The following is a 141,026-nucleotide window of genomic DNA, read 5'->3' as shown; positions in this document are numbered from 1 at the left end:
GACGGACAGGAATTAGAAAGAAAGTGAGACTTCCAGCTGCTTCCGTTCACTGCTGGCACGTATAACACAGCCCCTGTTGCTGCCAGGTATTTGTCTTGATTTTCTCCTGCTCTGGCAAGAAATATTTACCCAAACATCTAACCTGGAGATTTTGCTATCACTGCTTTCTACTTGGTGGACTACAGTGTTGCGCATCGATGCCTAAGTTCATTGTACACCATTTCATCTTTCTGGGGAACCTTTCATCTGCCTTGCATTTGCTGTCTTTGTTTAATGTTGTTTCACATATTTCTTAGCTTTGGACAGCATAATGACCAGAACTATCCTGAACTACTGGCCCTTGAATGTCCTCCAGCTTTTTGACAGAAAACAGAGCGGAGCCAGATCAGTTTCTCAGCTTCGATCAGAGACAGATGCTGTTCATGACTCGCACGCTACCTGCAGGAAGTAGGACATGAACGGCTCATCTTTGTCCTCCTCGTTATAGAGAAGTCCTCCGACCACAAAGATCTGGTTCTGCTTCGTCACCAGGCTGGAGTGGTTCTTGGGAATCTCTGTGGATTCGGACACCACAAAACACTCATTCCCCACGGGGTCATAGGCCACAGTCCCTGTGTTGTTGATCATTAGTAGGAGGTCCAGCTCAAACATCCCAAAGCGAGGGTTGTTGTTCAGTATTCCTGGCAGGTATCCCTCCTCATCCTCCTCACCCTCGCTCTCCTCTCCTCCCTTCGCCCCATCGCCGCTAATCCTCTTCGGCTTGGGGAGACGGCCTTGATGAGCATCTGTGACGAGGTCCAGCTGCTTCTTGATCTCTTGGTTGGATCGAATGTACTGATGATGCTCAACTTTTTCTCTGAAGTAATCCATGGGGATGAGCCTGAATCGGACACAGTGCAGCAGCTCCGGGAGCTCCTTCAGCCGCGTCGTCTCATCGTGTCTGACCCAGTCCATCAGGGATTCAAAAACCTGCTCTTCCCGCTCAACGTTCAGGGCGTCTGAAGAGAGGACGATGGCTAACTCACTGGGGCTGAGCTGTAAGAAGTCCTGGTCCCTCACAACCACTTGGTAGCGTTCACAGATGAACTCTCTCGCACCGAGAGCGAGCCTCGGACAATCCAGAAGGAGCCCCAGTTTCAAGATGGCAAGGCAGTTTCCCAGCACCATCTTCTCCTGAAGGAAGGACAAGCACACAGAGAAGATGGAGGGGATCTGGTACATGTTAGCGACCATGAAGATGTCCTGGACATTCTGCTCGGTCAGATTAATGTCGGACGTGTATATGTAGCGCAGGATCATCTCCATAATGCTGGGGTCCACGTCTTTAAGGACTATCTCCCGCTTCTTACTCTCCTCCAGTTCAGACAGGAACATGGCCTTGAAGAAGGGGCTGCTGGCAGCCAAGACCAGGCGGTGGCAGGGGAACTCCCTGTCCTGGACTTTCAGGACGCAGTCCACAAACTTGTCGTTCTCCAGCAGATCACACAGTCCATCCTGGAGCAGGCTCTGTTGGTACATCCGAGGCTGCTGCGCCGGGTCTATCGTCAAAGCCGCCATTTTGTCGGTGGGGTTTTGGTGGGCTCCCTTCCTGCCACGAGAAAAGCGGGTCTATCGGTGCTCACTGGCCTGCTCAGATTGCTACGAATGGCCTCAAAGGGTCGGTGGGCCGGCGGCTGCAGCTGTCTGTGACTGTCACTGAGCGTGGATGTTGATAGTATTTATAGACGGGATCCCCATAAAGACAGGGCTCTACTGCTGCAGCACACAGGGAGCAGCTGAATGCCGGCAGTGGTTAAATCCAGCAAACAACTCATCAGACACCTGCTCTTGATATTGTTACACACCTTCCTATTTTTAGCGTATCATGCTGTGGGCATTGTGTAGCAGGGGTAATATAGGACTGGAGTCACCATGTGAAGTCAAAAGGACTTCCTGATGAACAGCTTTTTCACATAATTAATGTTCTCCAACAGCAAAAGTAAATATTAGAAAACAACCAAAATCAACACTTGTTTATTCAGACTGTTCTCCAAGTTACAAGCAAATGAATATGCTATGAATATGTATTTACATGTGTTGATTTAAGTATCCTTTCAAGAAAAAAACAAAACAATAGAATACATATAGAATAGGTAAAGGGGTTATTTTGTTTTGACATTTAAACATTTAAAAACAAAAAAAGAAAGAATAAAGGCTATAAACAAAAAAGATTAAAAGCTATAAGATTGATATCCTCTAATGAAACACAAGCTTTAGGAAAAGGTTTCCTTTTTTCTTGGATACCAGCAGTCAGTCGCAACCAGAGTTTTCAGATTTCACATCCGATGAATGGGAAAACATCTCATTTATCTGGTATATAACCATCATTTATAACTGGAATATGCAGTGTGCTCTAATATCGGTCATTTGCTCGTTTCTGGTTGGAGACTTTCAGTCACATAAAAGTGACACATTGCAAGTGATGTGCAACACTGACATCTAGTGGTTAGAAATGATACACCGATGAATGTCACGTAAAAGAAAGACAGTCTTTCTTTTAGCCATGTGTTTTAGGAAATAAATTACAACTTTTTAGCGAGGCAGCAGGAAAATAGGACATTTTGTTTTTAAACACATCAAACAGCTGTAATATTAATGTTTATCATTAGGGTAAAGTTTCATAGTTTACCTGTTTCTCTTATCAAATCCTGTTTGTATATATATGGGAGTCAATTGTAAAAACATCTCTATTTTCTAATAAAAGTGTGCATTAAAAACGTCTTAATCCAGAATAATTTTCCTCAATAGATGTTTATTACCTGGAAGCTCTGATTTATCAATATGAAATAAAACCTGATTAATATGGATTCAGTTTGACATATTTTATGGACACACATTTTTTGGATCTATATTTAAATGTCTTTTTGTTTATTTAATTATTCCATGTAGTATGACTACATGGACTTAAAGAAAGAAAAACTGGCATTTTTGGGGCTTGTGCAAATCCCTTAGCCCCAGAATGCTCCCCGGGCACCACAGAGTGGTAACCCACTGCTCTCTAAGTTTTTGGCAAACTCAAAACATGCCTTCTCATTTTCAGCACAAGTTAATTGCTTTTTTCTGGCCATTCTTCCATAGCGCCCAGCTCTATGTAGTGTACGGCTTATTGTGGTCCTATGGACAGACCCTCTGGTCTCTGCTGCATAGCTCTGCAGCTCCTTCAGGGTTACCTTTGGTCCCTCTGCTGCCTGTCTGGTTAATGCTCTCCTCTCCTGGCAGGTCTGTTGTGGTACCAGGTGCGTTTCATCTGAACATAATGGATGTGATGGAGCTCTGGGGGGAACTTCAAAAGAAATAGATATTTTCATAACCACACCCTGACTTGTACTTCTCAACAATGTTGTCCCTGACCTCATTTCAATCACTATTGGACTTTTAAAGGGAATCAGTGGCACCAGAACTTTTTAGGGGCTGATACATATGCTCATGCCAATTTTCCATTTGTTGAAATAGTCTAAGCTGGTGAGGTGAAATGAGAAAAACAAGAAATATCTATCTATCTATCTATCTATCTATCTATCTATCTATCTATCTATCTATCTATCTATCTATCTATCTATATATATATATATATATATATATATATATATATATATATATATATATATATATATATATATATATCGTGATGATCTAAAACATAAGTCAAAACATAACATAAGACAAAAATATTTCAGCTATAGGTTGGAATGTAACAAAATGGGTTAAAAGCCAACGGGTTTGAATACTTTTTCAATGCAGCTTGTGTAAATAAAAGAGAATACGCCACTGGATCGCGTTTTAAAACTTTGAATGTCTAATATTTTAACCCAAAAAGAAAATCACTTTTTGTGGTGAATGGAAAGTCTCTGAAGCAGCTTATTTTTTCAACACAGCAGTACGTGAAGATTATTTTTTACAAATGATAAGAAACTCACCTCCTGACGGGATGAAACACATGTTTATTTCTAGACAAACATTTAAACAAACAGTCTTTTGCATGAAAACACCTGAATGACAAAACACATTAAAATCTCTATAAAGTTCTCCTCAGGCCTTCCGCACCAAAGACATGCTGCACATTTTGTAGAAAGGCACTAAGAGACTGAAACAAATTCTCTGTTTGGCCGGTTGTGAGGGCCTGAAGTGTGAAAGATGGGTGGAGGAAAAATAAACTGATATCTATCAGCAATTTCCTGTTGAATTGGAACAAGTCGATCACCTTCTGAACACGGATCAGCGACTTATAGTTACATTCAGCATCCTAAGACTTCATAGCTACTATTGAAAACAAAAGACTGTCCTCTACTGTAACTTGTACTTCCACTACAAGGCAGAGTAGCAAAGATACATTACAATCATTTGAAAGCTTCGTGGAAAATCTCCACAGCACCCTTTTTGTTTGTTTACGTTGTCGCAAGCTTCTTTCAAGTTTTATTCCCTTAAGTGTGATTGAGAGTTGTGATAATAGTTTCTGAAGCATCTGATGGGGAAGAAATATGCCATCTGAATAAAATGCACTATACTGCAGGTGATAAAAACCCAAGAAGGTTCAAATCTAAGAATAATGAAAAGTTAGAGTCCAAACAGAGGGAAGTAGCTGCTCTTTCAAAAATAACGAACATTGATTCTCCCGGTGTAATTGTTTCATTTTGAAGGATTGTAATATGCAGAACAAACATTTGTTCAGATAAAATACAAATACAAAATATGCAATTCTTGGGTTTGGGCCAAAGTATGTGGCTATTATCTACTGGAAGTGCACTTGAGGATACTTTATGTTCAAAATACTGGCTCACTTCTGACATGCAAAAGCTCCGCCTTTTGAACAATAAAGATGCCGACTGGCTGTCCCAGTCTGGTTCTGTTACAGTTGGCGAGGCCAACGATGAAACCACCCAGGGGCCTGCCTTTAACGTCAGAAAATATCCTGGTTTTAGGTTAGATTATTCAGCTTTCTCTTTGCCACCATCCACTGGCTTGACTGGGTCCGGATCCTCCAGCAGGGCCTGCTGTCGCTCCCTTTCCTTCACCAGCTGCACACCACAGTAGGTCACAAGCAGCACAGACAGGGTGGACAGAGGAAAACCTGAACAATGGGAATGGAAAAAGATAGCGGGGTTTAAAAGTGTGGTGTTAGAATAATGTTGCTCTTTTTTTCTGTGGTTCTCATTGACAAACATTGTATTTTGGCTGACAGTAAACCACAAGGTGACTGGAAAAGCTACTGCACCCTTATCCCTGTGGCACTTATTGGCACTCATGGCAAAATGAGTGCCAACCTTTTTTAGCAAAATGGCTAAAAAAGGTTTTACAAAAAAAATCCCAACCATTAAAGGGGCCTAGTCATGTACTACGATTATATTTTTTTTTTATAAATCTATATATTCATCTTCAAATAAAACAACATATACTAGGTGTATGTCCTGTTAGTATTGACTTAGTTCTTTTGAGCTTAAAAAGAACTCGGCACCAGGTGCGATCAGCAGACAGAAACCTTGTAATCCCATCTGCCGGCCGGCAAAAGCACTAAACTATCAGAAAACAAGATGGTGACAATTGACTCATCCACTGTAGGAGCCAGCAGACCGTCCTGAAGGGCCTCGAAATAAAGTGACAGCTCAGCGTGGTTGAAGGCCAATTCCTTCTACAGGCTTAGGGTTACTAAACCTCTTTCCTTTCACACCTCCACTAGGCGTTGTTGACTCGCTCGGCTCCATTGCTTCTCCTTGTTTACTCATCGTGTGCATGATCAATATTCATGTAGTCTTGTTTTGGTAAGTATACACAAAAGCATTTCATTTACTAATAAATAGAACATAAACAAACACAAACACAAAAATAGAATATAATATGGCAACAGGGCATGATAATGTCATCAGAAAACCTTTGTATGCAATCAGAGTGAGCTACTGGCGTAGAAATTCATAGGCCAATTTAAAGCTCACTATATTGTAAGTTTTAGATGCATCTCTGCTCAAACACAACTGAAACAAATGAATGGCTCATTGCCAGCCCTATGCAGAACCCCATGACATGATGAAGAGGTATTTCAGTCATTTGCTTTAGGAGCAGGGATGCAATTAAAAGATGCAGAACCATGGCCCTCCTGGACAGGGCTTCTAGACCCCTATTTTTGAAGCTATCCATATGCCATGTGGTTGTTGGGAGGCATACCAGGAAAAAGCATCTTCTGTCCAACCATCACGAGCGTAAATGTGTAGAGTTCGTTAAACACTTTTCACCCTGGAATCTTTTGATTTTGCTAGATTAAACTTAGACTGAGCTTCTCTGCAACCTTCACTCCATGTGGCTTTGGTGTAAAATTAAGATGAACATGTGCAAAGCACTTCATGCCCACTGTTAAATATAGAAGAGGATATGTGATTCATTTCTCCTTCGAAAGTCCAGGGAACTTTGTTAGAGTGCATGAGGACATGCACTCTAGGACAATTAAAAAAAGTGGTATACTCTGTCTGCAAAATGACTTGTAGTTGGGTGGCTCTTTCATCTGGACAATGATCAGAAATATATAAGCAAACAAGCACACAAAGTGGCAAACTACACCAAAAACAACCCTCTTCCATGACATCTTACCCCCAAACCTAAATACTATAGGAAACCTATAGGATGAGCTGAAGAGATTAGAGCCTAAGAGAAGACCAAGGACTCCAGAGGATCTTGAGAGATTGTGCTAGGAGGAATGGTCAAGAGACTCCCTCTCTGTATGCTTCAGTCTTGTGGAACGTCACAGTAGAAGAAGAAAAGGGATTGTACAAAATATCTACATCAGAGGTGTGGATATTGTTTGCACACATGATCTCATGTGGGTAGTGCTGTTGCCATGCAGCAAGAAGGTTCTGGGTTCGAGTCCTCCCTTTGCCCTGGATCTTTCTGCATGGAGTTCGCATGTTCTCCCTGTGCATGCATGGGTTCTCTCCGGGTTCTCCGGCTTCCTCTCACAGTCCAAAAACATGACTGTTATTTTAATTGGCCTCTCTAAATTCTCCTTAGGTGTGTCTCTGTGTTGTCCTGCAATAGACTGGTGACCTGTCCACGGTGTACCCCACCTCTCACCCATTAACAGCTGGAGATAGGCACCAGCACCCCTCATGACCCCAATAGGGAGAACATTTATGATTTCATGTGAATATATACCATGGGCATTTTCTCCACTGAAATTAAAAGTTGTATTTTTCTGTTTTTTTTTTTTATATTCGACATCGTCTACACTTTGAGGATCCCCTGAATCCGGTCATCATGTCCTCCATAGCGTAGGCAGAGGACATGATGGAAGTTGAGTGGCAGAAGTCAAGGTCGTTGAAAAAGCTTGCAAAAAGTGTTAGAGACGGCTGATCTTTAAAAGGGGGTCCAGATGGTGTGCCAACATTCTGGGCAAAAAAATCAAAGTTGTTCCCAATGTGGATTGGACTTTGCCAGGGCTGACCATTGTCTCCGATCCTAAATGTGGACCTAATGACCAAGGTTCTGAATGTGTAGTTGTGGAAACAAAAGTGAATGATTTGGGAACCTCTGGCTTGGTTTTGGTGGATGATATGGTTCTGTTCCTCAAGCCAGGACCTTCAGTCGGCACTGTCGAAGTGCCTACTGTTTGCAGCCGAGCCTGAAGTCGTCTTGATGAGTCAGCTCTTCTGTATCTGTGGTCATGGTTCTTAAATGGAAATAGTGGATTGCTCCCTCCAGGTCAGGGATCAGCGTTTGTCACAGGCAGAGGGGTTTAAGTATCTTAGGGTCACTTGCTGGCAAGTGATGTCAGGATGAAGCTTTCTCCGCGGTGATGCAGAAGGTGCTCTGGTCCGTTTGTGTTTCACTAAGTGCTGAGTCAAAAAGCAAAGCACTCAGTGTACCAATGAAACCCTCACCTGCAGTCAGTAGATGTAGATTATGACCAATAGGCAGATAGCCTGGATAGAGGTGGCTTTAAAGCGTTTCCTATGCAAGGTGGCAGGGCTCAGCCTTAGAGACAGAGTGATGAGCTTGCAGTAGAGCTGCTACCCTAGGTGACATCTTGTCAGAATGTCTTGCCTTCTAATACTTTCGGGGCATCTCCTGCAAAGAGGAGACTCTGGGGTAGACCCAGAAGACAAGTAATGCACTTACCTTATTGCATGGGAATGCTAAAGGGTTCCCTTCTGCACAAACAGTATTTGGTATTTCCCTCCTGGACCGATTACCTCACAGATAAGTATGGATGTATGGATTTTTTCCCCCTTAAATTGTCTCATGTGACAATTCTAGCTGTTTTTTTAAAGACCTTTACCTTGGGGTCCATTAGCTGTTGAGGGTGCAGTGTGTGATCCTGCGCTCATTTTGACTTACCTTTGAAAATAATCCTTCTGCCCACCAATTTCGCAAACTCCAAGCTGTTCAGGGAGAGAACATTGTAGAGCACAATTGCCCAGAAGTTGGCAGCATTGAAAACCCCCCTGATCCTGCGAGACATGGCTTCACCCATAGCTTCCTGCACACCATAAACATACAAAAGTACACTCGTAAATTCTTCAAATCTCAATCAGACTTTCTTAAAGAGTTGTTGCAGTTCAGCATCTATCAAAAGTCATCATTATATTAATGTGCAAACTCAAAGGAGAGTATTTTAAACACATCAAAGTATAACAATAGGTTATTTTTTTATTATTTCTCACCTCCATGATAGAAAATGGTGGAAATGAGAAGAACTTTGCCACCCACAGCTCAAAGTTCAGGCCAAAGCAGTTGAAAAATGACCAGATATAAACCAGTTCACATGGGCCCAGCCACAAGGTGGTGATAGCAAAAGTACAGACTGTTGCAAGAAGTTCTTTGAAGATCTTGTCATGGTTCTCGCCAATATAGTCATAGACGTACCTGCAAAATTTCAACTCAGAGTTTGTGTCGCCTTCAATCATATTGTCTTACCAGCGTCAGGTGTCTGGAATTTCAATCCAATAACTCACTTGCATAACCAGTCGTTGATGCCTCTGTCAAAGTGCCTGCAAAAGAAAAAGAAAACAAACAGAAAAAATGGTTTGTGCAACAACTGAATGGTCACCTGATTTCAAATTTAGCAGAAATGAACTACACAGGGATCTGAGTGACACGTACGTCTCAGCAAAGACGTAGAGCATGGTGATACACTTGGGAGGCTGAGGCGGGTCCAGGTGGTCCAGTGTAGCCACGGTGTTGATAACACCAAACATGACAGCCGCCTTTAACCAGTCATACACCAGGTTGGAATAGGCCAGTCCCGCTGCAATGAAAGCAGTTTAGACCATCTGTCAACATTTTACTTTTATCCTTTGCAGTTTTTAGGTGTTCAACTTGACTTTTACCAAGATACCTAGAGTGTGCTGCAAAAGTTTTCACATGCCTTGTACCACATTACAACTAGTGTTGCGCCGATACAGATACCAGTATAGGACTGGGCTCCGATCCAGCACTAAAATGGTGGTATCTGCATCGGCGAGTACCAACAAATAGGGCACTGATACCATTTTGATGTTTGTATGTCACTTGAACGCAGCCTTCTCTCTCCCGACTAGTATTATACATGTTATATAAGTTCATGGAAGTTGCACTATTTTGGCATTTGAGAGCCAAAGGTTTATTCAACTATTGTCACCCATTCCAGGTAGGCAATAAAAAGTTCTACTACCCTAAGTAGTATGCAGTTCTTCATATATACACACACACACACATCAGTTTCAAACAGATGGTATCGGTATTGGCCGATACTGCACAGCCAGGTATCGGGTATCGGTATCGGGGCCAAAAAATGGCATCGGCGCAACACTAATTACAACCTCAAACTTCAACGTGTTTTATGTGTCACGGTAACACAAAGTAGTGGAAAACAGTTAAGTAGAGGGAAAATAGATGTGGTTTTCAATTTTTATTTTTTACAAAACAACACTTTAAAATGCAGGTATTTGTATTAAGCTCCCTTCACTCATATACCCTTAAATGAAACCCAGTGAAACTAACTGGATTCAGGAGTAACCTAATCAGGAAATAGGATGTGGTTGTGTATAATTTAATCTCAGTACAAATCCAGATGTTCTGTGAGGATCTCAGATGTTTCTTAGAGACCGCCATTGAACAACCAGCTCCATGTGGAGCAAGGAACAGAGCAGACAGGTCAGGGAGAAAGTTGGGGGGAGAAGTTTAAAGCAAGGTTGGGTTATAAAAACAATAGCTGCATCTTTAGACATCTTACAAAGCAATAATAAATCCATTATTTGAAAAGGGGGAAAGTGTGGCACAACAGCAAACATACTTAGACATGTCCGTCCACCTAAAATAACAGACTGGGCAGAGTGTTAACCAAAGAAACAGCTAAGAGGCCCGTGAGAGCCATATGAGTGAGATTAGCAAATTAATAAATGTGGCACAGGTGAAAGTGCACCATTGGGATTTGGGTGGTGGGTATGTAGATATGGAAGTGTGATCTGATCAGTCTGCGTCTCAGTTAGTGCTTTGTTATCATAAACTGTTGGACTATCACGCATTGAACTAATAGTATCTTAGTGTTTAGCTCGTGGTGCCTCTTGATTCCATCACTTTTACTGCAACAAGGCCAATGGTGGTGGCAGCATTATGCTCTGCGGGATGTGTTTCTTCACCAAGGTCAGGGAAGCCGGTAAATGTTACAGGGATGGTGGTTGAAGCTAAAGGGAGGGCTATCCTGGAGGAAAACCTGCTGTAAGCTGTAAGGGAGGGCAACCATGGAAGGTGGTTCACCTTCAAGTAGGTACACAAGCTTAAATATGAAGTTTAGATCTAGCATAGTGATGTGCAAGAATGGCAAAGCCTCCAACCTAAACCCAATGCAGATTATTTAGCAAGACTTCTAAATGAATCAGTCTGACTGAGCTTGAGAAACTTTGGAAAGACCCCAAAAGACAAACACCTGTTATTGCAGAGAAAAGTGGTCATACAAAGTATTGACTCAGTATAGAATACCAATGCGCACTGCACTTTACAAATGTTATAAAATACTTTGTTTCTCATTCCCTGTCACACTTTTTAGTTACGTTGTGTTGGTCCGTCACATTACTCACCCAGACACCAGTCAGACAGCTTGTTGACCAGCTTCATGTCGCTGGGTATAGTCAAGATGTACAGGTAATGGAAGAAGACGTCCACCACCAGAATGATTCCCAGGTGTAACAAGGCCTTGGTAGTGATGTTCCACATCTCCCTCTCCTTACGGGTTAGCTGCATGTTGTTAGCCTGCGCAGAAAAATTTATTAGCAATGCAAACAAATAGATAATACCGGGTATGTCAGAATAAAATGAATAACTGATCATTTAGATGAGTTTTTAAAGGTGACAACTAGTTAGATTATATAGGTATTACCTTTAAAGATCCTAATAGGTAAATCATTCAGGACACAGATACACACCTGGCGCGTGCATCTGTGAACTCACCTGGGCATGAAAACGGTCGAAAGTCATAATAGGTCCGAAGAAGAAGAACGGGAGGTAGAAGTTGTATTTCAGGAGGTCAGAGAAGGTGTAGCTGCCCTCTTTCCTGTCACAGTTCTCCAAGGCAAAGCTCATGCAGCGCATGATGCTGAAGCCACAGCCTCCGTAGAACAGGATGTCTTGCAGGTCAAACGAACCAGTCACCAAGGCCTCCTACAGGGGGAGTCGGCCGTTTGTGAGTCTCACGCACAAAAACGTGGTATTCATGCAGCAATGTCCATTTGGGTGCAGAGATGTTAGCGTTATGTCTCTCATTTTATTTGTATTTGGTGAACGCGTTGATATAACGGGTTTTTGTTCTTTACAGGAGCTGTGAATCGCCACATATTTCCTCATGCATTTGCATTTAAGGTGCCAGACTTTCCTGCATTTTTCTTGAATGATCTCGAGTGATATTTCTTTAAAAATTGGCACCTTTTTATTTTTTTTTGTTTTTACTCACCTTCAGACCTTCAAAGACCCTGACCTACTACTGTTGAAGACCAATCAAAGGTTTACTAGAAAGCCCGGCTCCTTGGAAGCAAAGTATGTAGAAAATAGGAGGTTGAGAAGTCTTCCCCAGTATGTAGGTATGTAAAGTAAATGTTAGGTTTGGCAATATGTAAACAAAAGTTATATTGATCTTTCATCTACAAAACTAACACAGCCAATCATCTGTGTTTGCAAAGCCAAGGAGGAAACCACCCACTCACCTGCCAGGAGTTATACGGCTCCAGCTTGATGGAGGCCAGCGTGCTCAGGCCTGCAGCAAAGCACAGCCACTTCTTCTTGACCAGGGCGACGCTGTACAGTATGATGCAGTGGGACACAACCAGAGCCATGAAAGTCCAGCCCATGGTGACCAGGACCGCCAGGCTTCCGTACACGGCGAAGATAAAGGACCTGTGCTGTAGGGGGAAAAAAAGAGGCCAGCATCAGCAGGCTGTTTAGTCTCAAAGCAATTTATCTTCCCTCCTAATGAAATGCCACACTACAAACAGCAACGTTAATGCAGCAACACAGTTTTATGGAAATATGGAACAATACAATTATGATAGGTAAGGAAAAGAAAATCTACGGTCCTACAAGCAATTAAAAAAGGACATGACAAGGGTTATACCATTCACAAGTTTATTCAAATTACCTTACATACATCCATACCAATCTTCAGAGTAAGCATGTAACAACACAAAATCTATCTTTAAAACATGATCATTTATTTTAAATAAAAATAAAAAAATGGTAAAACCAGGCGAACAAACGTATCAGAGTGCAAAGTGCAAATCACTCTCATGCATCACCACAAAATATCAGAGCTTAGGTTACAACTACAGTACATTTCAGAAGTATGCATACCTCTTGAACTTTTTTCACATTTTGTCACATTTAAAATATTGGGACTCAGACCTACCCTTCCTGAAGAAAACCATCCCCATAGTATAATGCTGCCACCACCATGTTTTCACTGTGTATGTTCATATAGTTTTGCTAGTATGCAATGAAGCACAACGTTGGTCACATCTGAGCAGAGGGCCTTCTTCCACATGTTGTGGCTGTATCCCCTTCTTAAGGTTTTCTTTCAACAATTGCTTTCTTCTTGCTAATTTTACAGCATGGGCAAATTTGTGGACAATGACTTTTTAACACCGTCCACCTTAGCTGCGGATCTCTGCAGGTCCTCATGTCCTCCTGGTGGCCCGTTTGATTAATGGTCTGCTCACCATGTTTTAGATTGAGTTGCACCTTTCTCTTTCCATATTCAGATGATGTATTGAAGAGTTCTGTGAGATGTTCAAACTTTGATATAGTGTTTTATAACATAACATAACCCTGATTTAAATTTCGCCACGTTGTCTGCTGTGCTCCTTGGTCATGTTTGTTCACTAATGTTCTCTAACAAACACCCGAGGCCTTCACAAAACAGCCGGACGTAAACTGAGATTGCACAACGTCTGAAGACAACTGGTTGTGATGGACTTCATTTGGAAGTATCGGAGAATAGGGGGCTGAACACAGATCCTGAATTATGCTCTATTTTACAACAATAAATGAAACCCTTCTGAAATATACTGCGGCTGCAATATTATGTGTAAAGGTTATGTTACTAGTACTTTTGCAAGGTGCTGTGTATATTATTAGCAACCCACATCTTTGTTCGCTATAAAACTAGTTGTTTTTTTACTTACTGAATTTAATACATTATTTGACCCAAGGTCTATTAATCACATTACGTTATTGTAATTTTGTATGTGCAGTAACACTGCATACCCAAGGAAATCTGATAGATGGCCTTGACTGCTTTCATTCACAACAACAGTACATCTTTTGGTGCATACAGATCTCATGCGATATATATACTAGAATATCTCAAAATAATTGAATTTTGCATAAAAGTGCAATAATTCTTGCCAGTCAATTCAGAAAGGGAAACAGTTATTTTATAGAGATTTATCACAGATATGTTGAAATATTTCAAGCTTCTATTGCTTGTATTTTTTGATGATTACAACTTACAGGTAAAGAAAACAAAAAATTCAGTGTCACAGAAAATCAGAATATCACATTATATCACAAATATCAGGCTTTTGAAACGTATCTCCATTTCTACTTGGTTGGGCCTCCTGTTGCATGAATTCGTGCATCAATGTGCCGTGGCATAGAGGAGAGAAGCCTGTGGCCATGTGTAGATGTAATGGAAGCCATGATTGCTCTGACAGCTGCCTTCAGGTCATCTGCCTTGTTGGGTCTAGTGTCTCTCATCTTCCTTTTGCCAAAAGCCCATATATTTTCTTTGGGGTTCAGGTCAGGGGAGTCTGCTGGCCAATCAAGAACAGGAACTCCATGGTCATTGAAGCAGCTTTTGGTACCTTTGGCAGTGTGGGCAGGTGCCAAGTCCTGCTGGTGAATAAAATCAGCACCTCTATACAGCTTGTCTGCAGAGAGAAGGATGAAGTACTCTAGAATGTCCTGCTAGATGGCTGCATTGACAATGGACTTCAGAAAACCCAGTGGACCAGAACCAGCAGATGACATGGCACCCAAAACCATCACTGACTGTGGAAACTTCACTCTGGACTTTAAGCAACATGGATTCTGTGCCTCTCCACACTCTCTCAGGGACTCTGGGATCATTGAGCAACAGTCCAGTTCCTTCTTTACTTAGCCCAGGTATGATGCTTTTAATGTCTCTGGTTCAGGAGTGGCTTAACTCGAGGAATGCGACATTTGTAGCCCATGTCCAGTATTTATCTTCATGCACCGACTCCAGCCTTAGTCCACTCCTTGTGAAGTGGTTATCCCTGTTGCTGGTGGACCTTTTCCTAATACACTTCTTCCTTCCACTCAATTTTCTGTTAATATGCTTGATTACAGCACTCTGTGAACAACCAGCTTCTTCAACAATGACCTTTTTGTGGCTTACCCTCCTTGTGAAGGGTGTCAGTGACTGTCTTCTGGACATCTGTCCACTCATCCGTCTTCTTCATGATTGTGTCGCCTACTGACTAAGAATGAGAGGCCATTTAAAGACTCAGGAAACCTTTCCAGGTGTTTTGAGTCAATTAGCTGATTAGGGTGTGACACCATGGGGTTCAAATAATGGACTTTTCACAGTATTGTAATTTTCTGATAGACTGAATTTTGGGTTTTCATTATTTGTAAGGCATGAGCATCAAAACTACATGAAACAATTGCTTGGAATGTATCACTCTACAGTACGTTTGATGATTCTATAAAATATATGAGTTTCACTTTCTGAGACCACTGGCAAAAAAAATTAAAAATACCGCATTTTACACCATATTCAAGTTTTTGAGATGTACTAGTACATTCTACAGACTACATACAAACAAAACAAACAAACAAAAAGGACATGCTAACAAACTAATATGCCATCTCTAAGACATTCACTGCATTTCCTCTGCTCTGTAACAAACTCCCACACACCTTTGGAGCTAGCAGGGTAAATATCTTGGCAAAGATCACATGACCGGTGAGAGCAAAAAGGATATGATTGCGGAATGTAGAGAACCACATCACCCACTCGAAGTCCGCGACATCCTGTAGCGGAGAAAGATGCGTAAGCAGCTGTTGATAACTCCCACTCATATCTGTGCTTGCTGTATAAGGATCAGGTATGGAGAACTCACCATTTTCCTGCCAAAGTAATGCCATCCTGGTCTCACACTTTCTTTAAAGGCCTTTCTGTTTACGTTATCTGAGTAAAGGACAGACAACAGCATAAACACCAGTTTGGAATTGGACCCAATGTATGCAATTTGTACTTCCTTTGTTTAGACCGCGTTGAATACTTTCACAGGTCCTGCGTACTAAAAAATAATCCTGTAGGTAGTCAGATATTTGAAAGCTTTGGTCTGAATATTGGATTAGCTGCAGTGTGAATTTAGTATGCGAGAACCCGTTTGGTCCATTAGGTGATATCGAACATTACATAACCCACTCGGTGCTGAGCTTTCTATTTTTGAGGCAGAAATCTATAATCGTGCAGTAATCTTGTTGGAGCAGATTAGTGTTCTATGACGCCGGAAAAGAATCAGCAACATGCATGTGAATAGATAGAAATAAAAAAAAAAAACACAGCACTTGCAACATTTAAAATCAGAAAATTAACTGGGAGGAAGCTGAGCTGTTCAGTGCAGAGCAGCATATGATGGGCATGAGCTCCCACAGCTTTGCCTGATTACCCTAATGGCTGTGAAAAAGAACATAACGATGTGAGGGCAGGTCAGGGAAAGCCTCTTACTTCTGGGAGCAGAGCCAGATTTCTATTACCAGTATGCAGTGATATCGTAGCATGCAAACATGGACTTGGACAGGCAGCAAACCGGGGAAGACAAAAGCAGGGGGACATGACTGACAGCAGGACGGTGCCTGGGCTGATCCGACAGCACAGACTGCGACAGACAGTACCAGCCACCAGATTACACGCCGTTCTTTCAGACCCATATGCAATAGGGGGTTTCTTCAAGCATGAAGGAGCCTGAACGTTGGTAAATTTAACATAATGTGACAAAATAAATATGTTAGGTCTAAGTGTAAATTTTTGCCAACCAGGAAAGCTGTTTTAAAAAAAGATGACCCTCTTTAAATTGTTATTAGATTAATAAGAGCATGCAGCAGATCCTCTGAGAGAAACGATGCGTTTTTAATCAGCTGAATACACTTTGGTCTACTTTTGGATTCAATTAGGAAAGATAAGGGACAAAGGCCCCAGTTTTTGAAACACTTCTGATTAAAAAAAGAATCTCTCTTTTCTAGATCTTTTAGTAGGATTGATTGGAACTACGTCTCTTTACCAAATAAGTAGCTTGTTGTGCCACCTTCTTGAAAAGTGCCTACAAGAATATACAGAGCCTAGCAAAGGTGTTCACGCCTATTGAACTGTTCTACATTTTGTCACGCTCCAAGAATAAACTTTAATGTTTTTGTAATGAATTTCTTGGGATAAAGGAACAAAAGGTAGTACGTAACTGTGACGTGGAAAGACACTGACAGATGGTTTAAAACACTTTTCATGATCTGAAATGTGTGGCATACGTCTGCATTCAGCCGTCCTTTGCTGTGATACCCCTAAGTAAAATCCATAGCAACCAATTACCGTAAACGTTGCCCGATTAGTAAACAATTCGTACGTGTGCCAGGGTTAGGGAGTAATATCTCGAGCTTTGGACATCTCTTGAACCCCTGTTGGAGTATGGCACAGCCACAATGAAACAAACGCACTGCAGGAACAAGCAGAGGAATAATCAAAGAGGCAGCCCAGAAGCTCATGCATGGTGGAGCTGCAGAGAATCACAGCTCAGGTGGCAGAATCTGTTGACAGGACAGCTGTCCATAAATATGACCTTCATGAAAAAATGGCAAGAAGAAAACCATTGTGGAAACAAAGTCATGAGAAGGTCTGTTTGAGTTTGCAAACTTGTGGAAGAAGGTCAGATCTTACCGAAGTGAAATTCTGTGGCTATGAAACATGGCGGCGGCTGCATCATGCTGTGGGGATGCTTTGCTCTTATGGGGAAATAGATGGAGCTAAACGGAGCCATGCTGTAGAATGCATAAGACTTGAGGATGTAGACAAGGTCGCTCTCCTTCGACATGCAGGTCTATAGTGAAACAATGTGGATCAAAGCATATCTGTGCGATGTCCTAGTCAAAGTCCAGACCCGAATCAAGTTCAGAATCTTGTCAACCTATCAAATAAAAAAATCCTATCACATGCACTATAAAGTTTGTTGTTGTAACGTGACAAAACCTTGAACAGTTCGTTTTGTGTGCATAGGTACACCACATCTTTGTGACTTGGTGGCTTTAAAACGCAACCTCTTTCATGAAGCCATCAGGCCTGTGTTTTCCTGCTGGAGGGGTTGCGCACTCACCACTTGAGGCTTCAAATATCCAACTGCCGGCCCATATAAGTGCCCCTGCGAGTACAGCGGAGTAGAGATAAAGCTCATATCTGGGGAGAGCAGCCTTGATCCCCATGGCGAATCTGTGCACTGGAAGCCTAAAAGGGTTGAGAAGCAGTTACGACCCACAATTTAGATCCGAGTAATGGCAAAAGTCGTTTAACAAACAGACTGGTTCAAATTGGGAAGAACCGAACCACACCAAGGATTTCTCAGGAAAGAAAGTTTCTAGGGATTTCCTGAATTAATGCTTTTGGAGGATTGGCTCGACTGATTATCAGTGAGACAGATGTTAAATTAATCATTAAAAATCATGCAATCTGAATTCATGATGTATCAGGCAAATAAGCCCTGTAGGAATAAAATCGTATTTTTTTTAACGAAGTGCCACTTTACCAATCAGCCTTTACGGTCGAGAACCCATATAGACTTAAATGGGACTGCAGAGCTCCGGCTCCTTGGAATCAGCACCGTCAGCTGCGCAACCCTACCTCTCCTTCCTATTTTAGCTCTTGCAGTTGGTCTGCTGTGCAGCGGGGCAGCTGCACTGCTATGTGATCTGAGCCGCGCCGGGGACTTACTTCACCGAATAATTAGCTCTGACTGGAATAACCAAGAATGGTGCATCGGGACTTAGAAAACCGAGGGCAGCTAGTTTCCAGCGCAGGATAGCGCACTTGCGCCAGTCGGAGCGCGTCTTTTCCTTCTTGAGCGTGCGTCAAGTTCACGAGGCGCGCTCCAAAAGGAGTTGGGCTAAAAACTCCGACGAGCTGGTGCCAACATGTAACCATGGCGCTGCGGGACCCCAGCAAAGGGTTCCGCATACAAATGAAGTTTTTTTTTTTCTGTTTCACTGCGCAACTAATAAAGAAGAAGCATGCGTTTACTGGCTGGGACTATTTGGAATCAACGCCCCATCCCTTGTAAAAGCAACTAAACAACAACAATAAATCTTACTGTTACTAACCTTTTATCCGCTTTGCACAATCAGTGTTGCTTCAGGACTCGCCAATAAAAAGAAAAAAGGAAGAAGTGAAACGAATGGCGGCCACTGCAGGTTCACTATTTCATCCGTCCCTGAGCGGGCTTGGCGCTCCCAGCGATCACCAGCCAGGGCCAGTCAAGATGTTGCAGGCTCAACCAAAGGAGGAGGAGGAGGAGGAGGAGGGGTAGGAGGATATATTTATGCTTCACTACAGCACTGCAGTGAGGGGTGGTCCACGACGAGCCCATCAGCACTACAGAGCAAAACACTCTGAGCCTGAGCTTGGGAGAAATGAGCGGGATAAAATGCATCAATAAGAACTGATAGCGGATGAAAACGCGATGGATTAGGTTAGATTGGACATTTGAGCGACACCAAGAAAACAAATCCATGAAACGCATCTTTTGCGGAACATATCTGATCTTATTTGTTTCATACGACTCTTTCAGCCGCATTATTGTTCCCAGTATTGTTCCCAGTTTGGTCATTTATGCATTAAGGCTTGTGACTCACAGGATATTTACATTTCTAAATGCAATACTGGATTTGGAAGAGGCGTTAGATTAACGTTTTCTTCTGTCTTTGTTATGCTTAAATGATTCAGATCATCAAAAAAAATTACAAGAATCATCTTGGACCATATTTAACATAGGAAAAATGAATTATTCATTTAATGAGGAGAAAATAAATATATGAAAGAGAAATAACACTCATTATTTTACCTTGAAAGCTGAGTTAAATTTCTCAATTGAAAAACCAGGCTTGATTACTGCCTGACCAGTAGAATAAAGAAAGCACTTAAACAGTGTAAAAGATCTCAAAAGCAAGTGATCATACCCTGATCTAAAGAAACACAAGAACAGATGAGAAACAAAGTTAGTCTGGAAAGATTTAAAAACCTACGTCTAAAGGTTTAGGGCTTCATCAAACCATAATCATGGCCATGCTTCACAACTAAAGACAACAATGATCAGTAGCGAAACATCTTGATGACACTCAACTCAAAAGTGGATGCTTCTGGAAGGTGTGTGTCCTGTTACAGCTGGAGTAAAACTAAAACCGCATATCAGAAAGAAAAATGTATGCCTATACAAGCAAACATGGTGGTGGTAGGTTGATCTGGGGCTATTTTGTTGCTTCGAGATCTGAATGAGTTCAGATCCCGTGACTGATGGAAATATGAATTCTGCTCTCCATCAAAAAGAAAAAAAAACCCTGCAGGAGAACATCCAGCCATCAGTTTGTTCAAGTACCTTAGATTATGCAGTGTGATAATGATCTAAGGCAACTAGTCCACCTCTGAATGGATAAAATGAATTAGGTTTTGAAGTGGCCTAGTTGAAGTTGACTTAAAATCAATCACGATTCTGTGGCTTGACTTTAAAAGTGTTAAAAAAAACTTCAATGTAGCTCAATTAATACAGTTCAGCAAATAAGAAAGAGCCAGACGTCCCAGTGTGATGCAACAAATGTATAATCAGTTATCACAAATGTTTGCTGATGGTTGTTTCTGTCAAAGATGGGGGGAGGTGGTGGTGGTGGTGGTGGTGGTGGGGGGGGGGACTTTCTGATCTATAGGGCCAGATGAGTTTAGACAGCTTTTCTCTTTAATACACAAAACCATCATTTGAAATGTTTTTAGTTTGGGATTTGGGTTATTTGATGGATGTGATAGATAAAAACATTAAAGTCGAGTGCACTGTAAGTGAAAGAAGAGAGATAATGCATAGGTTTCAAAAACAATTTCACGGATAAGAATTTGATCAGTGTGACATTGATTTCTGTCCTGCTCCTCTGAGTGAATACTTCACTGCAATGATTGTTCCAAGCTTTTAGGATATGTCTATGTTTTTCCCTTCATTATGCTAAGAAAAATAGTTCCAGCTCAGCCAGATTGAGCATCTGTAAATCTTTTTTTTTTTTTTTCCCCAGTGTCCTGTCTAGCAATATGGCAATAGGAATTGATGTCTCAATGCCAGATAGAGCTCGACAGATTTTGCTTTTACAAGTGGAGCGAACAGCTTTCACCATAGTGCTCCACTTGATTTATGCTTGTAAATAGCTTTATTATGATTCCTGCAAGGAGAATTTCAAATTATATGGACATGACAATGGGAGAGTAAAGGAAGAACAAAAAGTGAAAGAGAAAGAAAAGAAAAAAAAGAGTAGAGGTGAAAGAAAGAGGAGATAAAAGGGAGAGAATGATAAAACCTTCTTTGTCTGCTCCATCACCTGGAAAGAGACACAAAAAGAACAGCACAACCAACAGACATAAAGCAACAGATACAATCGAATAACACCTAGATGCCATTGCTAAATCATATATATTATTATGTAAGCTGACATGTGTAATGTGATACTTGAAAAAAGAAAGTGAGAGAACATAAATAAATAAATTAATTATAAGATTACTGTATATAAGTGAACACTTAATACCTGGGACCCAGCACCTGTGGGAGATGTGAGAGTACACTAGTTTAGGTGAAAATTATCCAGAAATAGCTTGATAGTGATTGTGGAGAACCGAAGACCCACCTTCCCCGAGCACAGAGGCAGGCGTCAGGGGACCCGTAACCCCGGACTCCCAAAGGGGTCCCTAAAGCAGGTGTAAATCTGACATTTTGATTACCAAAGATTCTCTGTCAGTTTGGATCTAAACTTTAACTAGTCTGTTCCAAAACACGAAAATGCTTTGATCCAAACTGGATTATTGGCTGAAGGTGAAGCTAAACCTCAGTCTCAAGTCTTCTGAAGTCTATAACAGTTTTCTTCTGTAATTAACTTGTGTTTAGCTCCACCCACCTTCCCATCAGTTCTTATCAGCTTCTTCGTCTCTTCTGATTTTTTTTAAATAAAAATATAATAATAATAATAATAATAATAATAATAATAATAATAATAATAATAATAATAATAATAATAATAATAATAATAATAATAATAATAATAATAATAGTAATTCCATGAATATCCTGCAATGGGGAAATTCTGGTGTGACATCGGCAAACACACACAATTATTAGTGATTCAGAAAAGAAAAAAGAATATAAGAAAAGTAAACTGTCTAATCTAAGTAGTAGTTAGCTCTAAAGAAAAAGAAGAGTGGAATACAAGGATAATATCAGACTAAATATTGTCCACAGGAAAAACAAAGTTATTTGATAGTGGAAAAAAACAACTCCAGCCTATTCACCTAACACACAATAAGAAATACTTCCGTACGTACAATTCTGCAATGTACCAAGCTTATACAAAGTTTATTATGTATCATAGTCCAGCAGCACCCCAGCTAAGCCGTTAATTGTTACAGTGTAAACAATTAACGGCTGAGTTAGAGCCAGTGGAACAATCTGCATGATTGTAGACGACTATCTTACATAGTCTGACTGCAGCCGGGAGGAAGGATCGATGGAGGCGCTCCTTGGAGCATCTGGGATGCAGCAGTCTGTCACTAAAGGAGCTCTCCAGCTCTGCAACATCTCCATGGAGTGGGAGACACTGTCCATCACTGATGGGATTCTCCTTACAGTCCCTTTGTCTCCCACCACCTGCACTGGGTCCAGAGGGCATCCCAGGACAGAGCTGCCCCTCCTAATGAGTTTATCCAGCTGTTTCCTCCCAGCTGTTGATAAGCTGCTTCTCCAACAATCCACACCATAGAAGATGGCTGATGCCACCACTGAGTTAAAGAAGCGTCCCTGCACTCCAAAAGACCTCAGCCTCCTCAGCAGGTAGTCTGCTCTGACTCTTCCTGTAAAGAGCATCAGTGTTGTGAGTCCAGTCCAGTTTATGGTTCAGGTGAACTCCTGGGTACCACTATCTCCACATCAGTTCCCTGGATGTTCACCTGTGTCAGTGAGGTGGGTCTGTGAATGTTCACCACCAGCTCCTTAGTTTTCCTGCATCTAACCTGAGATGGTTCTGCTGGCACCAGTCTACAAAGCTCAGGATCCCTGTCTGTACTCTGGCTCATCCTCATTTGTGATGAGACCGACTACGGCAGAGTCATCTCTACAGGTGGCAGCCTGGTGAGTTGATGGAGAAGTCTGCAGTGTAGAAGGAGAACAAAAACTGTGCCAGCAAAGTTCCCTGTGGCGCTGCCGTGAAAAAAAGCATCCCCACAGAATGATTCTACCATCAATATTTAGTCTTCTGTAATCATCCAAAAAGTTTGCATTTGATCTCATCTGACCAAATCACGTTCTTCCACAAGATTGCTGTGTCCATTTCATGGCTTGTGGCAAACTGCAGAAGTCTTATGGCTTTTCTTTCTTTCAAAGAATCTCTTCCTTGAAGGTGTCTAAAGTGCACAGCTACTTTACCACCTGAGCTGTGAATCTCTGCAGCTCTTCCAGTGTTATACGGCGTCTTGGCCCAATTGCTTCTCTAACTAATGATCTTCTTCTTCACCCTGTTTGTGGAGGCGGACAGCCAGGTCTTGGTAGGCCTGCAGCTGGGGTTTACTCTTGAGTTCTAGGTGATGGATTGATTAGTGTTTTGTTAAAGGCTTTCCACAGTGGCGGCGCTGGACCAAATTTAATAGGGGGGGACAGTGTTTTTCATGGGGTCACAGAACAAAATAATGAAACAAAAAAACAAAAAGAACAGGGCAATATTTCATCATTCAATATTTTTAACAGAGTCACTTGTGGCTCTGGAACTGCAGGTTGACCCCTGATGTAACTGGGATCCTGTCTCAATTTGGCTGGAGCCCAACATGAAACATCCTCATTTTAGGATCATTAATGAAGGTGCATAGTGCAAGTTAGGTAAATATTATTTATTTTCTTTCCCATACATTTCCGTACAATTGCAGAACATGTAATATTAGTTATCGTCTATTTACTGCTGTTGCCTCTATAGGCTGGATATTCAGTTCATGAGTGGCCGATTCTGGCCGGATACGCTGGATGTGAAGCGCTGCTTGCTCTCGTTCGCCCGGCTACGTTGTTGAGTCTCTGTTGTAATCGATGCTTTCTTACATCAGAAGACATTACGCCTCTTAAACAAAAGACCCCTGCAGTCGCATATGCTTTTCCTCTTCTCACATGCACAACACTGGTGTTGTTTCAACTTGCTGCCAGAGGGGGCAGACGTCTGCAAAAATCCTGGAACTTGCACTATGCTCCTTTAAAGTAAAAATGTAAAGGTGTAAAATAAAATTGGTCCAATCACAGTTACTTTGCCAGTGTGTATCATCGTTAGTAATGTATTTAATATTATGTCTTTAGTACAGGGGCCAGGACCAGTTCTATGGGGACGCTGTTGGCCACTGTTTACAACCGCCCCAAGCTTTATTGTTATACACCATTTTAAACCCTATTCCTGTGAATTGATGTATTCCTTGTAATATTACATCATAGAAGTGGAGTCTTTTTTACTAAGTTGGTGACCTCTGGGCGTTTGTTTAAATATAACTTTATGGGTATTAGAAGGAAGACAGCTGAATAGAAATGCACACCACATGTTGAAGTGTGTGGTTTTTGCGTAAACGTAACGTGGGGAAAAAAAATCAAAAGGAGTCCTGCTGCAACACCATGGAAGTGTTTTAAGAGCCTACAAAAACAATCGTGCGCACAAAGCATCCTAAACGCATTTCCACGATTTAACCTCTAGATGGCGCCCAGACTCTTCAGAAATCCTCAAACCCTGATGAAACGCGCACCAAAGGTTAAACATAACTAAAATAGATGCTCATTGTTTGTGAGGACGTAGATTATGAACTGTAGCCGAATATATATATACATATAAAAAAATGTGTCTATATCCCCCCCCCCCCTTTTTGTTTTTAATGTTAAATAAAAGTATAATATATTTAAGGGGTAATAAGAATTTCATAATTTGTTACGTTTGGTGGTACAGGAGGGGGGAGCAGCGTCCGGCCAGCTGCACGGATTGAGCAACGGAGAGCGGCGAGTTTGAGCCGCCTGCCTGTCTGTCTGCCTGCCTGCTGGAGAGAATCCATCACAGAGAGCAGCCGCCCCCTCCCACTCCGAACGCCCCCGCTTCAGATGGAACTCAAAATACACAGCGCCTCCATGTTGCACAGGGAATGTCGGGCCACCAGATGTGAAACGTCGCTTTGAAAAAAAAAGGAAAAAAAAAGGAAAAAAAAAAAAGCGCATGCCTCTTTAGACGCCGCGCAACCTGTGAGTAATTAATGCTCGTTTTCGGACGGCGGCAGCGATTCCTGCGAACGGGCTTCCGAGTGTTTTGGGCGCTGTTCCGGACGCGGCCTCGCATTGGACACTCGAAGCTAACAGGCTAACCCGGGCTGCTCTCCGACTTTACTTTACTTTGCAGTTTAAGGTCGGTTTTTATTTTTAATTTATTTTTTTTATCATTATTTTTTTTTTTTTTTTTGGACAGAAGCACCGCCGGAGCTGCTCATAACCCTTCGCTCGAAAGGCTACATATTTTTCCTCCCCCTGCCCCGGGAAGCCGTAGATGCCACCCTCCAGTCAGCACGGCGCTAGCTGGCTGGCTCCCTCCGCTGCCACAACGCTTCGCCCCAGACGCTCCCCCGGCGCCCACTGCTAGCTTAGCGCGGCTAGCCAGCGGAGCGAGCGCGTTATCGCCAATAACATTGTCGCACAGCGAAGCAGGAACAAACGCCCGTCTCAATGGACCACATGTCCATAATAACCCAAGTGTCCAACCCGAAGGAGGAGGAGATCATATCTTTTAACCAAGAAAAAGGTAAGCAGAACTCAACTAATGGCTGCAGCAGCAGCAGCGCTAGGTGGTTACTACTTTTTTTTATCGCTGCTTGTGGAGTCGCCGTGCTCCTGACAGTCCCGTGAAAACAGCGGCGCAGGAATTATTCTGTGTGCAACAAGTTCATTCGCTCCCCTCGGTGGAGGTTAGCAAACTAACTTTTAGCGCTTCTTTTAAAATGTGGGTAATAAATGCGCTCTGAGCGGCTTGTTCTGCTTTAAAAGTTGGCCAAAGCGCGGATAGCGGTCCGCGTCAGAGAGCGCAGGGGGGGGGGGGCAACCTGCGGCTTGTCCAATGTGTCCGACAAGCATCAGACTTCAAACTGGACCGGTTTCTCTGGCAGATGATGATGTGCCATGGGATTGACGGGATATTGGAAGGAGCAGTGGCTATAGGGGACTATTATGGTCCCCCGTCCGGAGGAGGAGGAGCAGCGGGGGGTTTTGTTTTTAGAATGGCACCAGTGAAGTCAGAGATGCGCTTATCAGTCAGCGAGAGGCCGGGATTGGTCAATATCCACCTTTAAGCTTCTCCCATCTGTGATCTGCACGTCTCATATGGACCATTCCGAGTTGTTGTTGTTGTTTTTATTGCCTTATCCATGAAGTGGGTCAAAAGTGAAAACTCACGGCTGCTTCCTGTTTAGATGCACATCACACCTACAGCGTATCTTCTGTGACACCTTTGTGATCGTTTTTTGAATTTTTCTTTTTTTAAAGAGAGACTAAATGTAAGATCTGTGCTTGAAGGGGATAGGTACGTTTATTTTCTGGTTAAATTAAAAGCAGCGTCTAGAGAAGAAGAAGCTGCAGGACGTTTTTAACCTCAGGGGAAAAATAGGAGTCAGCCAGGCTAAACTGTCTTATCTGATCACAGCGAACATCACAATGAGTGAGAAAACATGTGGACGCGCCGTGATGATGGCAACGAAGGAGTGGAGAATATGATTATAATCCGTTTAGTGATTGCAATGTTCAGCGACGATGTCAGTGGGGTCATGTTTTCTTAATGTTTTACCGACATCAGAGTCTTCATGTTAGGGGAAAACATTGAGTAGTAGTGTAACGCCTTTCAGCCGCTTGACGTTCAGGAATAAAAATAAATTTAAAAAAATGATCTGAATTCTAGATGAAGCATCGGGATTGCTGTCCTGAAATGGGAGCGTAATCATTTCGTCTAACGACACCATCCCTGTGGTTCGGCTTTCGTAGACGCTTTTCCTTCACCACTGAACACTTTCTTGTTTTTAAATGTGTTTTGCAGGATAGCTTAAAAATCCAAGCACCTATTATAGACATGCATTAAATGTGAATGCTGGAAAATGATTGGTCTACAAAAAACTGACGGGAAAAAAAACTATCATTTGAGTCTGGAGAAGTATAGAAATCTAAGGGCCTTAAAGTCAAATATCGCATTTTTACCCCATAAGGCACAGCTCTAATTATATCCTGACATGCAAACTCTCCACGTTTGCACTCACCATACTTTGCATATTCCTGCAGTCGCCGTCTAAACGGTGAAACAGTTTGGTCACCAGTAGTTTTGGTGTAGCCGTCCCAGCATCCAGGGAAGTGGACGGACTGTAGGAAGACCCGCGCTGATGCTTCGCGCTTCGACCCGGGGCGTCAGCCACGTCTGTGAGGTGCGGGGGTCCGGGGCTCGTCCTGCCGCGTTCCTTCTCAGATCATCGGTAACGTGAGGAGAGGTGAACAGGCTCCTTATATGATATAATTTAATATACATTAAAATATTTAGATTTTTTTGTTTGTTTTCTCCTAAAGTTGCTAAGAAATCCAATAAACAACTTGATAAAAGTTTTGTTTCCTGTCGATTTGAAGTAATTTCCCCTTCTGACTATTAAAGCAAGAAATTAAAAAAAAGATCTGTAGAAAGATGTTCTTTTACAAATTTGCACCATCACAAAACCAGATTATTTTTTGTCGTTTTCTAAACGTGCAGTGGAACAAGTTGGGACTTCCTAAAGGTCAGTAAACTTAGTTTCTGGCCAAGTGGAAGGCAGCAGTCGTTTAAAACGTGTCTTTATTAGCCATTGTTTGCTTTTAAAGCTGATGGATTCTGGTTTCATTACCGGTAATTTGATTTAATTAGAGTTGCATTATAGTGCTGCTCATTTAGTCTCTTTGCCATTTCTTTCCTCCTTAGTTGCGGTGGTTCATTCATACCCGACCGCGGCTCAAAGGGACCAAGTGATGCAGGAGCCGCTGCAGACAGAACACACTGACCGATGGTTTGAATCCACAGTGGAGCGTTTTAATGCTGTTTGAAAATGGCACCTGGGAGTCTGTGGAGCTGGACAACGTAAAGCAGTTTCCAAACTCCTATATCTCTTGTGGCAACGAGTCGCCCAGTCTTCTTTCCAGAGATAATCTGCTAATATGGATCTGGATGGCTTTTGTTTCTCATGGTTGCTCTTGATGTTCTTAAAAAAACAAACAAAAAAACCCACAGAGTTTGGGTTCAAAGGACTCTAGTGATCTTGATTTTTGACATTTGTATAGACCTAAAAAAGATTTAAATTTTTTTTACTTTATGTCATAATTGTCTTCTGACACACTTGGACCAGCACCATATGCAGGGATATAAATATATATACTGTGTCTCACAAAATCAGCCAATGAGCTGACGGTTGGGCATTTATCGTGTTGTTCATGGTTATCATACAAAATGTGTCACTACGAGGCGTATTTAGTTTTGTCATGACAATAAATTCCACCCAAAAGTTTTTTTTTTAAGTCCCCCAAAACTGGAGGTATTGTCTAAATATCCGTTACTATTTCCTTCACTCTTGGTCCAATGAGAATAAATTAGAAAGTGTGATTAAATGCAGTTGCTGTTAGTGGTTAAAATCGCCCGGCTGTAACTGGTGTCTTGAAGAAGCCCGCCGTTAAAAATGGGCACGTTTCAGGGTTTGTAAGCAGTAACTGTGAACTCCAAACTTGTTGTTGTGGCGTTTACTGAAGCCTGACGGCTCTGCGTAGGCAGCGGATGAACGATCTTCTGCAGACTCATGGTTACGCTGGGATCCAGTCTTCCTGTGGGATTCTCAGGCGGCCGTGGATGAATGAATGCTATAGTGGTGAGTCACTGGAAGGTGACAGCTGCCTCGCCTCGCCGACCCAGTTTTACTCTCCGCATCAGGGTTAAGACAAAGTCCAGCTGGACAAATATGAACCTTGCCGCTGCTGACGGGGTTATTTTCGTCTAAAGGCTCAGTATGGTCAGTTTATCTACTCTGCTTTACTCTGGGCCTGAGTGGAGACACGTCTTTTTGCAGCAACTCTGATTATTTTCAGTCTAACTAAAGTCCCTCACACCGGTCGATTAGACTGTGATCACAGTCAGTCTACAGTTTCCTAAAAAGCAGTCTGGGTCTGTTTGGTTCGGCCGGACAGCGTCTGGTCGGGCCTGCGGACGGTGTCAGGCGGTCCGCTCTGTCCCGCTCAAGGGTCATTGGTTCCCTCCTAGTTGTTTGGAAATGAACCCAAACGGCCGATGAGGTTTTCATCAGGCGTCCTTGTTGGCTCCCACCTCTCCAAGAATTTATTTATTTTTCCAACAAGGTCAATCTGATGTCTTTCTGCTACAGGTGCGGCATCTACTACCAATAATGGTGTCACGTGAGTTCTGTTCATAAAAATCTGAACTGAACCTTTAACTGAGGGGAGGGAGGTGTGTCCTGGGTTCCTCTGTGACCTCCTGGACGGTTCCTCCATGCTCTCCTGGAGGAATGTGGGCAGGCTGTTCCCTCCCCGGCAACGTTCCCCTCTAGAGCTGCACGATAGTAGAACATTTTGGGATGGCCATAATAGGGGTTTTAAATTTTATCACGACATGTTGCGGTGCTATTGTGATGAAGATAAAATGCTATTGCCAGCTTCCTGTAGTCTTTTTAGGTAACTTTGTGGCTGTGACTTATAGCCCCATAAATACAAATACCGTTCTTACAAAAAAAAAAAAAACACACATTTAATAATGTAACTTATATTAAAACAAATTTGCTTCCTCAGGACACAAGTCACACAAAGAAATGTGATTTATTTATTTTTTTAATCACTAAACTGCACACAGTAACGACATTTAATTATAAATGTGAATTTATTGATGCCCTAAAGCAGGCATGTCCAGAGTGCGGCCCGGGGGTCATTTGTGGCCCCTGTACTGATTCTGGGTGGCCCCCCCAGCACAGGTGGCTGATGCAGATAGAAGATTTAAATTTTTAATTAGTGCAAAATGATTACAGAAAAGTTAAAATCCTACAATTGAAAATGTTAAGTACAACACAAAGTATTCATCTTTTAATAAACATACTTTTGACATTCTCTCTAATTTCAAAGTAACATCTATCCTTTGGTGCATTAAAATTTGCTTTGAATTAAATTATTAAAACTGGCTAACTGTTTTCAAAGAACAACCGACCCAAATTCTGTTCTTGTATTGCTTGGCCAAAAAGAGTAAAGTTTATTATTGTTAAAGGGTCTAAATAAATTATTTAAAATGATTTGCAAACTAAAACACCATCTTTTAATACAACAAATGAGCAAAACCCTTTTTAAAATTTTGGATGTACAATGATTTACACGTTCATTTCCTACAGAAAATCTGACAATTTTTTTACATGATCATATTTTGTAGAGCAGGCAAAAAAATTTACACATTTTTTGGTTTATGTTAAATTTTTGGCCCTCGAGTTCCTTTGACTTGATAATTTTGGCCCATGTACCGAAAAGTTTGGGCACCCCTGCCCTAAAGAAACCAACAGCAGAGAAAAAAGCTAAAATAACAATCTTGACAATTCTTGCAGTTTTTGGGGTTTTCAGGCTTAACTTATAGGGATTTATCATTAGGATAAACCCAAATTATCACGATGAGATACGATAAAGGCCGAGCCCTACAGGCCTTAATATCGGCAGAAATTGGAATGGAATTGTGATATTTGGTTATTATCTGTTTCATCTTTCTCATCTGTGACATTTAGCATTTTGGGGAGGGTCTTCCGTGGGCCGGTGGGACATGTGCTGCCAGGAGACTCTGTCCACCTGCCGTAACATTACATCAGCCTGGAAGACACAAGGCCGTAGTGTTCACATTTATCAGCCAGCAACCACTGCACTCCAAACCGAGCTTTCTGATCGAATGTTGCACACGCCGGTATGGACATTATGTTACATTACATTATATACTGTGCAGGCCTACTGTTCCGTCTTTCCTTGGCGGGTTATAGCTGCAGCTGTGGCTCCCTGGAGTCTCAGTGCCTTAGAAATGGGGCGCGTGCTTTAGATGGGGGTGGGGGGGTGGGATTGGGTTGGAACACGATGCTTTTTGAGATCTTTTAGTCCATTTCGTGCCGTCGGAGAGGTTCTGCCTAAAATATTTATAGATTTTACAGGTCGGGCAGGAAATCACGGCTGGTGAAAGTGAGGCCAGCTTGACGACAAAATGTGATTCGGCCCCAGTTGATCCATGGTTTAACAAAGGGGGGGTGATTACTTTTTTCACAAAAGGGCCGTCTGGATAGCCTCCCTTCGCTCCTTTTTATAACTAAAGTCATTATTTGAAAACTGCTTTTTGGTCTGATGATAGGAAAAGTTGTTTGACCTGAAGTAGGAGGGGGGAGAAAAAAAAAAGGAACATCAGCGCTTTAGCCACTGATAAGATGGCCTGAATGCGCAGCGTGTTCTTACTCGAAAGGCTGTAATTAACGTTACCCGAAGCCCCAGGAAATGGCAGACCAGAGAAGTTTAGAAAGTGTTGCAAGTCACTCTGACACGCTGTTGTGCTCTGCAGTGTTTTATTCACTGAACGCTGCAGGGGAAAATGCCCTCAAGCTGCTTTTAAGGACCGCTCATGCTGCTTCTATGGATCTAAAATAGTGTAAAAAAAGAAAAATCATTCTGTTTTGATGCCTCAACCCGTTGTGTGCAAGCCCCCTGCCCCCCTCCCCTCACTTTTTTTTTTTTAGACTGTGTTTCCTATTTTATGTGTTTAAGGTCAGGAGTCCAAAGTGTCACGATATTAAGATGCCGACAGACTTGACGTAAAGATTTTTGCTCGGCGCTGGCCTTCAGCTGCATTCTGCTGGGGTTAATGGCTGCAGAGGAATGCAGCCATGTATAGGCTCTGTGGGGTCTGAGCCTCCCTCCTCCTCCTCCTCCTCCTCCTCCTCCTCCTCCCTTCCTCCCTAATGCATGCTCAGGCTGCTTCAGTCACTCACCTGCCAGCGCCAACGGGAGGGAAACTCGAGCGAGTTTTAAAAACGCAGGTTCTCGGCCAATCGGGCGATAGACGGCGCTTCGCAGAAGAAAAGATTGTGCAGCTTCTAAGTCGTCACTATTAATAAAGGCCCGGGGGTCTGATTTTAGGCCCCGCTTCGTAGTCCAGGAATGAGAGGCGATTAGCAATTGGAGTCGAGCACGCTCTGAACTGTCACAGCGTTTGAGTGATGAGGTCATCCAGCCAGCAAAGTTATTTTCTGATCACTGCTTCGTCCAGGGGTGGTCTCCGAGACCGAGCCGGGCGCGCTGTAGTCTCCCTATTGTGTTCAGAGTGCCTCAGGCCCATTCGGTCCCCTTAAAATGACTACGATCTGCAGCTTTCACACTACTAATTCTATCAAAGTATATTCCTTGACATGAATTTGTTAAATGTAAACACCTTTTGGTAGAGACACCCCAACAAGGGGGTCAGTTTTCTCCTGGCCGGCTCTGGTTTGTGGTCCGCTGGTCATAATGCTGAGAAAAGGGCTGGGCGATATCGATTAAAAAATAAATCTCCGATTTTATCATACCAAATCCGATTAATCAGATTTTTTTTCCTCCATTTTGTTTCATAAAAAGAAATTAAAGAAATTATTTTAAAACCTTGCTTTTTATGTCAAGCATTTCGTCAGGGTGTTGACCTGAATTCAAAGTGCAACTAAAAACAAGCTGTGAAACATGCTTGTAAAACAAGATGGCAGCCGTGCCATTATAAACAATGAAAATATAACAAAACATTTGCTGCTAGCGGTATTACACATTGAGCTAAGAACAGGCTTCACTGCACCTGTGAACTTCAAACTAAATTAAAAAAAAAAGTAAATAAGTAAATGAAGGACCTCGTATTATGGTAAAATAAAGTTTCTACTTAACAATATTTTGACAATACATTTGCCTAAACATATATTCAGCATCACATGCCGTTCTCTTCATGGAAACCCAATGAGTGTATTGGCAAAATAAAATCCAGATTTTCCAAAAATGATATCTTAAAGAATTGTAAATTCGAATTAATCGATTAAATCGATTTATCGCCCAGCCCTACCTGCGAAATGAGATTTTTCTTTTCGTTTTGTTTGGTAAATGAATCAAAATGAAGAAGCCTGGTCTATACGTGCGTGGACAGCTAACAGCGGAGTTGAATAAAAACCTGGTAAAGGTTAGGAACCCGCTGCTACCTCCACCACGGCACGCGCAGCACGTCGCACCTTGTTTCTGTGTCGAGTGCTTCGAACTGCAAATCGCCATCGGCTGAGAAAACTCCCTGATTTGGCGCCGCTCTAGTTTCCTGCCCCCCCGGCTTGCCGCTTCTCTCTGACAGGCCTCGTGGGTCAGGATGTCTAGATGTTCACCCCGCTGTCCTTTTATCTGCTCCTGTTCTCTCTGCCAGCGTCCCAGTCGACCAGCAGCCTGAAGAAGCAGAGGAGTCGAGGCATCTTCAGCACATTCTTCTGCTGCTTTCGCAACTACAACGCGGAGCCGCCGGCCTGCAACAGCGGCTCCCCGCCTCCGCCTGTCGAGGAGAACGGATCGCCTCCCAAGGTAGGAGCAGCCCGTGCTGACGGTCCCGCGTCGGACCTCCCGATTCTCACTGCGGAGGTTTACCTCGTCTTTTTGTCAGTAGCCTCTGTGTTGGTGTTTTTGATTCAGTGGCCCTTTTTTTTTCTCTGTCGTGTTTTTACGTGAGTTCTTCCAAGCCTTACCCTGGTCTTTGTTTGTGTGTCTTTTTTTTTTTCTTGTGTTGTAGTGTGACCAGGTCGAGGTCATCCCTGTCCCTAGTGTATGTATCGCACGAATCTTTTTCCCTTGCATGCAGGCCGGGTGGGTCGGTGCCTCCTCTCTGTGTGGCCTCTTCACGGAGCTCTGACTGCTTTTACTGCACTTCATCTTCAGCTGATCGCAGCACAGGATGTGTGTGTGTGTGTGTGTGTGTGTGTGTGTGTGTGTGTGTGTGTGTGTGTGTGTGCACCTATTATACTAAATGGCGAGCACTTGCAAAAATGTTCATGTCCCTTTAAATCTTTCCAACATGTCGTGTTACTACCGCAGACCTCAGTGCATGTCTCTGGGATTTAAGGCGCTTGGCCAACACAAAGTGCAAAATTGTGAAGTGGAAGGAAAGATTACAAACAGTTATCAAATTCTCTGTTCAATCTGTCATTTTAAATGTGAATAAAGGCTAAAGCACAGCCGCCAACTGGCTAGGAGGTGGCTTTACTTTTACTTCACAATTACGCACTACTTTGTGTAGACCTGTCTCATAAAATCCCAGCAGAATACATTAAGTTTTGTGTTAAATATGAAAAATGAGAGGGGGTATGAATACTTTTGCGAGGCACTGGGCGTGCATGAATGACACTCTTTGGCTCATATGCTCTCCGCTAGGTCCCACTGAGTTATTTAAGCATAAAACTGTTTCAGCGACTTGCTCCATGTGGTAAAATCCTTTGTGCTACTAATAATAGATTAGGTTAAAAATCGACTCTAACACTGCATTTACGAGCTTGTGATCCCACTTAAGGTCAAACTAACCAATCCCCTTAGTCGAAGCTGTGCTTAGCTGTGATCTGCTTACCTGTGACCAGCTAAGTCTGATTACTCGTCAGTGAGGGAGTGGCTCAGCGGCTCTCATCCGCCGCTGAGGTTCAGCTGCTCAGACATCTCTCTCTCTGTCCAAAGAGTCAGACTGGCCTTTCCGATCTGAGCGATCTGGCCTGCCTTAAGTGTTGCTAATGATTTGCAGAGTGGGAGACGTTTTTTTTTTTTTTTTTTCTGCTGCTCGAGTTGAAGCTCGGCCAACACTAGTAGATGCGACGCAACACCTACCTCGTATGTGGCTGCCGGCTCTGGCGCTCCTCCAACGCTTCGCCTAGCCTTTACCAGTCCATCAAAAGAGACGCGCTAGGTTGGATGTGGGGATGGATGCAGCCGGCGACTGGCTCGTCCAGAGGAATCACGCCGTTGCTGATGTTGTGAAGCAGAGATGGGGTACGGATGGGCTGCTTCCAGAGTCTGATGCTGTGGTAGCCTTCACTGCGTCACGGTGTTGGAAAATATCGTAAAGGCTTGTGACCTGATTAAACGGCCACCTGCAGTTTCAGTTCAGTCAGACTGAGTCTGGACGAGCAACTCTCCCCTTATAGTCTCCACAACCCAGCAGTCTGCGTTTGTCATGACCAGATATATCTCCACACCTTTTGAATTTCTTTCCTGTAAACAAGGAAAGTGTTTCCTATTGCTTAAAGGCCTTTTAATTAGTTCCTCCCCAGCCTGTGATGATGCAGAACTCCTCTGTGCTGTCTGTCTTTTTAGGGATGCAGATCACCTCTTTAGCTCATGATTAAAAAAAAAAATCCTTTTTGTCTCAACACTGCCGAACATGTAGTCGTTTCTCCAGTTAATCCCAAAACGATTCCTTTAAACCTGCTCCTGTCATATGTGGGTTTAAAGTCACTTTTTAATGTGACGAAATCATTTCTTCTGACTGGAGGTGACATGGAGGCTTTGGAGGGGCTCAGCCAGAGCTGCGACCCGAAGCTGGTGGAGAATCAGCAGATCAGGGCGACGGCGATGATCACCAGGGATAAATCATCAAAACAATGGTGGAAACCTGCTGAAAGTCTTACCATAGGAAGGCCAAGACTGATTATTTTCAGCATCCAGGTTCTAATCAAATAACAAATGTCTTTTTTTCTCCTGAAATTAACACTCATTATACTTTGTTTGACTTTCTTGTGAAAGGTGCCTTTCACATTTCTCGTCAGAAATTAACTTCGTGCTAGGATAACTCTAACTTTGGTTTTAACCGTACTGTATATGTTTTCTAACCTGTATACAGTCCACACACTCTCCACCTGCAGAAGGGGAACCCACTGGGTTTCACATCATCTTCACCTCTTTAGGTGAATGGTAAAAAGTGCGTGGTGATAGACCTAAACAAAACGCATTTAAAAAGCGTCTCCGTTCTCTCGTCTCGGCTCGATCTGTAGCGAGTTTGATGTGAAGTAGTTGGCTCTGTAGAACCCCGTGGAACTGTAATTATGCCTTACGTCTAATTAGATGTAATTGGCCTTAACTGGGCATTTAACTTTCAATTCTTTAATTAATAAAACGCCTCTGAACGAAGCTGATAGTCTGCCCTGCAGTCGTGCCTTGATTTGCGTCTCTTCATATACGTCGGCTAGGCTGGAGTGTTTGGGTGCAGCAGGAAATTGTCCACTAATGAGGGATTCAGGTGATTTTTTTATTTTTATTTTTTTTTCAAAGCTTTGACCCAGTTTTATGCATGATTCTGGACTTTCCTCGTCGCCTGTGAAACGCTGCCTTTCTAACGCCACGACGTCTGAGAGCTTTCCTGCACGGCGCTGGTACTAAGGCCAAGTTGCTCTCGTTTCTCTGACATCACTCTGCCTCCTCTTCCTCTCCGCAGCCGCCAGCTAAATACCTCCTACCAGAGCTGAAAATATCCGACGATGGTAAAAAGTGCGTGGTGATAGACCTGGACGAAACGCTCGTGCACAGCTCGTTTAAGGTAAGGGGAGACCGAACGTGAGGCGGACCGGGGTCGCTCGGTGAATCCATGTCTTTCCCTTTTCTTTTCATGGTAGTCGTGAGTAATTTCCTGTGTCCCATCTATCAAAGCTCTGGCAGAAATGTGCTGAATGCTAAAGCTGGTTGGTTATAGACATGCAAAGAGGGAGAGGCAGACAATATCACACCACTAGCTTTGGGTTTATTCCAGTTGTAGGAGCCGTCTGTCAGTATTTCAGCTCTCTGTCCAGTTAGTCGTTAAATAAACTCCTCGTTGTCTGGCGCTCAACGGCCACACAGGTTAACGAGAGAAAAATATCTCATCAACCCAAAAGCATCACCAGGACTTTGTGAAATTGGACCCTCTGCTGTTCAGTTTAGGTACTATTGTGACTGACTGATACTCATCCGTTGTGTTGTTTGTGTCTGCAGCCCATCAGTAACGCAGATTTCATTGTGCCGGTGGAGATCGATGGTACCGTTCATCAGGTATTGTACATGACCAGAAAAAACCCAAGCAATTTGTTTTGTGTGACGTAGACCAGTGATTTTTCTTAGAGGAGCGCTGTTCCCTTTTGCTTCCTGGACAGACCGACTGGTATCCAGTTCAAGTAATCCAGGATAGGCTGTGTGTATCCTGGTTGGCCTATTCGTGATTACTTGCACTGGGTGTCAGCCAATGGGCGAAGAGCGAGGGACGCCGACGTGGGTGAAGAGGTTCTGCTCACCTAAGACTGTCGCTGAACTGAGCGTCACGGCGTTGGTTTCTAACGGGCCGGTCTGTTTGTGACGCAGGTGTACGTGCTGAAAAGGCCCCACGTGGACGAGTTCCTCCAGAAGATGGGAGAGTTGTTCGAATGCGTGCTCTTCACAGCCAGTCTAGCTAAGGTGCAGAAAGACGGACTCACTCTTTCTGTTCTGATGCGCCCCGTTTACTAACCAATGTCTTCTTCTTTAAAAAAAAAAATCATCCTGTTTTAAGTCTTCTGATGTTTGATTTTGTTGTCATTTTTTTTACGTATCTTTTCCAATAATAAATCGGTAAGTTTTAACAAGAGACCAATAATCAGCTAACGTGCCTTTTTATTTATATCTACATGCTAGCAAAAGGCTAATCCCAGTGCTTTTTGTGACCTAGAGTAGTGTTTGCTGACATCTTCCTTGCTTAATAAATACTAATCAATATTTTTCCCTTTGGAAAAATAGGAATGCATTTAGTTTTTGCAAGTTCTGCTTAAAACTGTGGCTTGAAAACGAGTCACTGTGCTCTACCTGAAAAGCATAAACGTTTCTGTGTATTGGTGTTTGCGGTTCTGAACTTTTCTAACAGTGTCTGCGTGTGTGTTGGGGCAGTACGCCGACCCGGTGGCAGACCTGCTGGACCAGTGGGGTGTTTTTCGAGCTCGGCTCTTCAGAGAATCCTGCGTGTTTCACAGAGGGAACTACGTCAAAGACCTCAGCCGACTGGGGCGAGAGCTCAACAACGTTATCATTGTCGACAATTCGCCCGCCTCTTATATTTTCCATCCAGAAAACGCTGTAAGTCTTTTGCTTTTTCCTACAATTTATAGCTCTTTGCTGGTAGGAGAGCATTCATCTGAGAAGTAGCCAAAATGATCCACAGCTCAGGGGAGACAGCATGTTTGTGTTAGAATGGTCTAGTCAAAGTCCAGACCTAAATCCAGCTCTTATTTTGTGGCACCGATGCTTTCCATCAACCCAGACTAAGCTCTAGTTGTTTTGCAATGAAGACTAAACAACTTTGGTTCTCTACTTGTGAAACATACCCCTAACTTTTGGCAAACCTATCAGATTTCTATTGGTAAAAACATTTTAAGTGAATCATAGTTTGCACTACTTTGTGTTGGTTTATCACATATAATCCAAATGCTGACTGTCCACCTCGCTCCCTCAGGTCCCAGTTCAATCCTGGTTCGACGACATGAATGATACAGAACTCCTGGACCTGCTGCCTTTTTTCGAGCGCCTCAGCAAAGAAGACGAGGTTTACGGAGTGCTGCAGAACCTCCGAAGCAGGTAGCAGGACACGCCGCAGCCCCGCCTGTGCTCTCCAGCCTCCTCCGCTTCGATCTCTGTCCCTTTCTGCAGCCCGGCGTCTCCAGCCTCCGGACGACGCCTCCAGGGGGGGGAAAGCCTCACTGTGGAAACTTCCATGTAACCGTGTCTCTCTCTGCTCTCTCCTCCTGGCCGACCGGCTGCCTTCTGAGTGCCATCAGAAAAACAGAAACCTTTATTATCCCAGGACCACTGTGTCTCACAGAAACCACACCAGAAAGTGTACAGAGCGTCCTTTTTTAGTTAATAGTATCGGGGACAAAATACTAAGAGGAATGAACTCTGGTTTTTATTTTCAAAAATCAGCTAACTTTTACTATTCAGTAAAGTGCTCATTTTTTTTTTTAAGCAAAAAGAATTTCCATCTGAGACTCTTTTTGTGGTGCCGCAGAAAAGCCTGGAAACTATTTTGTCCTCATATTGTTGCTATGCAGGCAGTTTCTGGTAGTAGAAAGGACTGTGACTCTTTTCTTACTGAATGAAGTGCCTTGTGTGAATGTCGTTTATATGGGGAGCTGTTTTCTACATGGCATATTTCCAGAGTACTTTGGGTTTTTTTTCACAGAATATGCTTTAAAATGGACACAAGAGTATATCTGAAGTTTTACTTTACTTCTTTCTTTTCTGATCACCAGCCGCTGGGTATTTGTCTCGTAGTACTTTCTTATTTTTTATTTTTTTTTGTTTTCCTGTATGCTTGTGCCATTATATAGGTGTGACTTTGTTTCTTTCAGCTTTCATTATTTGTAGAGCTAGTTATTTTGTTTTAGGCAAACGAGCGCGCTTGCAACTGTGAATATCAAGTCCCCCGCCTGCAAGCTTTTTACTTTCATTTTGTCTTTTGATCATTTGATCTGAAAGCTCAGATAAAACTTGTGCCATTCTTTCACAATTTTTTTCCCATATTGCATTCTATTATTTGCCAAACGAGGAATTATTTTTTCAACAGGCTTCATATCTTTTCCAGAATTTGAGTTTGTTAAACCATTATTAAGCATAGCATTATAGTTTTCTTCTTTCGTGTTGAGATGATGTTTTCTGTCATGTGAATCAGACGGCGAGCCTCTTCATGAGTGCTTTGTTTTTGAAAGGGTCTGGGGCTGTCGCAGCAAAATGGTCCAGTGCCACGTTTGCGTGTGTGTTTTTTTTTTTTTCTTTCTATTCTCCCGACTCGAGAATCTTGAGGAGGAGTTTGGTGTGGACGCTTGTCAAAAATCACACCTTCGTTCTGATTTCCGTGCGGTCATGGCCTGGCCTTATCCAGCCCTGGTGTAAAACCAGTGAAGACCATATTTTGATGTTTATCTTCCCAGACCTTTTCCTTTTAAAAAAAAAAAAAAACCCTGAAAAAACAAAAACAAAACTCTTCACCTCAGTGCCTATGTTTGAGAGGAGCCCAGCAAAACCGAATGCTGCAACATTAGCTACCATGGCAATAACCTTTTTTTTTCTTTCTCATTTTCCCCTTCCTGTTTTTATTTTCTATTTCAAGTTTTTAATTTTATCTTTTTGTTTCAAAGAGCACTTGACAAATCTAGGCAGTGTAGGTTTCAACGGCGACTCTTGATTCCTGTTTTTCAGATTTGAAGAAAGACATCCTCTTTTTTAAAAAAAAAAAAAACTAAAATCATCCGACGAAAAGTGCTGGGACGGCTTGAATGTTGCGCGGTCGGGTCCAGTGAACAGGTCAACTCCGTCGCCCGTGTTTACAAGCAGTCGCAGAGGTAGACCGTGAAAAAGGATGCCTTCGCAGCCCGCAGTGGGCCCCTCAGCCCCGGCCCGTCTAGAAGCGAGGACGCGTCTCTGAATGAAACACTACGAGGACGCTGAAACGGACAGGGGACCGTGAAGAACCTAAGCTCTGGCGTCGATGCCTTACTGCCTGTGGAGACACAAAAGCAATTCTTCCCCCTTCGATCCGATGTTACATTGACGAGGTGGCTGTTTCCGTCTGCGGTGTTTTTATTTTGGAGTTTGGGAATGGCTGATCACGCGGTTCCGCTGAGTGGACATTACATGTCCCAACAAACTGGGCTCCGTTGCTTGGTTTGACACGGGTCGTGGTGTTTTAGGTGGAGGCTACACTACTTCGTAAGTTCCTTTTTTTTTTTTTTTTTTTTTTTTTTTCTGTTTTTATTTGAAAGGTCGCTGCTCCTTCAGGAAAATGGAAAACCTGATCTGTCTGTGTTTCGCGTTTGTGTTGGTAGTGAGTGTTCAGGTCGTGATGGTTTCAGTGCAATGCTTTTTTTATATATATATGTATATGAAGCATTGCTTCTACTCCACCTCTCACTGATTTTTATCAGAAGATGTTTCATTGTAATATTTTTCTACCTGCATCTCGTCAGTATTTGGTATAAAAAAAATTAGCATGTAACCCATCTTTGTTTTAGTTATTTGTTCTTTTTTTTTTTCTCTCTTTCAGATCTGTTATGTCCCTTTGTTTTGCCTTTTGGTAAGAGCTCTCTGTCAGGTCTCCATTCCCGTATCAGGGGACGACTTTGTGTCAGTTTGTTTCCTTACAGTTTCTTTTCCACCATGTATCATTTCACTTATAAACACATTGATCAGTTTGTATTAACACCAAAGTTCGAAAACACTTGAGTTTAAGTCACAGTGGGTTTTTGGATCAGGTTCTTCACTTTTTTTTTTTTTTTTTTTTTCCCTTTAAACAAAACCAACACGCTGGTTTTTCTTGACCGACTTTTGGCAGTGTTTGTCATTCTGAGCATCTTTATTTTTCCTTAATAAAGGCTTCATTGAAACTATTAATTTGTTTTAATTTTTTCCCCCACTAACATCAACTGAGTTACCTTTTCAGAGTCCTGTCTTTGCAATTTTCCCAAACCTAACTGTGAGATTGAACAAATTGTACTATCAAAGATAAGTAGAGTAAATATATATATAAAAAAATTCAAATCATTTTATTCATTATAAGAAAAAAAAACTTCCAAACGAACCTGGTCCCCTTTGAAAATGTAATTGGCCCATAAACCACCATTAGCAGCAACGAGCGGCCGCCAATAGGGGGCGCTAGGGCACAGTCCCCATCAAAATTGCAGGACAATTTTAATAGAATTTGACTTTATTTTTAGCGTTCTCATTTTGGGTTTACTTTTTTATGCAAGTCAGACTAAAATTAGGATCTTTGGCTTCTGTCTGATTTCATGCTGGCCACTAACCGGATAGATTCTCCTCATTGTTAATCAGCGCTTTTTATGTCATTCTGCATCCAATCTGATTATTTCATTATAACTGTGTTTAAATCCCAATGCGTGGCAGCGGTGCACAGGCGTGAATGTCAGACAACAACACAGAATGGTGGCAGCAAAACAAAATGTGGTCATTTCAAAATAACTTCACGAGGCTTTTGCTAGAGGGGGAAAAAAAGAAGATAAAAGAATTTAGACTGGACCGGTCAGACATAAAAATCCAGCAGCAGGCAACTGACCGTCGTTGGATTTATTTATAATTATATTGTTGTGTAGTAATCACAGGAAGATGGTTTTATAGGATTAAAAAGGCAGGAAAAAGGAAAGATTTGAGCGTAGCGGACCTGATTATAACTGTACTTCAGTATCCTTTTTTAAAATACAAAAGTATAATACAGGGAGGTTTGACCACTGGGGGAGGATGAAACAATAGAACTTATAATGGTATGTCTGAAATAAGCATGAAGGATTTAGGCTAAAATTTGAAAAGATTAAATAAAGGTTTAACATAACAGGCATATTGTAATTTAACTTATTGAGCAAACACAGAAATTAATCTAAAAAGGTTTAATCGAATTACAGCTTTCTAGTATTTGTATATACATATTTATTGAGGGAAATATTGTTTTAATTTTCTATATTTATTTTAAACAAATATTTTTTTGTTTGGAGCACGCATTTTGATTGAAATTACTCTTTGTTTGATTGAATAATAAAATAACAAATTTCCCTCCATGGCACAAAACAATCAAGAACCGCAGACCAGCCAGATGGTGGCAGTAATGCACACCTCCATTTTTCTTCTTTTTTTTGCCACCCTCTAAGAACTAGGGGATGAGGAAGAGAAGCCTGCAAGAATGGGATATTCGGAACAGAGGTAAAAAGGGAATAAATCAGGATTTTAAATAAAGCATTGTTCTGATTTTTACAAAGTACAAAACTAATCCATAGAATATAGTAGGTGAAGGCTATGGTTAAACATTCATGTACAGCAGGTGGCTTTATGCACCATTAATGTTCTTTGCATTAATGAATAAGAAGAACGATCACGCTGTGTTTCTAGAATTGAAAATGTCAAAGATATGGACACATAGCTGCCACCTGAAATGCCACCAGATGTAGCCCAAAATGTGAAGCTGTTCATAAATTTGAAGAATGTGAAGATGATACAGAGGAAAAGTGCTGTAACTGTGGTGGTAAGCACAGAGTGAAGTCAGGAAAAGTCCGGTAGAAATTCAATAAATTAAAACAATAAGATAAGCTATCCAGAGGCAGTGAAGAGGGTTGTTGACTGTGTACAGGAAGTAATTGTTATAAATGTGATGGGGTCCAATCTGATAGCTTTCCCCTTCACACATAATTATTGAGACTCCCATGGACTACACCCCCACTGCCCAGTAGACAACACACCCAGGAGCGATGATGTGAGGCAGAGCGCGATCATTTCTGCTCAAAGTTGAGATAAAGTGGCTCTTTTAGCACCTAATCTGCACCGCAACAGCAAATGCTTTGCTACCACGTGGCAGCGGCTTTAGGGACACGTCATGAAATGGGCAGTACCGCCCATTTCATGACGTGGAAGAACCCGGGGAGAACAATGTCACACTGAAGGCAAGCGTCTTCCTTCCTTCCAGAAAACCACTATTTCACAACAAATTAATACTCTATAGTGCCAAAAGCAATATTTCACTATATATCTGCCTATAGTTGACTTTGAAAGGCTAAAAAAAGTAGTGTGATATAGAACCTTTAAGAGTTCTTCATTGTTTAGGTCTGGTAGTGTAATATTAGGTCTGGGTGTGGCTATGAAACTGAAGCTAAATATTATGGTGGTTAATAGAAGTTAATTCATGATTTCCCAAAGGGCCTGACTGCTTTTTCATATTTGAGCCTGGGGGGTTAGGAAACTTTTTTTCATTATAACTTTGCTTTTAGACACTGCCCACTTAACCTGACTCCGGCCAGATGGATGTAGTGGAACAATATCCATCTGGCCCAAGTCAGGTTACTGCCCATAGGGGTGAGCCTGTATCATATCCTTTTATTGTTATTAGGGGAAAAAAAAAAATCTTATAACAATTTGGGTTATCTCGAAAACAATGAATTAAAATTAGTGGTGTCTTAAAACTAGTGTTGCGCCGATGCCATTTTTTGGCCCCGATACCGATACCCGATACCTGGCTGTGCAGTATTGGCCGATACCGATACCATCTGTTTGAAATTGATGTGTGTATATATGAAGAACTGCATACTACTTAGGGTAGTAGAGCTTTTTATTGCCTACCTGGAATGGGTGACAGTAGTTGAATAAACTTTTGGCTCTCAAAGGCCAAAATAGTGCAACTTCCATGAACTTATATAACATGTATAATACTAGTCGGGAGAGAGAAGGCTGCGTTCAAGTGGCATACAAACATCAAAATGGTATCGGTGCCCTATTTGTTGGTACTCGCCGATACCGATACCACCATTTTGGTGCTGGATCGGGGCCCCGTCTGATACTGGTATCGGTATCGGTGCATCACAACTTAAAACCCCCAAACTACCATTAATGTCTAGCTATTTTCTCTACTTTTGGTTTCTTAAGAGCATCAATAAATGTCAATAAATTCAAAAATATAATTAAATACAGTTACTGTGTGTAGTTTAGTGATAATGAAAATAAAATCACACTTCTAATCTCACAACAAAACACATTTTGAATTTTTGTTTAATATGTTATATGTTACATTATTAAATGGGTTTTTTAAGGACGGTATTTGTGTTTTTTGGGCTATAATTGACATGCAGCCACAGCCACACAGTTACTTATAAAAGACTGCGTCAAACTGCATCAAAGAGGAGCATCTTGGTTTCAGCAAGTATCCAGAACAACCAATATCACACCATCCACATGCCAACCCAATACCTTCAACAGCCTTTTCTGTCCTATGATCACAAACGTAAACATGAGGGGTTTTCTCATCCTTACAGAGACTGGGATCCAGATTTTCCATCTATGTTGACAAGCCCCATCTCTATGTGAAAAACAACCTAATTTTTGCTGTTACCTGTTGTGCGGGATGTGTGGTGCTTAGGACCTGTTTGTTTTCCAAAAGCCTGCTGAACCCTGTGCCTGCACATATTAAATAAAAATCTGGGTTCTTCATCAACTAAACTGTATATAGGTTGTCATAGTTTTTTTTTTTTTAAACCAGGATAATCCTCCAACAACACACAGCCAAATTTAATCATAAATCGTTCAGCAGACAAAACAACCTTGTTTATGGCCATCGTTGCCCTCAGACCAAATTCCTGTTGAAATCCTGTGGCGAGAGGCTAAGACCCAGCACTCTGGACAGTCTGAATGACACAGGAGCGTACATAGTGATATGCTACCGCTAAGAGGGTGTTGAGTATGACAGCAGGCGTAGAAATAATTGTGCTACTGAATAAATTAACTTCAATTAATGCTGACTTTATTTGCTGCTGTGAATAACTGACCTAAGGTTAAAAGGGTGATGGCTCTCTGCAGGAAGATCTGGTTACATAACCTCATGATTCATTAAACAAGGTGTTGCAGTATTAAAGCTCGGCCTTGCTCTTTCTTTAAACTGACGCAGGAAAAATTTTCCCTTCTTAATAAATGCCTTGTTGAGATAGATTTATCTTAAAGAAAATTCACGTAGGGTGCTTTTGAGTTCTCCATACTACTGTAGCACTTCCTCGACTGAGTGTGTACCAAAGGTGTGTCGAGCCAAAGTTCACTTGGCAGTGGGCCTATTCCGTGGAAAGACATAAGGAACCTCTCGTCTTGTGTGGCTTTCCTGAAGCTCGTCAGTGCTGAGCTGCTGGATTCGCCCCTTTCACACAGCTGGACAGTCCAGTACGACACAATAACAACACACAGCGTTTCACACTTTAAAAGTGTTTACTGTTAGAAAAAGCAAGTCAGATCATGTTACATGAAAACTAAATCATTATTAGGGGCTAAACTAATTGGTGAAAACGTAGCATATAGTTATTGTTATAGAGGCTTGTTTCTTTTAATTGACTAAAAAATAATCCTTTGATAAAAAGTCTAAAATATTCCAACCAGAATTTGAGATTATTATTGTTTCTGCAATGTGATTGATAGTGAATCTGTGATCATATTACTTATGCAATTTGGTTTTTAAACTACTGGAATAAAATGTATAAGTTAATTGTCCCCTGGAAGGAAAACAAACAATAAAAACAATAAAAACGTGTGAACGAGGTCCAGGTTTGCAGACGGGGGGGAGACAGTCTGGTCTTTCACTCGGCATCCAGGATCATGACGTGTATAAAGAGTCCAGCTGAGGGGAGGAGGTCTCCATTCTTGTTGAGCAGAGGCACATGTCTGTATCCTGTGTGGGTGGGGTCATGAAGCAGATATGGTCAGAGATCATAAAGCCAGCAATGAGAAGAGCTGTTTGTGTAGCGTCTGAAATAAGATCTGTGTTCCTTCCCTCATTAAGGGGAACAGTTCCTTTTTCTGTTCCCTCACCAACAGAGAAGAAGTGTCTCCAGCTTTGTCGCATTACAACCCCAAACTCTGGTGTATTTTGTCAGGATCTTGTGTGATGGACCAACTCAAAGTAGTGCACGATTTGAACAGAAAATGTACCTCGTTGTCAATTTTTGTTTTCAAATCAAAATCGTGAAAATTTTTTGAGAAAAGCGTATTTCTTCCCATTTTCCTTCCTCACAATCATGCACTACTTTGTGTGCTCCGTCACGCTGGAATACAGAGTTTGTGTCTGTGACGTGACAAAGATGTCTTCACTACATCGGAGCGGCTCTAAGGGGCGCCGGCCCCTCGTGAGGAGTCAGAAACGGACCCAAACGTACCCATTTTTAAGCTGTTGAACGGAAGCGTGAACTGTCCGACGAACTCGTCGTCGGACGTCGAGTCGTGGTCCATTATGAGAAAGCGAACCAGCGCCAGATCTGGCACGTACACGTCGAACTGGAAGTTCTCATTCCAAGATGGGTTAAAACCTTAAAAACAAGAGCAGAAGTGTGCCGTGAGCAGCGCTACGCCTCACTGACATCGGGCATCGTTTCTGGTGTGGAGCTCATCAGGGGGAGGCGTTTGATGATCATGAGTCGTGACAACGGCTGTGAGTTTTCCGCCTTAAAGTCACTGCCTGTTGTCGCTAGGGTTATTATAAATATTTAAAACAGTTTATACGAGGCTGAAATAAATCCAGAAGATCGGTTTGGTAAACGCCTGCTCCCCGTAAGCTGTCTGGATAGGACAGCGTAAAAAAAAAAAGTAGACACGTACCATTGTTCCCAATGTGATTGGTCTCTTTCTCTGCGACATCAGCCGACACGCCATAGATCTGCACTTTAACAAACGGGTCCACGACGGAGGACTTCTTCTTGTTGACTTTGGGGAGCTGCTGGGCCGATATGATCTGGTGACGGGCGCAAACAGCTTAAGGCTGAACTGGTTCTCTCGCAAACACGACGTTTGTTTCCTGCTGCTCTTGAACTCACCATGATATGAAGGGTCTTGTGCTGCAGCCATTCTCCTCGGGTCAGGGTGACCGGGTCAAACTCGGTGGCGCCGTCCCTCATGTAGGCGGGTTTGAGAATGTAGCCGCTCTTGCCGTTGACCAGGAATCTACCCTGGTTTATGTCCATCTCTGTGCAGTGTGTCTGGAAGTTTAAGGCGACTGAAACAGACGTGAAAGGCGGAGGATGTAAGAAATGTGAACAGTGTAAAAGACGGGCCCGTCTTCCCTCCGTGTTTCCTAACGGTGTCTGCAGAAACTGCTTTTGTACCAATTTGGCAGCCTGCGTTCCACAGTGGCACTGGGTTGTAGTTTGAAGAGTCGGTCCTTGAGCCTGCAGGATAAATGCGGCTCAGTTTCTCCACGTTATGGCGGATGTAGGCGTTTGCTGCAGGCAAGAAAAAAGAAAAAATATTGGGTCCAATGAGTCATTTACAGTTTCCCTAACCCCTTGCACCCTTTTGCAGTTTCTAAAAGGTTTTCATCCAGGAATGTCCTGAATTTAACTCTATTGGACCTTCCCATCAAGTTTGACCAAAATCCCCATTTCTGCTAAAAGAAAAAGAACAATGCCCACAGCGTGATGCAGTCACCGCCCTATTTTCACTGTTTAAATGCTTGGTTGAGGATGGGGTGCAGGGCTAGCTTGCAGTTTGTGTGTCTAACAAGACAAAATGTGAAAAAAGTTTAAAGGGGGCATGAATAGCTCTGTATGGGACACTAAGCACAATAAAAAAGTCAAATGCTCAACACAGTGTCTTTACCTGACTCCTCTGCCAGATTCATGGCTTTTCCCTCTTTGAACGACGACATCTCGTAAAAGCCCAGATTTTTCCTAGCATCTTCGAAGCCATGGAAGTGGACGCTCTTACAGTAGATCACCATGTCGGACAGCTCCTTGGCTAGCTTCAGCTTTTTCTTTACCAACAAAGTTAAAGAATTAAACATCTGCCAAAAGGCTGGTTTTCGAGCGTACCACCGACGTAACCCCCACCTTGCTCTTCTTCTCCTCTTGTTCCTCCTCAGCCTCATCCCCTGACTCTTCTTCTTCAGTCACGTCAGTGTTCTCAGCCTCTGCGTCAGCGTCAGCGAAGCTGGCCTCCAGCTTGTTTAACCTCTTTCCCTTAATCAGGAACTTCCCTTTCAGCTCCTGAAGAAGAGCACGAGCGCCCACACGCACGTGATTACAACACTGTGCAACTCAAACGTTCTCCCATCACAGCTTTAAGCCTAAAGAAGCTGAGCTGGTACCAACCTCAGGCGATGGGAAGTTTGTGGGCATGCCCTCGCCCAGGGGAGTGGTGACGAGTGCGCTCCCCAGGATGGAGCTCATGTGCTTGGCCATGACAGACTGCTGCTCCACGCTGCAGTGGTTCTCCAAGGAGAGAATTACTGGGTAATCAGATGTCTTGGGGGAGAACCAAAAAAGAAAAAAAAAGTGTTACAGGTAGCAGGTTGAGGGTATAAGAGATGCTACGTAGGATTACAGCCAAACACACCTTGAAGGCATACTCCTTGATGGCTTTGATCACGTCTTTGAAGAGGATCTTTGAGGTCAGGGTGTAGCCATGGTAGATCACTGGCTCGTTGTCTGATCCATCCCAGCAGTCCAGCTCCACACAGCGGCAGCCCTTCTGCAGAGCTCTGGGGGAGATAACAGCCATCTTTAGAAACCCGATACAGTACCTGGCATGTATTCCTACCCTTGGAACCTTTCCACAGTGTGTCACATTGAAACCATAGACTTCATTTATCTGCTTTAACGAGAGAAGAGTCTATAAAAGGTCCACAGTAGCAAGAGTGGCAAGAAGAAAGTCATAAGTCCTGTTTGCAGCTTGCCACAAGCTGTGAAGGGGGAAGATGTGAAGGTGCCCCGGTCACATGATGGGTAAAGTGAACTTTCTGGTGTGAAATGATACATGTGGCAGAAAACTAAAGGCCCTTTTAGATCAAGGTCCTGCAATAAACATGCAGCCACATACCCGCTGCATCACAGATGACTTCTTCCCTTGATATCATATTAAGCCGGGCGTACACTGTACGAGTTTTTCAGTCGTGGTACTTATATACATCTCAAACTGTGCGACGGAACCGCGGGGTTTAAAAAGTTCACCGCTCACGATCTGTGCAGCGCGACGCTCGGACGCGACCGGACTGCTCACACTGTACGTCGTGTCCCCTCTGGGACCGCTCGCTGTGGTGGCAGAGGCAGGCGAGCGACGGTAGGTGACAGGGACCCAGAGCAGGGGTTCGAGCCCAGCTCTGGCGAGGCCCGCAGGAGGCACCGGGCGTCGGGGGAACGGAGGGGAGAGAGGAGGGACGAGACGCACCGGCGGTCGCCCGCCCCCCCCCCCCCCCCGCGAGCGGAGGAGTGCCGAAAACAGGCGGCGGACCGCGGAGGAGTGCCGAAACAGGCGGCCAGCGCGTTGCGCGGACCGGACGGCTCGCCCTCCCCAACACCGGCCGGAGGTTGCTTCAGGGATGCCCGCTTCCCTCCCTCCGCTGGCGGGGACGGAGAGGAGGGGAGGGCGCCCCCTCGTAGCTCTGCTTGAACAGCAGGATGCGCTCACAAAAACCTCACGACAGCCGACTGAATTTCAAACATGTTTGATTTTCACGATCGTCCGATTCCTGATCGGGAGGTAGTCGTGAGAAGCCAGTCCCACCTCCTCCCCCCCTCTACGACCAAGCTGAAATTCGGCTCGCACGACTGAAGAATCGGCCCGAAAAGGGGGAAAACTCGTACAGTGTACGCCCGGCTTTACGGCCCAAGAGAGATTTCAGATCATGTAGCAGGGATTGGAATCAAAGGGGCGGGGCTTACAATGTGCAGCCTTTACCTGCGCTGGGACGGGAATGGGGGGTGGGGGGTGGGAGCATCAGCTGTGTGTCACATCCTTATCCATATACTGTCCGAAAGGATTATACGTGCTTTAGAGAAAAGCAAAGTCAGTGGCCACCATCCTAAGCATTTTATCTTCTTCATATTTCTCAGATCGAGTAGACAGTGGAGGCTCACGTGATGTCACCACTCCGCGTTCACCTGCAGACAACCAAGCTGCTGTCTTTGCTTTTGGTCCACATTTGTTACGCAATCCCATATCAACTCTCATAGCGATTAGTTTTTCTCTCCTGAGGATTTCTCTCTCTCTCTCAGGGGAGTGATATTTATGGGTCAATTTCAACTCCCCATTCTGCGCCGGGATGTTTTGGTTATTTGTGAAGGGGTTCAACACTGCACCTCACCCTGATTGCATAAGTTCCAGTTGAAGTTCTCTGCATAATCTGCGCTAGATTTCTTTTTACCAAGAAGAATGGGAAAAGCATTGGTCTATAATTGTGCAAAGCCGGTAAAGACTGCAAAACACTTGCAGCTATGATTACTACAAAAAGGGGCTCTTCAGATTATTGATTCAACAGGGCTGAAAACCAGTGATTTTTATTTTTAGAAATTGGCCCGAGGTCCATAAAACCTTGGTCTATAAAAGATTTCCTTCTTCTTTGGATTTTGTTTTAAACTTTTCAGGATTTTCTGCAAAAACCTACTTCAAGCATTCCCCTCCTATCGTCCCTCCCTCCTCCCACGAGCACATAGAGATAAATAGGTGCAAAAGCTGGATAAACATCTGCGGACGGCACCGATTTTAATCAGAAGCATTCAGCACACTGTAGACTGAGGCCTGAGTTTGGTACCTGATGTAGGCCTCTGTGCTGCTGGGCCCTTTGAGCTGATCCTCCATGAGGTAGGTGTTGTGCGAGGAGGAGATGAAGTAGTGGTTGAGGGGTTGCTGCATGTCCTGGTACACCTCTGTGTGATCCGGATTGGCAACCGAGGCCTCTGGATTGTGGAGGTACATGAGGAAGCCATCTTTGGACAACAGGTGTTTCGCCTTGGCTAAACGGGAACAATAGCAACCATAAATGTATTTATGATATCATAAATACATAGATAAAATAAACTATATGACCCAAGCAACCAAACACAGCTCCAACTGTCCCACGTGGATCTGTGATTTAACTAGGGCTGGACGATATGGAAAAAAAAAAAGCATATTGATCGATAATTATCAACAAATTCAAAACATATATTTTAAGTGCAGCCCTGGCCATTTTATGCTGTTGCTTAGCCAAAATTACAAGTATTTAAAAAATGAAAAAGTTTGCATGCTCTTTGAATTCTTTCAAGAGGCAGAGCTTGGGGGGTGGGGTGTTCCTGGGTCTGTGTTTGTGATTGGTTGGGAGGATGTAGTGATGTAATATTAACCTACATGATAGGCTAGAATGCAAAAGAAAGGAAAACTTATTCTATTGAATTTTTTATTCACCCTTTTGTTCTATCATCGATATACGTCTATTAAATCGATATATATTGTAATTTAATTATTGTCCAGCCCTAGATTTAACCATACCATTCTGTCTAATTTTCCAAACTAGAACTTGGGAATTTCATTTTCCAAGTAAAAATGGAGGGCAAAATAAATCCTTTAACCCAACATGCAGGATCCATATACAAGAGCATTTTCCTCCCTCCTCCATCTAAACCTGTCTTTAGAGTGAACAAACTAAAGGTTTCTCATTATGGAGGTACTGTACTTGGAAACCTTGGGATTTACTGGGATCATATTTGGTTAGAAAGAGTTGCCAGAGTTTCACAGTTTTATGGTACTGACCATGTTCATCTGGCTCGTACTTCTCAATGATCCTCTTGGCATCCGCTAGGGTTGCTTTCTCTGTCTGCTCCTTCATCAGGAAGTCCACCAGGTTCTTGGTGCTCATGAAGCCCGTGGTCGTGGCATACTCCCCGTAGATGACGTCGATCTCCTCCCGGTGGGTCAACAGATCGTAAAAATGTGTAATCTCCGATCCGGCGAGGTATCCAGTATTTGACTTGTCACATTTCTGTCATTGTTGGAATACAACGTGCAGGTCAGACCAGAACATAACTCCTGAATTATAAAAAATTACACGGTACCCCAAAGTTTAATTTGAAGTGTTCTTCCTTTGCAAGCTGCATTGTACAAAAACCTTTGCCAAGGAAATTGAAGCTTTAGTGATTCTTTTACATCGACTTGTTCCACTGAAAGAACCCAGGAATATTTAAAGTTTTGTCACTTCAATGAATGGTGAATTTTTTCACAGCTACAAAATGCTTAGCAACATCTTGCTGGGAAAAGATGTTGGTCGGTAAATTCCACCAACATTTTAGTCATACTGTTTTCAAGTGTAAATGAGCTATGCGAAAGATGCTTGTGCGGCCCCTTTCCCCTTTACGAGTCTGGCCTCTGGACTAGCTGCTGGGAAAAATGTTTGATAACCACAACATGCATTATCTGTTTCTTCCATAAGGAGCAGGAAGACCTTTTTATCTGACCACAAACTCCATTTGCAGTTGGTGATGATCCCTCCCCCACAACTTCCTTAAGGCATGTTGTTTTCAAACCCTTCTATAATTTTTTTTCTGCCACACACAGAGTGCCTTGCGAAAGCATTCAAAACATTTGACCTTTTCCACATTTTGTCACATTACAACCACAAACCCCACAGTGTTTTATTGGGATTTTCTATCATAGACCAAGACAGGGTAGTGCATAATTGGGAAGTGGATGAACGTGTGACAAGGTTGTGAGCTTTTATATTCAGCCATTTTACTATGATATCCCTACATAAAATCCAGAGTAAACCTACCAAAACATGCCACTTAAATTAACAGTGAAGCAGTAACAAGGCCCGTGGTAACTCTGGGGGAGCTGCAGGGTTCCACAGCTCAGGTGGGTCCTGCACCAAACCTGACATTTTATGGAGGAGCTGCAGGAAGAAAGCCTTTTATCCACGACAGTAAGCAATGGAAAAAGAAAGTGTTCTGGTTGGATGAGACAAAGTCTAAACCTTCTGACCTACATGCAAAATGTTTCCAGTGGAGATGAATAAAAATGCATTCCCCACATTTCAGACCTTTGTTCTAACTAAACCGTGGGTCGTCTTCCTTCCACTTCACCCAGATTTGCTACTTTGTGTTGGTCTATTACATAAAATCCAAAATAAACACATTAAAAGTCAAACGTACGAAAAAAAAAACCCAATGTGTTAGAAATACACTTCCTCTTACCATCTTCCATTCTCAGAGTTAGCCTTTCATGCAGTCTGATGACATCAACTGTTTTACTTTTCATGTTAAGTTTTGTTTTTTGTTGCCGAAATGCATTCTGCAAAAAGAAGTAATTTAAATAAACTAATGTAGCACTTTGCTCTGGCCACTCAAAGCCCGATCATACTGGAGCCATATAGATTCGCATGTGCTCACAAATGCACACTATAACGCACCAATACGTAGATCAGCACACAACCTGGAGTTAAGTGCTTTGTACGCGGCGCATCTTCACATGGCCAAGGAAGGACACGGAATCGAACCCACAACTTTCTAAATGCAAAAATCTCTCCTTAATGCAGCGTCTATCAACTGAGGGCATCTGTATGACCGTGTTGTCCTGCGCTACCTGGTGTTATGGTGGCCATGTACGTTTGTGGTTTTTTATGTTCTGCTGAGCAGGATCGTGCTGAAAAACAGCATTAGTCCTGACTCAGGCCCAGTTATTTTAATCTTTTCTTTTAATCTGCTCTCCTAAAAAAAAATTAATGAATGAGTATTAAGGTTTAAATCACATATATACATCCCAGCAAGCATCAAGAGGCCTCTTCACCTTGAAGAGCATCTCTGCGTAGTCATCATCCAACTCGACGTTGATCAGCCGCAGGAAGCTCTGCAGCTCTGACTGAGTCAGTTTGTTGTCTTTGTTCTTGTCTGCTTTTCTCAGGCAGCTGAAGATCCAGCTGGGAAGTTTGCATGTAAGGAGAATAAACAGAGCGTTTGCAGCCATTGTCTCACTGGTTTGCCCTTATCACAAGGCCTTGATTTACAGGCTGCAGAGGACGGGACGTGGACAAATGGCCCAATAAAGTGCAGATATCTGTTTGAGGAAGTTTTATTCTGGATAGGAGCTCATGTGTTTGTGGAAGGATACTGTTCGGTCTTCTGCTGATGGCTGAGGTTGTTCAGGTTGGAGATGAGTTTTTCCAGGCTCCTCACCCATCGCCCGGCCTCCTCCTCCGAGCTAGCCATGAGGTCCAGGTTCTTGCGGCGACCCTTAAACAGGATGGTGAAGCAGCGACCCTCAACATGCTCTTCTGTGTTCTTCTTCAAGCCCTCGGACTGGCGGCCGAGTCGAACCGCAGAGATGCTGTCGACTGGAACTAAAGGCAGTAGAAAGAGGCCAGATATTTAATCATTTATCAGTTTACATAATCAATAGTTTAAGTCCTGCAAACAACCATACAGGGAACGGAGACCGGGAACGGTAGCAACAGAGGAAAGCTACAACATGTTGCTTTTCTCCAATCAGAAACAAGCTAGAGTGATGACACCCATACTGCACATGCTCAGTTGCATGCACAGCCCCTTTGCAGAAAAAAAGCAAGCAGATTCAATAGCTCTTCCAGGATTTATTGGTGGATGGGGGGGGGGGGGGGGGGGGGGGGGGTTAATGGTATGAAAGTATTTTTTTTTGCTTGAGCTTTGTTATAGTGTTGTCACTGTTTTCCTATTTAACTCAAACCTATTTGGTTTAAACAAGTGATACGTTTTCGTTTAGCTAACATAGCTAGAATGTATTAAGATCACCTAGTTTAGCAAGTACACGAGGTTGTATCATGCCTGATAGGACTGAATATAAAACAGACCACATAATAATTATTTTTAACATCTTTGCATTAGTTTTTACTTGAATATAATACAGTTCATCAGGTTAGAGAAGGGACAGGTGGTTTATCTGTGTGTGCGTGCGTACGTGCAACCCTGTCTATGGCTGAGGAGGATACAGTGAACGGTCTAATTATATAAAAACAAATATAATAATAACAATAATAGTAATAATAATAATAATAAAAATAATAATACCAAATGCATGTACCAACAGTTGACAACATAAAAGTTAAATGGCTCACAAGTTGGTCCATTCCCACTGACACTAAAAGCCTGCTGTACTCTCAATTTGAAACATCGACATGTCCACATAAGGCCCACTCTTCTAGGCAAATATATAATTGTCATCACAGTTGATAAATAACACTGCAATGTTATTACAAAATATTAAAAAAAATCATACAATATATGATAATTATTAATAGTGAATTTGACTGTATGTGTAACATGTTGCAACAATCCCCAAACAATGTCGCAACTGTCCCCGGGCCCAGTTGCGACATCTGATTCTGTGCACTCAGATGCAAATTGTGAAAAATATGCTTTTTTATTAAGCTTTAAATGGTTTTGGCTATTAACGGACAAACTTACTTTTATTGTTTGAAGAAAATTGTTTGGTTTGATTAATCCAAACCATCTCGGAGCAATGGAGTCAAATGCAAAAAGTGTTGCAGCTGTCCGTCTCCCTCTTTCCCATCTTAATGTCGTCCAGCATTGATGAGCAGCTTGCTGCTACTAGCGGTCGCACAATTGTTTTCTGCAACCTAGTCGTCAAGGAGACACCAGTAATGATGTCACCCAGCTACACTTATCAGCCTGTGACCGCATGAACACTTTATGGATGCCATTAAAGTAGAAATATAACAGGGACTATTTTAGCTCCCCCTCCACCCCCACCCACACCGCCCTACTACAGCCATCTCTTCAAACACAACCACTGAACCGATATCATGAACAACCCAATCGTTAGTGATAATACCAAGTTAGCAAACATTAGTTTTACAACTTTGTGATCAGTTGTCCGCTCGTCTAAATGACAGCCTGAACCAAAACGTTATCAGTTATGGTTCTGGGCGCGTCAGCGTTTGAAAATGTCAATCTGTTTGATAATGCTAAGTAGTGAATAATCAAAAGTAAGGTAAGAGTGTGAATCTTGGTGAGACGTGCGCTTCCATGAGGTCTGCTGCTCAGACACCCAGGCGACACGTGACCGCGACGGGACTCACAGGTCTGGCTGGACTTGAAGGTTTTCTTGGATTCCCGCCACATGGTCTTACAGTCATCCTGGAGTTTTAGGAAACGGGTCTTCTTCCAGGATGGGGACAGGACCTTGAGGAGGTCTCCACCTTGCAAGAGGAACTGGAGGTCCGGATCACCCTCCATACCTAAGGATAAAAAAAATATATATGCCTATAAATATTTGGAAACAATGAGGGAATGTGAGTGGCTGAAAACTAGGCATGGACTGGTTACTAGGATCAAGGTATATACTAAGGTTTTACAACTTATGGATTCAAAAATACAAACATTTGCTCTAATATAATTCCAAAAAAAAAAAAAAACAGACTTAATGTTGAAGATAACTGTAATTGCAAATAATCAATATATGATAGCATTTTAGCAGCAGTGGGAATCATTTTTGCTTTTCTATTTGACATATTTTAGATTAGTCCTGTGTCCGATAACCTGGGATCACTTTTTATTGCCTTTACGCTAACACCATAAACCCATAGCATTTTTTTACTCAGGGTTTACCCTTCTGTGAGAACCTGATATGAGCCAGGCTGTGCCTCTTATACAGAAGACATGAGCAGCACTTTTCAGGAGGGAATCCCAGTTTGAACCAAACGCAGTCAGCCCATCTCTGCCACCCACCCCCTACCCCACCTTCCTGCAGTCGTCTCAAAGTCAGAAAACTATTTCAGAAACTGGAAGGACGCTCAGAACAACCAGACGGGATTGAAGCCGCTGCTGAAGAGTCGAGATCCTATACATTAACCATGGCCTTACAACGGGACACCAAAGCGTGCCATCCTTGGATAACTCCTGCGCTCATCCCCTGCCACAACGCTTAGCTCATCTGGTCGCGGTGCAACATACCTAGGAGTTTTGCATTGGTCTGTATCGCCTTCTGGCTGGAAGCATGCTGGAGTAACTCCTCAGATTTGCTAAGTTTCGGCTGCCTCCGCACGCATGACATGTTGCTCCGGGTTGCTGAGCTGAGAGGCGTCGGGAATGTGTTGTCAAGACGCAGCGAGAGAGACAGAGCCCAGTGTGTGCGTGCGTGTGCGTAATGGGCGTGTACCAACTAACCACAGAGTGAGCTTCAGCTTTCTCAGGACTTCCCTAGTAGACAGTCAGCTGACAGCATGGATGACCTACTTAAACCCGCTAAACGCACCGCGAACTACAAGTTAGAGTTTTTTTTTTATTTTTGTTTTGTTTTTTGTCCTTTAATTCTCCAGAAATTAAATTAATAGGGAAAAATAAGCAGGGTGGCACATATGATTACAGTATCTTTAGAAAACAACCGTTGGTGACATGTTACAAATTAGCCAGGGTGCAGTTGAGAGAAAAAGACTTTAATATTTAGCTTTACTTTACTTGTTAATAATTAAGCGTCCCTTTGCTGCAATTAGCACGGGCTAGACACAAACGATCGCACATGCAAGCCGTTACAACAACTGGAAAGGATACAACTAGATATTAGCAAATTATATATCACTTAAAATCTGATTTTTTTTTCTAAGATTAGAAGAATATTTGGAGGTTAATATTTGGTATGTCTAAAATATCTTAGAAAAGTAATATCCTACCTGTGGTAAACACAGGTTAAATGTCAGTGATCAAAAATCTAGATTAAAATGACGTCACAGCCAAGTCGAGTTTTAAACTGCGAAACTGGGAGATGTCCTATTTGTTCTGGTTCTGCTTTTTGCTGATAATCTATTTCTTCCCGTTTAAACAATTCAAACACAAAATGGAGATATTCAGATACGTAGCTACGCCACTATGCCAGTAGCGTTTATTTGAGATATACCAACCATCAATATTATATTGCAAATAAAAAGGAATGGCAAAAAATGAAAGTCCCTGAATCAAACGCTATGGAGTCCTCATAGCGCCATCTATTGGAACGCAGGGGAGCGACATCATGTGGTCTGCATGCTTTAGGACAGCCCAAGGGCGGTTCAAAGCCCCAGCCGCCAGGTAACTATTATAAAATGACGAACATATGGCAGAGGGAGAAGTTGGGTGTTACGACACCCTCATGACTAACTTTTACGCATGTGAGCAGGAAAAAGAAACTTTGTGCAGAAAAGCATGGTCTTCTGGTCAATTTCCAGTTCGTTGGCGCCATCTCGTGGTTCCATTGTGGTACTTTGCGTGCTCTGGTTTAACAATGCCATTATAGTTTTACTCGTTGTTTTAAGATTACAAATACGCAAAGAAATATGCACGGAGGGGTTTTTGTTTATCGCTTTATCGACCGCGGATCACTTGTCTAACCAGAGGACAAAGCGCTGTTTTGGTTTGGCAACACCCGTGTTTGTGTAGGTAACAAGGTGCGCATGAAGGGGCCACACCTTTAGGCTGAAACTGATCTTGAAATGTACCGTGGTTGCCGCAAAGGTAGGCTACACAATGTTTAGAGTAAGCAGCCAAACATATTCACGGTTTGTGCAGAAACAGTAAGGCTTTAATTTAAATGCACACTGCGTCTATTATTATCAGGTTAATAATCCCCGCTGCAGAGTTATGGAAGCCGTCGAGGCTACACCCAAGAGATGCAAGCCTCAACCAACAAAACCTACAACTAGCAAAACTGATAAAAATAAAAACAACCGAATATAGGATTCTTACCTGTTGGTTTCCTCTCGATCCCGTTCGTTTCCATCCCTGCTTTTGTTTTTCTTCTCATTGGTGTTTTTTTTTTTCAGCAGTATTTTTTTCCTTATTCTCTTCACCGTTTCATGAGTAGAATATAGTTTTTTTTGTGTGTGTGTGTGTGCTCCGTGGATAGAAAGAGGCAAATCTCTGCAAATCGGGAGGAGCTCGTCCAAAAGCGCTGCCGCTCAAGTGGCTTGATGGGATGCAATCTGAACACGGGGCACTGCTCCGGGCTTTCAACACCGGTTTGACAAGCCTGTCATTCAAGTTGGCTGCTGATGTCACAACAGGACTGGGAACACCTCACGCTGGCCTGTGCCATCATGCAATGACTAGGTTAAAATGACCTTGTTGCAAAGCATTATGTTTCAGTTTTTGTTTGCCCCGTCCTTCTTTGTGAGCCTGCTTAGAAAGAAAAGCCATTTTCTTTTCATAATCTCTTTTATGTGAACAAAACAACCTGAGATGGTCTCCAGAGGCCACTTTACAAAAAAAGAAAAGAAAAAAGAAAAGAATGAATAGCGGGGAGAGAACCACCCATAACCTTGAAGATACAGTGAAAACGAATATCCCGAGCCCTGAAAGTAGGGATGGTGTATTTGACATGAACACCTGCCCCACCTTTGGACAGAAAGTAAACATGACCAGAGAGGCTGAATGGCGGAGTTACTATAGTTATTATAGTTCTAAGTAGAATTGGCTAACGGCCAGCCCGCAGAGTTGAAAGTGTGTTTTTGGGGATGTGTGTGATATTGAATGGGACAGATCAAGTCTCTACTTCCTATTTTGCCAGAAGCTATGCCTTGGCAGGATAATAGTAGAGCAATCAGCGGTGTGCAGAGGCTCCTGTGGCTCTCAGCACTTCCCTTTCAGGCCTGGCTTACCCTCGGCGCACCGTCAGCACCACCATGAGTGAGCTTTAATGCAGCATCGGGGGGAGAGCTTCCGGACAGTACTCAACAAGCACCCACTCCCCCCCACAAAAAAAAAAAAAAAAAAAAAGTTTAGGACACATGCATGAATGCTAAATGCAGAATTTGTCTCTTATTAGATATGGGCCAGTTACCAGAACAAATGGGAACAGAGATTTTAACACAAATTTAAATAGAATGCCAGAAGAAGTGCCAGAGTGACCCGTTGCTGCTCTCTGCCGGTCAGCGGGCCGAGAGTAGGATAATATGTTTTTCTGTGATTAACTGGTGGTGCCATCCTTTTCAGCAACAACTGCCACCATGTATTCTCCATTACTGTCTTTTTTGGTCCACTCTGGTTTTGAGTGGACCAGGCAGTGGGATTTCAAGCTGTCTGTCCCAAGGATCCTTGGGATGGGCCTCTGGGACGTCAATAGCAGCGTTGATAAGGGTGTAAATGCCTGAAATTAGCCGCTTCTGCTCAGGATCGAGAACCAATAACAAATCCATTAGGGTTTCCGGAGGTCGACTAGGGAGTTTGGGGTTTTGATTCTGAACAAAAAATCAAATATTTGGGATTTAAGTCAATGATTTTTTTTTTTTTTTTTAGATCTCAGAAAAGAACAAAAATGTCCCACAGTTGCAAAAGTCCTTCAATTTAGTTATCCCTTTGTCAAACCAAGTCTAAAAGGTGAAATTGTGAACGGGTAACTTCTCATCAGAGCAGACAAAAGTAACATGTGGGGTACCCCAAGGTTCAGTCCTGGGACTGTAACGCTCTGGACGGGCGGACCCAGAAGACAACACGACAGGTCAGTGGCGTTGGAATCAGATTTATTACTTCGTGCAGGAAAAACGGCTCAGGGGTGGTAGCAGGCAGCGTCTAGCTGGAAGCTCCTTACAGAATCCGAGTGGGGAGGGAAGAGTTGACTGAGCCGAGAGGGGAGGATCAGAGCAGACTGACGCCGCACAGGTCTTGCAGAATCCAAATCCAAGAAACGGTCCGAAGGTTAGAATCCAGTGGGCAGTCCAGTAGGGCAATCCAAGATCAGAGTCCAGTCCGGGTCTGGTAACAGGCAGAGCTCAGAGGTTAGGGGATTGATCAGGCTCGGTACTCACAGGCGGATAAAAGTTCTGGTACACAGGAGTCAGTCCGAAGGTGGGGAGAAGGTAAATCTGGAGACAGGTCGGGTCTTCAGAGGTTCAGGTGGAGGCAGGACGGGGTCAGGCAGGCTCATGAAACAGGAAACAGAAAAAGGTCATACACAGGCAGGTTAGTCAGAAAATGCTGGAATGCTCTCACCACTATGGCTCAAGATATTCTGGCACTGGCTCTGGGTCTCAGGGCTGCTTAAGTAGAGGCAGAAACAGGAGGGGCAGCTGAGAAGATTAGCAGGAACAGGTGTGTCAATTAACTGGTCCTCAGGAGTGGTATCATTACAGGGACCCCTTCTATTCAATATCTATATGCTCCCACTTGCTGAGGCTATAACAAGAAACAAGATTAGTTACCATAACTACACAGCTCAACATTATGGTTTCACCAGGTGACTCTCAACCCATCCATGCACTGAACAGATGCTTAAAACAAATCAATGCTTGGATGTGCCAAAACATACTCCAGCTGAAAAGAAACAAAACTAAAGTTAGTATCTTTGGACCCAAAGAGGAACAAACTACAGTCAGCACGCAGCTTCAATTGTTACAACTGCAAACTAGTGATCGGGCCCAAAATCTGGGTCTAGTGATGGACTCAGACCGGAGCCTTCAAGGACACATAAAGACAAGGTCAGCCTTCTATCACCTGAAGAACATTTCCAGGATTTCCAGGATTGTTGATGTCCCAACAAGATCAAGAGAAACTCATCCATGCATTTATCTTTAGTCACATTGATTGCTGCAATGGTGTCTTCACAGGTCTGGCCAAAAAATCAATCAGACAACTGCAGCTGATCCAGAATGCTGCAGCTCACATTGTCACTAAAACCAGGAAGACAGAGCACATTACACCCGGTCCTGAACTGGCTCCCTGTAGTTCAGAGAATAGACCTTAAAATACTTGTTAGTTTATAAATCACTGAACAGCTTAACATCAAAATACTTTAAAGTCCTGTTGTTGCTATATCAGCCCTTAAGACCACTCAGGTCTTCTGGTTCTGGTCTACTCTGCATACCCAGAACCAGAACCAAACACGGAGAAGCAGCATTTAGGTCCTACGCTCCACAAATCTGGAACACATTTCCAGAAAACTGCGGTTCAGCCAAAACAGAGTTCCTTTGAATCAAGACTAAAAATCCACCTGTTTAGAGTTGCTTTCGACCCATAATAACAGGAACATTGACCAACATGCTTCGTGCGTATTGCTGTTTGCACTTGATACAATTTAATGTTTGTTACTTGTCTCACAACCGGTGACCGTTTCGATGTGTTTATGATTTTTTTTTTCACGTTTTCATAATATAAACCACTTTGAGCTGCCTTGCTGCTGAAATGTGCCTTACAAATAAACTTGACTTGACTTGAAATTGGTGCAAGAAGGCAGAAACAGTCCATTGGTAACAATAGGGCAGAGGTCTGAGGCCCTGTGACGGGCCAGGCCTAACTTGAATGCAGATTTTAACAGAGTTAGTGACCACTGGCTCTGAGGTGAAGCTGGAGGAAACCAAGGAATGAAGGGAGTTTAGAGGATGAAAACTCTATGTCAACCCAAAGCAGGATGCTCTTCATCTGCTGTGTTGTTAATCATGTACAGAAGTTTATGAACATTTCAGTAATGACATACAAAATTGGGCAATACTAAGCCTCCACAAACTTTAGGGAGCTGTAACCCTGATTTTCTGATGTACGTTTTTTTATCGCCCCAGAGGAAGGGACCTATTAATGAAGCAATCAAAAAAAAAAGTTAAATAATGATGGCAAATGTGAAAAAAAGATATAGAAACATGGGTGAAACAACCATTTAAACTAAACTAACGTGACATACTAGAGATAGTGGGAGCCCAGACCATGTGGTAAAGTCTAGTTTCAGAATCATCCTTAGTTGACAGGTGTACACAGGAATTTGAGGAATCTGACTTTGCAATGCTCACAATGTGCTTACCTATACAATACTTTATACCTCTCCAAAAAAAGGGGAACATTTTTGGAGAAAGACAATTCATACGATCTGTAATATATCACTCTCAAGCTGGAGAGAAATCAAGGCCCGCGACAAGGTGGGAAGTAGAAGGCCCTCAGCAAAGGATTCCTTACACAGTCCTCAACAGTGAACCCATCGGGGACTGGAGTTTTACCATTTTAAAGTGACATAATGCCTCCTGTACTTCCTTGACGGAGATTGGACTCCCCAGCTCCCGACACAAATCCACATTTATTTTAGGAAAAACTTCGCTACAGGTCATCTCCATCTGAAGGACCTTGTGAAGAGTAGAGGTTAGAGGAGTAAGAACTAAATGTCTCGTAAGTATCAGCAGGATCTGTGGTGAAACACACGTGCTGCGCATTTGATCTTAAGGATCAACCAGCATAGTGTGGCTGCACACGCCTGATGTGATAATAACAACCTTCCTGCTTCATCCCCAGTCTCAAAGGAATGCTGTTTAGCAATGAGTAGCTGCTTCTGAGTTTTACTGATCAGTAAATCAAATTCAGACTGCAGCAGAAGGTGTTCTTTATGAAGAGCTTGGTTAGGGGCTAAAGCATGTAAATTGTGAATTTTAACTATTTCCTTGTGAGTCACTATGACTCCACCCTTTCTGGCCTCCTTGGTGTTGAGACATACCGTATAATTTGCCCACCCATAAACGTCTTGAAGGTTTCCCACAGAGTGCGTCTAGAGACCTCTGGAGAATCACTTGTTGTATCGAAGAACAAGGAGATCTGCGAATGTAGGAATTCTCCAAAGGAAGCTGTGGGATAACAAGGCTATGATACTCCAATGAGTAGACATCTGATATAAAAAAAAAGTCAATCTGACCATATAGATGATGAATATGTGAAAAAAATAAATACGCTTTGTCTGAATTGGATTTTGCTTTCCATGTGTCAATTAAACAGATCTTATATGTTATAAGAATTTATAAGTGAGCTTCCTGTATAGCTGCTTTTCAAGAGTCATCATCTTGCTCCATTTAATGGGATGCTTGGCGTCCTTCAGATTCCAGAAGATAAAGCAAAAATTCCTACCCTGAGTCGTCATATAATAAAGACATTATGTGGAATAACTGTACCAGGCCTGACGTGACTTTTGGGCCAAAGAAATAGGGGAGAAAACAAGACAAAAACACATACCAAGAGCAACAAATATGAGAAGGAAGAGAAAAGAGGGGGGGGGGGGGGGTGGACATCAAAGCATCCCTGCACATCCCTCCCACTCTCCCATATCTTGTACAAACCAAACACTTTCATATCGTCAATCCCAACAGGATAAGACCTTCTGCTTCCATAACACTCTCTTGTTTAAGAGCTCATCGAGGTCGACTGTATATAAAACTTACCCCACATCTTGAAAAGCAACATATAACAGAAACACACAATTAGTTTTTGCATTTGACTAAGGTAGACAGGCCATTAATAAGTTTGCCTTAATATTTACATCAAATAAAGACACCAACCCTCTTAATAAGCCCTATTGATGGACAGAGGATGGTATATATATATATATATACATATATATATATATATATATATATATATATATACATAAATACAAACCTCAAAAAGTAGTGAGGTTTGAATATTATTAAATAAAGTCCCTAATAAAGCAATACCGGATATAAGATAGATATGAGTGGATCATAAGCACATTTAGGTGGCCTCACTGAAACTACCTACAATGAAAAATATCATGCTATTTAACGCCTTCCTTTCCATATTTAAATCATTCAGTTGCGGTCTACATAAAGTGGAACTGCATTGCTTTGTCTGAATTCCTTGTTATTGTTGCTCCACAATCCCCTTTTTTGCCCCTGTTCTGAGACTCGTCTGAGAGCAACTCGTTTTGGTGCTGTCCCTTTAAGTGCAAAGGAGGCATTTCACACTCCACCACCCTCTAGGTCACAGAGCTTTTCACTCCACCCTGTTCTGCCATTTTTGTAGTATGCTGGGGGACGGTATAATAAATTGTGTGGGTTAAAACACCCAACAGCCAAACATTTTCACTTATCCACTTGGAGCTTCCTTATCCTTGAGTTTGGACTGCAGAATAATGGTGAAAGCTTTGCAACAAATACTGTGACGCAATTGTTCAAAAACCATAATAGAGCCATACAAATATGACCCAAACAGAAATATAAAGATACTACAGAGCACACGGAGACACTACAATAAAACTGTCTGCCCTCCTACAGATGCCAAGTACACAACTAAATATATTTAATGACTTACAAAAGGAGATTTATCATATGTCCCCTTAAACAAGTTTACCATCCTAATCAGAACAGAAAAAACACATATGATCCTGTGCCGGAACCATGCGTGGTACCCACAGAGGACAATGGGAAGTAAACAAATGTCTCCACTGCGACAAAGCAAAATACAACAAGTCTATGCACATTGCTCCTGGAGAGTGAAAGTAAATAGTGCATGCGCTTCCTCATTTCCCTGGTTACCATAATGTTTGTTGAAAGTGTCCACAAAACAGTGAAATTACAGCACAGCCTACTACGGCACGATCAGGCGACCTCATCTGAACAGGCAGGGAAGAAAGACCCCAGGTGTTGGTGGCAGCAGGAGAAATTATTCTGTGCCTTACTCTTTATCCATCACTCGCTTGTTGTAAAATGTGTGTTCATCCTCCAGGGTCTCAAAAGTGGACGTTTCATCCCTACATGAAGCCTGAGCTGGAAAGGGAAGCCTGAACTTCACCCCTTCTTGAGGGCTTGGTTTTGTTAAAGGCAGCCTATTTCCTTGCAGTGCTGGTACTGATGTCTGGACAGACTTACAGCCTTGTTATTCGACACTTAAGCTTAAGTTGTCTGGCCCAATGGAACACCTTACACCTCTCCTGGAAACAAGAAAAGCATATCACAAAAGACCTGGGTCTATCTCTCATTCCATGTTTAGGGGCTAAGGAGCAATGCGCTCTCTCAAGCTCTGTGGGTTTGGAGAGGACATCGGGCCGAGGTTTTCCATCAGCAGGTCAGATATGAACTTGGTTGGGTCCCGTCCGCTTTCACTGCACTCAGGTCTCAGGAATGTTAATTATCCAGAGGCTGACTCTGTGGGACTTGTTTTCCAGGTCGTCAAAGTGGTCTTGAAGAGACTTGTTCTGGGCTTGCAGCATCTTCCGTGCTTGTTACGCATTCAGAGTTAGCCCTGGCTAGGGACTCTGCAGCAACAAGGTGGGCATAAAAGTGATTCACCATCTCGCGAATGGCATCCATTGAGATCTGTAATGGCTTGATGGACTGCTTGATTAGAGCAGATAAGTCCTTTAGAAGTGATGCTCATTGCTTTTCCAGTTCAGAGACAAGTTGGCCCATTGATAAAATGTCTGGTGAATCTTTGACCAGACGAGGTGGTTTGTTAGCTCCCGAGTTCACGGCGGCCATTTGAGCAAGTTTCCTAGCTACAGTAGCCGCCACACCATGGGTAACTGGGCAGGTTGGTGTGTTACGCTGGGCTCACACTGAACCCAAATCATTAAGAATCAATATGTACTCTCACATCACCCACTTGTGGTTGTAGGTCCAGTTACTAAGGCCATCCGCAAGAAGGAAGTTTGACCGGACGGCGCAGTGGCCCCCCGGTTCTAGTTTCTGAATTTTAAGAGCCAAACACAAAAAAATGGGCACTTGACAGGACAAAGTTTCAGTGAATTTCACAATAAAATCACGCCACCAGCTTACGCTAACTTGACTTGTGTAAACAAAACAACGCCACAGAAACAGAACAAAACAGAGGGGCTTTTGCTGGAACCAAATCCACAGTTGTTTCTTAATCATTTATGAGGGATAGCAATAGAAAGGACCTTCTGTTCTCAATTCACAACCAAGTTTACAGGGCTATATTAACAATTCAACTGGGAGACCTCTTCCAAATGGCTGTCTCCTACACCATCACCAATAGAAGTCTCCCATAAGTAGTTGGTTTTTTTTTTGGCACAAATTTCAGACCAGCAGTTTTGTTCTTTTTGGTTAGTATAGATTTTGGTTTTAGAACCATTCTTGTCTTAATGTTGAATCACGAACATTGAACTGAGGCAGGTGTGACCTCCAGGGCTTTAAATGATGTCCTGGGCTCTTATCTGACCTTCTAGATGAGTCGTTGATACACTCTAGGAATAGCTTTTCTAGAAAGTCACACCTGAGTAGGCTAACATGGGGCCAGATCGGTTTGGATGGGTTCTTTTTTTCCTGAAAAATGAAATCATCATTTGAAAACAGCACATTGTGTTTATTCTGGTTATCACTGTCTGATGTTAAAGTTGGTTTGGTGTATCTGACACGTTAACATTTTATGTGACAAAAAAGAGCACGACATAAAAATAGATGAATATGTGAGGGTGGAACAGTTTTTTCATAGTTCTGTACATGTTTATTTTGTGTTAATAGCATGAAACTGAGGTTATTCTGCTTAAGGCAATCATATTAATAGAATCTCATCCCGACCAATGCCTAGCTTCTGTTTATAAATACTGCTAAGATTAGGGCGTTTTTTTGACATGTACAACAAAGTTTATTAAATAGGCTACTGGTAGCAGTAAGTGAACTTAATGACATAATACATTCAGATATTTAATAACCCAAGAAGACAACTATGGAAATACATAACGGTGTTTGAGTTGAAGCCAACAATAAGGGAACTGCAACTTAAACTTCAGCTAAAGGAGGCTGGAAAAGAGGTGTATGAGCCTGTACTTGTGAAACAAGCAAGAACAGGCCTAGCTGTTTCCTCACATACCACTAATTCCATCCATAGCTGTGCTTCATTTTCCCACATCTCAGGCTGTTGTTTTACGCTACTGTATAATCATGAATATGTTCAAAAATCAAAGAATAATTTTTCAGTTCTCCCCTCTACGTCTCCCCTGTCTAGGTTAGCTTTGATTATTCACACTAAAGTGCTTTTAGCCTTTGGGAGAGAGGACTCAGAATCTGCCAGTATTAAAATCTTGCTAGTACTGCATTCGTTTAGTAACTGGACTTGGTGATGTGGTTCAAGAATCAGTGTTTTTACTTTCAATTGGGAGAATGAAATAACATAATGATATAAAATAAGAGCTGCCTTATTTTGGGGTTCCATTGGGGGACTGGTGCAGATACCACAGTTGTTGGACATGCAAACTTTCTTGCAGCAATGACATTTTTCTTTCAGGCCTCACAGAGTCGCTTTAAATTTCTTAACCACCCCATTCTGTAAAATCAGCCGAATAAACTTTAGAATAAGACTGTTCTTATAGAACAGCATGTAGTGGTGAGCCAATGTTTCTTTGGCTGTTTTAGTGTAAAACATTATCTGATAAAGATAAAAATCCACCCTCTCAGAACCAGGTTTTCCAGCACATCACAAAACAGTAAGCTTGGTATCAATATTTTTGGGTATCCTTCGTTTTTTTTTTTTATTCATATGTTTTTTTATGGGATGTAGTGGCCTAGTGGTTGTGGCAGAGCCCTTGCATTCATGCACCCCCAGACTGCCACTATGAGGGCACTATTGCTCCCCGGGCACTGTAAGCTGCCCACTGCTCCCTAAGGGATAGGATAAATGCAGAAAACAATTTTCAATGGAATTTACAATTCCAACAACAAATAAAGATCTCTTCTTTTTCTTAATCAAAACCCTCCATCAAAGTTGTTTGCATGCATTCTATTTAGATGCATTATTTTCTATTCTTCATTGAATTAAAAAATTAATGTGAAATTCTTCAGTACATCAATACTTTTACCATACTATTACCCAGCTGTTTTTTGTCACTTTGTTGACAATTTGTTATTGAAAAAAATTATACGATTGTATAGTATCTTCAATTATTAAACAGTATATTCTTAATATGAAGAACATTAACTTCTCTTACATTTGCAAAATACTTTTGGACTTCTAAAACAGTGGTTCCCAGGACTCCGGAGGGGAACCTAATTGTGGTCTTGGATTAATAAATGTTGGCTCTTGAGATCCTATTTGGAAATCCAAAATAAATAATGGAAAGGCAGATTTGTGTTGTTACTGTTAAATAGCTAAAACAAATAAAGGATTGTACTGGACATAAAAATATATGGGCCTTTGATGCTGTTTGTGTGGTTATTATACCCATTGATTTATGAATTATGCTTACATAAAATAAACAATAGTTGGGGTAACAAGTCCCTTACACTGGCATGTTACAGGTTAGAAGCACAAAAAGTACAGCATAATAGGGTATTTTCAATATTAACATTAAAATAAAACAGATAGTTTGATTTTACATTTCAATCACTCACAAAAAAAAAAAAAACATGAAACCTGGTTTTCTTTTAACAAGTCAAACAAACTCAAAAAAATCTTTCTAACCATAACCATACTCTGATTTGCAATACTTAAATTAAAAACTGCTAAAATGGATGTTGATGATACCATCTTGTATACCACCAATCTAGAATGCAACTTGAAATATGGGTTTCAATTACTGGACTTCATAGAATTTTTTTTTAAAAAGCGCAATAAATAAAAAAGCTAGTAATTTTACTGCCATAGGTAAACACGGTAGCTGACAGTGGACTGATGGATTTCAAGGGAAATTTAGAAGTACCTGTGTTACATTTCAGTCGTGGTCCTCTTCTGTATTTTCGTTTAGCAAAATTCTCCTGAAATACTGGTTTAAATGTTTTGCTGTAGCCCTACAGATTTAGGTAATAACATTGGCATGAAAAATGGAAGCGTACTTACTCAAAAGAACTCTGGTCAGTTGGCTTGTGATTTATGTGGTGATGTTACCAGAGGCATGTGCTTTATCAGGAGGGCAGATTTGATCTTTATTTTTCTTTTTTTACAACTAAAATAGCAAAATGATAAGAAAATATGTGGTCTGTTGTTGTTCTACTGGTAAAATAAAAACTAACTGAAGTGAGTTTGCTTGAATTTGTGTGTGTGTTTGTGTGTTGTGACTGAAAAACAGAAGTGAAAGTTTCTTTAGTGCCTTTTTAGAGGGCACAAAGAAATTACATTTTTTTGTTTAAAAATACCAAAACTCGTCTATTATTATAGGTTTCACTTTTCACTCTTGTGGTAGGCATCAGTCTTAGAATTTTGATATTATTTCTGGAAATATTCTGTGCCTTTCAGACGTAAATGAACTGAAAGGGACACAGACGTGTTCGGGACATTAACGCCACCTGCTGGTCACACTTTACTGCGGCGGAGGAAAACAAGGGGCGTCCCCGACATTACACTCCAGCTACATGCTTGGTAAGAGAACTGATTTCCTTGCCGTGGTTAAACCATATTCAGTTTGTACATATTGTTAAAAGTTTTTTTTTTTTTTTTGCCCGTTCAGTTTGACTCATGTTCCACTGGAAAGGGCGCCATCTTGGTTCCTCCTCCTGCGTAAGTGCGTGTCACGCTGCGTCAGCCGCGCGTGAAGTTGTGTTGACAGGGGCGGCAGCCAGGAGTTGTCAAAGGAACAGCAGCAGCAGCAGCAGCAGCCAGCTCCCACGAAGCCGAATGGACTAGAGTCACAAGCTGTCATTTCACACCGCGTCTGTGTTACCGCTTCCAAGCGCCTTTTCGCTCCTGTGAGGAAACAAACATGGCAGACGAACAGTCCACCCAGTCCTGGTCCATCAACAGGGATGACTACGAACTCAATGAGGTGATAGGTGAGTAGCTTAGCCTGCTAATGTTAGCCTCGCAGCCTGCCCTGCCTTCACTGCAGCGCTGGCTGACAACTGCTGCTAGCCTCGCCAGCTGCTAGCGGTACGAGCCCGCTGCCGCCAGAAGTCAGGTCCCGACCCGTAGCCCTGCGAGCAGGCCGGTGGTTTCCCTCCGCCGAGGCTGCTAGCTCTCCTTAGCTGGGGAGCGAAAAAGGAGGCTGTCTCCCGACTGAGCTACACGGAGCTAGATGGCTAGCTAGTAACATTTAGCCGGCGAGTGTGAGACAAGGTGGGACTAGTGGTAGTAGTGGCGCTGTGTGAAGCTTGTGTGATCCGACCTGCAGTGCCGGTTCTGCTCCCTTGTTCTGCCCTGTTTTGGGCAGTCGTGTTCTGAGTGATGCCGGTTCTCCTCACCGCTGATGTGGATCTCCACAGGCAGCGGAGCCACCGCAGTCGTCCAGGCAGCATTCTGCAAGCCAAGAAACGAGAAGGTGGCCATCAAGCGCATCAACCTGGAGAAGTGTCAAACTAGCATGGACGAGCTCCTGGTAAGGCACCTTTGCTCTGATGCTCTGTAGCCTGAGGTGTAATGATATAGGTGTTACTGAATTATACAGCAAGTTATGATTCTTTTTTAAAATCTGGAATTTACATTAAACTGGCATATGCTACTAAATATGTCACGTAGTATGTACACTTTTCTATTATTATTTTTTTTAAATTCTACAGGTTTTACACTAAATCTTTAAAGTCTTTCAAAAGTCCTGAAAAGTCTATGAATGTTAACTTAATGAAACTTGTTGAAAGCCTGCGGCATGTAAGTGCCTCTGGTATAACAGCACAGCTACTCTGCTTTATTGTTGTGAATCTTTCAATCTGCCAGGAAACACGCCCCGTTCAGCAGCTGTTCAAGCAATGCTAACAGTGCTAATCGTTAATATAAGACCCTAAGAAGGATTTTGTGTTGTGAACTCCATGACAGTGTTTTTGTTTTCAAGTAATACTACAACCCTGTTTTTTTTAGCGATTGCTCTCTCACACAGTGGCCTGTCATCCCCCCGCTTGTGTAAACAGTGACTAGTTATAGCAGTAATACTAGAGAGAAAAAAGGATTTTGCTTTTCTCTTCAGTATTCTAAGAGAAGATCAGAATCAGGTAAATAAAAACAGTATTGAGGGTCAGAGCTTTACCAAAAGCAAGAGATTATAAATGGCCTATAAAAAGCCATTTGTTCATTTGTGAACACAAAAGGCTGACACATTTATGGCCTGCAGTAAATGACTGAACCGAATGACCCAACGATTACTTTTTGTGTTCAGCTGTGAAATAATCACTGTGGGTGGAATGTCAGCGTTGGTCTAATCCTGTGAAAAAAGCTCCTCAAAGGTTCTAAATCACAACTATTGCAACACTCTGAACAGCGATTATGTATTTCTTTTTGCTTTTATTAAAAGTAATACTACAGTTGGAGATCCTAAATAAGCCAATATGTGTTTTTTGATGATAGTAAAATATACAGATTTAATTTTCCGTAGAAATGTACTCGACGTTTGTTCTCTTTGAACCGTTGTCTTCTCATCCTACGTTGTTTGTCAGACCGTGTGCATCATCATCATCATCATCATCATCATCATCATCATCATCATCAGTTAATACTGCTGTCTGGGGCTCCAGCCTACCTAACTAGCTGTGATAACTTTCCACAGTCCTCAATAAACATCACAGTGTATTCTAGATTTAAAAAAAAAAATCCTGTCTTGTGACTCTGCGAGGATCCAAGCAAACTTAGTCACTTTTTTCTTGTCTGGACCTGAATTACAGACGGTGCACAATAGTTGGGTGACTTGGCTGTTTTAACTGGGAGATTAAGCTCTTGTAGACAGACTCTGACTGACCTTTTCCATACATGTTCTTGTTTCTGTTCGTGCAGAAAGAGATTCAGGCGATGAGCCAGTGCCACCATCGAAACATTGTGTCTTATTATACCTCCTTTGTGGTGAAAGATGAACTGTGGCTGGTGATGAAGCTGCTCAGTGGCGGTAAGTGCCGTCATACTTCCAATTTAACTTTGTATGTTTTGTCTAGTAAGGTTGTTTTTTTTTTACCCCCGCAACTAAACTAAAGCTTGATGAAAGTATTAATTATTCCAAAGAAAGTGGTTTAAACCTAGTCCTATACTGTGCAGCGTTCTTATCCTTTGAACTCTTTCATGTTTGTCAGGATACAACCAGAAACTAATGTGTTTGAAGCCTAGGCCTCATTTTTTGATAATGTCCTGATGTCTGCACCGTTCCTCTTGAGCGTCTCGGCCTCTAAGGAGGTACATCTAGTGTGGGCATCAGGGGAAGCTGAAGTCCAGCTAGCCAAATAAGTGCTAGATATGCAGAGCATGAAGGCTTGACCCTCAAAATCTTAATATCCTACCAAATAATGTGTTCAGGCAGCCCTTTGTGCTGGGCTGTTTCACACATTCTGATATTGTGATGGGTATTATGATTCGATATGTTGCGAAGCTCGACACAAACCTTTAAAATGTGGCATTGATTTTTATTCAGTGCCGTTTTTACTCTTAATATTTCTTAGTATAATCCAGTGGTACCGATTGCATAGTGGAGGCTCTTGGATTGTATATTGGGTATAATCTGACTTCACTATAAATGCAGCTGTTCTTTGAATTTTTTTTTTTTTTTTAAGATAACAGGAGTGAACAAAGATCCAAACAAGCTTTGTCGCTCCTGAACAGAACATAAGACGTTATTTTGGTGAGACATCTAGTTTAAGTACACATATATAAACTAGGAATGCTTAGCAAAAACGTTGAAGTTGTTTAGAAGATTTACTTTCATGGTACACTGCATTGTTTTAGATAAAAAAAAAAAAAAAATCATTTAATTTAACTAAAATGTAGAGAAGCTGAGATCTACTCTGTTTCAGCGTGACTCGTCCAAAGTGTTAAAGGTGTAACAAGAAGTGCCACAACATGGCAATTCTGGTGTGGGTTGCCCTTAATTATTTCTGATATTTGTCACGATGCGGTTTTAAATTCACAGCCCAGTTTCTGAGACGCCATCCATTTCAACACTAACGCGAAATAAAAATAAGAATAATATCTTTCTAAAATCTTTGGAGATTTATTGTCAAACAATTCCAGAAACTGAGCCAAGATCTCCTTTAAGCATTGTCAGACGTTATGGATTACAGGTCAACCAATAAAAAAAAATTTACTCTACTAACTACATATTGATGTAGAAAATCTATTTTGAGTATTTAGAAGTGAAAATATGATTCAGCACAAATATAATGCAAATCAGCTCAATCGTGTATAAATAATACAGCCTGATGTGCTGCAAGCATTACCTGTCTTATTGAATCTTAAAACCTACCTTTTAACATTGTTATTGTCATTTTCTGGCCTTTCATTAAATAGTTTTCATTTTTAATTACTGGCTGCCACTAGTAGGATATTAAAGTTCAGGCCACATATTGATCATATACACTGTTGACTGATTTGTAGGAGAATAAGCATCATGAAAGGATCAGCTCTTTTTTATAACAGGAGCTTTCCTGTAAGTCGAGCTGCTCCCCTCCAGAGGTTTAGAAGGTCAAAGGACGATTGGTATGTCTTGTGACAGGCCTCTGCCTTTCTCTCAGGCTCCGTGTTGGACATCATCAAGCACATCATCTCACGCGGTGAGCACAGGAACGGCGTGTTGGACGAGGCCAGCATCGCTACCATCCTGAGGGAAGTCTTGGAAGGGCTGGAGTACCTCCACAAAAATGGACAGATTCACCGGTGAGGCCAACGCCGGCACGCACCGTCGCCAGGCTCACAGCCTCTCGCTTCTGCAGCTTGAACTTGATCTCCCTCTTTCAATATTTAATACAGTGAAAATGCATAATTGAGGAGGTTTGTTTTACATAAAAGTTCCTCCCGGGAACATCTTGTACCGCAACTGAAAAGAAGAGGCCGCTCACGGCATCCAACCTCCTGCTCACAGAACGCTTTCCCATAATCACATCGATTATGCCGGGGGAGTAAAACATGTCCGGCATGTCATCTGATTAGCTCGTACTCTTTCAATGCAACATGAATTGTCCCGACCTTTCGTTCAGTCGACGGAGAGCAGCAGCTGATTGGGCTCAGGTGATATGACTAACTCACTTAAACCTAATCTGGGAGGATAAGGCCTCAGAACCTGGGGCCCCCTTAATCTGTTCTAGCTCTTTGTACCTAGTTCACACCAAGTTTATAGCACGTGTGTGTGAAACCCAGTAGGAATAAGATGAAATGACTTAGAACTGAATTCCTCACCTCTCTATCATCAGAGATCTGAAGGCTGGAAACATTCTTCTGGGAGATGACGGCTCCGTGCAGATTGCTGGTAAAGGGCTTTTCCGCTCCTGACTTTAATGAGAATGTACGCTTTGAGATTTGCACTATGGTGGAATAGGGTTGGCTTTTAAAACTATCTCTGTTTTTCTTGACCTCAGACTTCGGTGTGAGTGCCTTTCTAGCTGCAGGAGGAGACATGACGAGGAATAAGGTTCGGAAGACGTTTGTCGGGACGCCGTGCTGGATGGCCCCGGAGGTCATGGAGCAGGTGAGAGTCGGACTCCGTTTCTTCTTCCAACGTGTCGTCTAAAGCGTGTTTAACGGCCTCTTTAAATGCTCCGTATTTTTACTCTGCAGGTCCGTGGCTACGATTTCAAAGCAGACATCTGGAGTTTTGGGATAACGGCAATCGAACTGGCTACTGGGGCTGCACCATATCACAAATACCCACCCATGAAGGTGATGGTGTACACCGCGCATCCTTTATTTGCTGCCTACACAGATGTTTAGTGGTTTCCTTTACGCTTGAGCAGTGCAGACAAGTTAGGGTTGCTTCTGTCCCTATTAAATGAGATTGTCAAAAATAGCTTTATAGTGATGACAGAGATGCACGGAGCGATCGGCTGATGGCTAGAATTAGATATCTCAGGTTCAGTCAGAGATCCAGTCTTTTTCCCCATCAATGAACGATGCACCACTTTTAAACAGGGCTCCAAAACACACAGACTTTTCAGAGTGTTACATTTTCCTTGGGAAACAATATGATTTAACCTTTAATTTAAAATATTGAAGGTTGGTCCTCAACAGGAATATTACATCTAGCTGGAGGAACTGTAATCCAGCAGAATCTTAACAAAAATAACTAAAAAGTTATATAAATAATTGCTTTAGAAATGTTGTTGGCATAAGTAGCAGGAACTTTGCTAACGGTTAATACAATATACCAAAGACAGCCAAATCTGCAATTTGTTTGTCTTTGTTTTAAAATGCCAGTAAAATCCTGTTTAATATGCCTTCCTCATGCACTTTCTGGCAACACTTTTATCCTAATATAAATAAATAATGGCTGCTTGTGGCCAGAAGGTGAGAAAAAAATGTGAACATTGTTTATATGTGTTATGCTCATAAAAGAAAAGTAGGTAATTGGGTAAAGTAAGCAACAGCAGAGAGTAGCTTAATGGAATCCAGAGACCGGTAATGTGAGACAAACATTGATCGTCTCTGAGACTTTTTAAGGCATTTCTGACTAAATGAAACTGTCCTCATCGACCTGGATGTTCTGCTCTGCAGGTGTTAATGCTGACTTTGCAGAACGACCCTCCTTGTCTGGAGACGGGTGTTGCAGACAAGGAAATGGTGAAGAAATACGGCAAGTCGTTCAGGAAGATGATCTGCTTATGTTTACAGAAAGATCCAGAAAAAAGGTCCGTCAGCCTCAGACTCCTCGCTCCTATTGTCCAACCAGACGCTCCGTTTGTTCCAAAAATATACCGAAGAGCGTTCTGCCTCTTTCTTTTTCAGACCAACGGCTGCCGAGCTGCTGAAGCACAAATTCTTTACAAAAGCCAAGGTGAGCTGTGTGTCAGCGTTATTAGAAACGAGCCCGTCATGTTTCTCAAAGGAACGTTTAACAACCAGTGAGAAATGTTTGCTTTGTTGCAGAACAACGAGTACTTGCAGGAAAAGCTCCTGATGAAGGGTCCCACAATATCAGATCGATCTAAAAAGGTTCGGCACTCGTTACTAACGCACACCGGATTTCATGTTTACACAAAGGCGCCGGTTACGAGGCCGAGGCGTGCCGTTCTAACGAGGGCGCGCCTCGGCCTCGCCTCCTTCCAGTGTGGCCTCGCGTTGTGAAATAGGCCTGGAAGAGGCTCCGCCCGCATTAAGTGGCGCTTTTCTTCACTGTGCAGGTGCGTCGTGTGCCCGGCTCGAGTGGCCGCCTCCACAAGACGGAGGACGGCGGGTGGGAGTGGAGCGACGACGAGCTGGACGAGGAGAGCGAGGAGGGAAAAGCTGCCGTGGCGGCTCTGCGGGTGAGACCCGGCATGCCTGCGTCCCCCCCGACAGACGCGTTCTAAGCCCCCCTGTTTCCCAAACCACTGTTCAGGTGCCGCGGGTCCTAACAACCTCTAGCCTTGTAGGAATGTGTTTTTTGCTGTGATCTTAATCCAAGGTGAAACTGCTGGGAATAACCGGCTCAAATCTCCTCCTAGTGCTCGTTGATTTAGATCACGTCTGCTCGTGGGGCTCTGCTTTTCCTGTTCATCTCAGCTGTGATTGCAGTTTTACTCCCCTGTCAAATTTCCCCCAATCCTGCGAGACGATGAAAAGCCTACTGCATGTATTCAATCCTGATAATCTATCATGTCCATTCTGCAGTCACCCAGAGTGAAGGACGGCTCCCAAAACATGGAGGTGAGTCTGTTTGTGGTGGACATGACCCGAAACTCCTGATTGTTACCATGATGCAAAACACACAGCGATCTGCATGACTCTTATTTCCTTCATTTAGTCAATTATTTTTCACATTTAATTCCACGTCACATGGACTTATCACACTCATTTGCAATTTTCTGTTAGCTTTTCCCACCAGCAGATGGCTCCACCACGCATCTGCAGCCGCCCACAGCCGCGCATGACAGACCCGCCAGTTTGGCCCCGGCAGGAGACGACCCGCAGGCGGCCGCTCAGCCAGCGAGCCCCTCACACGGACCTGCTGTCCAGGTACCAGCAGGGAAAACTGACTCACAGTTTGATTATGTTGCTCTTTAAGTAAAAATGGACTGTATAGTTTAAATACATTAGTAGGAAGCAGCTCACTGGTTGTCTTTACTGCAAATCCTTAGCTTTTTATTTAATATTCACACTTTTTAAGGTTTTTGCTCAATGAAAGCTGTTTTACTCAGGAGGCTTACTAGCCTCGTGTTTTTACCCGGGATGGGTGATATCGACTTAAAGTTTAGTGGTATTTCTTGTCCTAATGATAAAATGAATGCAAAAAGTTTTTAGACATCCACTGAGTTATTTTTTGCCAATAGATGATTGGCTGTGACCACACCTCACTGCAGCTGCAGCCCCACAAACACTGCTAATAAAATACAAGAAGAATCAATCCATGCAACTAACAGCTTTGAGGCAGGCTATTAGGAGATGCAATTGGATTGCTGCCTTGCAGCAAGAAGGTCCTGGGTTCAAATCCCAGCCTGGGGTCTTTCTGTTTGGAGCTTGGATGATCTCCTGGTGCATGTGTGGGTTATCTTTGGATACTCTGGCTTCCTTTTACCTTTTTTTACTATAAACCCCCCCCCCCCCCCCCCCCAACCACATTTGAAGAACAATTTGATTCACAAGCACAGGTGGTTGATGCAAACGGAAACCTTTTTTTTAATTAGGGCAAAAATGATTACAGAAAAGTTAAAAATCTTACTATTAAAAATATTAAATACAACAGAAAGTATTCATCGTTTTATAGCCATACTTTTCACATTCTCTTTAATTTAATCCTGTACTTATTTAAAAGTCAAATTAAATAATTAAAAATAAATTTCAAACTAAATGGACCATCTTTAAATAAACTGTTGAAGTAGTTTCATCTTGGTTCAACCCTGAGAAAAGAGAAATCATTAAAGCCCCCAAATTAACATAAACTGCTGCAGATGTGTGCAAACTGTCCAAACAGTCCTGTTCAGGAGGACTCTGTCTACTTAAACACTTTCAACGCTTCAACAATTTAAATCCATTCATGTTCTGTCACTTGTGTGCATTTTCAGGAGCCTGCAGCTCTCACTGTTCCCATCAGCCTCGTCCTCAGACTGAGGAACACCAAGAAAGAGCTCAATGACATCCGCTTTGAGTTCATGCGTGGCAGAGGTAGGGACGCTCTCAGCTCTCCTGTCCTCCTCCTCTCTCACGTCCTGTCACTCACCCGCTCCTTCCTGTCCTCAGACTCTGCTGACGGCGTCTCTCAGGAGCTGGTCTCGGCCGGTCTGGTTGACGGGAGGGACTTGGTCATCGGTGTGTTGTCAGCCTTGTCCACTAAATCTAATTGCACCAGTAAACCGCTCGTCTCCCACCGTGTTTTCCGGATGCACTTTGCCTTCATAATATTTAAATGTCGGCCACTGCTGTTAAGTTCCTGCTAACCGTTTCTCGTCCTGTCGTCCGTCTAGTTGCTGCCAATCTGCAAAAGATTGTTGACGATCCTCTGAATAACAAAAATGTGACCTTTAAACTGGTAAGCTGGGAGACTTCTGTTTGATAATGAGGAGGATTATTAGCACCGACCTTTTGAGTTGAATAGTTTTGTCTAAATAAAGTGCTGGTAAAAGTATTCGCACCCCTTGAACTGTTTCACATTTTGTCACAATATAACTGCAAACCTTAGTTTGTGATTGTTTAGTATGCTATAATTGGCCAGCACAAAGTCATGTGTGCTTGGGAAGGGATAAAGAAATGATGCACGTTTTAAGTTTTTGGACAAATAAATCTGAATAGTGTAAAACTTTTTTTTTTTTTTTTTTTAATTCAGCTCTTTCATTGTGATGAAGGATGATCAATTTGCATTGATGTCAGTGTAATATATAGGTTTTCAAGGTCTTCTACAGGGCCTCAGATGGTGCTGGAGAGCATTAGTACCAAATCTAATTAAGTTTTAAGTTGTTAAAAGTCGAGGTCGGTCGTACGACAACCTTTGAACATGTCAACCCTTTTTTTGGTTTAACACGAATGGGACAAAATGTGAAAAAATGTCCTGCCGTGAACACTGTTGTAAAGCCCTGAATCTCATAAAGTACAAGTTATGATCATAAGTATGTACTTTTTTTTATGTTTTTATTTCCAGGCGTCTGGCGTGGAGGAGTCAGAGATTCCTGATGATATAAAGCTGATTGGATTCGCGCAGCTCAGCATCAGTTAATTCCAGCGGAGTTGGGAAAATAAGACTGAAACATGGTTTTGCACAGCTGCATTGTAGTCAACTCCAAGGACCCACTACTGCCAAAGAGAGGAGACTGATGATGAGGAGGAGGAGGAGGAGGAGGAGGAGGAAGCAGCGGAGAAAACGTGAGCTTGGCAGGAGTGTGACACTACTGCAGGACGCACGAGGACCACACCGAGGGGCTCAGCTCATCACAGGAATCACACTTGAAATGTTTACAGTGCGCTTATACAGTCAACGGGAGAGTAAAAAATGCAATCAACTATTATCTGCTCCTTTTATTTCTCTTACTTTTAGCCCTCCTCCTCGTACACGAGAGCAATCCAAACAATCTCCTGCCAGTACTGGAAACGTTTGCCTTTTTCTTTCTTTCTTCTAAGTCAGCTGTGCCACAAAGCTCCAGAGTGTTGTGCCACGTTCACGCGACACTTTACGCTACCCTGAAACTGAACGGTGCAAGTTGGGCCTTAGTCACCGCTAACTCCCCGAGTGTTTGGCAAACAAACAAACGTCTAAGAACATCCCCTTGAGGTCGATACAGACGTCGTACCTAAACACGTCGTAGCAAGGCTTTTTCCCATCCGGACTCCTGTACAAAGCCGTCAGACGCGGTGTTAAAGATCCGAACGTCACCAGGGGGTTCGAGCTCTGACTGCACTGTTAAAACTATTCAGATGTTGGCAGCGGCGGCTCAGTTTTTTTTAAAATAAAGTTCTTTATCCACTGGCGTTTTCTGATGTACACACAGGTTTATTTTCTCTCACTGAGCTCTGCCGAATATCCTTCTATGCAATAGTGCTGTTTGTTTTATCAGATTTGACCACCAGTTGCTGTTGTTGCTTCTTTTTATTGCTTTTTTTTTTTTTTTTTTTTTCGTGTGCATGCACCTCAAAAGGAGTTCATTAAAAGGTCAGCCATCAGAACGGGCAGCTTTAGGAACCTGCCGCCTGCAGCAAAACAGACGACGCTAACGACCCGACTCATCACCAGTTTGACGTGTGGGATGGTTGCCGTCTTTTTTGTTTTTTGTTTTTCTTCCTGTAAGAAATGGTTCAACCCTGTGATGACCGATGACCCGACGGCTGCGGACAATCCTGGATGCTGGTGATGGGTGTCGAGTCTGAGGCGACTCATGTTACACGCCGACTGCAAGTGAACTTCTGCGGAGGCATGCATGCTCAAAATCTGGAAATGTTCTTCCAATGTCAAATAAAGCTTATAAGGGCCGTTCACTCAAATAGCTGTGGGGAGTTTCCTTTTTGGTTTGTCACTGACATTTAGCGGCCAACACAGTAGATGACTATTTGAGTGTCATACCTGCATGCATGAGCTCTATTATACATTCATGGGCAGTTGTCTTTTAATTGTTTTTAATGGTAACACGTCCTGACAGGTGGAGTATTCAAACAGGAATTTAAAGAGACGATCTGCTGGTATGCATTGAATCAACAGCTTCAAAGTATCCTGCTGCCCTCAAACTGTTAAATTTTGAATAAGATTAACTCGAATGGTTTCAAAATCAGAAGTTCAGCCACCGGACTTACCAGATGTACTCGCATGCGTTTTCTTTCAGTGTCTCTGCAGTGAAGCGTTTCTTCCTGCATCAACCACCATGAACTTGGTGAAAACATGCTGACCTTTATAAAAAGTAAATATTTGATTTATAGTTTTGTTTTTTTGTTGTTGGAGTAACATAATCCTTGGAAAAGTTAAGAAAAGTATAAACCTTCATTTGAATACTTTTATTTAGTCAAGGGAAAAAGCCTTACATGGCACATGAAAATTGCCATGTACCCACTTGTTGGTACAGATAAAGATACTATTTAAAATAAATCTAGCTTAAGCCTTTTTTTTTGTTAGATTGTTCACATTTCCTCTAAGTTGATAAAATATCTAAATGGTAATGCATGACATTCGGCAAACATTGGGACATAAATATGAAATGACAGAGAGGTGGGAGCCTAATTTAACTCCCTAATTACAGGAAAATGCCACATTGGAGTAAACAACTTCCTGGTGGAGTAAACAACTTCCTGGTGGAGAAAAGAAATCACTTTTTGCAGCAAATCTCCAACTACGCTGAGAGGTTCTCTCCTCTGATCAACTGAAATAAAATGATGTATAATTTTAGAAGGCTTCAGTTGGTTTTTATTAAAATTATTAATAGTTTTGTAACACATTTTTTCCAGCAAAATTAACGTACTTTAAGGTTGGATTCTTCAAAAACAAAAGATATTGTTACAGCAATAAAAGATGAATTTGAAGTGGTTTTTTTTAACATCTCTTTACCAGAAGGGCCAACAAATGAGTCTATATCTGTATACATCTTAAACATCAGAAAGCTAAGGCTTAATAGTGCATTCATCATCTCCATTATAACAACAGACATCTAAACTGAAATTAATCTGAAATCAACAGCTGTAAACTGTTCTAGTAAATGTTTTCATTATTAAATGAATTATTGAAAACAATCTCAGAGGCCATTAGCAGTAGTTTACCCAGACACCCCCTCCCTCCCCCACCATGCACGCTTGCATCACTGTGTGCCGATGTAGATGCAGAGAAAGGAACATTTTGTTCATGCGACCCACAGTAATCACATGCATTGTTTGGAGCACAGTGCTTTCATTTATCTTGTAGTGCTATTCCACTCTTTAGTCAGAGCACAAATTATTAGTTCAGTTAGGACCTTATGATATTTCATGCATACTTTGACACCTGTCCCTGTGAAGGAATAGCATCTCCACATCATGCTCCTGCCACCACCATGTTTCTCTGTGGGGGTGGTGTGTTCAGGTTTTTAATTTTCTACCGCACAGTAGTTTGAATGCAGACCAGAAAGTTTGGTCAAGATCAATCTGACCAGATCTCCTTCTTCCCCATGTTTAACGTGTCTGCCACATGGCTAACTGCAAACAGGATGTCGTGGGGGCCAACAATGACTTCCTTCCTTCTGCTTTTTCATGAAGGTCAGCTATGTGGACTGCATGACCAGTAGTTACCCTGTGGACTTTCCTAACTGAGCTGTGGAGCGTTGCAGCTCCTCCAGAGTTACCATGGGTGGCTCTCCTTGGGTATCACAATGAAAATCATGAGTGGATTCACAAATCAAAGTTATTATTTATTTGATAAGGAAAATATACGCTTGCTTCCACTCAATCACATAGCATCTAAATAAATGTAGTATAGTTTGTGGTTGCAACATGAAAAAGTTAAAGGGACATAAATACTTGTGCAAGTCATTGTAACCTCCTCTGTTGACCCTTACAGATCAGTTTTCCTCACCTATTTATTTTCTTTAACATGTCAACCATTGCTTTACAAAGATGGTGTTGAATGTTGAGGTTTCTACATAATCAGTGACTGATTATAGTCGGACAGTTTAAATGCGGGTTTTTCTAAGGCTGTCTGAATCAAGACACCCTTAGAGGCATCTTCATCTGCGCAGAGATGGTGGATTTCGGGGAAATTCTCAAAGCCATCGGAGACTTTGGCTTCTTCCAGAAGCTTCTTCTCCTTGCTTTGGCTTCGCCGCACTTTTTGCTCCCGGTGTTCTTCTGCAGCTTTCTTTTTATCCAGTCTGACCCGGAGAGACACTGTAACACAGACTGGATCCTCAAAGCTGCTCCCAACCTGACCGCAGAGGAGCAGCTGAACCTCACTCTGCCCCGGGAGGAGGATGGGAGCTTCAGCAGGTGTCGGATGTTCGTCCCTGTGGACTGGGACATCCACACCATCAGGGAGCACGGACTTAATGACACCACAGCATGCACAGATGGATTTGTGTACGAGAATATGCTGTACGAGTCCACCATAGTTACCGACGTAAGTGAAGTGTGATGTAAGTCACGCCTGTGCTCCTGACGGCCCTGCTGATTGTTGCACTGTTAATTTGCAGTTCAATCTTGTCTGTGAGAAGTCTAATATGGCTGAAGTTACACAGACCATCTTCATGACGGGTATGCTCGCAGGCTCATTCATCTTTGGACCAGTTGCTGACTTGTGAGTTTCTTGAAAAGCATTAAATGATCGCCATGCTGAACCCGTTAAAAAACCCACAGGACCTGAAGCCCTCGTCTGTGTGTTTAGGTACGGCCGCAGGAGAACCACCCAGCTCCCAGTCGTCCTCTTGTTAATATTTATCATAGCTGCTGCCGTGTCTCCAAATGTCCACGTTTACAACGTGTCCCAGTTCATTGTTGGAGCAAGCCTGGGAGGATACAGGATGAACTCTGTCGTGTTAGGTATGCCTTTTTTTTTTTTAAAGATGTCTGTCCAACATTATCTTTATTATAATCTTTTGGAAAGAAATGCATTTAAAGAAACAGTTATGTACAAAATTAGAATCCCACACTTCAGATTGTGTTTTTTTTAACGTTTCAGACAAAGGCATATTTTATATCACCATATAAACGGAGTGAAACATCTTGTAAACTATAGTGTAAAAATAATGCTATTCCTGGTGAGAAATGAATCAAGACTTTCCCCACATTTATCATATCATATCACATAACAGCGTTTTGAAGCGGGTTTGTCCCGTTTGAAACCTCAGACATGTAGTTCGAGTGAAGGGAGAGTGAACACCGTGGTGGGATTAACAGAGCTGCCTCGCCTTTAGGAGGAAGATTATATCAGCGCTTGAGACGGGTAAGGGATAAAAAAGGGTCTCAAAAGAACTTCAAGTCAGCCACAGAAAATCGTCAGCAGGAGCAGCATAGTCAAATCAGTTGCCACGATGGCTCGTCTAAACAGGTTTAGCCTGAAAGCAGGCTGAAAGATGCTCCGAGAAATCTCCACGTCTGTACGTTTAGAAAGAGACTGTAGAAGTATAACTTTTATGGGAGTTATGCAAGGAGGAAACTATTGCACTCTAAGAAAAGTACAAAGGCCTGCCACTGAGGAACATTGATAAAGACCGGTGGATATATGAGTCTAAAAAATGACATCAAACCAGAGGACATGTTGGGCATGAACCAAATGCAGCTTTCGAGGAGAACATCATGCCACCTGTGAAGCAGGGGGGTGGAAGTGTAATGGTTTGGGGATGCATGGCTGCAGCGGGACAGGACCAGCTCACCATCACAGGATCTCCTGTCAATTCCAGGCCATCTGTAAGAAGGACAAAAACGGGGCATGCTCCGATAGCGCAGGGGTGGTGAGCACAACCCGTTTATGTGGCTGACCCGGGTTCGGTTCCAGCCACATGTCTTCCCCTCTCTCTCAAAACCCCTTTCCTGTCAACCTACTTTGTAAAAAACGAGCCACTGGTGCCATAAAAAAAAACACACACAAAAAGAATTATAAGAAAACGGACAGAAAAGAGATGGACCCTTCAGCATGAGAATGATCCAGAACATAGCAGTAAATCTACAAAGGACTGGGTGAGGATTAAGAAAAGGAAAAATTCAAGACAAAGGTCAGATCTTGCACTCATTGAGTGGGCGGGTGGGTTGAAACGGGCTGAAGATGCAAGAGAGCCCTGAAACAGCTCATAGATGAAGTTGAGGAGTCAGTCAGAAAAAAAATTAATTTGTTATCTTTAGTATACTGAGTAGAATTAGAAAAATAAACCCATCGTCTTCAAACATAAATAGAAAAAAGAAATAGTTTTTTATTATGTGAACTTATTAAAAAACAATACATATTAATCGATAGACTGGTGACCTGTCCAGGGTGTACCTGCCTGTCACCCATTGACAGCTGGAGATAGGCACCAGCATCCCTGGTGACTCCATAAGGGATAGATGGATGGATGGAGAAAATATTCATCTTTTTCATGAGACTGCACATGTGGCTGTTTTTAAAAAAAAAAAAAAAAAACCTGCAGTGATGTTTGGGGCTGAACTGTGTTTTGCAGCGACAGAATGGATCGGGATCAACAAAAGGTCCCTCGCCTCCTGTGTGAGCCAGGTGTTTGGGAGCTTTGGCCAGTGTGCTTTGGCTGGTCTGGTCTATGTGGTCCGTGACTGGAGGAAGGCGCAGTACGTCGTGGCGGGGGCAGAGGCTGTGGTGTTCCTCTACATATGGTAGGTGCCAGCGGGGAAGCAGAGCCGCCCCTGTCTTGTGTTGCTGAACTATTACTATGGCAGTGTTTAGGTATTAACACAGTTGGCGGCTGTTGTCATCAGGTCAGAACTGGTTTGGCCGCGCTTATATCTGTTCAACAGCTTCTTTTTTGTGCTTTTAAGGTGGATTCCTGAATCGGCAAGGTGGCTCTTGGGACAGGGAAGAGTTGATGAAGCTGAGAAACTGATCCGAAAAGTTGCAGCAATCAACAAAAAGGATGTCCCGGAGAACCTGCTTGAGAAGGTTTATCCAGTGTACAGAAATAATATTTAACCAACTTTGATGAAACCTTAAATGCTCTGCAACGGTGCCTCTGGCCCAGTGTGAAAACAGCTCAGTCAGCATGACAGTGCTAAATTTAAAAGGGTTCCCTCTTCATCCGTTCGCGACTCGTCAGCACCAACATGAAACTTTGGGAATGGTAAACAGTGATGAAGGCAATACAATCATCAGGGTTAAGGATTGTTAATGTTGAATATCAATGTAATAGAAACTTTTGGATGACATATTTTAACTAGCCGGTTCTATTGAATCGTCTAATGTAGCTCCAGTCAGAAGTTTACATACATACACCCATTTTTGGCCACATTAGTATTTGCTTTTTCCAGAGTGGCCAATCTCAGTGGTTTCTCCAAACAAAAATTTGGATGGATACGTTTAAACTTATTGTGGCTCTTTTCTAACCCACTCAAGGCTAAAACATACAAGGGCTTCTAATATCCACAAATCGGTAGACCTCTGAAGCTGTGCTTTGCTATTTGGCACCAAGATGTTTGCAGCAGATCCTTTAATCCTGCAAGCTGCAAGGTGGGGCCTCTGCGCATTGAACAGTTTAAACCACGTCACACAGGTGCTCAAATGGATTAAGACCTGCGCCTCAAACTCTTTCTGCTCATCATACAGTCATTATACTGCTGAGAGAGGCCACAGCTGCTAGGGAATACTGTGCATTTTACTGTGTCTTAATGTTTCGGTAGGTGGTACATCTACATCTACATGGCGAACAGGACCCACAGTTCCTAAGCAGAGCAATGGTCAAAGCATCGCACTGCTTCTGTCAGCGTTGGTGCACTCAGGCGTGCATTGGGCTCAACATGGCGACCCTGACTGGTGTGCGCCTATGCAGCCCCTTAGGCAACAGACTGTGCATTTTGACAGCTTTCCATCAGAACCAGCTTTAATTTCCTCAGAAAATCAAGCAACCCTAATCTCCTCTGTTAGATGAGAACACAGACCAGTCTTCACTACTCAACTGGATCGCTGAGCTTTGGTCCCCCTGTCGCCGGTTTACTACTGATAGAGCTATCGTTTGAGAGATACCGGCCACTGCAGACGAAATACTACGCAAGTGCTGCATTTTTTTTTTTGGAGATTAAATGAACGCAGACTTCTGTCAGGGGAAATCATTATTCATGGCACTCTAGTTTTTCCTTTAAATTTCAGTCATAGGGAACAAAAGGTTTTACAAATATATAAGGTTGGATAGGAATTGGACCCTTTAATGTGAGCAGGGCACACCTCAACAGGCTGGTACAATGTGTTGCAAAAAAGCACCATATTGCACTTTTACAACATGACATCTCTGTTGTCGTCTGCTGCAATCGAGAACGACACTTAAATATGAGCAGGTTGGTAGAAAAAAATTAATACTATAAGTGTTGAAATGAAAAATGTGCATTAGAGAGAAAGATGTGACGTAGGAAAACGTGGATTTTTTTATGATGTTCAAAACACTTGATCTGGTCTGTCAATTGTAATTACATGTATCTTTAAAAAACTTTTCTCTGTAACTCAAACATAACATTTGCTTGTCAGGTAAGTGAGGAGAAAAAAGTAGAGAATGCAGGCATCAAAGCTATTTTTACCTCAGCAGTGCTGATAAAAAACTTCTTCATCATATCCTTTGCCTGGTAAGTGACGCACCTTCGATTTGCTTCTGCTTCCCATTGCCATCCGCATTTATTGAATAATTCATGTCTTCCATATTAAGGTTTTCATTGAACCTTGGCTACTTCTGCCTTGTTCTGAACGTGGGCAAGTTTGGTCTGAACATCTTCTTGGTCCAGTTCCTGTTTGGGATCTCAGAGGTGCCTGCACATCTCCTCTGCATCTGGTGTTTGGAGTTTTTTGGAAGAAAGAAGTCCCTGGTATCGACACTCCTCGTAGGGGGGGCTGTTTGCCTTTTAACCCTGGCTTTTCCTCAAGGTAAGCGCTGGTAACTTTAAGGCAGCGAGGAAACGCAGAAGTAACCTCACAGTTAAAAATGTTCCTGCACCACCTGAATTTCAGACAGCGCAGTAGCCATCACCGCCCTGGTAACCACAGGCAAATTCTTTTTGAACTGGGCCGGCTCGGTGTGTTTGGTTTACGTTCAAGAACTGTTTCCTACTTCTATCAGGTGTGTCAAGCGACGGTCTAAAATAAAATGCGTGATGGTTATATGTATTTGCAGCTAAAATAAGGGAACTCTGTGCTCTGCTTTGCTTTGTCAGGCAAACTGCTGTGTCCTTGAGCTCCATAGCCTTTCGAGTTGCAGGGTTGCTGTCTCCTTTGCTCAACATGTTGGCTGTATACCACCGCTCCATACCCATCATAGTCTTTAGCAGCCTGGCTGTGCTCAGTGGAGCTCTGGGCTTGCTGCTTCCTGAGACCAGCAGGAAAGATCTTCCTGATTCAACCAGTGATGGCAAGAGCAACGGGTAAGCTCATGCTGTGTGCTGCAGCACTCTCAGGTTTCACTGGAGCACGAGAGCTGCAGCAAATTGGTTGCATAAGCACACGCACTCCAGCTAATACTTTGTTAAAGCACCTTTTGATTCAATTTCAGCACACAGTTTACATCTACCATCAAAACTTTGGAAAGTGGTGGGCTGAGATAAATAAAAAGAATATGACATTTCCATAGTTAAGGTTGTTTGCTAGGGTAATGGTTTCCAGTAAAGTAACAGATGATTGAAAGGATCCTATCAAGCAAAGGTATCAGTCAGGAGTAAGGGGCAAAAAGAAAAAGAAAAAAGCTGCAGGAGTTTTCAGCAAGTTCTAGTGGGGTTCTGGGCTAAAGAGGCTGCAACAGTTTTCTCTTCCAAAGAAAACATCTAGTCCTGGCATCCAGAACCTTGAGGCAGAACCTCAGTCTGGTGGTCCTGCTCTTAATACTCCGCAGCCTCCTGCCAGAAGGGGGCGTAACGAACAGTTTGTGTGCGGGGTGCGTGGAGTCCTTCATCATGCCTTCATCCTGCATCTAGAAGTGTAGATGTCCGTGATGGTGGGCAGGCTGTGTCCTACGATTCTCTGTGCAGCAGAAGTATTATACAAGCTATATATCCCCTTTACATGTGTTAAATGTTGTTGAAATTATTTGTTATTGCCTATCTTTTTAATAACTCAGAAGACTGAGCCACTCTGTAAAATTTTTTTTGAAATCGAAAAACCTACAAAAAAAAAGTTCCACATGTCACTGACGTCTACAGGATTTAAAATGACTGAATAAACACCTGGTTGTCCTGTTTTTCTGTAGGGGTCTGACCAACGAGAAGCCTGGAAGTGACATCTCCATGGCTGAAATCCACACCCAGAAATCCACCAAACTCTAATTGAAACAGGAAACCATGAGAAAGGTTTTAATGTACACAACAACAACAACGGATTGTGACACGCGTTCAGAAATCTGCGGGGAAGTAATTATTCTGCGGCACTGTGGACAAACGATATGTTCTGTATGATGGGTTTCCATGAAAGAATATTAGAAAACATTAAGGTCAAAACGTTCGAATAAAGCAAACTAGGATTTTTAAAATGTATGTGTTGTCTTTAAAATGTCCTCTACCTTGTTTTTAGGATTTTGGGAGCAGGTAAATTAATTTTCTACTCATAGATTAATGTAAAGAGTTAACCTTTATATTTTATTTTTTGCATACAGGAAGGATTTGCTACCAAGTTCATCTCTGAAATACTTCTGACACACTGTATATTACTTGATCTTGAAATGTTTATCTACATCCCATATTGTGTAAATAATAAATATAATGACTTTACATAGCAATATGTATTTCCATTATTTTTATGCATGCTGTCTGGGTATTGCTGACGGCTCCGTTTACAGCTTAACAATACATGAAAATTCATATTTTTCAGTTACTTCTGTTTGCCCAGTTTGCTCTTAGTTGTTCAAAAGCTCAAAAATAGTTTGAAATGGGATTATGAACAATGAGTTGTTAATACCTAGTATTTGTCACCAACATATCAAACATAAACTATTAAAAATGATACTGCTTTCTTTTTTCCACCTGTCAATAGAGACAAACAAATCCAGCATCAATTGTGGGGGTTTTCCGGTATCTGTCGTAGAATGTAGTTTATGTTGCCTCAACTTTATTATTTATCCTTTTTCTTTCAAGAATCTATTTTCACCAATCGGCTCTATCACATGGACACACGTCCCTTGGTAGGAGAACCACCCGGAACATTATGTCAGGCCTAAAATTGAGCGGTTTACATCAAAGCACATTCCTGTGTTAGAATAGCCCAGTTGAAGTCAAGACATAATCTGTGGCAAGACCTGAAAATATAGATGTAGGCCACACTTTGCATTATTTATTTTTCTAATTAATAAAATCCCAATAAGATACTGTGAAAATTGTGGGTTTGATGTGAGGAAATGCAAGGCACTGTACAGGCACACGTGCAGTGTTACATATTTGTCTGCTGTTTAAATCTAAAACTGGCTTCATGGTAACTTATTGACTCGTTGCATAATGGCATGACGAATGTCATGTTGGTCTGGCAATAAAACCATTTTCAGTATATTGCTGGAGTTTTGACTGTAGGCGTCTATAAAACATTACCAGTTTTAAAAAGAAATCTGTTAGATTTAAGAAAGTAGGTGGCATTTAAATAAAGACAAGATAGGATCTGTGTCTGCACACCTATTGAAAATAACCCCTATCTTTTAGAGCTTTACTAACCTCTAAGCTGTTTATAAAATAACTAAAGTCCAAACTGTTATTTAACAGGTCTCATAGACAACAGCTGCCTGACATGATTGGACAGGTCAGCACACAATAAAAACCAAACAGCTTTTATTGCCTGGAGATAAGCATTGCATAGTTATTGTCTGCATCAGTACGGTACATGAACTAAGAAAAGCAATTTGTATTTAGCTCAAACTTGTGAATTTTTACTTTGTCTTGCTCAGTATTTTTCCTACTCATGTGTTCCTGCAGCTCTGGGCTGCAGGTTTAGTCAAATATGTCTTTTTGGATGGCATACAGTGAGATATGCCAGAATGATAACTCTGGGTTTAGAAAAAAGTCAGGAATGTTGGTCTTTCTACGGCCTAAGTGAAAGTGCTGTCTCATGTTTCCTGAAGCACACATGCTTGGGTTTAAACATTAACGGGCTTTGTTTAAAGGTCATTCCCTTGCAGCATCCCCGCAGTGGAAGCCGGCACCCTGACCATGGCGGATTTTGGGGAAATCCTGCGTAATATAGGAGAGTTTGGATTATTTCAGAAGACCATCCTATTTGCTCTTTGTTTTCCAAACCTCATTTTGCCTTTTCACTTTGCGAGTGTGATTTTCACCCAGTCTGATCCGGAGAGACACTGTAACACAGACTGGATCCTGAAAGCTGCTCCAAACCTGACCGCAGAGGAGCAGCTGAACCTCACTCTGCCCCGGGAGGAGGATGGGAGCTTCAGCAGGTGTCAGATGTTCGTCCCTGTGGACTGGGACATCCACACCATCAGGGAGTACGGACTTAATGAAACAACCAGGTGCATGAACGGATGGGTATATGGCAGCATGCTGTATGAGTCGACCATAGTTACCGATGTAAGTGATAAACTTGTTTCAGTTATTTACAGTGGCTAGAAAAAGTATTCACCCCCTTTGTAATTCCAGGTTGTTCTCTCACAACCTGAAATTGAAATGGTTTGTTGGAGAGTTTGCACCATTTCATTTACAGAACATGCCTTCAACGTTGAAGATAGTATTTATTTTTTATTTAATTTTGTGAAGCAAAGAAATACAACGAAATAACAAAAAACCTCAGCGTTTTAGTACTGAACCCCCAAAAGTCAACACCATAACAATGGTGTTTCTTTAGCAGTGGGCTTAGACTTGTTGTCCTGCAGGAGGGTGAACATGCGTCTCAGTCTAAAGATAACGGGCAGACTTACACAAGTTTTGTTCAGAATATCCCTGTATTTAGGAGCATCCATCTTTCTCTTGACTTGGGACAGTTTCCCAGTCCCTGGTAGTGGCAGCATGATGCTGCCACCAACATGTTTCTCTGTGGGGATGGTGCTCTCAGGGCAATGGGATGTGTTGGGTTTGCGCAAGACAGCATTGTCCTTGGTGGCCAAAAAGTTAAACTTTACACTGCATGAAAAGTGAGATTTTCGTCACTATGCGGCACTGTAGATTGTCGTGGAAGTTCAGGTTAACGGCTGTTCACGGCAATTTGCAGGCAACACCGAAAACTGCCGTGAATTGTCAGAAATTGACGTGGGCCTACCTTGGGAGTTGTCCCCCCATGACCCCCCTCCTCCTAATTCTAGGGGAGGCTTTAACATGTAAATGAAAATGCTGTGAGCTAAACAAATGTAAATCAGGGTTGCAGGGGGAGTTTACCCCAAGTGACATTTCTCTAAAAGGTAAGAAAATCTCTGGTACAAATAGATCAGGCTCTATATAACCTAAATATAGACTCTTACATTTTACCTTGAATTGATTTATTTAATTAAAGTATGCTAGATTACTGTGTATGCCATTAGCAATGGCAAATGTTATGTAAAAAAAATACACAAAATAATTTATTTCAAAAATTTGTTTTAATCAGAATCAGTTGGTAAAATGTGAATCAGAATCAGCAAGGTAAAATGTGCATTCCATACAAACATTAGAATCAGAATGAGAGGTCTGCAGAGATCACAGTCTCCTAGAGCTCAACTACTGTGCATAGTGGCATGACTACAGTGACCTTTTTTTTGGTCTTACTTAAATGCACAGAGGATGTATTAACTACACATCTCCCAGCAATGCGCTCAACTGGCAGAAATTATGCTGGGTATGACGTGTCTGTTCCCTGCAAGCCCCAAACTTCTATTGGCTTTCGTTCTGCTGACACCAAAACACTGTGCTTCACATAAAGCATATCAGCTGTGTCATTGCATGACAAAGTCCCAACCATTTGTCTTCCTAAAATACTGGCAAATTCTGCACCATATTCACCTGTCCATGGCATATGAAGCTGTTGGCTCTGCTGAAATTGCCTCATAATCTGGACTTCAATTGTCCTATTGTTGTGATTAAACTTTCCCAGTATTCCATTAAAACGCTCAAATGAAAGCAGGGTTAACATGGGGTGCAAGTTTTGAATCGCATAAAAATGTGTATGTGTCACTAATTAGGTCAAGAATAGATTATGGGAGTGTGGTATATGGTTCAGCGGCTAAGTAGGTTAAAAAATGTTTACGTTATTCAAGCTAGAGCATTGAGAATTTGTTTAGGGGCAGTTAAATCAACTCCAGTATGTGCTTTACAAATAGAATCAGGAGAAATGCCATTATGTATCAGAAGGCAACAGATAATGGTTAATTACTGGATAAATTTAAAAGGACATAATGAAGATCATCCAGTTATGAAAGTATTAGAAAGTTGTTGGGAAAGACGAAAGGGTCAATTTAATAGTTTTGGATGGATTGGGGATGATAGAGCAAAAACATTTAATGTATATAACAAAGAATTCAGTCCAACAGTATTGTGGGCTTTGAGACCTACATGGATATGGAAATATATTAATATAGATAGATCATTATTAAATATTAAGACAAGAAATATAATAGATATCTGCCAAGAATTTTACAATCAAATACAGATTAAATATAATGATTATTTGCAAATTTATACTGATGGTTCGAAAAATCCAAAAAATGAAGCAACTAGTGTAGCTGTAGTGATTCCTGAATTAAAAATTAATATTTCAAAAAGAACATCTAATTATTTTAGTATATATGCGGTAGAATTATGTGCTATATTATTAGCTTTAGAATGGGTGGAGGATACAAATATAAATAAAATAATAATTTGTAGTGATTCATTATCTGCATTATTAAGTATAGAAAAGGGATGTACAAAGATTTTTCGTTTTTTTTTTTTATTCTGGGATCATAAGGATTTGAAGGATATATATTAGGATCCAATAGATGGCAGTAATGCAACAACTATGGATGCAAGCTGTCGTTAAATCCTAAAGAAGAAGAAAAAGAAGAAGAAGAAGAAGAAGAAGAAGAAGAAGAAGAAGAAGAAGACTTTACTGTGTTTGGATTTTACTGGTATGCCGGACAACGTCTCGCGTTCAACTCCTCTAGGACGCGATCCACAACTTTCAGCCAGTCCGCAGACTGACGAGAAGAAACTGCTGATTGCTATCAGTGGACTGTCTCGTCAGCTTACTCAACATACTGCCGACATGAATGAGAGGTTCACTCAACTGCAGAATTCGGTCAACTCCAGGTTGCTGTCCATAGAGGACAAGATGGCGGCTCTGCAGTCGAAGAACTGTGCTGGAGAGACTAACTCCATCAAGAGAAGACGGATGCACAAAAGCTTGCGGTAAGAATATATTTGACTGCTAGCTAAGCTAAAAGTAGCCTAGCCATAACCCAAAGCTAAGGGTGTATTTTTTGTGATTTACAGTACGCCGTCTTCACAACTCGGAGACAAATTGCAGGCGCTATGAACCGGCGCAAGGGTAAGATTTAAAGAATATGCTTTCATTCTGCGATAAAAGGAAATAGATACGGATAGATACCGATCATAACTGTACATTTTGTTTTCACAGACTAAGCACGCCTCATAATGAGGCAGTTACCTCCTATCTGCTCGGAGCAATAACTGCAAGCCTCGATTTACACTATATTGATAAAGACGACATTGTGTGTAAGGGACTTGTTTTACTGTTTCTCCCTTGTTTTTAATGTTACTGTGACTTGCGTTTGGTTTTTATTCATACCACTCTCATTTATTTGTTTTCCAGCCGCCTGTAAGACGTATTACGAGACGGTACGCAGGAGCTTCAGATATACGCAGCCAGAGAACTCAATGCGGGCGGAAGCTGCCAAGAATTCAGCTCGGAGTCGAGCGAGAAGAAAGAGGGTAAGACTTTATTTGGTGACTATTTTTCAGGTGCATTGATAGATGTGTTGTGTCCATACGCAGTGCATCCCATCGCATAATACTGATTCATTGTTTTGTTTTTTACAGCTGCAGGAATCGAGGCAGAGCGTGCTAGCTGATGAGGAAGTGGAACTCTGGATGTCCGCCACCGTCGACCTCATGTCTGACGAGGAAGATGGCGTCGTTGGCGGGGTCTCTGGATGGATTGTACCGCCGTCATTTCGTAGGCCGGATCTCTCTGAACCCTGTGTGAAGCTGCAGTCCCGGTTAGAGGCGACGCCGAAGTACAAAGCCATGCACAGCAGGCGTCTGCACATCGGACCTCCCTCGGAAAGAACGCCGCCAGCAGTTGCCTACAACCCCGAGGAGGCAAACGGACAGTTCACGGAGTTGTAGTTTTTTGGATACGCATGTGTGGGAAGATCCTCGCGTTGTATATAGTTGTGTGTGTGTGTGTGTTTTTTTTTTTTAATAAAGCTCTTTCTTTGCATAAACATCTTCCTGGCAAATGTTAATTTCCTGTATAAATTCATTCATGTCCTTGAAGGTAGCCTAATGATAGTGTAGTAGCCTACATAAGATAACATGAATATACAGCATAATATATATATATATATATATATATATATATATATATATATATATATATATATATATATATATATATATATAAAAATCAACCAACCAACCAATCACGAGTGGTTTTACTAGTTTGAAAATAATGGTTTCAGCCAATACTGAGTAAGAACATTCTGGCCTGCCCTGGCCATGTGTGGTTTTGCTGCCAATCAGGAGCGATTTTACTTATTTAAAAATAGTGGTTTCAGCCAATACTGAGTAGGTTATTCAAGCCAGACCTGGCCAGCCGCGCGGGTTCGCTGCATTCATATGCTAATTAGGGCCATTAGTGCAGCTGATCGCTCTCCACATACGTCAGAGTCCGGTTCCGACAATTTGTGGCACTGAAAACGGCGACAAGCACGGGTTGCAAATTGTCGTTAACTGCCGAAAATGAGGGAGATCTGCGGTAGTTTACGGGGACGAAAATCTCACTTTTCATGCAGTGTTAGTCTATTCTGGCCAGAGCATCTTGCTTCAGACATTTGGCGAGTCACTCACATGCCTTTTGGAAAAGTCGAAATATGTCTTCTTATTTTCACCTCTAAGTAATGTTTTTATCTGCCGACTCTTCCATGAAGCCCAGCTCTATGGAGTGTACGTCTTATTGTGGTCTCTGTGCTGCCTCTCTGATTAATGGTCTCCTTGCCCAGTCTGTGAGTTTTGGTGAACGGACCTCTCTTGGTCATTGTGGTACAATGTGCTTTCTATTTGAAGATAATGGATTTGGTGGTGTTTTTATAAGCCCACCCTGACTTGTACTCCTCAACAACTTAGTCCCTGACTTGTTTGGGGAGGTCCTTGGTCTTCGTGGTGTGATGCCTCCTGCTTAGTAGTGCTACAGAAAAGGTGTGTTTATACTGACAGATCATGTGACAGATTGCCCTCAGATCGACTTCATTTCACTGATTATGGGACTTTTGAAGTTAATTGGTTGCACCAAAAAATTTTAGGGGCTTCATAGCAAAGTGTCAAAACAGCTATTTTCATTTCTTTTTTCAAAGGACAGATATGCATTTAAATCCTTCCAGTTCACATCCAAATCCTTCAGCTGTGGCCTGTATAAAGTGGATCTGCAAGGCTTTGGTCTGAATTCTTTGTCAGTGAAGTTCAAGTGACCCCTCTTGTAACTCATAATCAGCAGCCTCTGAGACTGTGTCTTTGTCATGCTGTTTTGATGCAGTCGTTCGCAACTCACCATCTCCCACGGAGTTCCTCTCCACTCCCTTTGCCATTTTTGTAGTTCTCAGCTGCTTATTGCTTTGCTGTGTCCATTGTGTCCAGGAACTGAGCCGTTGATTAGATGAACTCGCTGGGCAAATCCTTCTTCATATTGGCAAATATTACTGAAGCTCTGATCCTTCAACTGCTTCACGTAAACGAGGAGGACTTTCACCACTCAAAAATAATTTCTCCCAAAAAAGATAAAATTTAACCAAGCACTTCTTTGACAAGGTCCTGATAATGCCAATGCAGTTACTGTGTGGATTAATACACCCAACAACTTCTCTTCTGACGGCTTTGACATCCTTGGGATGTCTATTACCTTATCCCTAACTCTTGCGCCACCGCACACGAGTTAGGGAGTTTGTCCTGTAACTGGTGGGTTGCCGATTCAATCCCCCGCTCTGACCGTCTCAGACGTTGTGTCCTTGGGCAAGATACTTCACCCGCATCCAGTGGCGGCTGGTGCTAAAAAAACTGAGGGGGGCGCACACAAACAAACAAATAAAAAACAAACAAAACAAATCTTAAAAAATAGCACTATTTGAACATGAATTTTGCCCTCCTTTCCTTCTGCCCAGCAAATTTCTCAATTATGTTCTTGTTAAAGTCAGTCATCTCTGTGACTAGTCTTTTCTCCATTGACAACATGGCCAATGCATTCAGCCTGTCCTGAGTCATTGAGTTTCTCAGAAAAGTCTTGATTCTTTTCAGAGTTGAAAAGCACCTTTCAGCTTCTGCTGTGGTCATGGGTGTGGTGATGAGGATCTTCAAGAGCGTGACAGTTTCTGAAAAGACTTCTTCTAGATTGTTTTCCTGATTTTAATAACATTTGCTGCCATTTTTTAAGGCTGTGTTATGAAATGTGTTACAGCATTTTTGTGGGACAAGATTATACAAAATTCAGTAACCAAATGTTTTATTCCCCATTACCCATAAACTTCAGTATAACTTAAATAATAAAATATCTTGCTGACAAACATTACATCAACATACCTACACAGCATAGACACAACTAAAGGTATTTCTAACTACAAAGCACATCTTCCTAATATATTAAATAACATTACAATAAACCAGTGTAACAGTGATTTTCCACAACAACTCACCTCTGCAGCAATCCTTTCATGGTCTTCTACACTGAGTATCCGACACTTCTTCACTGGCTGACTACTAGCTACACTGCTTTGTCCAACCATGGAGTGGAGAGATCACTTGCCTGCTGCTGAATTTGTAAATTAAGACGATCCGGTCCAAGCTCCTTTATCCTGTTTTTTTTCTTCAAGTGAACCCTTTGTAAAAGCATTTTTTTGTAAAGACAAAACAGAATTTTCTCTCATTTTGAAACTACTCCACTTTGCAAGCATAACCGTGAATCAACCTAACGAACTGCAGCTGCGCTGAGTCGAATCGGGGATTGTCCAATCACACAATGTTTTTAAAAAAATTAGCCAGTACTGACACTCTACCAGTAATGACACAACAGAATAGGTGTGTCCGGGACGCAGAGCGGTGAGCCCCCATGAAAAAACCTAGATAACCAATCAAAAGTCAGCCTCAGATCACGTGCTTGCCCAAGTTTCTGCGCCTACATTGACTCCCATTAGACCGGCGCCCTGCACATAGGAAAGGAAGTGTGCACAATGTGAGCAATTAAATAGAATTATGTATTTACTATTTTAATAAGTTCTAACATGTCTATTGGACACACAGTATGAATAAATACATTTTTAAGTACTTTGCAGTTCAGAAATCATTTATTATCTAAACGATTTAAAGGGGGCGGCGCCCGAGCGCCCCCTACTGGCCAGCCGCCACTGGCCGCATCGCTGCTGGCGGTGGCACAGATATATGGCAGCCTCGCTTCGGTCAGTCTGCCTCAGGGCAGCTGTGGCAACTAACATAGCTCACCACCGTCAGGGTGTGAAAGTTGCGTGAATGGGTAAATGACTGATTGTAGTGTGAAGCGCTTTAATAAGGTGCTATACAAGTACAAGCCATTTACCATCTATTTAGATGTTCCAGGAAGAGAACAGAAAGATCTGAACGGCTTGAAAAATATGACCCTTAAATGTCTAAACGATACTTTGGAAGACAGAGCTCAACTTTTCAGGATTTCCAGAGGCCCCTGGAACACCACAAACGGTATTTAAGGGCTGAAAAAGTGGATTTTGCATGTTATGTCCCCTTTAATTTGTATTCTTCTGATTTCCCTTCACCAACTTAGACTATTTTGTGAAGATACATCACATAAAATAAAATTAAGAAACGTTACAGGTTGGAGTGCAACAAAGCAGGTAAAAAGCCAAGGGGGTGAAAACTTTTATAAGGCACTCTACAGTGGAAATTCTGATTTTTTTCTCTGTTGAAGATAAACTGGTATTGTTTTTTTTTTTTACAGTTTGATCTAGTTTGTGACCAGGCTCATTTGTTGGGAGTTGCACAGACAGTGCTTATGGCTGGCATCCTCGCTGGATGTCTCTTACTTGGACCTTTTGCTGAATCGTAAGTCCATTTACACTTTGCAAAAGTAACGTCAAACAGAAGGAACATTCAACATCTTTTATGAACCAAGCCCTTTTTTGGACTTTTTTTTCCAACGCTTTGAAGTTCAATGTGTTGTATCTATGCACTTCCCTATACATTTCTACATACAGTATTTAATGATTTTTTCCAGGCATAAACTAAATGTTTGTTTCAGGTTTGGTCGCAAACGAGCAGCTCAGATCCCCGTAGTTCTGATGGTTGTATTCACTGTAACAACTGGATTATCTCCAACCTACTCCTTATATTTGGTGTCCCAGTTCGTGGTGGGAATTGGCTATGGAGGCTATCGGCTCAACGGCGTCATCCTAAGTAAAGTTTTTTTTTTTTTACAATCTTGTTTTTTTTTTTTTTTTACTAAACAGACTCAGACAAAAACAGTTAAAGCCCAACTTAAGCAAACAGATGGGATGGCCCAGTTGGGATGTAATGTGGTAACATGGGAACCCAGATTGATAATGTGTAGCACTATACGTTTTGCACATTATCAATCTGGTTCTGGTCCCATAAAATACATTCGGTGAAAAGAGGGACATTCAGCAGAACCTTCTGAGCTGATTGGGCGAAGCTACACCTAGTGCCCACCTACAAAAGGTTGGTGTGTTTGTGAACACAAAAATCCTGTGAAAATTCAGCCTTGCAGGCAAGGTTAGTAATGTGGGAAATATAGGGGACCAGTAATGAGAATGTAAACAGTTCAGGTGGCAAAGATCTACCATTTCTGAAATGTACACTGGAAATGTACACAGTCGCCGGAGCATCCGACAGTGGGTTGCAACAGTGAGGAAAGGTCAGAGTCAGATGAGATCAGATTGTAGATGCAAAAAACATTGTTGCAAGCAATTGATGAAGTTTATCGGGTCTCATTTTGTGGTTCAATGATGTGTTCTACTTGTATAATTTCCTGGCATTGGGTCGAACTCTTTACAATATGAGGCAAGACAAAATGACATCTGCGTGTGCTCCCATTGAACTACTATTTCAAACAACGAGTCATAGCAATATTTATTACCCAACATGATAGACGGTTATATGAAACCTCCATTTGGCCTCTTACAAACTCCAGAGCCCATCAACCTTCTTTAAAGGTAGTAATGCTGTCCAATACATCCATGTATCCTCTGTGTCTGGTGACCTTTGGCCTTCAAACACTTCCAAATCCAAATCATCCTATTCCTTTCAGTTACTGGACTATTTGTCAGTGAGTGTAATATGAATGCTTTTGCTTTTAAAAAAGACAGCACACTTAGTTAGGTATATATTTTCAATAAAAATCTAAGAAAAAGTTGTATAATTGTTTCTTTGAAAAAGCTGGTTAGAAGAGACTATATTGTTAATTTCAGTCATTTCTTTTACTCTTATGCTGTTGCATTTCTGTAGCATAACTCTGGGTTCTGGTAAAAATCTCTGTGTGCACTAAGGCTTTATTACATCAGCTCCACTAAAGCCATTTAAGCCAATATAACTCAGTTGACTGTCTTAAGCAAATGAATCTCCCAAAGCCCACGGCCGAATAAATAAATAAATAAAATATTTTAATCAACTTGTTAGTTATATCAATCACAAAGTTACCAAATGATTACCGTTAGGCTTTGTGCTTGCAGGCACTGAATGGATCGGGGTGTCCAAACGATCATGGGGAGCATGCATAACTCAACTATGTGCTGCCATTGGACAGGCCATCCTCGGTGGCATGATCTACTTCATCAGAGATTGGAGACTGGCTCAAATGGTCACGGCTGCTCCGATTGCTGTGATTGCCTTTTACATATGGTCTGTATAAAAAAAGTTCTGTAACTATCCTTTTTTTTCTAGAGTTGCATCAACCAAGTGGATAATGATTTATGCATTTTGTTTAACGTCTGACATGCGGTTCCAATTTTGACCGGTTCAAAGTTTTTCTCCAATGATTACAACACATGAAAGATAAAAAAATGCACGTTTTTTAATGACGTAGCAGTTTTCAAACCAACAGAAAACAACTGAGTTACAACAGTACCCAAATTAACGGATAACATATCTAAACTTTATCAGACTTTTTATTAAATAAAAAATGCATTAATGCACATGCTGTTGGTGGTGTGTTTATGAATCAAAAACAAGTGGAAGTTCTTAGTTTTGATCCATTAATTGACCAGGAAAAAGAGATCAAACCCATCAAGGGAAAATCATCTGATCTCTGGTCAATTCATTGATGCAGCTCTAGTTTTTATGTGTTAATAAAGCTACTATCATTAAGGCTGACCCTGGCCACCCTCCGGAAGAAGCTCATTTCAGCTACTTGTATGCAGGATCTCCTTCTTTCAGTCATGATCCATACCTCATGAACATAGGTGAGGGTTGGAACGTAGACAGACAGACAGTTAAACTGAGAGTTTGCATTTTGATTCAGCTCTTTTGTCCCCACAATAGACCAGAGCAGCGCCCGCTGTCTGTCTATCTCTCGTTCAATCCTACCATCATTTGTGTAGAAGACACCAAGTCCTCTGTTTCAGGCAGAGACTTGACCTCAACCCAGAGGGGACTTTCCACCTTTTTCTGGTTGACTTAAGGCTGCTGCATACTCCACAAGAAACGAGAGATTTGTGCTTTCTTCCGCAGTGAATGACGTCATTTTGTTCTCCAAGCCCCATTTTTGAGGGTCTCCTAGCATGTTCTGGACGATGGGCAGGATTTAGATGTGTGTGTTTAGGTTGGAGAAGTGGAAATGTCTCACACATCTGTGGAACCGCAGTCACACAGTTCAGCTCTGGTGGCTTAAGTGATCGAACAGACCCATGCCACTTACTTGCGGCATTTACTCTATAACTGATCCAGGGGGGCAGTCCCGCCCTCGTATCACCACAGGTCCCCAAAGTTCGCAGTCTTTATAGGGGCAGAGCACACCGTGAGCTATTGTGTGTCTGCTCCTCAACTTTCAGCTCTCCATGTGCTCAGGTCTCTGTACCCCCCTCTCCCGTCTGTCCGCCAGGTCTGACATGAAGTGGGGTGGACTTCTGCAGCAGAGCATCTCATGCACTATGTATAGACAGAGTCAAAACAAACTTTTTTGTGTATTCTTCCCACCACAACTTAGAAAAAAATCTCTTTGTTCTCATTGAGTATGTAACAAGCTTTAGAGGCCGGTTCACACTCGACAGCGAATCGCTCCAGTGAGCACTGGAGATCATGGCCCGAAGAAGCCAACAGAACCACATCATCTGCAAAAAGCTGAGATGAGATCCTGAGGTTCCCAAACCGTGACAACCTCCTCTCCATGACTACGAATTGAGATCCTGTCCATGAACACCATAAACAGTATTGGTGATAAGGGGCTTGTGGTAATTGTTGTGGTATTTGTGCGTTCGCAAACACACAAGAATCCATCCTGTCCTGCTCCCACCTCAACCATTCGAAACAGAGGCAAAACAAGTTGGCCAATCACGTTGCAGTATTATGGTTTAAGGCGGGACAACAGCTGTGATGAATGGAATAGCTGCTGCGCCCACAGCCGAATCTGTTTTGTCAAAATCCTTATTATCACAAGTGTCACAATCCAAATAAGCATCCTTTAGCCAGCGTAACTTCTTGTGGTTTTTCATGGTGCCGGCTGCTGACGACATTTTCATTTGACAGTGTGACTGGCTAAAACCAACCTATGGTAAGCAGATACTAGGGGTCGCATCGCCCAAACTCAGAAAGGGCTGTTGAATGCCCCTCCTTTCCCCAAACTGATTCGACCGGAGCAGACCCGGATTGATAATGTGCAGATTGTAGAGTGCTACATATTATCAAGCTTGGTTGTCAAGTTGACAAGGGGCAGCCCTGGCGGAGTTCCACGCGGACTAGGAACAGGCCCAACTTTGTGCTGAGAATGTGGACACATCTCTTACTTTGGGCATACGGGGACTGTCCTGTCCTTAAAAGCTGCCCCGATACCCCAAACTACTGCAGCAACCCCCACAAAATACCTTGTAAGCCTTCTCTAGAGTCACTAAACATATTTAAACCATACTCCCATGATCCCTTTAGCTATTCCGCCAGGGTACAGGCTCCATGGCCAGGACGAAAGCCCCATTGCTCCTTAGAGATAGGGTGAGGAGCTCTGTTATCCAGGGGGCACTGAAAATAGAGCAGCTGAGTATCTATATTGAAAGGAGTCAGTTGTAGTGGTTTGAACATCTGATCCCTTTGAGGGGTTTCTAGGCACGTTTTCCCGGTGCATCACACTGGGAAAAAACCTCAGGGAGGATACAGGACCCAGCTGAGGGATATCTGGTCTTACCTGGCAATGCCTTTGGATCTCCCAAAACTAGGTTGAAGCTGTTGCTGCGGAGAGGGATTTCTGGGTTTTCCTCCTGGACCTGTTGACCCAACAATCCAATCTTGGTTACACAGAAGAAAATGGACGGACGCAATGAAGCTGCTGTCACGTTCAAAGTCAAAAGAACCTTGTAAAACATCAAGTCCTGACTTTTGCCTGACCCCATGAGAAGCTGTATAAGAGTATCTCCATGGTGATCAACGTGTGGATGCTAAACTATCATCTGTGTAGAAAGGTGAAGCTTGAGTTTCAGTTTAAACAAATATGGGCGACTCATCAAAAGTATCTTGTTTATTTTTGACAGGTTTATTCCAGAGTCAGCCAGATGGTTGCTGGACAGGGGACGGACAGAGGAGGCTAAAGAGCTGATCATCAAAGTGGCGGCCATTAACAAACGCAAAGTTTCAGACTCTCTACTGGAAAAGGTACTGCTGTTCACTTTTTTCATCTCTGCATCAAAACATGAGCGTGACTGTAACTCAATGAAAGGCAAACAGGTTGTGTAAAATTATCAGCAGAACTGCCCCAAGGCAATCCAGTGCCTTGTGAAAATATTCATATCTCGTAAAGTTTTTCATATTTTGTTACATCACAGCCACAACCTTTAGTGTGTTTTATTGGGATTTCTATGTGACAGACCAACACAAAGTAGTTCATAAATGTGAACTGAACAGAAAATGATCGAAAAATTTCAAAATGTCTAACCAAATAAAAATCTAACAATGTATTTGTGCCATACTCTTTTTTTTTTTTTTTTTTTTTTTTTTTTTTTTTTAGATGATAGACTGATCCGTTCTCTGTTAGACCCTGAACCTTTGGGATGTTTTTTTTATAATCTGGCCCCGTAAACTCCTGTGTGCTGTGTTCCCAGGTCTTCATGATGTAGGATGTTCACTAATGTACACTAGCAAACCTCTGAGGCCTTCAGATAGATATTATACTGCAAATACATTATATACAGATTGACCCTATTGACTAATTTGGTGACTGCTCAAGAAAACTGTTTGCATTAGATTTTAATTTAGTGGCATCAGTGTGAAGGAGGCCTAACACAAATGTGTGACCCAAACGGTGAGAAAGTTATTTGAATGAAAATAGAGACACAGGTAAAATCGGCAACTAAGAAAGACCAAAAATGGTTAAGAAGCTTATTACAGGGAACACAAGTTAGCACAGTTGTTGTCACTATTGCCTTGCAGCAAGAAGATCCTGGGTGTGAATCCCAGCTTGGGGCCTTTCTGCATGGAGTTTGCATGTTCTCTCTGTGCATTGGTGGGTTCTTTCCAGGTACTCTGGGTTTGTCTGGGTCCAAAAACATAACCAATTAGGTTAATTGGTGTCTAAATTGCCCTTAGGTAATCATGTGTGTGCATGATTGTTTGTTCTTATGTTTGGACTGGTGACCAGTCCAGGGTGTACCCCATCTCTTGCCCAACAGTGGAGGTAGGCAGACAGGGGCTCCATCCAAATACCCTTAATAATCGTTCCTAGCTCCTGTTCTGTAACCTTTTCTGGGGTTAACAGTAAGAACTCTATTATGGAGAGGAAAGGAGCTTTGGACTGCTGCGCCGAATTCAGACAGCCTTTAACTCTGACGTCATTACCTGGCAGAAATGCACAGTCATTCTAGTCAAATCTGGGCCTAAAGCCTACAAACTACAAAGTGTGCGTTCTCTGCTGTCCTGACGTTTTTGTTGATTTCCATGAGGGGGCTGTGCTAACAAGTCATGTCACACGCCGGTAAGGGATGGCAAAACTAGCCAGAGGAGGGAGCATACAATCTACTTTTCCTACCTCCTTCCTTGCTGACTTCACTATTCGGAAAGCACTTATCATGGCGACCGCTAATGTAGTTCCACTTCGATTAAAGAGTCCTTGCTCTATCCAGGTATTCGGACTGAGCCAGGGATCCTGCACTGCGCATCACTTGTTGCCTTTTAAAAGCTACAGCTGCTTCCTGATTGGTTGATCAATTTACACAGGTGTGGGTTATTTTCACAATTAGAGTGAGGCAACAAAAAGTAAAAACATGCCATGAAATGAAGCTAAAACAATTAGAACCAATGCTAAAATAAATAAAAATCTGCATTAAAAGCTAAACCCCCTGACCAATGCACAACTACAGTTTTAAGACTTTTATTTGTAAAGAAATATGAAACGTATATGTCCTCCAGTTCACAATTATACTATGTGTTGGTGTCTCATATACAATCTATTTAAAATGCATTGAGTTTTGTAGCTATGACTTTGTCAAATGTGGAACATAAATACATTTACAAAGGTTTAGCAGTATAATGTGTCCAGTGTGCTGGGGTCTAATGAACACCTGACTGGCAGGATGATCTTGTTTTATTAGGACTACAGATAAAAAAAAAAAATTAGGGTTGTGTGATTAGCTATAACAGGAGCAACTGTGTTGTGTTTACCCCCTGTGCATTACAGATTGTTATCAAAGAAACTGAGCAAACAGGAGGCATACTGTATCTTATTCAATCTCCTGTGCTTAGGAAGTATTTTCTTACCATTATTTTGGCATGGTAAGTGACTCTTATGAAACACGTTTCTGCACAGTTGGGAAATAGAAATCAGACATATGGCAGCATAAAGACTGACTCTTTTCGTCTCCTGCAGGTTTTCACTAAATGTTACCTACTTCTGCCTTTCGTTGAATGTGGGGAACTTCGGCTTGGACATTTTCCTGACCCAGGCCCTGTTTGGGCTCTCTGAAGTACCAGCTCATATTATCTGCATTTGGCTGCTGGAGGCAGTGGGGAGAAAAGTGTCACTGATGTCCACACTTCTGATGGGGGGACTTCTTTGCATGTTGATCCTCGCTGTTCCTCAAAGTAAACCTCAGAACATCATCAATCGCAAAACCGTGTTTAATATCGAATAGCTGCATTTTCTTGAACAACATTTGAATTTAGTCATTTTGTTCAATTCTAGCTACTGATTTTCTGTTAAAGCTTTGACCTGCTGATTCCATTCTTAGGTGATTTGGGCTTCTCTTTAAGAACGACAATTAGAACAATGTTCTGCAACACAAAATGGTTTGGACTAATGTAGAATGAAAAGTGTTTATTTGTGTTCCCTTGATGATTATACACCCATTTTACGAAGTTTCTTGATTTGGCAGAAGCCTAGAACAAAGCTAATTAGGCAACAAGCTTAATTAGCAAGACATAATATCAATATAATTAGCAAATCTTTTAAAAAAAGGATGTGAATATCTATGGATGGTGTTCATGGCATGAAAAAGACCACAGTAGTCTTCATCATGTACTTCTTCTGAGTATTTTTCTTGTTGTTTGGTTGTTTTACAGGCAACGCCATTGCTGTCACTGCATTAGCAATTGGAGGACGAATTTTGACCAACTGGGCAGGATCTATATGCAATTTATATGTTCAAGAGCTGTTTCCAACATCTTTTCGGTAAGCTGAGTCCCGTTGATGTTTTCCTATTAAAAATATACTATTCTCCAATTTTATCTTTTTTTTCATTGAATCGTTTTAATTGTGAAAGTGACATCTAGGTGTTTTGTCCCGCATTCACAGACCTAACACCTCAAATTCTTATCCATAATGTAATGTAGCATTGCATTATGGATAAGATTACATTACCAATGCTGTCACTGCTGTAGAATTTGATTTTTGGCTACAGCAGTTCCAATGAAAACTATTTGAATATATATATATATATATATATATATATATATATATATATATATATATATATATATATAACTACTTGTCTCTACATTCTCGTTTTAGACAAACAGCCTCAGGTTTGGGCTCTATTGCGAGCCGAGTTGGGGGATTGCTTTCCCCACTGCTCAACATGTTGGCTGTCTACCACTGGTCCATCCCTATCGTAGTCTACAGCAGCCTTACCATTCTCAGTGGAGCTCTCTGCTTCCTGCTCCCTGAAACCAGAAGAACAGAGCTCCCCGATTCCACCCGTGAAGCTGAAGGAAACGGGTAAGAAAGCTGGATTTTGAAAACACTGGTCAGGACCCTACATGACCAGGCATTTACACTTTCTAAAATAAATGTTTGCCTTTATTATTATTATTATTATTATTATTATTATTATTATTATTATTATTATTATTATTATTATTATTATTAATAATAATAATAATAATAATAATAATAATAATAATAATAATAATAATAATAATATAATTTTCAGGTCTTTACATTTTGCATGGGACAAAATTAATAGAGCAGACAAATACAATTCAACAGACTGGACAGTGAGGCAGTTGGTGACACTGTTGCTTTGCAGCAAGAAGGTCCTAGGTTTAAATCCTGATCTTGGGTCTTTCTGCATGGAGTTTGCATTTTCTCTCTGTGCATGTTTGGGTCCTCTACGGGTACTCTGGCTTCCTCCCAATGTCTATAAACACGGCAGTTAGGTTAATTGATTTATCTAAAATCCCCCTTCGGCTTGAGTGTGTTTGTGCCCGGTTGTTTGTTCTGTTTGTCTCTGTGTTGCCCTGTGATGGACTGCTGACCTGTCCATTGTGCAAAGATTGCTGGAAATAGGCAGCAGTCCCCAGCAAACCTGCAAGGATGAGAGGTTATAGACAATGGATAGAAAAAACTGTAGAACGTGGCCTTTAAATCAAAATGTGTTTATAAATCACATGATGCTTTTGTCAAGAATTCATACAGTCCATGATGTCCATGATGGCAAATGCAAAAAAGACTTTCTGTATATGATTGTTAAAAGTATATAGCCATGTTATATGCCTTTACCGAAAATACCAAAATCCAGTTCATTATGATAAAATGAGGCTTTATACTGCAAGTGTCCATCCAGGTGGTGTTTTGATAGTCCTTTTCTAGCCTAAATAGAACCCCAGCAACGGGCACAATGAGCTGACATACACAGACGTGATGCCGTCTACCGGGTGTACCGCATAACTACGAGAAAGCCAGATGGTGGCCATTGACACAGCTACTAAATAACTCCCAACCTAGCTGCCCATGCTGTAATGCCTGTGTACCAACTTGACCTACTCCAATTTCAAGTTTCAGTGAGTCCTTCCCTGAGCCTCCTTTCACAAAATCGAGGAAAATGAAACCTCCTACCAGGTGACGTAACCCCGTCACATGATGTTGTAATGATAAATATACACATAAAAACAAAGCTTAAAAGACAAAAAAAAAAATACTACACCACCAGGACATAATAATCCTTCAGAAAAAAAAGTGTATGCAACCAGAGTGAGTTACTGGCGTATAAATTTAAAAAATGTCAAATAACATGAATATGTTCCTTTAAGACGGTACTTTGCAAGGGGACTTTGCAGCAGTAACCTTGACTGCAAGATGAATTGAACACATAAGATGAACACACGAGAATCCATCTTGTACCGCTCCGGCTTCAACCGTTTGTGTCAGGACTAAAAACGGTTCGGACCAATCACGTTGCAGTATTGAGGTTTAAGGCAGGACATACCAGTACGACGAAAGCAAGAGCGGTTGAGCCCTCAGCCGAACCACTACCACAGAAATCCTTAAAAAATGTGTGAAATGTTGGCCATTTTTTGAAATCCATACTAAGTTTCACTCGTTATTGATGATCTCCTGGTTATTGTTCGCTACATGAACTGCTGAACATGTCCCGCACTAACATGAACATCTTTTCCTTTGTTACCACAGGAAGACTCAGCAGAATCGGCAAAACGACTCGAATGAAGATTTACAAAACAAATCAACCAAATTGTAATATGTATAGTTCTGTTTTTAATGCACTAAACATTATTTCATTTACTCTTTAGTCTATAAATGATGCTAAGCATTGGAAAAATATGGTTTGTTTTTTATCTTCTGTAGCCATCAAACCTCCAGACAATTTTAATTCCAGTTTAATTATTGGTGCGGTGTTGTTTATTTATGCTCAGATGTTAAAGTGACCTTGCTTCTAGCTATTAATGTTTTCTACTCCTTTCCATCTGGTAGCAGCATAAATCATTTACAGTCTAACCTACTTCTACAACTTTAGTCAGTCAAACTGTTTGTTAAAGATTTCTCCTGCTTATGTTCATTTTGTATAAAAAGAACAATTCTTTAACTTACGGTTCCATAAATTACAGGGATGAACTCAGGACATAAAAGTCACGGCGTAATGTCTGTACATTTAGTTTGTCGTCACATTTGTTTCAAGATGAACATAAAAACCTTTAAACCGAAGCCTTTATGGCTCATATTTTTGTTGTTTTGAGACAATTTTGAGAATCTCTGGCTTACAGCTTGTACTGCTTCTTTATTGTACGGTGTGTTTATTTAATGATCGCTCACATTAACTGCACCCTTTTAATATAAATATTATTAGCTATATTCCAGGAACAGCCTACGTTGCAAATGCTATAAATTTGGTGATGAATTCAACTCTTGTTTATGGAAAATAATTACACATGAAAACATCAGGTACACATATGGCTAAGAAACCTATTTTCTAGTAGGGTTCAAGAACTGGAACCCTCCTTTGAACGTTAGTAACTGTTTGTAGCTTCCTTATCTGCACAAAGCCTACACAATTATCTAAAATAAAGGGACGTTTTTGTTGTTGTTCTTGCTAAGATCTTGTCAAGATCTAAATTTTTTGTTCCATTTGAGATTTGATGTGTTATTAAAATGTTCCTTTAATATTTTGGCGTAGTGTATTATAAATTGTATCACTTACTAACATGATGTAAGTAAGCAAGAAGTGGATTTTGCACAATGTAGTCTGCTTGTTGTGGTTGGTCTTATCCCTAATGATTAATCTATTGTAAAAGGGCAAATGCAAATTTGCACACTGTATATGTAATGCCATTTATATGAATTACATAATTTTGTATATTTCATCATGTCGAGATAAAACTTTATATCAAATACACCTGCCACAGCAGGCATGCTGTAAATATTTTATTTTAAGATTCAGAAGGTCTTTTGGTTACCCTGGCTGAGCCACACACACACACACACACACACACACACACACACGCACGCACACACACACACACACACACACACACACACACACACACACACACACACTTGATCTCACTGACTACTTAAAAATCAAAATGGGAACGACCTTTACAGTAAAGTACACTATTTAATTTCACCGGTTAAATTTTAACTTGTTTGAGTTTTATTGTGGACATGAGCTGTAGCACAACTTTAATCAGCCTTTAATTACACCGATACACTGAATGTGGCATGTTTAGCCTTTAAAGCTATTGCAGTTCTTTTATATGTGAATTTATAGCTTTTCACTTGGATTCCTTCACCCTGATACCAAAGAATGTTCCTAGTGATGTACAGTGAAGACTTTGAGCAGTGCAGATATATGGAGGTGGGCTTATTTCCTTTTAACAGGTTCCAGTAGAGCAGTGGTTCTCAAATATTCTCTGTTCCACCCTTGCTTTGAAGAAGGAAACATTTCATGCCCCCCATCCCAACAAAATGAGTCAAAAATGTAACTCTTATTGTTCTCTGTTTTAATGAATTAAGGCTATCGTTCTGAAGATTATCAAGAATCCCTTTTAAAATGTATAAGATATATATTGGTTCATTTATAACATATAGCGGTGGTTTCTAACAACTAGAATGTTTCAGGATTGCTACGCTTTTTTAACCATATAATATTAATAACAGTATAAATGTTTTTTTTAGCCTGACTCGTACCTGCTGTCCAAACAAAGGATGAAACAAAAATGTTTACTGCCTGTGGAGACAGCAGCACATTCTCTCTCTGCACATGTTATTTTTGAGTAGCTATGAACCTCATATGGCAAAATAATATCAAGCCATTAATATCAAATACAAACTTCAGTTACACTGAGTTTGGTACTTTCTTTTGGAGTTTATTAATAGTGTTCATCATACTACTGAACGCTGGTACAGACCAAACAGCAGGGGGTGCTGTTGTCAAATGTAGAATTATTGTGAAGTCCTGTATTTTATGGACAAAAAAAAAAGCAAGGCCTGTTAATCTCAATGATGACTTTCCTGGTTAAATAAAGATGTATTAAAATAAATAAATAAATAGTGGTTTTCTTCTAGACAAGTGTTCTTTATAAGTTGATATAACTTGTTTTCTTTGTCTGAGCTGCATGTTTGCATGTTCCAAACACCTGGAATTAAAGGCATACCTCCCCGAATACAAATATACTATAAATAAATAAAACAATGAAGTAATCAATACATAACAGTCCATACAGATTAAAGTTTATTCCATATATGTCTGATTTATTCATTTAGAGCAAAGGCTGTTCATTTACAGCAGGGGTGTCAAACTCATTTTGGTTGAGGGGCCGCATACAGCTTTATCTGATCTCAAGAGGGCCACACGAGTTAACTCATTGCAAGATTAAATAGAACTAATAAATGTGGACTTGTTGTTGATTTTTATATTAAATTAATTTCACTTTTACACAATATATTATTAATAACCTCAGTGTTTTTAAGAAAAGTATGTGCAATTTCAACAATACTTTTACTCAGTTAAACATTTGTCATGTAGGACATTTGGAACTTAAAAACACTGTCCTACATGACAAAATACATCAAACAGATAAAAATTAAGAAATGATTTAAAATTTCCACACCTGAAGCTTAATCTGCTAATTAAAACACAGCGCCCCTCGTGGACAATATAGGAACTGCATATTTTCAATTAAACGAAGTACATGTTTTTTTCATTAATTGTTTTATCATTCTCTTCCTTTTATCTCCTCTTTCTTTCACCTTTTGTTTTTTTTCTTCTTGTTATTCATTTCCTCTCCTACTTTCCCATTGTAGTGTCCATATCATTTGAGATATTCCCCACATGAATCATAATAAAACTATTCACATTCATAAATCAAGTGGAGTACCATACTGCTCCACTTGTGAAAGTCAAATCTGATTAGCTCTTTTTGGCATTAAGACAACAATTATTATTGCCACATTGCCAGACAGGACACTGGGGGGGGGGGGGGGGGGGGGGGGGGGGAATTCTTATTTTTTTTTTACAATAATGCATATAGCCACAGGGCCGGACTAAATTGTTCGGCGGGCCGGATCCGGCCCGCGGGCTGTATGTTTGACACCCCTGATTTACAGGATAGATTTCTGTATAACCCTTAAATCTTCCAGCAAGTTTATTCAGAAAAGGTCATCCAAAGGTCATTCTATACACGCACAAAAATAAATTTCTGAAAATTGAAAATGCATGAATACCAAACAAACAAGGGGTTTCCAAACTGATTTCAGTGTAAACTTGTAAAAAAAAATTAATTTATCTTAAGAATTACAGCTGATTTGTATATTGCATTATTTCATCTGGTTTGCAAGGGAATGTATAAACAGAAGTTAAAGCAAAAGCCTGGCTTTACCCAAGCAGATCATCCATCCAGCTGCTGCTCTCTGATTTCTGCTCGGTGTTGCTGCCTTCAGAGGCCAACAAACCATCCTCAAACCCATTAGCATTACTTTGCTCTGCTTCAGGGAGTACCTGTACATCTAAGGCAAAAATGTCTTCAGCAAAAAGATCTACCTGGTTGGAAGGGGCCATAGTAGATGATGCGTCAGACCCGAGTAAATCATTTAGTGAATTGGAAATGTGGGGATTGTTTGGTTGCATTGGAAACACATCTGCATTGTCTGAGAACTGGCCAACTCCAAAGATGTCGTCAGGAAAGGCAGAAAACTGATTTGTGGAAGCTTCTGCTTCTTGATGGTCGGCTGCATCAAAGACAATAGGCTGAGAGAACAAATCGTTTGAGCTGAATATGTCTAAGTCAGCAATCTTGTCACTCATCTGGTTGACTGCACTGAATGGATCTGGGTTATCGTCTTGCTTTACAGGTGCTGAGTCGTGGACGCTTGGTGGATCTGTCATTGCTGGTAATAACTGAGTCTCAGCTGATAGAGGCTGAGTGTCTATCAGACTGAAATCATCAGGAAACGCTGCTGCAGTCTCAGCTGACAGAGGCTGAGTGTCTATCAGACTGAAATCATCAGGAAACGCTGCTGCAGTCTCAGCTGAGGCAGTCAGAGAGGAGGAGGAACCGTCAACGTTGGCGCTGTCAGACAAATTAAATAAACTGGTGGGATCTTGTGGATTTTCCTTGCTAGGACCGAAAAGTGCTTCACTGATTAGGTTTCCTCCCTTTGCTTCAGGTGCATCAGGCAGTTTGTTTGAATTTTGAGAAGATTCATCTGAATTTATCTCAACAGAGGCCTCGCCCACCTGGGCTGTGCTCATAACTTCTCCACAATTATCATCCAAAACTGGATGAATTGAACTGTCATCACTGCTTCCTTCAGGTTTGCACTCAGTGACTGATTCCTCGGGCATTAGGTTCATTAAATGCGTGTCAGATAGGACGACCCCAGGCTGCTCTACTGGATCACTTGCAGACTGGTCTGTGACTACACTGATTTGTAATTCTGATCCTTCATCAACTGGACCTTCATCGGTGTTCTCTGGAGTTTTCAGGTCCTCACTGGCGTCTTTGATGGAGGTCTTGGGTGAATTGTCTTGCTCCATAAACGGGCCGTGAGTTTCCTCAGAACACTGTAAGTTGGTCTGATTTGCAGCATCTGGTTCCAAAGGTGCAACTTCAAAAAGGTTTTGCTTCTCCTGATTCTCTTCTGACGTAGTGGTTGGTTCGTTCTCTACCTTCTCGTCATCAGTATGTATTTTGGTATTTTTTTCTTGTTGTGCGGATGTTTTTGTGGCGTCAAAGGAGGATTGAAACAGTCTTCCTAAAAGTCCACCACTAGATTTCCCATCAGCTTTCTTTGCATCCTTGGGATCTGCTTTTGCTGCTTTGTCATTGCCAGTCGATGTGAAGAGTTTTGTCAAAGGGCTCCTTCCTTTAGACCAGGATCCCAGTTTAGATTTTGAGCTCGTCCTTGCCAGAGGCTTCTTCTGATTCTGACTGTTGTCTTTATCACTGTTTGAACCAGTTGTTGCTAACTGGTTTTCAGTCATGTCAGGACTGACCTCCTCTCCGATCACACGTCCTGCAGGATCTTGTGGAGCTCTCAGATCCTCAGAATCATATTTACGGACCTGATACGCTGAAGCAACATCTGGTCTCTCGGGTGGTTCGTTTTGTCCTGTATTGTCTTCAGTTAAACTGGATGTTTCTGTGTGACTTTGAAAATCAAGTGGGTCATTGACCTCCTTAACATCTTCAGTCAGAGTTGCATCATCCGTTTGTGGTATCTCTTGCCTGCTCTCCATCTTGGCATCATTCTCCTGGCCCAGACCGGTTGCTGGATCTTCACTGTCTTGATAGTTAGTGGTTTCAAGGTTTACATCACTTTCTCTGACCCCATTGCTTGAAGGATCCCCATCCATGTCTTTGATCTCTGTTGCATCCATGGAGCTATTTGTGAGACGTTGCTCAAACTGATGTGGGAAGTTTTCATTTTCAGCTCCAGAGTTTAGCTGGCTGGACTGGTCGCACAAAGCCACGTCAACATTCTGAGCAAAACGTACAGTTTTCCTAACCTTATTTGGAGACGCTTCCCGTTTGTTAGAAACTGGACCATTGTTTGGTTTTGAAAGGGTCGCCATTCTGGTCTGAACTGGTCTTTGGTGACTCACAGACATATTCTTTGCTGTGCTAGGTAAAGGATTTTTGCGTTCGATTAGAGGGGTGGGGATTTGGAATGAGGCTGCTTTTGACTCTGGTTTTTCTGAGCGCAGCTCCTCATTTGAGATCAAACTTGCTGTCTTGAAGTGTCCCTTCCCTCCCTTGTCTGTTGCTTCTCTCCTGTAGTCAGGTTTGTCGCTCCTCCAACGCTCGGACACACCAGCTGTAGCATTTTTGCCAGCGCTGTACACCTTACTTTTCAGCACAGGCACATTTGTTGGCTGTGTTGGACTCACCCTGGTAGTGGTCTTCTCTGGCGGCCATCTTACTTTCAGCTTACCCTTTACATCAGCAGCACTCTTATGTCTACACTCGGTTACGGTCGCCTTTGCACTAACCAGGTCAACAGATACATTTGAGTTGTGTTTGGTAATATTTGGCGTGGCCCGGGCGTCGGGCTCATCTGTTCCTTTATCTTTGTGAAGCCAGCGGTCCTTATGTTGTGTGTGCCCAAATCCTTCATCGTAGTTCCCTTTTCTCTTGAACAGCTGCTGGTAGTGGGAAATGCAGTAGAACTCTCCATACAGAGATGAATAGTTGTGAGTGCTGTATTTTCAAATAAAAACAGATATAGTTTAGTTTTATATATATATATATATATATATATATATATATATATATATATATATATATATATATATATATATATACATACATACAATGGCTAAGAATTTTACTCATCAGCGCCTATTATTTACATAATTCAACCATCCAAACTTCTGCAGGGTCATTGTAAAATTGTATCAATTTATTATTCTTACCTGAGCTTCTTCTGACAGTGCTTACAGCAGAAACAGTTGTGGTGCAGGGTTAGCTTGTTGACCACCATTCTTTCAACCGGATACACTGGTGTTAAGCAGGCGGCACACATCTCCTTGGCAGGTGCCTGGAACTGTGATGATGGAGACATTTTTTTTTTCACAATAACTTTATGTTGCCTGTTCATAATTAGCTTTTTGCAGTCTTTTGTCAACACTGGATTTGCAATGTTCTAATCAATACGTCTTCTTTGGGCATAAGGTTACAGTTACAAATGTATTTTTACAACTTACAGAAAAAAATCTAATTTCAGACCACTGAACCTTGTAGAATTAATTAGAAGTTATTGATAGATAAGTAACTTTGGACTTAAGGTATATGAGCCAATTTTAAATCATGTCAAATATGATGTGTTTTGGTCTGAGTAATGGATCTAAGCAGTGAAAGTACAGAAATAAGTCTTACATTTACTTGTAGTGCTTTCAAAAAGCATTGGTCACTTAATACATGTCTTCCTATCATGTATTTTTGTCATGTTGAAACTTTTTAGGTCATCAAACCATTTTAGTATTAGATAACTGCAGTAAATACAAAAGCCCTTTTCAAACAACAATTTCATTTATTAAGGAAAAAGGAAATCCAAAGCAACCTATTAGCTGCGTTTAGAGATCTTTTAGCCTAGGTCGTGTTGTCCAAGAGGTTCAGTCCTAGTGATTTCTTGATTCTAGAGGTCTGTCTGAGAAATTTAACTCAACTTTCCCCAAAATGTCTTTAATCCTAGTTGATTCAAGATGTAACATTGGAGATTACATTTTCACATAGGACCAGATTGGCTGGGATATTTTTCCCCTCTTATTGAATTCAATCAGGAGTTGAAAACTGTATGCTTGTATATCATCAGGTTATCTTTATCTGATACTTGATGCAAAATATTCACATGTGGAAAAAAGCAAGAGCAGATGAAACCTGTAAGAGGGAAAATACTTTTTTACAGCACTATATTGACCATTTAGAGAATCTAATGCAGCAGTATCATGATTAGTATTATGTAAAAAAAAAAAAAAGAAAAAGAAAACTTTATTCATGAATATACAGAATATGTGTACAAACCATGTGTTTGCATCTTTGCTGGATTTATTATTTATGTTATATAGTAGATATCACACATTTGTATTTTTCATTTTATCATTATGATGGCTGTAACTTGTGCTTTTTGTTGTCTTTTTGTTAAGCCCCAGTTTTGTTTCAGGTGTGGTAAAACCCACATAAAAAAATCCTCATCCTATCTGCCCAGAAGTATTTTATTCATGGTCATTTTTAGTTTTCATTTTTATAATATTTCAAAACTTATTTTAATAAACAGCAGTGAACCTGTAGTTAACATAGTTTTGCTCCATACTTTAAAGAGCTCCGGAGAATAAATTACCGAGAGGTCCTACTGTGTTTTAAAACTACTTCTATTGTCATGTTGTCGTCTGGATCTTTAAACACGTTTGGCTGTTGCTAGACTAAACTCTCTGGCTTCTGCGCAATGTTAAACTATGGCCTTAATGTACGCTAACCTTAGTGTATTTTGAGATTATTTTGGAAAGAACTCAAAAGTTATCACAATCTTTGGGAGTATGAGTAAGCATGCCCAGATCACATTGAGCTATATTTAAATGATTTTTTTTTTCGGTCTGGCTGCTTCTTAATAAATTTCACAGTTTGTTTTACATTTCTTTGAAAACTAATCAACATCTGCCACAGAGGATAAAACATTTGACTATTTTTCAAACTTTCCTTTATTTGATGACATACACATCAGAAAATACAATGTTATTAGCTTCAATAGACAAATATAATAGGTACTTTATCAGGTGGTTACAGTAAAAAAAATTAAAACATTTATAAAAGAAATGTTTATCATTTTTGTTGCAATAAACTTCACAAAACTCATGAAAATACAAGATACACAGACTAATGGAATAAAGGTCTCCCTTACAGGACTCCAGTCACGCTGATTCGCTCATTTATTTCTTTTGGTTTGGTTGGCTAAATGTTACGAATACCGTTCCATCCTCCTTGGCGTTGCTCAACACTTTGTCTTCAAATGGTCGCCCAGATCTTTGCCATAAAGGGGATGTCATGACTTCGTACCTGCTAGGACCTCCAGCCACTTCAAATAGAGCAGATGTTTTATTGTCGGGGTGATTAGTGACGAACGTCGACGTCACAGAAGAAACAAACACATTGCCAAAGCTGTCGCTTTCCTCGTATGTTTCACTGACGGTCTTGGTGCCAATTATCCCGGGGTTTTGCTCTGGAACAGCCTTTACCTCAAGCACGCTGACTTTGCGTTCTTGACTGGGACCATTTTTTGAGGATACAGTAACAGAGGAACCCACGTCTTGCTTCGCATCGCTCTTTGTGTCTGGTTTAAATGTTGACATGGCTGGTTTTTGTTGCTCAGAAGGCTTCCTTGCGGAGTGAATGGAGATGAATGACGGTGAAGATTGAGAGGAAGACTGTCTGATAAGTGCCTTACCATTTGCATTTTTTAGCGCTTTCAGTGACTCTTTGCCAGAATTTGGTTTGGTCTTGCTTGACACTATACTTATTTTCCTGATGTTATTGACTGGTTGAAGGTTTTGCTCAGTCTTCAAAGATTCGTCAAAGAGTCCCGACAATCCTGCAATGTCGGCTTCAGATTTCAGATTAGAAACAGAGTACAAAGCCTTTTTGATTGTTTCTTCAATGTCAACAAGTCTGGCTAACGTCTGTTCCTTCAGCTTCATTATCTCCTTGCTAGCTTTCTCCAGATCTTCAAATGCACTTTCAACTGAGGAAATGCTTTCAAGATCATCATCCTGTAACTCCGCAGCTTTCTTCTCTTCTTTTTTAAATTTCTTGGCATTTCTGGGCGTAACCATCCACGTAGGTACGTTGTTGTATAATGACTTCAGGGAGCTGGCATCTACACTGCAGGGCTCTCCCTCTATCTCCTGCACCTGAGACAGGATCCCTTTGAGTTCTTCTCGTTTCCTTAAATTATCAAAGATTTCCATGGCCGTCTCTGCGTTTTCTTTCATGATCTCGTCCTTGTGAACTGAAAGTCTGTATCGTCTCTCCTCCTCTGTCTCCCTTACTTTCTTCTCTCGTAAAACAACCTTATTCCAGGATTCTTGGTTGTTTTGTTTAAAGTCATTTAGCTGTGAATGGTTTTCTTCACCTGAAATATTAGTTTGTGATGTTTCCACTTCCGTCTTGCGTTGGTAACCGGTCAAGTTAAGCTCATGTTCATGATTTCGAGGCAGCTCATTGCCAGTTTGTCTTTGGTCTCTAGCATTATCAAAAGTCACTGTTACCTTTTTGGATGGTAAAGCTCTTTTGTCCAAATCCTCTCTATCCTTTTTTTCAAAGTTCTGTAGAGCAGCCTTCAAGCTCATGTTCATGTCCTGTTTTCCATCTTCTTTATAATTCTTCATGCACATCTGGATCTCCTCAGCTGCATTTATTTTGTGGATCACATTTCTTTCTATTGACATTTTGTCGCTGTTGGACACTGGTAGATGAACATTTGATTCCCTCTCTATGTGAGGTGCTTTGAGCTTTTTGTCATCTTTCTGTATTTTTGATTCTATTGGCAGATCTTCATTTGGTGGATGTGAATCTTGTACTTTATCAGAACCTTGTTGTAATGTTAAATTGTTCCTTTTCCCACTTAGGGTATCTATAGAGTGTGTAATAAATTGTTGGTTTTGTTTTAGAGTAACCCCAGGTTTCATGTTGTTTTCAACGTGGCAGGTAACTTTGGGAGCAGGAGTCAGTGAGGCGTTCGCTGCTTCCACGGTGACTGTTTTTATCCACTGGGGCTTTGGTGGTAATGCTGGCTTCTGATTCTTTGGCTTCTTGCTCTTTCCTAGGACTGGCGGTGAAGTTTCTCTTTCCAAACCGGATGATAAAGAGTGTCCATTTACTATGGGGTTGGGGGCTGAAATCTGTATTGGGTTCCTTGGCTGTCCTTCACAGGTTACTGAAATTGAAGGAGATAATGTTGTGTCAGATGAAGGAATAGGCACCACAGCACACTGATTGTGAACAGTCTTGCTCCTCTCTGAGCATGCTCTGCCTGAATTCCTGTATATCATTGCAGTTTTATAGTCTCCCTTGGTTACATTTACACTAGACTTCTCAAGAGATTTCAGAGCCAACTGCACATTTCCTTTAACAACATTTTCCCTATCTGCAACCCTCTGTTCTGTTGCTGCAGTCTGCAAAGACCTAATGGCTGCCTTCACATCTCCTCTAATGATCTCTTCTATTTCATCTTCAGTTGTCTGACCGTTAAAATCACAACCTATGAATGGCGGTATTGATTGACCGCAACTGCTGACTACTACTGCACTTTGTTGAGTCTGAAAGGAAATGTGGCTCTCCTCATCCTTCTCTGCGTCACTGACCTTAGGATAAGTCTTGATTTGCTGGCATCTGGAGGAGGATGAACATGTAGACAGCTCCACAGTTGAAGAGGTTTCCTCTTTCGCTGTCACTCCCAAATTGTATATTTTTCCAGGAACAATGACTTCCCGCTCCACGTGCATGCTTTGCTGCTTGGCCATTTCGAGGGACTTTTTAGCTGCTCTCACATCTCCAGATACAATAACTTCTTTCTGTGGTTGGCTTCCTTCATCTACAGGACCGTGAGTTGACAGGTCCATCTCATAGATGGTTCCGGGTTTAATGGTCTCCTTTTCCACACACATGCTTTGCTGCTTTGCACGCTCTAAAGACTCCATTGTTGCCTTGATGTCTCCAGGTACAACTTCTTCCTTGTCCACAATGACAGGCTGCTTCTCTGCCAGTTGCTGCTTTGCTGATGACACATCACCTGGGATTATTTCTTCTTTTGGAATACAGCTATCAACACTGACAAAGGACTCGGATGAGAAAACTTTTTTGGCGTTCCTTACATCTCCTGGCAACACATCACAAATGGTTTTCTCGACCTGCTCTTTCTGCTGGCAGAGGCTTCTCTTTGCTTCCTGAACACCCCCCTGAACTGTTTCGACTTGTTCCTTCATCGAAAGGGCTTGGACACCTTCATCTTCACATTCATCAGTATGAAGACTCTTCAAGTACCGGAGATCTCCTTTTTCAATGCAGCTTTTGTACAAATTCACATTTCCCTTCTCATTTGCATCCACTCTACACGATGTTGCAGCTCGTTGACTGTTGGCAGTAGCCAATAGATTTCCAATTGTACCTTTCACATCTCCCCTCTCCATAATATGACTCTCAGTTTTTGTATCACTATTGCTGATAAGAGAAAAAACTGACATTTCTCCCTTTTCCTCTCCAGTCTCTTGCATTATGATCCCTTTTTTGAAATTCTTATCCTGAATGAGCAAGTCATCTATCAGCTGAGCAATGTTCTGCATTCTTTGATCGCTCTCAATATTGGCACTCATGGTTGATTCGAAGACTGGAAGCTCTACTAGTGTCGTGTTAATTTGACCCTTTTCAACTTCTCTCAGAAGAGTCACTTGTGGCCTTATTGTTGGTTTGAGCAGGAGTTGCAACATGATGTTTCTAATGTTGCCAGCAATGATGTCCTCTTTCTGAATCTGCACACCTTCACTGCACTCAAGGAGATATTTTGCCATGTTAACGTGATTTCTCTCGTTTGCTTCTATTATTATGCCACTGGAGTGGACAAACTTCCTTTCATACAAGTATGAGAGGGTCTCAGCCACACTGTTGGCAGTGATTTTATCCAGTGGTGTGGTCTCGAATAGCCAGGTAGTGCACTTCACATCAGCTTTGGGTATCTCCTCAATAGCTTGCGCTGAGGTGTCTTCAGAGTCCTTGATCTTGTCCAGTGGTTGGGATTCAAACAGCCATGTGCAGCGCTTCACATCTCCCTTCTGGCTGTCTTCTCTGTGGACTGTTTTAGCTGGACTCTGCTCCTGAGGTTCCCCTTTCAGACTGTTAAGGGTCTGATTCTCAAAGAGCCAGGTAGAGGTCCTAACATCCCCGCGCTGCACATCAGTGACACTAACCATCCTCACAAACCTCTTGCTTGACTGGTCCGATTCGAATATTTTTTTATTTAGCTGCACATTGCTGCCTGCAAAGTCTTCAGTAAGCTGAACAGAAGATTCGTCTGGATCAGTGAGGGAGTCGAGAGGCTGTGTCTCAAACTTCCATCTGGCTGATTTTACATCCCCTTTCTTGACGTCTTCTTGTGTAACAGCTCGAATCACATACACTTCATTTTCTGCCTTGATGGAATCGAGGGGTTTTGTCTCAAACATCCACCTCGTCCCACTCACGTCACCACTCATGACCTCCTCTTTTTTGACAGTGGTCACCTCATGAAACTGACCTTCTTTGTCTCTGATGGCATAGAGAGGTAGGGACTCAAAGACCATGGTGCTGGATTTCACATCAACGTTTCCCACATGGGTTCTTCCACAGATACTGACTTCTCCTGAAGGGGTTCCTTTTGGATTTTGTCCAGTGAAGAAGTTTCAAAGATGAACTTTTTGTTTTGTACATCCCCAGTTTCAAGAACTCCAACTTTCTCCATTCCTACTCCATACTCATCTTGATCTTTATTAAGCTGGTTCATAGGACAGTTCTCAAACATCCATGTAACTTTATGTACTGAACCTTTTTCAGCATGTTCATCTTGGTTCTGTCCCTGAGTTGTAGATAGAATTTCTGACCCTATTTCATCAAGGGATTGGGACTCAAAAAGTTCTTTGACACGTAACACATCTCCTGACTGAAAGTTGACCTGGCTGATGCATCTCAGGTTTTGTTCTGTGTCTGAATCTTTTCTTATTCTGTCCAAAGTCTCTGTTTCAAATAGATGTTTTACTGTTTGAACAGCCACCTCTGGTTTGACAGAGTCCTTTTTGGTGCTACACAACTTCAAACTGTATGGCTCACCATCTCTGATGCTGTCCACGGGTTGTGACTCAAAACGCCAAGTCATAGACTTGACATTCATGTCAATGGAGTCTTTTTCCTTGATGCTTTCCGGTTTGTCGTACAGCATATCCATTGGTTGTGTCTCAAATAACCATTTGCAGGTCTTGACATCACCTTTGCAAGGCTCCTTTTCAACTGAAGAGCTTTGCTCTGTTCGATTGAACTTGCAATGGATTCCATCAATGGTCTGAGTTTGAAAAAGCCACTTTGCTGTCTTTACATCCCCTGTGTTGTCCTCCTGTCTGGTGATTCCTTTGATGACCTCAACATCTTTCCCATCTGCCACCTGATCTAAAGGCTTGGTCTCAAACATCCACTTGTAGTTTTTGACTTTCCCCCTGATGAATTCCTCCCGGCTGACTGTTGTGACCTCATGGAGGTTTCCAGAGCTGTCCTTTATTGTGTATAGCGGGTTGGTCTCCATCACTGCCTTGTTACCTGACATGGTTTCCTGCCTTTCAGCCATCTCCTCCTCTAACCGAGCAATTTTACTCAAGGGGATTGTCTCAAAAAGCTGTTTGAATCCCTTCACATCACCCTTTTCAATCTCTTGTTCTTTAAATGAAGTGTTCTTCTGAAAGCTGCCCTTTTCGAATATGAGTTTTTTGCCTTTCACTTCTCCTTGTTCTCCAGCTGAAAGGGTAATTTTCTTCAGACGCCCTACTTCATAATTATCACTAAGAGCCTCCATGGGCTGAGTTTCAAACAGCCACATAGAGGACTTGACATCTCCCCCAATAATTGCTTCTTTCTCCAGAGACTTTTCTCCTGAATCTATTCTGGGTTGCATCTCAAACAGCTTCTTTTTGTTGACAACATCCGCTTCTCGTGCGTTGCCGACCTCTATTCCTTCAAAGGTATCTGCTCCTGCAACCTCTTGAATTGCATCAAATGACTGAGTTTCAAACATCCACCTTTTCTGGTCAACACCTCCTCTGTGCCCCTCCTCCAGAGATATACCCCGTATTATTTTCACTCCATCACTTCCTTTATTAATCATGTCCAAAGGCTGGGTTTCAAAAAGCCACCGGGCAGTGTGGAGCTTGCCACTATCGATCTCCTCCCTACAGATGGACTTAATCTCGTGGATATTGCCGCTGTTGTCTCTGATGGCGCAGCATGGTTCCGTCTCAAACAGTTTCACAGTTTTCCTGACATCTCCTTTCTGCTCCTGAAGCTCAGACATCAGTTTCAGGACGCTGCAGTCTTCGATGGAATTGCATCGGCCCAAGTCGCTCAGCGGTTTGGACTCAAAGAGAAGCCGAGTCCCTCTTACATCTCCAGACTGTATGGGTTCTTTCAGAAGTGCCTCCACCAGTTCACCCTCTTCACCTTTGGATTTACTGAGAGAATCTAACGGCTGGGTTTCGAACAACCACGTGGATGTTCTCACATCCCCCATGACAGACATCTGTCTTTTAGCTGGTATGTGCAGGGTGCTATCAATGTGCTCAAACATTGTAGAGGTGCTTCTGACATCTCCACCTTTTAACTCCTCACTATCCAGGAGTTTTTTGGTTTCATGAGGATCTCCAATATTGTCCAGAGTCCAGTTTTCAAAGATCCACCTCATGGACTGAACTTCTCCCAGATAGGCTGCGTCTGCTGCCTGAGTGTTCTCCGACTGCACTGCTCGCATTATCTCATCATCAGCAACATCATCGAGACTTGCTCGCAGGTCAGGGTGGATATGTTTGAAGAGCCTCTTCAGCTCATTCTTTTGCTGCTGCTGGTAGAACATGGAGAAGGTTTCTTTAGGTGGAGGCACAGGGAGGCTACTCAGAGTCGTTGGCTCTTCATAATCAAAGGGTCTAGGTGGCACAGGAGGAGGCGGGGGAGGAGGCAAGTCATCCTCGTCGTGGACTGACTGTGAAACTGCGATTTTCCTTTCTGCATCTGCCATCTTGAAATACATAAAAAGATAAAAGAAAAAGCCTAAGGATATAATCATCAAAACTGGTCATATTAAAAATATATGTAGAATATATATGCATGTAGTTATAGAAGCCATACTTTACCTTTTATTATGTTCATATGTAGTTTTTCACAGCAAACCCTCTTCTATCACACCAAAGTTAAGAAAAGACTCAACAGGTGTTAGTAGACACGTTTCAAGCGCAGTACCACACGTTGAAAAGGGTTTACAGGAGCATAGCCTGGGGTCACGAGGTTTTGAGGAGACCCAAACTATTTTTTTGTTTCTTTTCTGTACAGTTAGGCATAAAAATATTCATAGATGTGGCAAATGTTGGTTTAAAGTAATCCTTCAATTTTACCAACATGTTTCTTCTGACTGAAAGTACTATTAACATTTTGGAGGGACCCACCCAGACTCCTAACAAGATTGTGAATCTGTGGGGAGAGTTTAAGATTAGGGTAATGGCATGGAGACTCTCTAACCTGAAAGGCTTGAAGCTAATTACCAAAGATAAATCTGCAAAATGTCAGTGAAAAATGTTTGTAATTAATTAAGGGTATAATTGCTGGAATGCCAATAAATAATTCTCAACTGAGTTGTAAATAGCAAAAACAGCTAAGTTAACTTGTTCAAAATTGAGACACCTTTGTTTTATCTTTTGATAGATGCCAGTCTCATTTCCTATAAGCAACAAACGTCTTGGCTGAATGAAAATTATTTTAAATTTAAATTTGCCCATGGTATAAGTGATTTTTGGCTTAACTGTATTAATTATTGGATGCTTCCCCAACATTGTATTTCATATGTTGAAAAAAGAAAATTTATAAGAGTCTATTGACTGAGGTGAATTAATATTTGGGATTTTAATCTACAACTGTTGTAATAGTTTTAAACTGTAATCTCACAACCCAACTTTGACCACAAAACCAGGGACATTAGACATAAAGGGAAGATTTAAGTGCATGATCCAGCCCTTCTTATTATATTTTTTGGCATATGTTACTTTTTTCTTTTTAAACAAGACATATCTTGAAATCATGCTGTGTTTATAAGGAACTTTTTAGAAGAGATAAAGGTCAGATAAATACCAAATAAAAAAACAGCATTTGTTTTAACTTGGAAAAGGTCTAAATACATTGCAGGTAACGTGTATTTAACTGCAAAATTTGTTATTGTTTGCATACATTAAAGAAAAAAAAACCAAAGCGTGTCCAGCACAAGGGCCCATATCCTCATAAATCCACCCTACCATATGACGATACTGTTTTACACAAGAACATAACAGAATCACTCATAAGTAATCTAATTTGGTAGTTTGACTGTAGCTTTTGTTTTGACTCACTTGTATGGATCTAATTTGGTTTTCTTGCAGAAAAGATCAAAGTATCCAATCTAAATGTTTGACAAATAATTTTTGATCTCTCCATGTTATGTGTGGAAGTTATTAATTTTACTTTTATTAAGTCTAAAATGTTGTCTAATTATTTTGTAAATTATCTCTTTATTAAAGTTGAACAAAATAGTAGAACATTTCTTGTAAATATCTATTTCTTTGCTTTATTAATTACAAATATTCTTGTTTTATATTTAATTAAAATTCATTTTCTGCACTTTTAGGGTTTCCGGAAGCACAGATAAGTGAACTTTGACATATTTCTCTTATTTTGTTTTGTTAAGGCTATTAAGTTTTCATATTTAAGATTTAATAAAAAAAATCTCCAAATATGAAAGTAATCAGTTATTAGTGTTTTTAGGTTTCAGTTAACCTCACGTTTCTATTCAAGTGTTACTTACCTGCGCAAAACAACAAAACTACCAAACATGCTTTTTGAAACATGCCTTTTCTGATTTTACGTTATATGAAGTTAATGCTTTTTAAATCGTATAAGCTTATATTTAATATGCCATGCAGGCAATCACGAAACACACACAGCACACATTAGTAGTAAAGAACACTGTTGCATCAGGGATGCAAAATAAGCAGCAAATTACCTTGCTGGTTTTAGCCTTTGTTCGTGAAGTTCCTTGAAATTCCTGCTAAACAGAAAAGAACAACTTAGGATAGTTTGGCTACCTGTAAAACACAATAAATGTGAGCATTTTAAACCATTGTGTTGTTCTAATTATTCTCTACGAAAGCCTGTGGCCTTGTTATATGGGAAGGTATGAGAGGCATTTCAGGAACTCACTGGCTGTTTTGAGCTTCCCACTGAGTCAATGGTTGCTGTTCTCGACAGATATAGAGCTAGTCTGTCTTTCACTGAGGAGGAAGCAGATATCCTGTCTCTGGGTTGTCCTGTTGAAGTGTCTCCTTTGCTCTTTGATGAATTGTATTTATTGTCTGCAAAGAAAAGAAAAAAAAAAAGGAATATTCAGCTTGGATGAAGAAATGAAATGAATCCAGTCTAGGTTAATTTTGCCTGTTTAGATTTGATGACATCCACTTTAAAAGTAGATAAACCTAAAGTTACAGATAACAGGTTGTATTTTTGGATCCCCTCAAAGTGGGCCTATTCATAGTGACAATGCTACCCATCTTATCGCTGCTGCAGCTTCAGGTTAGCTCGCGAAAACTCACATTTGCATAGCTTAGTGAAAATAGGAGAAATGCCATAAGAAACAAATGAGCTTCTAAAGTCTTTGGTACTAAATATGCCTGCACAGCGTGCCTGCGGCCTGAGACCCTCACCAGACTGCATGCCATGGGACTGTCGATGAAGCTCAGGAGAGACAAAAAACAACAACTGCTAGCTCAGCTGGAGTGACCCAGAAGGTTTCCGCATTTTTTAGTGGGAGCTTTCTGCCGTCAAACCTTCAACACCTGACCTGAGGAATGCAACAGGCCTGACCTTGTAAAAATGCTGAAAATGATCTCAGTCAGGTTTTTGGACCTGAAGACATTTTTAGCTTACAATGACACCCTGTATTGGTTAGTTAAACACAAAAGAATTGTAATTTTTTTGTAATCTGTCACTTGTCACTCCCTCACAAGGCACACTAAACTGGGTTAAAAGGATATTTAAGTTTTAAGAGAGGTTTTGTAAAAAGGTTATAAGCAGTATTATATTTGCTGCAATAGATAGCTCTCTTGGCCTCTTAGGATTTTATCAAGATCAACTGGACCTAAAGGCTAAAGCAAACTGCTGGTCCAAGGGGGGCAGAGACCAGAGTGGACTTTAAATACCTTAAAAAACCAACTCCAGTATGAAAAAGATCAAAGTGATTTATGCAAACCTATTTTTTTTTTTTTTTTGCACCTTTAGCCAAAAGAACATTTGTGGTTATTTAGATTAGATTAACCAGCAGGATCAATGATATTCCTATGTAGAACCCAAAGAAAAACGGCTCGTACGAATGGTTTCCAGTCAGATATGAATGTAATCCAGTATAACAAGGAAAAATATATATTTACTGCTGTTTAAGCAAACTAACAGCTATAATATTGATTTTTGCATTGCCTTGCTTTGCTTAGGTTATTACTCTGACATGGACTACATCAGATGTTTTATTTTCAGTTTGCATTTCACACAGGAAGATCTTTGGTGGCGCACCACCTCCAGCTTCCACTTCCCATGTAAATAATTATTGGCTTTTTTTTCGTGATCAACAATCCAATAAACAACAGTATAAAGCTTCATAAAAGAGCATTAGCGTAAAACATAATGAATTTCTTTCTTAAAGTTGGAGTTGTTTTGAAGGAACAACCAATCTGAACTTTTGCTAAATGAAGATGCCATAAGAGCTGTCTTCTAGGTAAGAAATGATTGCCCAAAACCTTTTAACAGAACTTCACCTTAAAAATCCTGAGTTGTTCCTTTAAGTGTTCATAACCTGTGTTTTCCATCAGCAACACCACCAAACTGATAAAACCAGCAATAAGTTTAAAGTTCCAGCAGCCAGGGTTTCTGCACAGATCATCCATCTGTAGCTAATGGTCAGATAGAAACACGCCTCCCTCATCACCCAGTAAGCTCTCACAGGACAAAGGGATGGACCCGTGAGCCGGCGCCACTCACGAGCCTGGGTTTAAAACATTTTCATACATGAGTGGACAGAAAGAATAATGCCACTGAGGGCGTTGTGTGATGAAATCCTGGTCCACCAAACTCTGAGGTCACTCATCATCGTCAGTATGCTCACAGAGATATATTTGATTTGTTAAAATAATCATTGGTATCCAATCAGAATAGATTAAAAGGCTGTTGGCTTTGTTGACTCTGAGTAATCTGAACACATTCTCTCTGTGATTCCCACATTTTTGACAGCAGTGTCCGCTCACAGCTCTTTGAACTGGGCTCCAGGAATGGAAAGGAGCTATTACTGGCACATTGATGGGTGGGTGTTTTCGGCTGGCAGCTGTGCAAAATGGCGGCGAAATGCAGTTGCTATTTGTTCTTCACCACCTTCCCCGCCGTCAGCTGTTCAGGATTGTTGCCACATTCACAGACTGCCATAAAACCGTAACACAAAAAATAGCTCATGTTGAAGGGATTCCTCGCCTTCTAGCTTCCACACGCATGCAACTGTGTACCTCCTGATGGTACAAGCATAGCTGAATTTAAAGAGTTGAATACAACCCTTACTTGAAGGCATTATCTAGAGATAAAGTGCAAGCTGTAACTGGACCACTTGTCAGCTTGATTGGGCATGATTTTCGACCAACTTGTCAAAAACTTGTGGAAACCATCAACTTGCTTATAGGGACACTAAATGGAAATTATGCAAAGGCCAATATTAAAGTGTACAGTGTGAGGCATCCAGGACAAAAAACACTCTTCAGTGTGGAAACTGTTACAAGAAACAGAAAATTCAAATTCATTATTATTATTATTATTATTATTATTATTATTATTATTATTATTATTATTATTATTATTATTATTATATTTTTAAGCCTTTATTTAGACAGGTAGTCCCACTGATGCACGACTTCTCATTGACGAAAGAGACCTGTCAGGTTTTTTTCGCATGAGGTCAGAAGAAGCAGAGAAGTAAGAAGCTATTTAAAGGGAACTGTTCTTTCTACATCCTGTCTGCAGTTCATTCAAGCTGTGAGGGACTAAGGTTTTCAGCAGAAAACAGGAAGGATCAACAGAGTTTGATTGTTTTCATGCAACTAGAAAGCTTGGCAGCCTTTTGGATAGTTGAGGTAACGATCTGGATTCTCTAGGGAATAGCAGCCCTTTCAGTCATGCTAGCCGGGCTCCTTGCTAATGTGAGATGCTACCGCCAGTTTAAACTCAAAACTAAAAAGAAATGTTTTCCTTGTTTTTAAATTATACTATGTTTTACAGGAAATGCTCTCTTACACATCAGCAGGTCATTGCCTCCTCAGATAACCAATTCATGATCACTGAATGCATGAAGGCTCGAATAACTCCTTTCCAGCATTATTATTCTATCTTCATGTACTATAGTATTTAGAGATAAATCAGCATCAGGTAAAAAAAAATAAAGCTTTGCAGAATACCAGAGACTGGAATTAAGCCACAAAACTCAGAGCGCTGCATCTCTAGTATTACCATGCTTAGACAACCAGTGGAAAGACCCCATCTCAACATCAGATTCAGGGCAATCTTTGTGTTCGTAAATTCCAGAATTTAAAACAGGAATTAAACATTTGTTATCCAATCAAAGATAAAAAAAAAACATTTTTGTTACACTTACTGCTCAGATATAAATACAGAAGTAAATCTGTATTCGCTGGTCAAAAAGAGAAGCCATAAAATGAAACATTTGTGTATGAGACAACACATTTTCCTCCCTTTCCTTAGAGATTGGGCAAATCGTATCACAAGATAACTGGCCAAGTAATAAAAGCACTATTAATTAATAAAATAGCCAGTGCATAATTTTTTTACAGATCATGGATTTCCTTTCTAACATCTTGGCGTCTGTTAGCATCAGAGCAACATTATCACTCTTTAACAAAACGTCCTATCTCCCATTTAATGGAATTGAATGCATACTTACTGAAGCACCATCCAGCCTTGCTCACTGTTACCTTCCCTTGTAGCTCTGCTGTTTAACTCACTGTTCAGGCCCCAGCGACGTGTGTGCCAGTCTGTCTCCTCTCTTCCTGAAAGCCAATGGCCAAAGTCTTTCTAGTCCTGTGGTCTCGGTGACAGCTGATTTTTATCTGTCCCAGTGTTAGGACCTGGACTATTTTGGGACTGTGGGCTGGCTGCTGCTGCGGGCCTGAGTCAGTCCCCACTGTTAGTTACTGATAGACTGGGACACCCCATCCCCTCCCTTTCCCACAGCTACATTGTCACCCACTATTACAGGCGCTGGGTGGGACGGTGAGTGTGCGTGTATCTGTGGGTGCCGGGGGGGGGGACAGTGCTAAAATAACACACAGGAAGTCACGGAAGGCTCTATTTCATCCAAGTGGTCGAGACTATAAAGAGTTCAATGGATACAGGGCACGACAAAAGTCTTCCTACAGTGTAAACATTTTCACATTTCTTAATAAGTTACAACCACAAGCTTTAATGTATTTTTTGAAGGACTGTATGTGATAGCTCAACACTACGCTAGTCTATTATTATTATTATTATTATTATTATTATTATTATTATTAGCTAATGTTCTCTAACAAATCTATGTGGCTTGAAGGCTGTCATAGATTTTGTTTAGACTAAAAGTCTGAATACAACCACACGCCACAATCTTCAGATTCTTTGCTTAAAAAATAAAAATACATGTACCCTTTTCTGTCCAGTTCCTACCTATGCACTCATTTCTGTTGGTCTAATATTTAATAAAATCCTAATAAAATACACAAACTTTGTGGCTGTACCATAACAACATGAGAAAAAGGGGTTTGAACACTTTTGACAGGCCCTGAATTAGTATTCATACTTTCCAGTGTTCGGTAAAATGTTTAATATTCACATTTTTCAGTGTTGTTTTCAGACCGTAGGTGTTCCACTCACCCGTCTGACTTTCCCTTACTCATACTACAAACATCACCGGGTGAAGACGTCAGAGTTTCTAAGCAATATCTGCATGACGGTGTGAGCTGACACGATGGCCTCACTCCTATCTTAAGCCGGTGTGCAGCGCACATAGCTATGCATTTACACAACAACATCCTCGTCTTTATTTAGCTGTTTTCCCTCCTCAGTGAAACGACGCGGGGGTCACTGCTCAACGACCTTTTTTCAAGATTCACCTCATGATGTCTTGAATCTCAATAGCTTTGCTCATGATATATTTGCTTGGACCTGAACACAGATCTAGTTGGTACGCCGTATATTTTTAGACGTTCGAGCACCACTGTTAGATGCACACATTCAGCTGCGTACCCACAAATTTCCAAGAACTGACCAGAACGGATACGTGAACCGCACTTTAAAGTAAAGACAGCTGGTTACACGCTGACACACCAGGGTATGCGTATAAACCATGGCTTTGAGGAGGTTCAGACGCTGATCCCACCTGCCCTCGGGGAAGTCAGTGAGTACAAACGCGACATGAAACGCTGCCGCTCACCGCGCGTTCGTCTGGGCGCTCTGTTGTAACTCTCCGGGACGTCATCGGTGGCCTTCCGTCCGCTCACCTGGGTGGTTCTCTGTGGGTTGACAAGACGTCATTTCATTAAAGAGTTAACAAACCGTTTACGTCGGCTAAATATCTCCCACCTATCCTCACTGGTCAAGTGAGTCATCACAGACCTATGCTGAAAGAACCGCAGTGGAATGTGAATGCTGTTTTGGGAGGTGTATTTATTTGTGGCGCATGGTTCGATTGATTTATTTGACAAGACAAACGAGTGTCTATGATAGACTGGTGACCTGTCCAGGGTGAACCCCGCCTCTCGCCCACTGACAGCTGGAGATAGGCACCAGCAACCCCTCGCGACCCCATAAAGGATAGACGAGTTAGAAAATGGATGGATGGATGGATGGATGGACAAACGAGTATTCCTCTCCAGTATCACCCTGGGCTTGTTGACAATGAGGGATTCCAGCAAAGAGAATGCCTGAATGTGATCTACTGATCTCCTCACATGGTAAAACCTTCACTAATTGGGTTGGTCTGATATCTCTCTAATGTTGCTCCAATTGCGTCTTTTTGCAGCCTTCAGGTGTAACGTGAAGCTGACTGTGACTGATATAAATATGAATGGATTTGAATTTGGTCCGGTTTTCATTGTAAGGTGGCTTAAAACGACTTGCTGTGTTTCAATCCAAAACAGATTTACCAAACTGAAAAGGAATGTTGCTAATATTATTGAAAAAAAAATGTCTTCACTTTATGAAATTTCCATGTATATTCAAACTCTTTGATCTTTTTCCACATTTACAGCCACAATCGACATATTTTGTTACGTCGTTTTAAGGCTTACGGGGCCTTAAAAGAATGTAACAGATAAAATTGGACAAGTGTGGAGTGCATTTGTATTCAGCTCCTTTTCCCAGATGCGACCAACTAAAATCCAGTGCAACCCAGCGCCTTCATAAGTCACCTAATTAGCAAACAGAGTCCACCTGTCTGTAACGCAATCTCAGTACAACTACAGCCTTCTGATGACAGCTTAAACACCAACGAACACAGCAGACGAGGTCAAGCAGAAAATTAGTGGAGAGTTTAAAGCAGAGTTGGGTTAGAAAATAATTTCCCAAGTTTTGAACATCTCAGGGAGAACTGTTTAATCCGTAGTCTTAAAACGTAAATAAATAAAGGTTTACATCGACAAAGCAACCAAGACATGTCCTTTCATTTAAACTGACTGGAGAGAGGTAATCAGAGAAGAAGCCAAGAGGACCGTGGCATCTCTGGAGGAGCTGCAGGGATCTGTAGGTGAGGTGGTGTAATCTGTCGACAGGGCAACTATCAGTCATGCACTACACACATCTGTCCTCTATGTCCTTGCCCGTGAGGCAGACATCATATCTATTTTAGGACTAGGCTTAAACCTGCTGTTTTCAACAAAGCTTAGTGGCTTCTGTTATCCTGAGCCTATCGCTGCAGTCATGCTGCTACGGGCTTAGGCTGCTGGAGGACATGATGACCACTTTCCCTCACTCTATTATTATTATTGTTGAGTTGTATGAATTGCTGCAAGGTTAACGACAACATGCAATTGTCTCAGTGAGCCATAAAAAAAGTCCTGTTTGTGCTTTGCCAGAAGCCAGGTAGTGGACACAGCAAACACGGCAAAGAAGACTAAAGCTGAGTTTTTGGCTCAAATGCTTTGACTGCACTTCATCAAACACACCATCACCACTTTGAAACATGGTGGTGGCAGCGTCATGCTGTGGGGATACAGTCATTCAGGAGGACAGAGAAGCTGATCAGAGTTAAGGAGATGAACATAAACGCTATACTTTTCTATTTGTCATCTTTTAAAATTTGGAAATCAGGTGCCATTTTCCTTCAACTTCACAATTAACTACTCAATTGTTCTGGCCAGCCGCAATAAACTGTATTGAGGTTTGTAGTCGTAATGTAACAAAACGTGGAAAAGTGCAAGATGTATGCATACTTTAGGTAAAGATCTGTGTGTAGCAATAATGTTTTGTGACATGCAGCTGAGGTGTGCTCATAGGGTTGCCTGTCTACGGAGGTCTCCATAATGATTTGATTTCTCATGCAGTGATAGTAGGCGCTGTCTCTCACCAGAATCATAGTTCCCTTTTGCGAGGTGCTATGCCTTCTCCAGTCCTGCAGAGGACAGTCTCCCGCTGGTTTACTGCTGGCTGCGGACAGGGAGTTCAGCCGAGGGCTGCTGTGGTAGTCCTGCTGCAGGGTGGCCTTGGACTCAAACAGGGCTCGCAGCGCTCTGGTGCCAGAAGCCTCTCTCTGAGGCAGGATTTCCATGGAGCGACTCCTGGACAGATTGCTCCAGAAGTTCCCAGTCTCCCTGCTGTCCAGCCTCTTCCAGCGGCTGTCCACGCAGGTTTCTGGATCCTGAAGGCACAAGATGAGTTTTATGTGTTCTTCTGCCACGCAACGCGATCACGTTAAAAAGAGTCTGACCTCAAATCCTTCCTCGGCTTTTTCTGAACTCCTGAGGTCCATGCAGCTTTGGTAACTGTTAGGAAAAAAATGGGACACATTTATTTCTTTTTTTTTTGCATACGTGTGTGTGCTGGGTTGTATGTCCCCCAGAATGTATGAACAAAGTGTGGACTTACTGCTGCACCAGCTGAGAAACAGACTTCCTGTTCCAGTTTGCTGCTGATGACATGACCCAGGATTTTTCCTGAACCCCAGAGAGGCTCCTCAACGACTGAGTCCTCCTCAGGCCAAACGTCTCCATAGCACTGTTTTTACCTACAGCTTTGAAAGAGGAATGAAAGTTTCTGCCTTTAAAATCAGTTGACTGTAAACATTTCACTGTTGATCATGCCTTGAACGCCAAGTAGAAGCTGATCCATGGCCTTTTAAAAATTATTTAAATCCAAAATCACTGACCAATCAGTCATAAAGCTGAGGTTTAACTTTATTGGAGTTATTCTATAACAGGCTGAAACACTGACAGTCATATGACTCCGTTAATGTTTAGAAACTTTGGGACTTCCGCTGCAAATCCAGCTGTATCTCACTGCATCCCAAAGCAAAAATGAGTGAACGATTTTGTCTTTCCAAAAAAAAGTCAGTGTGAGTTAGTTCATCAGAGACAAAGCTGCATGCTGCTTTACATTCAGAAAAATGCATGTTTACAACCATATTCTTTAGAAGTAATGCAAAAAAAAAAAAAGAGTCTCCAGAAACCTTCAATTATGTTGCAGACATTTAAAGCGCCCTTCATGAAATGACACAATTTTATCTGCCAAATCAAATAGAAAAGTCATACCTGAAGAGGAGGAGAAGATGAAGAAGCAGCCACCTGTGTGTCGCTGTCCTTTTCTCTGATTTTTTGCTTTGGGAGCATCTCTCACAAGACACAGCAATTTCTGGTGGCCAAAGTCCTTTCACACCTTGTGATTCAGGAACAGCCGGAAATCACTCATTTTTTATCATAGCATCTCCTGATGAATTTATCTGATCCTGACCAGTAAAACACAAGGCAACCATTTATTAAAAAAACATTCTTTTTAATGTTTCTTTCTGGTTTAATTTCTGAGGAAATGTGTTCATCCCGTAATTTTCCACATTTTGCGTATTTTTTGTGAATCAACAACACAAGGTCGTTCATAATTGTGAAATGGAGAAAAATAATATATAAAAAAAATGTTTCACACTGTAAATCTAAAAAGTTAGGTGTGCATTTGTATTCAGCCCTCCTCAGTCAATACTTTCTGAAACCACCACTGCAATTAGGGCTGCAAATATTTTCGGGTGTATTTATTGGTTTTGCCTATCTAGATACTTAAATGTTCGCCTACTGATTTTGCACCTTACCTGAACTTAATTGGATTCAGGTCTGGACTTCGATTGGGCCATTTTAGGTTATGAATCTGTTGTAATATAAACCAATAGTTGGTCCTCAGGACCACTGATCTCTATTTATGCACTGGACTGCTGATTGGCCGTTGGTAGTACACGTCGCTGTGAAGCCACCAGCCGCCATATTGGTACTCCCTATTTTCCACCAGTAACTAGGGAATACATGCACTACAGCATCGAACAACGATGATTTCCTCATGTTCAGGGGGGCTTTAGACTTTTAAAATGTCAAATCCCATATACGTTTATGCTGTGTCTGTGCATTAGCCTTTAAATCTGACATAGATTTACAATAGAGCTAAATTAATGAACCAATTTAAGCACTCCACAGAGGTTCGGTTTCTACTCTAGAAAAGTCACATAAATTTGCCAAATACACACTCAAGTGCACATCTATACATTACATACACAGCATGTGCACACACACATTTCTGAATAATAATAATAATAATAATAATAATAATAATAATAATAATAATAATAATAATAATAATAATAATAATAATAATAATAATAATGCAAGTAACAGTAAACAAATTACCAAAAATATCTTTAATGATGTAATGATATACAGAGTTGCGGTTCTAGTTGAGAATTTGCATATACTATACATACTACAAGTATTTATGCACACACATGTACACAAACACACACATACACTATCCAGTGATTGAATAACTTTAATAACAGAAGTTGCACATGTAGTTCATTATTTCATTCCAATGTTTCATCCGTGCAGCATCACTGTGTGGAAATCTGCAATCAACTAAATCAATATATTTATAGATAGATAGATAGATAGATAGATAGATAGATAGATAGATAGATAGATAGATAGACATGCACAAGTCGGCATGTTTGTGCTGTGATTCTGTGAGAGTAGGGAGTAGCAAGATGGCGGCCGCCGGCCAGTGACTTCAGTTTTTCGGCCAATTGGCTATTCAGTGAATAAATCAGTGCTCAGGACCCACTGTCCTTCATGTTTGTCATGTTCTGGCCCGGCTGACAGCATGGTTCTCTCATATTCCTCCTGCACCGTGTAATCAAGATTATCTGCTGCACCTGGGTGCCTCCTCCCACAGCTGAGCAATCAGCATCACTCCATTCACCTGCTCTCATCCCTTTTACACTGAACCGCCACAGTCAGCCGGTGCCAGATCATTTGAAAGCCTTGAGCGAGTAGATGTCCAGTGGTTTTTCCTGCCTGGTTTCCAGATTTTGACCTCAACCACATATCATACATCTTCCAGCCTTGCCAAGCTCCTCTTCGGACATCTGCTCTGCCTTCTCTTGCCTGGAACAGCCTGGACTAATCTCACGACTGTGAGCCTTGCCTAGCCCAGCTTTTTCAGATCAGTCTGATTTTCTCTGTCCCACTGTGAATGAACCATGTCTGTCCTACTAAACTGATCTCTGCCAACCTGCCCTTCACCTCCTGCTCTGAGCAGCCTGCACTCAGCCTTGTTAGGCCTCTGTTTACTCCGGCAGCAGGTTTTCCTGCCTGCTCCACGTTTCTGATATTATTTCATAAACCTTTGTTTATGTGCAGCACCGTGTCAGGCTTGAATACCTGCTTCTCTGTTTGTCTGGTCCAGCATTACAATGTTTTAAATGAATCTCGCCTCCAGCACACCTGATTTAAATTATTGCATTAACCTCAAGATGCCATCAAGTATGAAGCCTGTTAATCACATATTTGAAGGTGTGTGGTGGCTGGCATGAAGGACAGTAGGCCTTGAGGACTAGGGTTGAGAACCAGAAGAGATGTAAATACAGGAGCAACATGGTTGTTTTGCTCTTTCAAACAAACCTTCTTAATGGGTAAAAATTGTCTCCCTTGCTTTATTCATGCTTAAAGATTATTAATGTTGTGATTAATTTAATAATATGAAATAAGAGATTAAAGAGAAAACTTCAACCCTACACTGCCCACAAATTTTTTTCTCTCCTTTGGGAATTAGAAGGTTTTAGTAATTTGATCTTAGTTTCATTTATGCTGTATAACGTTAATCACACACAGATGGACATGTTTACTGGTTAGTCAACTTCTCAGAATAAGATGGTCTGAATAGAAGTGCATGCCACTTGTTTTTATTTTTTTCAAGGAATGTTTAAAAAAAATCATTTCCCCTCCACTTCACAAGTATACAAATAAAATAAAGAAAGAAACCTTGAAGCTTGTGGCTGTAATATGAAGTATGTAAAAGTTGAATTGCTCTACTATTGCAAGGCCCTGTATAGATGCTGGAAACATCGGTCTGTTTATAAAACTATCACTCAGTCATAGTGAGCTGTAGAAATGACTCAAGATTCGTCTTTTGAGTGTAGGCAAAACAGGAAAGTTTGGGGTTTATTCAGCTTATAGACTGCTTTAGAATCAATATGTAATGCTGCCTAATCTGATTCTCTCCTTTTCTATAACTTAAAAACAAAAATTGGTAAATTAATCTTCCAGTGTATGAAAGCTGTTTTAACAGCATATTAGTGCAGACTGGCTGTTGTTATATATCGAGGCCGATAGTTTTGTTGCATTCGTATCTAGAAGCTAAGTTTATAATAATTTAGATTCTTAGATCTTAGATTCAGGATTCCGGCTCTTGAATACTTATTAGTCATTACTTCACTGCATCAATAAATTAATTCGCAAGTATTTTTAACCCATCAGACCAAACTTAGACTTCCCTGAAATAAACCTGATGCCATGCAGTGGTAAAAGTTAGTTCTTTTTTCATAGACGTGCAATGTTAAAAGTTCCCTAAACTGCAACAAAGGTCTTAGGCCTAAACCAGGTCAATATCTTCCCTTCAGCAACTGTGCACTTGGCTCAATGCGGTCAGGCAACGATTGTCAATGCTTTGTGTTGTACTGGATGATGTGAGTTTGAAAGCAGCAACTGGAGTTTTGAAACTGTTGTGATCTTTGGGACTTTGGTTTACTTTTTTTTAAGCTATGTCATCCTTTGTTTTCCATATTTGGTTAGTTTCTTATTTTTAAGATTATTTATGCTTTTTGTTCTGTACTTTGTATTCATCCATACATTTTCTATACCCGCTTATCCGTGCAGGGTCATGTGGGAGGGGGGTTGGGCTGGTGCCTATCTCCAGTGGTCAGTGGGCGAGAGGCGGGGTACACCCTGGGCAGGTCGCCAGTCCATCAGGGAAACACAGAGACAGACAGGACAAATAACCAAGCACACACTCACACCTGAGGAGAATTTAGAGTAACCAGTAAACCTGCCCGTCATGTTTTTGGACTGTGGGAGGAAGCGGAGGGACAATATGCAAACTCCATGCGAAAAGACTCCAGGTTCAACCTGGGACCCTTTTGCTGCAAGGCAACAGCGCTACTAACTGCGCTACCTTATGGCCCTGCTTTAATATAATTTAGTTTTTGTATTTTCTCTGTCTCCTTGTGTTGTCTGTTAGTCATGGTAGTCTAATAATCTGTAGTGTTTTGACCTTCTAGCTACGCCGAAGTTTACATTCTCCCAGTGTTTCCTCGCTGTCTCTGCTTCCTATACTCCCAACTGTCTCTCATCACTTTACAACTCATCTGTCTAGAGTTCCAGGAACCAACCTCCTCAGGATAAACACTGCTTGGTCTTCTCACTCCTAAAACTCTATGACACAGATGTTATTGTTCCCAGATGCTTCCACTTGATGATACCAATACAGCTGACTCTGAAATGGGTAATTTTAAGGACATTTTATGAATGGACTTATTGCTTAGACAGAATTCATGCTTGAAGTCCCTGAGCTCTGGGCGAGCGCTCCTCTCCTCCACGAATGTTTGTAGAAGCTATCAGCATGCCCAGGTGCTTGATTGTATAAACCTGTGGCAATAAAAGTGACCGGGACACCTGAAGTCACTGGTTTGTGTTGGAAATCCTTTATTTTTTGGTAATATTGTGTTCTTCACAGAATTTACAAAAAAACATATATTTACAGAAATTTGAAAGGCCAGTTGTTTGTACACAGATGTTTCCTGCATAGACCAGGAGATGGCGCCAAACCAACAAGGCTGCTCCTATCAAAAGGGCATTATAAGTCCTTGCTTGTTGACAGAGCATCGTTTTTATTACTTTACTGTCTGCCATGCACATAACTGTACATCACAGCTGTTTTACGACTAAAGGTTACCGAAGCATAACAGTTAAGTTTCTGTTACCTAGATAGTGATTCCTTTAGCAAATGCACAACTCCTGGACAAGAATAGGCTCCATTACTGAGCTAATTGAGAGGCTCGTTGTCTGCTAGTAATGCATGTGTTTTTCCAGCTGCAGAGGAGGAGAAGAAAGGCGATGAACATTTGGGTGGGGGGGCAGGAGGGGAGGGGGAGTCACCCAGCTCTCACCCATTCAGTTTCACTGAGCAGTCAGTTCTGGCGTAAACAGCTGACAACAGAGCAGGTCTCCTTCCTCCAGCTGCTGCATGTTCCTGCAGGAGGCTCACATGGAGCCACATGTGACCGCCAGCCAGAGCAGAGCACGCTGTGCTGGAAGTCAGTGAGGGAACAGGAGCTCCCAGAGTAGGACTGACAGCC

At 41.7% G+C, this 141,026-nt stretch overlaps 10 protein-coding genes and 2 long non-coding RNA genes across 17 annotated transcripts in view; 6 read left to right on the top strand and 6 right to left on the bottom strand.

The window, feature by feature from the left end:
* Positions 1-1,737, bottom strand: part of LOC105930290 (kelch-like protein 40a) — a 10,531-nt gene extending 8,794 nt beyond the window's left edge. Inside the window, exon 1 of the mRNA XM_012868419.3 lies at positions 439-1,737. Coding sequence (XP_012723873.2) covers positions 439-1,557 — 1,119 coding nt within the window. The 5' untranslated portion in view covers positions 1,558-1,737. The remainder of the gene's footprint in view (positions 1-438) is intronic.
* Positions 1,738-3,960: 2,223 nt separating this feature from the next.
* Positions 3,961-19,035, bottom strand: hhatla (hedgehog acyltransferase like, a). Of its 2 annotated transcripts, none has more exons than XM_012868423.3 (12): positions 18,877-19,035; positions 17,880-18,007; positions 15,633-15,700; positions 15,430-15,543; positions 12,198-12,392; positions 11,449-11,658; positions 11,079-11,250; positions 9,124-9,268; positions 8,976-9,011; positions 8,685-8,886; positions 8,359-8,500; positions 3,961-5,107 (listed from the first exon to the last, which is right to left on the bottom strand). In XM_012868423.3, the coding sequence occupies exons 2-12, from the start codon at positions 17,983-17,985 to the stop codon at positions 4,965-4,967; spliced, it is 1,533 nt and encodes a 510-aa protein (XP_012723877.1). In that variant the 5' UTR covers positions 17,986-18,007; positions 18,877-19,035; the 3' UTR covers positions 3,961-4,964. The 2 variants fall into 2 exon arrangements, with proteins under 2 accessions (XP_012723877.1, XP_021175119.1); XM_021319444.2 differs by lacking the exon at positions 18,877-19,035 and adding an exon at positions 18,306-18,409.
* A 143-nt stretch (positions 19,036-19,178) lies between these two features.
* On the top strand, positions 19,179-19,522 carry LOC118563413. Its single transcript, XR_004931210.1, has 2 exons — positions 19,179-19,360; positions 19,395-19,522. It is a non-coding gene; the product is annotated as an uncharacterized LOC118563413 (long non-coding RNA).
* Positions 19,523-24,754: 5,232 nt separating this feature from the next.
* On the top strand, positions 24,755-41,261 carry LOC105930301 (CTD small phosphatase-like protein). 4 transcript variants are annotated; one of them, XM_012868439.3, is made up of 9 exons: positions 24,755-25,593; positions 33,277-33,428; positions 33,634-33,666; positions 36,316-36,417; positions 36,849-36,905; positions 37,212-37,304; positions 37,770-37,955; positions 38,332-38,453; positions 40,918-41,261. In XM_012868439.3, exons 1-9 carry the CDS (start codon positions 25,518-25,520, stop codon positions 40,949-40,951), a joined length of 855 nt encoding a protein of 284 aa, XP_012723893.1. In that variant the 5' UTR covers positions 24,755-25,517; the 3' UTR covers positions 40,952-41,261. The 4 variants fall into 4 exon arrangements, with proteins under 4 accessions (XP_012723893.1, XP_012723896.1, XP_021175091.1 ...); XM_012868442.3 differs by lacking the exon at positions 33,634-33,666 and having other exon boundaries at positions 24,756-25,593; XM_021319416.2 differs by having other exon boundaries at positions 24,757-25,593; positions 38,332-41,260.
* A 4,334-nt stretch (positions 41,262-45,595) lies between these two features.
* On the bottom strand, positions 45,596-59,095 carry plcd1b (phospholipase C, delta 1b). 2 transcript variants are annotated; one of them, XM_012868402.3, is made up of 15 exons: positions 58,847-59,095; positions 56,209-56,367; positions 54,246-54,474; positions 53,925-54,054; positions 51,897-52,125; positions 50,920-51,121; positions 48,726-48,870; positions 48,482-48,634; positions 48,221-48,376; positions 47,991-48,144; positions 47,498-47,614; positions 47,210-47,388; positions 46,995-47,127; positions 46,556-46,705; positions 45,596-46,071 (listed from the first exon to the last, which is right to left on the bottom strand). In XM_012868402.3, exons 1-15 carry the CDS (start codon positions 58,902-58,904, stop codon positions 45,980-45,982), a joined length of 2,286 nt encoding a protein of 761 aa, XP_012723856.2. In that variant the 5' UTR covers positions 58,905-59,095; the 3' UTR covers positions 45,596-45,979. The 2 variants fall into 2 exon arrangements, with proteins under 2 accessions (XP_012723856.2, XP_012723855.2); XM_012868401.3 differs by lacking the exon at positions 58,847-59,095 and adding an exon at positions 57,083-57,240.
* Positions 59,096-70,322: 11,227 nt separating this feature from the next.
* On the top strand, positions 70,323-81,079 carry LOC105930280 (serine/threonine-protein kinase OSR1). The gene is made up of 17 exons (XM_012868403.3): positions 70,323-70,578; positions 71,008-71,120; positions 72,503-72,611; positions 74,224-74,365; positions 74,899-74,954; positions 75,064-75,173; positions 75,263-75,364; positions 76,196-76,329; positions 76,427-76,475; positions 76,568-76,633; positions 76,822-76,944; positions 77,291-77,326; positions 77,492-77,635; positions 78,682-78,781; positions 78,857-78,925; positions 79,081-79,145; positions 79,752-81,079. Exons 1-17 carry the CDS (start codon positions 70,509-70,511, stop codon positions 79,824-79,826), a joined length of 1,563 nt encoding a protein of 520 aa, XP_012723857.2. The 5' UTR covers positions 70,323-70,508; the 3' UTR covers positions 79,827-81,079.
* A 2,178-nt stretch (positions 81,080-83,257) lies between these two features.
* On the top strand, positions 83,258-89,506 carry LOC110368876 (solute carrier family 22 member 13). The gene is made up of 10 exons (XM_021319421.2): positions 83,258-83,672; positions 83,746-83,849; positions 83,937-84,091; positions 85,705-85,873; positions 86,036-86,156; positions 87,729-87,823; positions 87,904-88,118; positions 88,203-88,311; positions 88,406-88,612; positions 89,431-89,506. Exons 1-10 carry the CDS (start codon positions 83,298-83,300, stop codon positions 89,504-89,506), a joined length of 1,626 nt encoding a protein of 541 aa, XP_021175096.2. The 5' UTR covers positions 83,258-83,297.
* Positions 89,507-91,360: 1,854 nt separating this feature from the next.
* Positions 91,361-110,630, top strand: slc22a13a (solute carrier family 22 member 13a). The gene is made up of 10 exons (XM_036137998.1): positions 91,361-91,744; positions 99,336-99,439; positions 99,636-99,790; positions 101,083-101,251; positions 104,086-104,206; positions 106,224-106,318; positions 106,413-106,627; positions 107,105-107,213; positions 107,553-107,759; positions 109,452-110,630. Exons 1-10 carry the CDS (start codon positions 91,370-91,372, stop codon positions 109,516-109,518), a joined length of 1,617 nt encoding a protein of 538 aa, XP_035993891.1. The 5' UTR covers positions 91,361-91,369; the 3' UTR covers positions 109,519-110,630.
* Positions 94,219-95,286, top strand: LOC118563412. Its single transcript, XR_004931209.1, has 5 exons — positions 94,219-94,528; positions 94,613-94,667; positions 94,758-94,855; positions 94,953-95,071; positions 95,180-95,286. It is a non-coding gene; the product is annotated as an uncharacterized LOC118563412 (long non-coding RNA).
* A 2,281-nt stretch (positions 110,631-112,911) lies between the features above and the next one.
* Positions 112,912-116,258, bottom strand: LOC110368875. The gene is made up of 2 exons (XM_021319413.2): positions 116,191-116,258; positions 112,912-115,981 (listed from the first exon to the last, which is right to left on the bottom strand). Exons 1-2 carry the CDS (start codon positions 116,256-116,258, stop codon positions 113,152-113,154), a joined length of 2,898 nt encoding a protein of 965 aa, XP_021175088.2. The 3' UTR covers positions 112,912-113,151.
* A 3,857-nt stretch (positions 116,259-120,115) lies between these two features.
* LOC118563411 (xin actin-binding repeat-containing protein 1-like) lies at positions 120,116-122,690 on the bottom strand. Its single transcript, XM_036137997.1, has 2 exons — positions 120,631-122,690; positions 120,116-120,203 (listed from the first exon to the last, which is right to left on the bottom strand). The coding sequence occupies exons 1-2, from the start codon at positions 122,599-122,601 to the stop codon at positions 120,201-120,203; spliced, it is 1,974 nt and encodes a 657-aa protein (XP_035993890.1). The 5' UTR covers positions 122,602-122,690; the 3' UTR covers positions 120,116-120,200.
* On the bottom strand, positions 122,601-131,283 carry LOC110366370 (xin actin-binding repeat-containing protein 1-like). The gene is made up of 4 exons (XM_021319409.2): positions 131,058-131,283; positions 127,274-127,425; positions 127,077-127,121; positions 122,601-125,069 (listed from the first exon to the last, which is right to left on the bottom strand). Exon 4 carries the CDS (start codon positions 125,067-125,069, stop codon positions 122,613-122,615), a length of 2,457 nt encoding a protein of 818 aa, XP_021175084.2. The 5' UTR covers positions 127,077-127,121; positions 127,274-127,425; positions 131,058-131,283; the 3' UTR covers positions 122,601-122,612.
* Between the last annotated feature and the right edge of the window lie 9,743 nt (positions 131,284-141,026).

This window comes from Fundulus heteroclitus, chromosome 6 (genome assembly GCF_011125445.2).
Source record: "Fundulus heteroclitus isolate FHET01 chromosome 6, MU-UCD_Fhet_4.1, whole genome shotgun sequence".
Lineage (NCBI taxonomy): Eukaryota > Metazoa > Chordata > Actinopteri > Cyprinodontiformes > Fundulidae > Fundulus > Fundulus heteroclitus.
This window is presented reverse-complemented; position numbering and strand designations above follow the sequence as displayed.

What these genes read in the sequence shown, in the direction of transcription:
- hhatla (XM_012868423.3), bottom strand. Translation starts at nt 17,985, where the DNA reads ATGGGGATCAAGGCTGCTCTCCCCAGATATGAGCTTTATCTCTACTCC. An exon ending in ATTACTTTGGCAGGAAAATG is followed by an intron (nt 15,544 to 15,632) that starts GTGAGTTCTCCA and finishes TCTCCGCTACAG; the next exon opens with GATGTCGCGGACTTCGAGTG. An exon ending in CTCTACGTCTTTGCTGAGAC is followed by an intron (nt 9,012 to 9,123) that starts GTACGTGTCACT and finishes TTTCTTTTGCAG; the next exon opens with GCACTTTGACAGAGGCATCA.
- LOC105930301 (XM_012868439.3), top strand. Translation starts at nt 25,518, where the DNA reads ATGGACCACATGTCCATAATAACCCAAGTGTCCAACCCGAAGGAGGAG. An exon ending in AGGTCATCCCTGTCCCTAGT is followed by an intron (nt 33,667 to 36,315) that starts GTATGTATCGCA and finishes TCCTCTCCGCAG; the next exon opens with CCGCCAGCTAAATACCTCCT. An exon ending in TCGATGGTACCGTTCATCAG is followed by an intron (nt 36,906 to 37,211) that starts GTATTGTACATG and finishes TTTGTGACGCAG; the next exon opens with GTGTACGTGCTGAAAAGGCC.
- plcd1b (XM_012868401.3), bottom strand. Translation starts at nt 57,182, where the DNA reads ATGTCATGCGTGCGGAGGCAGCCGAAACTTAGCAAATCTGAGGAGTTA. An exon ending in CATCAGCAGAAGACCGAACA is followed by an intron (nt 54,055 to 54,245) that starts GTATCCTTCCAC and finishes CAAACTTCCCAG; the next exon opens with CTGGATCTTCAGCTGCCTGA. An exon ending in GTACGAGCCAGATGAACATG is followed by an intron (nt 51,122 to 51,896) that starts GTCAGTACCATA and finishes GTTCCCGTTTAG; the next exon opens with CCAAGGCGAAACACCTGTTG.
- LOC105930280 (XM_012868403.3), top strand. Translation starts at nt 70,509, where the DNA reads ATGGCAGACGAACAGTCCACCCAGTCCTGGTCCATCAACAGGGATGAC. An exon ending in AAAAATGGACAGATTCACCG is followed by an intron (nt 74,366 to 74,898) that starts GTGAGGCCAACG and finishes CTCTATCATCAG; the next exon opens with AGATCTGAAGGCTGGAAACA. An exon ending in CAGAAAGATCCAGAAAAAAG is followed by an intron (nt 76,330 to 76,426) that starts GTCCGTCAGCCT and finishes TTTCTTTTTCAG; the next exon opens with ACCAACGGCTGCCGAGCTGC.
- LOC110368876 (XM_021319421.2), top strand. Translation starts at nt 83,298, where the DNA reads ATGGTGGATTTCGGGGAAATTCTCAAAGCCATCGGAGACTTTGGCTTC. An exon ending in AGTCCACCATAGTTACCGAC is followed by an intron (nt 83,673 to 83,745) that starts GTAAGTGAAGTG and finishes GTTAATTTGCAG; the next exon opens with TTCAATCTTGTCTGTGAGAA. An exon ending in GTGGTGTTCCTCTACATATG is followed by an intron (nt 85,874 to 86,035) that starts GTAGGTGCCAGC and finishes TGTGCTTTTAAG; the next exon opens with GTGGATTCCTGAATCGGCAA.
- slc22a13a (XM_036137998.1), top strand. Translation starts at nt 91,370, where the DNA reads ATGGCGGATTTTGGGGAAATCCTGCGTAATATAGGAGAGTTTGGATTA. An exon ending in AGTCGACCATAGTTACCGAT is followed by an intron (nt 91,745 to 99,335) that starts GTAAGTGATAAA and finishes TTTTTTTTACAG; the next exon opens with TTTGATCTAGTTTGTGACCA. An exon ending in CTTACCATTATTTTGGCATG is followed by an intron (nt 106,319 to 106,412) that starts GTAAGTGACTCT and finishes CGTCTCCTGCAG; the next exon opens with GTTTTCACTAAATGTTACCT.
- LOC110368875 (XM_021319413.2), bottom strand. Translation starts at nt 116,258, where the DNA reads ATGGTGGTCAACAAGCTAACCCTGCACCACAACTGTTTCTGCTGTAAG. An exon ending in CACTGTCAGAAGAAGCTCAG is followed by an intron (nt 115,982 to 116,190) that starts GTAAGAATAATA and finishes TTTTATTTGAAA; the next exon opens with ATACAGCACTCACAACTATT.
- LOC118563411 (XM_036137997.1), bottom strand. Translation starts at nt 122,601, where the DNA reads ATGGTCTTTGAGTCCCTACCTCTCTATGCCATCAGAGACAAAGAAGGT.
- LOC110366370 (XM_021319409.2), bottom strand. Translation starts at nt 125,069, where the DNA reads ATGGCAGATGCAGAAAGGAAAATCGCAGTTTCACAGTCAGTCCACGAC.